This window comes from Scyliorhinus torazame, chromosome 4 (assembly GCF_047496885.1).
Source record: "Scyliorhinus torazame isolate Kashiwa2021f chromosome 4, sScyTor2.1, whole genome shotgun sequence".
Lineage (NCBI taxonomy): Eukaryota > Metazoa > Chordata > Chondrichthyes > Carcharhiniformes > Scyliorhinidae > Scyliorhinus > Scyliorhinus torazame.
In genome coordinates, this window is record NC_092710.1 from 333,925,154 (window position 1) to 334,069,332 (window position 144,179).

General features: G+C 51.3%; 1 protein-coding gene across 1 annotated transcript; it reads left to right on the plus strand.

Annotated features, from left to right (window-relative positions):
- Positions 1-28,053: 28,053 nt before the first annotated feature.
- stum (stum, mechanosensory transduction mediator homolog) lies at positions 28,054-103,966 on the plus strand. The gene is made up of 3 exons (XM_072500223.1): positions 28,054-28,301; positions 95,115-95,294; positions 100,222-103,966. Exons 1-3 carry the CDS (start codon positions 28,145-28,147, stop codon positions 100,254-100,256), a joined length of 372 nt encoding a protein of 123 aa, XP_072356324.1. The 5' UTR covers positions 28,054-28,144; the 3' UTR covers positions 100,257-103,966.
- Positions 103,967-144,179: the final 40,213 nt, after the last annotated feature.

Consider the following 144,179-nt stretch of genomic DNA (forward strand, 5'->3'; position numbering starts at 1 on the left):
ACCAGACCTGATCGAAACCCCCCGCTCGTTTGCATTTTAATGGCCCATTTTCCCAGGACAATAGAACTCCAATCAAGCAACCGGAACAGCCACAGACTGATCGGCACCACTCCCCTTACTCAGAAAGCCCAACTGCCAAGGTCAATGACCGCTAAGGACCCGCCCAGCTACCAAGGCACCCGCCCCTTTATTGGTCGAAATCGAAGACAGTGATCAGAGCCCTGTCGAACTATTGGGTCCGAGGTTAAGGACCGCCTCACAGAGCGCGAAATCCCAGAGGGATAAAAGAGAGCACAGCCATGTGTTCTGTCTCTTTTGGATTCGGCCTGTGCCAGCCCAATTGCAGCAGGAACAGCCAGCCAAGTTCAAGACCAACGATCGCTACCTGACGGATGAGCCCAGCAGAGACAGAGCCACTTTCTTCGAACCAGCCAAGTGAAATCCAGATGAAGGCCTTATCCATTTGCACAGTGCCGGTCGCCCTGAAGTTAAGTATAGATTATTGTAATAATAATAATAATCACTTATTGTCACAAGTAGGCTTCACTGAAGTTATGTGAAAAAACTCTAGTTGCCAGATTCCGGCACCTGTTCGGGGAGGCTGGTCGCTGATAGGTGTAGTTTAACTCGTAGTAGATATTGTGTTTGCATGTCGACATAACTCTTGTGTATGTAAATAAACCATCTTTTGAACTAACTAACAGGTTGTGTGGTCATTTGATCAATATAAGGGAAGGCTTGTGGTTCACCAACAGTCCTAATAGAGCAACAAACCTTACGTCAGTAGTAGAGAAACTACTGGAGAGAATTCTTCGAGACAGGATCTACTTCCATTTGGAAGCAAATGGACGTATTAGTGAGAGGCAGCATGGTTTTGTGAAGGGGAGGTCGTGTCTCACTAACTTGATAGAGTTTTTCGAGGAGGTCACAAAGATGATTGAAGCAGGTAGGGCAGTGGATGTTGTCGATATGGACTTTCAGTAAGGCCTTTGACAAGGTCCCTCATGGCAGACTGGTACAAAAGGTGAAGTCACACGGGATCAGAGGTGAGCTGGCAAGATGGATACACAACTGGCTCGTGATGTGTTAGGCAGGTTGGTTCGATGTGGACTGCACTCGATGCAGGGAAGTTAGAAACAGACGTCTAACACAGGAGAAGATCCAACACTGTTTTATTCAACTAGATGAACTGCTGTGCATATTCAGCTGTGGGTCGACACTATACTGATCTGACTAGTGACCTTGTAGTAGCCTGACCAGACTTACTAGCTACCGCATGGTGTTTGTGCTTGCGAGCTCGTGGACTCTGACTGTCTCAGTGGCTGTGTCCCGAGAGAGCGGGAAACCTAGTGCCCTCTGCCTTTATAGTGGTAGTGTCCTGTCTGGTGATTGGCTGTGCTGTGTTGTGTGCTTACTGGTCATCCTATGTGTCAATCACTGCCTGTCTGCATCTCATTATATACATGAGTGGATATTATGACATCTCCCCCCTTTTGTTATTTTTTTGTTAAATAAATACTGAGGAATGTATATATATATATATATATATATATACATATGCTTGACTATATACAAATGTTGATTGAACAAACGTATATACATGGAAAGGTGTCGATAGTGCAGATACATGGCAAACTAAGCAATATTTACAAGAGTTAAATCGATGGATTCAGTCACAAAAATTTACAAAAGTTAAGTCTACAGATTCAGTCTTTGTGGCGGGCGACGAATTCTTGTCAATCGCCGCAGAGGTGGATCAGGAGCCGCCTGCACGTGGAGAGGTGGGATCGCTGCCATTGCGGTGGTCGCGAGGGCCGGCAGGATCGTTGGCAGATCGGTGGCCTCGTAGCAGGGTACGTCCGGGGGAAGCATGATAGCCAGCGGAGCACTGCGGTCAGGTGGTGGGCGTGGAACACTTCGCAATGCCCCTCTGTTGTGCCGTATCAGGGAGCCATCAGCCACGCGAACAATGAAAGACCTCGGGGCAACTTGTTTGACAACAACAGCTGTGGCTGACCAACCGCCCTCAGGCAACTGGACGCGAACCTGATCGGCTGGAGCCAGCTCAGGTAAATCCGTGGCATGAGCATCATATGTGGCCTTCTGTTGGGCCCAGGACTGCTGCACTTTTGTAGTACCGTGAGGTGGTCAAGGTCTGGAACATGGATGGCTGGAACTGTGGTCCTCAGAGTGCGATTCATGAGCATCTGCGCTGGGGACAACCCAGTGGACAGTGGGGTTGCCCTGTATGTCAGCATTGCCAGGTTGAAGTCGGAGCCCGAGTCCGCAGCTTTGCACAGTAACCGCTTGATTGCGAGTAGTGGGACTGGAGGTAACGTGACGGAAGTTGTAGGACTGTGCAAAATCAGACCATTCTTGGCTGCAAAAGCATGGACCGTTGTCGCTCATTACCGTGAGCGGTATCCCGTGCCTGGCGAACGTTTCTTTGCAGGCTTTGATGACCGCCTTCGACGTGAGGTCGGAAAGTTTCACTACTTCTGGGTAACTGGAGAAGTAGTCAACCTGGAGTACGTAGTCACGCCCCTTGGCGTGAAAAAGGTCTACACCTACTTTGGACCACGGAGAGGTCATGATCTCGTGCTGTTGCAGTGTTTCCTTGGGTTGAGCCGGTTGAAACTTCTGACAGGTGGGGCAGTTGAGGACCGTGTTGGCAATATCCTGGTTAATGTTGGACCAGTAAACCACCTCCCGAGCTCCTTGTTGGCATTTCTCTACTCCAAGGTGACCCTCATGGAGTTGACCCAGCACCATAGCCTGCATGCTTTGAGGAATAACGATCCTGTTGAGTTTCAGAAGGATTCCCTCCACAACCATCAGCTCGACTTTAACATTAAAGAATTGGGGACATTGTCCCTTCTGCCAGCCATGGGTAAGGTGCTGCATCAACGCTGCAGTAAAGGATCCTTGGCCGTTTCCTCACGAATTTGGACCACCCGTTCGTCAGAGGCTGGGAGGTTGGTGGCACACAATTGCACTTGTGCTTCTATGTGGCAGATAAAGTCACCTTGTTCACATGGTGTGATGATGGACCGGGATAGGGCATCTGCAATGATCAGCTCTTTGCCTGGCGTGTAGACAAGTTCGAAGTCATAGCGGCGGAGTCGAAGAAGAATTCGCTGTAACCGAGGTGTCTTGTCATTTAAATCCTTCTGGATTATGTGGACTAGAGGCCTGTGGCCCGTTTCCACCGTGAATTTCGGCAGGCCGTAAACGTAATCATGAAATTTGACAATTCCTGTCAGGAGACCCAGACACTCCTTTTCGATCTGGGCATACCATTGCTCAGTGGGCGTCATGGCCCTGGAGGCATATGCCACTGGAGCCCAGGACGAGGAGTCATCTCGCTGGAGGAGCACCGCCCCAATGCCGTCCTGGCTTGCATCAGTTGCTATCTTGGTTTCCTTGGTTGGGTCGAATAACACTAGAACTGGGGCTGTGGTGAGCTTTGCCTTCAGCTCACGCCAATCCGCTTCATGTGTGGGCAGCCACTGGAATTCCGTTGACTTCTTGATGAGATGGCGGAGGGCCGTGGTGTGGGATGCCTTATTGGGAATGAATTTCCCGAGAAAGTTGACCATCCCGAGGAAGTGGAGGACCGCCTTCTCGTCCTCCGGGGTCTTCATGGCGTTGAGCGCCAAGACCTTGTCGGCGTCTGGCCGCACACCCTGCCGCGAGATATGGTCGCCTAGAAACTTTATATCAGATTGACCAAATGAGCACTTGGCCCTGTTGAGCTGGAGACCATGTTCATGAATTCGCTGGAAGACCTGCTTGAGGCGAGCGATGTGTTCCTGGGGCATTGTGGACCAGATGATCACGTTGTCCACGTATACTCGCACCCCCTCAATGCCCTCATTCATCTGCTCCATGATGCGATGAAACACTTTGGAGGCAGATATGATACCGAAAGGCATGCGGTTGTAACAGTAGCGGCCGAACGGGGTGTTGAACGTGCACAGCTTGCGACTGGACGCGTCCAGCTGTATTCGCCAAAATCCCCAGGAGGCATCCAGCTTAGTGAAGAATTTGGCATGGGCCATCTCACTGGTTAACTCTTCACGCTTCGGGATCGGGTAGGGCTCCCGCATGATGTTGCGGTTTAGATCCTTGGGATCAATGCAAATGCGGAGCTCCCTGGTGCTTGTTTACGCAGACCACGGAGCTGTTGGCTCCGTGACCTTCGAGATGATGCCCTGGTCTTGGAGGTCCTGTAGTTGCTTTTTCAGACGATCCTTGAGGGGTGCCTGCACCCGGCGTGGTGCATGGATTACAGAGGTGGCGTTCGGCTTCAGCAGTATTTTGTATCGGTACGGGAGCATGCCCATTCCATCGAATACACTGTGGTACTGTGTCATAATGTCGTCTATGTTGGCTTGAAAGTTTCCATCTTGCCGGTGACGATGACATGGTGTGGACTCGCTGAACCAGGTTCAGGATCTTTCAGGCGCGAGCACCGAGCAGGGATGCCCTGTCAGGCCTGACGATTTCAAATTGTAACGTTTCCTTGATCGCCTTGTTGGATACCCCTAGTTGCCACGAGCCACTGGCAGCTATGGCATTGCCATTGTAGTCAAGGACTCGATGGGCCGGGTGGCCTCCTTCCGCACTGTAAATTCTAGGATAATCTGTAAATTCTATGAAGGAGCTGGCAGGCCGGTGGAAGATTGCTTGGTCAGGCCCGGATGGTGTCGGGGTCGGATTGTGAGATGAGGTTCGCAGACGCGCTGATGTCCAGTTTAAATCGGATGCGAGCCTTGTTAACTGTGAGGACAGCACACCACTCGTCATCGGGATCCACACTGAGGATTGAGAGGCGTTGCGTAGGTGTGGTGGAGGCCAGCTCATGTGTGGTTATGATGCTCACCCGGTATGGGGACTTGAGGCACTCAGCATCAGGGTCCGTTGGGCTGGGGATCAGAATCTGGCATGCCTTGTTGTATTGAGCGGATACGTCTGCGCCGCAGCTGGGATCGCTGGCTGCTGAGCGGTGGAGCGGAGCTGCAGAGGGCTGCGTAGTGGCCAAACTTGCCACACTGGAGACATCGGCGTCCTCTTGCCGGACATTGTCGCTTCAAGTGGGCGGAGCCACAATTCGGACTCATCATGACGCTGACGTCAGCGCGATCCGTGCGCCATCGCGCATGCGCAGTGCGGTCGGCCGACGTACGCACCCGCGCAGTCGGGCTTTCGGTCTCGTTATCCACTCGGTCGTGGCACGTGTGCGCTGGGATCCGAGAAAAGAGCGCGAAACGGCTACTCTCCTCGATGCTCAGGCCCTGTATCTGTGTAATGGCCTGCACCCTTTCTGCCTCGTGGGAGGCCAGCTTTGCAGTTTCTGCCGCCCTGATGTGGGAGTAATGATTCTTAGCATGCTCATGGACAACGCACGTCTCGATAGCAACAGAGAGGGTCAACTGTTTGATTTTCAGGAGCTGCTGCCGAAGGGAGTCGGAGTGGACCCCGAAAACGATCTGATCCAGGATCATGGAATCAGCCGTCGAGTCATAGTTACATGGCTGCGCTAGGATGTGGAGATGGGTCAAGAAGGACTGAAAAGGTTCCTCCTTACCCTGAAGCCTCTGCTGGAAAACATACTGTTCAAAGCTCTCATTCAGGGGCGGGTTCAGCACACTGGGCTAAATCGCTGGCTTTTAAAGCAGACCAAGGCAGGCCAGCAGCACGGTTCAATTCCCGTACCAGCCTCCCCGAACAGGCGCCGAAATGTGGCGACTAGGGGCTTTTCACAGTAACTTCATTGAAGCCGACTCGTGACAATAAGCGATTTTCATTTCATTTCACTTCAGCAGGACTGTTTTGAATTTCGTTTTGTCTTCGCCGTCGACGAACGTAAGCGAATTGTAGATGTGGATGGCGTGGTCCCCCACAGTGGAGAGAAATAGCGCAATCTTCCTGGCATCCGATGCTGCCTCGAGGTCAGAGGCCTCGATGTACAAGAGGAACTTTTGCTTGAAGATTTTCCAGTTGGCGCCGAGGTTGCCGGAGATGCGGAGTTGCGGAGGAGGCTGGATGTTTTCCATTTTGCTGGATGGCTGCTTGCTGGTCGATGCTGATTCACTCGAGATAGGTCCGTCAAGGTCAATATCACTCTGGTACCATGATGTGTTAGGCAGGTTGGTTCGATGTGGACTGCACTCGATGCAGGGAAGTTAGAAACAGATGTCTAACACAGGAGAAGATCCAACACTGTTTTATTGAACTAGATGAACTGCTGTACATATTCAGCTGTGGGTCGACACTATACTGATCTGACTAGTGACCTTGGAATAGCCTGACCAGACTTACTAGCTACCGCATGGTGTTTGTGCTTGCGAGCCCGTGGACTCTGACTGTCTCAGTAGCTGGGTCCCGAGAGAGCGGGAAACCTAGTGCCCTCTGCCTTTATAGTGGTAGTGTCCTGTCTGGTGATTGGTTGTGCTGTGTTGTGTGCTTACTGGTCATCCTGTATGTCAATCACTGCCTGTCTGCATCTCATTATATACATGAGAGGATATTATGACAGCTAGGTCATGGAAGGCCGAGAGTTGCGATGGAAGGGTGCTTTTCTAATTGGAGGGCTGTGACTAGTGGTGTGCTGCAGGGATCAGTGCTGGGACCTTTGCTATTTGTAGTATATATAAATGATTTGGAGGAAAATGTAACTGGTCTGATTAGTAAGTTTGCGGACGACACAAACGTTGGTGGAATTGCGGGTAGCGATGGGGACTGTCAGAGGATACAGCAGGATTTAGATCGTTTGGAGACTTGGGCGGAGAGATGGCAGATGGAGTTTAATCCGGACAAATGTGAGGTAATGCATTTTGGAAGGTCTAATGCAGGTAGGGAATATACAGTGAATGGTAGAACCCTCAAGTGTATTGACAGTCAGAGAGATCTAGGTGTACAGGTCCACAGGTCACTGAAAGGGGCAACACAGGTGGAGAAGGTAGTCAAGAAGGCATACGGCATGCTTGCCTTCATTGGCCGGGGCATTGAGTATAAGAATTGGCAAGTCATGTTGCAGATGTATAGAACCTTAGTTAGGCCACACTTGGAGTATAGTGTTCAATTCTGGTCGCCACACTACCAGAAGGATGTGGAGGCTTTAGAGAGGGTGCAGAAGAGATTTACCAGAATGTTGCCTGGTATGGATGGCATTAGCTATGAGTAAAGGTTGAATAAACTCGGTTTGTTCTCACTGGAACGAAGGAGGTTGAGGGGAGACCTGATAGAGGTATACAAAATTATGAGAGGCATAGACAGAGTGGATAGTCAGAGGCTTTTCCCCGGGGTAGAGGGGTCAATTACTAGGGGGCATAGGTTTAAGGTGCGAGGGGCAGGATTTAGAGGAGATGTACGAGGCAAGTTTTTTACACAGAGGGTAGTGGGTGCCTGGAACTCGCTGCCGGAGGGGGGGGGGGGGGGGGGGGGGGGGGGGGCTGGAAGCAGGGACGATAGTGACGTTTAAAGAGTGTCTTGACAAAGACATGAATAGGATGGGAATAGAGGGATACGGACCCGGAAGTGTAGAAGATTGTAGTTTAGTCGGGAGCATGGTCGGCACGGGCTTGGAGGGCCGAAGGGCCTGTTCCTGTGCTGTACATTTCTTTGTTCTTTGTTCTTATTGTTTGTGCTTTTATTTGATGCCTTCTCCTTTAAGAGTATGTTTACCTCCCACTTTAATGATGTTGTTGAACACTACCTGCTTCATTAGTGGTACATGTATCCCTCACCTGCCAGACCTCCCCCCCCCTCTCCCGCACAGCCCCCACAGTGACCTCCTAAAACAGGAGATCCGCCTAACAGACGCCATTATCAGGGAAACTCCCCCAGGGATCCCCTTAATAGGGAGATCCCCCCAGGGACCCCCTGACATTATTCAGTTCTGATAATAATAATCTTTATTGTCACAAGTAGGTTTACATTAACACTGCAGTGAGATTACTGTGAAAAGCCCCTAGTCGCCACATTCCGGCACCTGTTCGGGTACACAGAGGGCGAATTCAGAATGTCCACAGGCACATCTTTCGGGACTAGTAGTGGGCTGTGATTGACAGTTTGCACAAAACAGTTGCAGCCTTGATTCATTCACCTCCCTTCATTCACTCAAGCATGTGATTGCAATGCACTTACTGCTCTTTGATGACAGACAGGAGTCTCGTTTCTGGAGGGGGCGGGGGGGCAGGGGGGTTCCTTTAGTTAGGGGTTCTCCCATTTTGGGGGTCTCGAGGGGGTGTGGGGGGAAGCCTGATTCAGGAGGGGTGCATTTGTGGGGGGAAGGATGGCTCTTGGATTGACCTTGGGGGCAATTCCCTAAAGGGGTTACCCCCTTGGCCCACCATGAGGACCACCACATCAGGCTCAAATTTGGTGTGACCTGTAGTGATCCCCACCCACGTGATTCCCAGTCCCGGGGACCGGAAAATCGCGGCGGGCCGGAGATTAGGGCACCACTAAATGGATGCATATGAGTCATTTAGGGGGCTGGATTCTCCCAAAATGAGACTAAGCGGTGACGCTGTCGTGAAAACGGTGGAGTTTCTCGATGGCGTGATTGGGTCCCCAGCTGCAGCGAATCAACCGCTCCCAACGGGCTAGCACGGTCTCATCGTGAAACCCATCATGATATCAACGGACCGGCGGCCGATTCGTCAGTTCCGTGATTGATGCCCCGCCGTGGCTGGACATAAGTAATTCTCCCCCCTCCCACAAACAGCGTCGCAGCCAAGATGGCCACAAGGAGGGCAGGGCCTCGCTTCCGGGAGACCGAACTGGAGACCCTCCTGGACTCCGTGGAGGCGAGAAGGCTGGTGCTGTACCCCGGACCGTGACGGAAGTCAGCAGGCGTCATTGCCGTGCCTGGGCCGAGGTGGCATCGTGGTGATGGCACGGACTAGAGACTACTGCAGGAAGAAACTGCACGACCTCCCCTGGCACCAAGCACCCTACCCCTCATACACGTGACCCGGCGCGCACCCTCCCCCCCACGAGGGGACGGTCGGACCCCCACCCTGACCCACATGGCTGCACCCATGCCAGACGCAATGGCCGTGTGCCCTGGCCACCTATGCCATCAGGTACCCAACCCCTGGGCTGCATGTGTCGGACCATCTAACACTGCTGCTGTTTGTATTTGCCCCCCCTCCCCCTAACCAGGTCAAGGCCGCGCATAACTGCTGGGAGCGGGAGAAGACCGGAAGGGGACTACGCGACCTGCGTCCCCTCACTGTGCCCGAGCAGAGAGCACCAGGCATTGTTGGCAGGCCAGAGGAGAGGGAGGTCGCCAACATAGAGGTCGAAGGCGCGCCACCATGTGAGACCCCCCTGCCTGGCTACACCCTTCACCAGCTCACCCCTCACCCCCTCACCCCATCCCCTCTCACCCCAACCCTCCTCACCCCACCACCCATCACCCCACCCCCTTCACCCCAACTCTCCTCACCCCACCCCCATCACCCCACCCACCCTCACCCCAACCCCTACACCCCAACCCCTCTCACCCCAACCCTCCTCACCCCACCCCCTTCACCCCAACCCCTCTCCCCCCAACCCTCCTCACCCCAACCCCCCTCACCCCAACCCTCCTCACCCCACCCCCTTCACCCCACCCCCTCACCCCACCCCCTTCACCCCACCCCCTTCACCCCAACCCCTCTCACCCCAACCCTCCTCACCCCACCCCCCTCACCCCACCCCCTTCACCCCACCCCCTCACCCCACCCCCTTCACCCCACCCCCTAACCCCAACCCCTCTAACCCCAATCCTCCTCACTCCACCCCCCTCACCCCACAGCCCAACACCCTCACCCCAACCTCCATCATCCCACACCCCCTTCACCCCTCACCCCCTCACCCCACACACCCCTCACCCCACACCCACCTCATCCCACCCCCTTCACCGCACACCTCCTTCAGCCAACCCCCTCACCCCAACCCCCCTGTCCCTAACCCCCCTCACCCCACTCCCTCCTCACCCCAACCATGGTTGGAAGCTGGTTGGGAGATGGTTGGGGGCTGGGTGGGGCTGGTTGGGGGCTGGTATTGAGCTGGTTGGGAGCTGGTTGGGAGCTGGTATAGAGCTGGTTGGGGGCTGGTTGGGGGCTGGTTGGGGGCTGGTTGGGAGCTGGTTGGGGGCTGGTTGGGGTCTGGTTGGGAGCTGGTTGGGGGCAGGTTGGGAGCTGGTTGGGGGCTGGTTAGGAGCTGGTTGGGGGATGGTTGAGGGCTGGTTGTGAGCTGGTTGGGGGCTGGTTGGGAGCTGGTTGGGAGCTGGTAGAGAGCTGGTTCGGGAGCTGGTTGGGGGTTGGTTGGGGTCTGGTTGGGGTCTGGTTGGGGGCTGGTTGGGAGCTGGTAGAGAGCTGGTTCGGGAGCTGGTTGGGGGCTGGTTGGGGGCTGGTTGGGAGCTGGTTGGGTGCTGGTTGGGGTCTGGTGGGGAGCTGGTTGGGGGCTGGTTGGGGGCTGGTTGGGAGCTGGTTGGGAGCTGGTAGAGAGCTGGTTGGGGGCTGGTTGGGGGCTGGTTGGCAGCTGGTTGGGGGTTGGTTGGGGTCTGGTTGGGAGTTGGTTGGGAGCTGGTTGGGGGCTGGTTGGGGGCTGGTTGGGAGCTGGTTGGGAGCTGGTAGAGAGCTGGTTGGGGGCTGGTTGGGGGCTGGTTGGCAGCTGGTTGGGGGTTGGTTGGGGTCTGGTTGGGGTCTGGTTGGGAGCTGGTTGGGAGCTGGTAGAGAGCTGGTTGGGAGCTGGTAGAGAGCTGGTTCGGGAGCTGGTTGGGGGCTGGTTGGGGGCTGGTTGGGGGCTGGTTGGGTGCTGGTTGGGGTCTGATTGGGAGCTGGTTGGGGGCTGGTTGGGGTCTGATTGGGAGCTGGTTGGGGGCTGGTTGGGGGCTGGTTGGGGTCTGATTGGCAGCTGGTTGGGGGCTGGTTGGGGGCTGGTTGGGAGCTGGTTGGGGGCTGGTTGGGAGCTGGTTGGGAGCTGGTAGAGAACTGGTTGGGAGCTGGTTGGGAGCTGGTAGAGAGCTGGTTCGGGAGCTGGTTGGGGGCTGGTTGGGGGCTGGTTGGGAGCTGGTTGGGTGCTGGTTGGGGTCTGATTGGGAGCTGGTTGGGAGCTGGTTGGGGGCTGGTTGGGAGCTGGTTGGGAGCTGGTTGGGTGCTGGTTGGGGTCTGATTGGGAGCTGGTTGGGGGCTGGTTGGGGGCTGGTTGGGAGCTGGTTGGGAGCTGGTTGGGTGCTGGTTGGGGTCTGATTGGGAGCTGGTTGGGGGCTGGTTGGGAGCTGGTTGGGAGCTGGTTGGGAGCTGGTTGGAAGCTGGTTGGGAGCTGGTTGGGAGCTGGTAGAGAACTGGTTGGGGGCTGGTTGGGGGCTGGTTGGGAGCTGGTTGGGAGCTGGTTGGGAGCTGGTAGAGAACTGGTTCGGGAGCTGGTTGGGGGCTGGTTGGGGGCTGGTTGGGGGCTGGTTGGGAGCTGGTTGGGTGCTGGTTGGGGTCTGGTGGGGAGCTGGTTGGGGGCTGGTTGGGAGCTGGTTGGGAGCTGGTAGAGAGCTGGTTGGGGGCTGGTTGGGGGCTGGTTGGCAGCTGGTTGGGGGTTGGTTGGGGTCTGGTTGGGGTCTGGTTGGGAGTTGGTTGGGAGCTGGTAGAGAGCTGGTTGGGGGCTGGTTGGGGGCTGGTTGGGAGCTGGTTGGGGGCTGGTTGGGGGCTGGTCGGGAGCTGGTTGGTAGCTGGTAGAGAGCTGGTTGGGGGTTGGTTGGGGGCTGGTTGGGGGCTGGTTGGGGGCTGGTTGGGGGCTGGTTCGGGAGCTGGTTGGGGGCTGGTTGGGAGCTGGTTGGGAGCTGGTTGGGGGTTGGTTGGGGGCTGGTTGGGGGCTGGTTGGGGGCTGGTTGGGGGCTGGTTGGGAGCTGGTTGGGAGCTGGTTGTGAGCTGGTAGAGAGCTGGTTGGGAGCTGGTTGGGAGCTGGTAGAGAGCTGGTTGGGGGCTGGTTGGGAGCTGGTTGGGGGTTAGTTGGGGTCTGGTTGGGGGCTGGTTGGGAGCTGGTTGGGAGCTGGTTGTGAGCTGGTAGAGAGCTGGTTGGGAGCTGGTTGGGAGCTGGTAGAGAGCTGGTTGGGGGATGGTTGGGGGATGTTTGGGAGCTGGTTGAGGGCTGGTTGGGGCTGGTTGGGGCTGGTTGGGAGCTTGTTGGGGGCTGGGTGGGGCTGGTTGGGGGTTGGGTGGGGCTGGTTGGGAGCTGGTAGAGAGCTGGTTGGGAGCTGGTTGGAAGCTGGTAGCGAGCTCATTGGGGGCTGGTTAACATAGAACATAGAACATAGAACAATACAGCGCAGTACAGGCCCTTCGGCCCACGATGTTGCACCGAAACAAAAGCCATCTAACCTACACTATGCCATTATCATCCATATGTTTATCCAATAAACTTTTAAATGCCCTCAATGTTGGCGAGTTCACTCCTGTAGCAGGTAGGGCATTCCACGGCCTCACTACTCTTTGCGTAAAGAACCTACCTCTGACCTCTGTCCTATATCTATTACCCCTCAGTTTAAAGTTATGTCCCCTCGTGCCAGCCATATCCATCCGCGGGAGAAGGCTCTCACTGTCCACCCTATCCAACCCCCTGATCATTTTGTATGCCTCTATTAAGTCTCCTCTTAACCTTCTTCTCTCCAACGAAAACAACCTCAAGTCCATCAGCCTTTCCTCATAAGATTTTCCCTCCATACCAGGCAACATCCTGGTAAATCTCCTCTGCACCCGCTCCAAAGCCTCCACGTCCTTCCTATAATGCGGTGACCAGAACTGTACGCAATACTCCAAATGCGGCCGTACCAGAGTTCTGTACAGCTGCAACATGACCTCCTGACTCCGGAACTCAATCCCTCTACCAATAAAGGCCAACACTCCATAGGCCTTCTTCACAACCCTATCAACCTGGGTGGCAACTTTCAGGGATCTATGTACATGGACACCTAGATCCCTCTGCTCATCCACACTTCCAAGAACTTTACCATTAGCCAAATATTCCGCATTCCTGTTATTCCTTCCAAAGTGAATCACCTCACACTTCTCTACATTGAACTCCATTTGCCACCTCTCAGCCCAGCTCTGCAGCTTATCTATATCCCTCTGTAACCTGCTACATCCTTCCACACTATCGACAACACCACCGACTTTAGTATCGTCTGCAAATTTACTCACCCACCCTTCTGCGCCTTCCTCTAGGTCATTGATAAAAATGACAAACAGCAACGGCCCCAGAACAGATCCTTGTGGTACTCCACTTGTGACTGTACTCCATTCTGAACATTTCCCATCAACCACCACCCTCTGTCTTCTTTCAGCTAGCCAATTTCTGATCCACATCTCTAAATCACCCTCAATCCCCAGCCTCCGTATTTTTTGCAATAGCCTACCGTGGGGAACCTTATCAAACGCTTTGCTGAAATCCATATACACCACATCAACTGCTCTACCCTCGTCTACCTGTTCAGTCACCTTCTCAAAGAACTCGATAAGGTTTGTGAGGCATGACCTACCCTTCACAAAGCCATGCTGACTATCCCTGATCATATTATTCCTATCTAGATGATTATAAATCTTGTCTCTTATAATCCCCTCCAAGACTTTACCCACTACAGACGTGAGGCTCACCGGTCTATAGTTGCCGGGGTTGTCTCTGCTCCCCTTTTTGGACTGGTTGGGGACTGGTTGCGGGCTGGTTGGGGGCTGGTTGGGAGCTGGTTGGGGGCTGGTTGGGGTCTGGTAGAGAGCTGGTTGGGGGCTGGTTGGGGACTGGTTGGGGGCTGGTTGCGGGCTGGTTGGGGGCTGGTTGGGAGCGGGTAGAGGGCTGGTTGGGTATTGTGGGCTAAACAATATCTCCCACCGTAACCGAGGCACGTTCGCGATTTTAAAATCCAGTTTCCAGCTGAAAATTTATCTTGTTTGAACACAGTGTGCAAATGAAAATGAACAAAACTTTTAAGTGGAGAAGGTCTTCCATTGTACATTGCACAGTGACATTGGAGCGGGAACAAAAACAGAATATGCGGAAAAGTTGGGGGCTAGTTGGGGGCTGGATGGGAGCTGGTTGGGGGCTGGTAGAGAGCTGTTTGGGAGCTGGTTGGGAGCTGGTAGAGAGCTTGTTGGGGGCTGGTTGGGGGCTAGTTGGGGGATGGTTGGGGGATGCTTGGGAGCTGGTCGAGAGCTGGTTGGGGGCTGGTTGGCGGCTGGGTGGGGCTGGTTGGGAGCTGGTAGAGAGCTGGTTGGGGCTGGTTGGGGTCTGGTTGGGGGCTGGTTGGGAGCTGGTTGGGGACTGTTGGGAGCTGGTAGAGAGCTGGTTGGGAGCTGGTTGGGAGCTGGTAGAGAGCTCGTTGGGGGCTGGTTGGGGGCTAGTTGGGGGCTGGATGGGAGCTGGTTGGGGGCTGGTTGGGGGCTGGTAGAGAGCTGGTTGGGAGCTGGTTGGGAGCTGGTAGAGAGCTCGTTGGGGGCTGGTTGGGGGCTAGTTAGGGGCTGGATGGGAGCTGGTTGGGGGCTGGTAGAGAGCTGTTTGGGAGCTGGTTGGGAGCTGGTAGAGAGCTCGTTGGGGCTGGTTGGGGGCTAGTTGGGGGCTGGTTGGGAGCTGGTTGGGGGCTGGTTGGGGGCTGGTTAGGAGCTGGTTGGGGGATGGTTGGGAGCTGGTCGGGAGCTGGTTGGGGGCTGGTTGGCGGCTGGGTGGGGCTGGTTGGGAGCTGGTAGAGAGCTGGTTGGGGCTGGTTGGGGTCTGGTTGGGGGCTGGTTGGGAGCTGGTTGGGGACTGTTGGGAGCTGGTAGAGAGCTGGTTGGGAGCTGGTTGGGAGCTGGTTGGGAGCTGGTAGAGAGCTGGTTGGGAGCTGGTTGGGAGCTGGTAGAGAGCTGGTTGGGAGCTGGTTGGGAGCTGGTAGAGAGCTGGTTGTGGGCTGGTTGGGGTCTGGTTGGGGGCTGGTTGGGGGCTGGTTGGGAGCTGGTTGGGAGCTGGTTGGGGACTGTTGGGAGCTGGTAGAGAGCTGGTTGGGAGCTGGTTGGGAGTTGGTAGAGAGCTGGTTGGGGGCTGGTTGGGGGCTGGTTGGGGTCTGGTTGGGGGCTGGTTGGGGGCTGGTTGGGGGCTGGTTGGGAGCTGGTTGGGAGCTGGTAGAGAGCTGGTTGGGGACTGTTGGGAGCTGGTAGAGAGCTGGTTGGGAGCTGGTTGGGAGTTGGTAGAGAGCTGGTTGGGGGCTGGTTGGGGGCTGGTTGGGGGCTGGTTGGGGTCTGGTTGGGGGCTGGTTGGGGGCTGGTTGGGGGCTGGTTGGGGTCTGGTTTGGAGCTGGTTGGGAGCTGGTTGGGAGCTGGTTGGGGACTGTTGGGAGCTGGTTGGGGGCTGGTTGGGGGCTGGTTGGGGGCTGGTTGGGGTCTGGTTGGGGGCTGGTTGGGGGCTGCTTGGGAGCTGGTTGGGAGCTGGTTGGGAGCTGGTAGAGGGCTGGTTGGGGGCTGGTTGGGAGCTGGTTGGGAGCTGGTAGAGAGCTGGTTGGGGGCTGGTTGGGAGCTGGTTGGGGGCTGGTTGGGGGCTGGTTGGGGTCTGGTTGAGGGCTGGTTGGGGGCTGGTTGGGGGCTGGTTGGGAGCTGGTTGGGAGCTGGTTGGGAGCTGGTAGAGAGCTGGTTGGGTGCTTGTTGGGGGCTGGTTGGGAGCTGGTAGAGAGCTGGTTGGGGGCTGGTTGGGAGCGGGTAGAGGGCTGGTTGGGGGCTGGTTGGGGGCTGGTTGGGGGCTGGTTGGGAGCTGGTTGGGAGCTGGTTGGGGGCTGGTAGAGAGCTGGTTGGGGGCTGGTTGGGGACTGGTTGGGGCTGGTTGGGGGCTGGTTGGGGGCTGGTTGGGGGCTGGTTGGGGGCTGGTTGGGAGCTGGTAGAGAGCTGGTTGGGGGCTGGTTGGGAGCTGGTTGGGAGCGGTTAGAGGGCTGGTTGGGGGCTGGTTGGGCGCTGGTTGGGAGCTGGTTGGGGGCTGGTTGGGGGCTGGTTGGGGGCTGGTTGGGGTCTGGTTGGGGGCTGGTTGGGGGCTGGTTGGGAGCTGGTTGGGAGCTGGTTGGGAGCTGGTAGAGAGCTGGTTGGGGGCTTGTTGGGGGCTGGTTGGGAGCGGGTAGAGGGCTGGTTGGGGGCTGGTTGGGGGCTGGTTGGGAGCGGGTAGAGGGCTGGTTGGGGGCTGGTTGGGGGCTGGTTGGGAGCTGGTTGGGGGCTGGTTGGGGGCTGGTTGGGGGCTGGTTGGGAGCTGGTTGGGGGCTGGTTGGGGGCTGGTTGGGGACTGGTTGGGAGCGGGTAGAGAGCTGGTTGGGAGCTGGTTGGGAGCTGGTTGGGAGCTGGTAGAGAGCTGGTTGGGAGCTGGTTGGGAGCAGGTAGAGAGCTGGTTGGGAGCTGGTTGGGAGCTGGTAGAGAGCTGGTTGGGGTCTGGTTGGGGTCTGGTTGGGGGCTGGTTGGGGGCTGGTTGGGGGCTGGTTGGGAGCTGTTTGGGAGCTGTTTGGGAGCTGGTTGGGGACTGTTGGGAGCTGGTAGAGAGCTGGTTGGGAGCTGGTTGGGAGTTGGTAGAGAGCTGGTTGGGGGCTGGTTGGGGTCTGGTTGGGGGCTGGTTGGGGGCTGGTTGGGGGCTGGTTGGGAGCTGGTTGGGAGCTGGTAGAGAGCTGGTTGGGGACTGTTGGGAGCTGGTAGAGAGCTGGTTGGGAGCTGGTTGGGAGTTGGTAGAGAGCTGGTTGGGGGCTGGTTGGGGGCTGGTTGGGGGCTGGTTGGGGTCTGGTTGGGGGCTGGTTGGGGGCTGGTTGGGGGCTGGTTGGGGTCTGGTTGGGAGCTGGTTGGGAGCTGGTTGGGAGCTGGTTGGGGACTGTTGGGAGCTGGTTGGGGGCTAGTTGGGGGCTGGTTGGGGGCTGGTTGGGGTCTGGTTGGGGGCTGGTTGGGGGCTGGTTGGGAGCTGGTTGGGAGCTGGTTGGGAGCTGGTAGAGGGCTGGTTGGGGGCTGGTTGGGAGCTGGTTGGGAGCTGGTAGAGAGCTGGTTGGGGGCTGGTTGGGAGCTGGTTGGGGGCTGGTTGGGGGCTGGTTGGGGGCTGGTTGGGGTCTGGTTGGGGTCTGGTTGGGGGCTGGTTGGGGGCTGGTTGGGGGCTGGTTGGGGGCTGGTTGGGAGCTGGTTGGGAGCTGGTTGGGAGCTGGTAGAGAGCTGGTTGGGGGCTGGTTGGGGGCTGGTTGGGAGCTGGTAGAGAGCTGGTTGGGGGCTGGTTGGGAGCGGGTAGAGGGCTGGTTGGGGGCTGGTTGGGGGCTGGTTGGGGGCTGGTTGGGAGCTGGTTGGGAGCTGGTTGGGGGCTGGTAGAGAGCTGGTTGTGGGCTGGTTGGGGACTGGTTGGGGGCTGGTTGGGGGCTGGTTGGGGGCTGGTTGGGGGCTAGTTGGGGGCTGGTTGGGGGCTGGTTGGGGGCTGGTTGGGGGCTGGTTGGGAGCTGGTAGAGAGCTGGTTGGGGGCTGGTTGGGAGCTGGTTGGGAGCGGGTAGAGGGCTGGTTGGGGGCTGGTTGGGGGCTGGTTGGGAGCTGGTTGGGGGCTGGTTGGGGGCTGGTTGGGGGCTGGTTGGGGTCTGGTTGGGGTCTGGTTGGGGGCTGGTTGGGGGCTGGTTGGGAGCTGGTTGGGAGCTTGTTGGGAGCTGGTAGAGAGCTGGTTGGGGGCTTGTTGGGGGCTGGTTGGGAGCGGTTAGAGGGCTGGTTGGGGGCTGGTTGGGGGCTGGTTGGGAGCGGGTAGAGGGCTGGTTGGGGGCTGGTTGGGGGCTGGTTGGGAACTGGTTGGGGGCTGGTTGGGGACTGGTTGGGAGTGGGTTGAGGGCTGGTTGGGGGCTGGTTGAGAGCTGGTAGAGAGCTGGTAGAGAGCTGGTTGGGGTCTGGTTGGTTGCTGGTTGGGGGCTGGTTGGGGGCTGGTTGGGGTCTGGTTGGGAGCTGGTTGGGAGCTGGTTGGGGACTGGTTGGGGGCTGGTTGGGAGCTGGTTGGGGTCTGGTTGGGGGCTGGTTGGGAGCTGGTTGGGAGCTGGTTGGGAGCTGGTTGGGGGCTGGTTGGGAGCTGGTTGGGGTCTGGTTGGGGGCTGGTTGGGAGCTGGTTGGGAGCTGGTTGGGGACTGGTTGGGGACTGGTTGGGGGCTGGTTGGGGGCTGGTTGGGGGCTGGTTGGGGGCTGGTTGGGAGTGGGTAGAGGGCTGGTTGGGTATTGTGGGCTTAACAATATCTCCCACCGTAACCGAGGCACGTTCGCGATTTTAAAATCCAGTTTCCAGCTGAAAATTTATCTTGTTTGAACACAGTGTGCAAATGAAAATGAACAAAACTTTTAAGTGGAGAAGGTCTTCCATTGTACATTGCACAGTGACATTGGAGCGGGAACAAAAACAGAATATGCGGAAAAGCCTTGGTAAAGAGTCATCCAGATCCCTGCCTGAGTCCACTCTAACTTTTCTTTAAACTATATTTTATTTCAAACATTATCAAATTCTTACATACAAATGCTTAGCTTTATCATGCAAACAGTTGGTTCGAGCCACCAAGGAGGCAAAGGCCAAGACATCAGCTTTCTCCCCTCAAGGAGCTCCGTGGAGTCCGACACTCCAAACATCACAAACAGAGGACATGACTAGTGAGACCCAGAACCCAACTAGCTTAGGGCAGGACCTGAACATGTGTGAGTGATTCGCAACCCCCCCTCAACAATGCCACACCTGTCCTCCATCCCAGGGAAGAATCCACTCATACGCGTCTTAGTTAAGTGCACTCTATGGATCATTTTATATTGTATCAGGCTCAACCTAGAGCAGGAGGAGGTAAAGTTCACTCTATGCAGGATCTCACTCCACACTCCTCCCTCTAGCCTAGCTCTAATTCCCCCTCACCTCTTCTAGTGATGGTTTCCCCGTCTCCAGCAAACATTTGTATCTATCGGAGATCTTCCCTTGCCCCATCGCATCCCGTGATAGCATCCTATCTATCAGGGTGGGTCTCGGCAACTGAGGGAACGAGGACAACTCTCGACAAATAAAGTTCTGTACTTGCAAATATCTAAATGCTCTCACTCTTGAGAGTGGAAATTTATCCTCCATCTCCTCTAGATTCGCAAAACCTACCTTCCACAAATACATCCCTGAACCTCTCAACCCCTCTTCTCCTTCAGAATGTGTCCAGCCCTGACGGTGCAAACCTATGATTATCACAGATTGGTGACAGTGACGACATGTTCCCCCAATCCACAATGTTGTCCAAATTGGTTCCAATTTCTTAAAGATGCCATGACCACCGGACTCACTGAGAGTTTGGCCGGGGAGGAGGGAAGAGGGGCTGTGACCAACGCCCTTAGACATGACCCTAGGCAAGTGTCCCCCTCCATCCGGCTCCCACCCCACACAGGCTCCTCAAACCATCTTCGCACTTTCCCAATGTTCGCCGCCCAGTGATAGAGCATCAGGTTTGGCAGCGCCAACCCACCTGATTGTCGCCCTCTCCGCAAGAAAGCTCTTTTAATCCTGGGAGTCTTTCCCGCCGAGGCAAAAGCAGAGATGAATCTTTCAACCCTAGCGAAAAAATATTTAGGGAGGAAGATGGGAAGACTCTGGAACACGGAAAGAGACCTCGGTAAAACATTCATTTTGACCGTGTATATTCTACCTACCAAGGTTAGTGAGAGGGCCTCGCACCTCCTCAGGTCCCCCTTCACCTCCTCCACCAGGCCGGTAAGCTCAGCTTATGTAACATTGTCCAATCGTGAATCCCTAAATACCTAAACTTCGTCTTGGCCAATTTAAAAGGCGGCTTCCCCAGTCTGTCCTCTTTCCCAGAGAATTTACTGGGAACATTTTGCTCTTGCTCATACTCAATCTATGCCCTGAAAAGGATCCAATTTTTTTCAACAGTTTCATAATTTTTCCCATACCTGTGAGAGGATCGGAAATGTACAACAAATCGTCCATGTGAAGGGACACTCTATAATCCTCACCCCCCCGCCCTCAAAACCTTTCCTTTCCATTCGCCTAAGCGCAATGGCCAATGGTTCAGTTGCTAGCGTGAATAATAGTGGAGTCAGCGGGCATCCCTGTGCCCCTGTGTAGTCAGAACTATCCTGAGCTCACAGCTTTGGTCCGGACACTAGCCGCGGGGGGCATTATATAGCAGCTTCACCCAGGAAATAAAAGTAGGACCAAACCCAAATCACCCCAGGACCACTCCATACGGTCAAAAGCCTTCTCCGCATCCATGGAGATGATTCATCTGCTCCACAGAGGGCGACACGACCACGTCCAAAAGCCCCCTGATGTTGGGCGAAAGTTAGCGGCCCCTGACAAATCCTGTCTAGTTCTCAGAGATCACTTCTGGCAAGCACCCCTCCAAACTTTTCACCAGAACCTTAGTCAGTATTTTCACATAATAGGCCGAAAAGACCCACACTCCTTTTTCGGGATTAGGGAAATTGAGGCCTGCGTTGGCGTGGCCGGCAGCACCCTCCTCAGCAGAGAGTCGTTGAACATTCCCAGTAAGTGCAGCACCAACAAGGTCGCGACTGTTTGTAACATTCCTCTGCCAATCCAGCCCCGGTGCCTTCCCCGACCGTATGGAACCAATACAATCCATAACTTCCTCCAAACCCAATGGTGCGTCCCTCCTCACCCTGTCTACCACTGAGAAGTCCAAACATTGCTCCATATCCGAGCCATCCTCCGGCGGTTCAGACTTGTACAGCCATCGAATAAATAACCTCAAAAGCTCCATTAATCTTGTCCGGGGCAGTAACCAGCTCTCCCCCCTCATCCTTTTTTTTTAGCAAACGATTTTATTGAGGTATTTTAGGCATATAAAAAAAGTGACATTGTACAGCACAAAAAAAAGAGAAGCTAAGACACAAATTACAAATTAAACATAGTGCAAACCACGGCTCTGTTGGAGCTACCTGGGTTGCCCACTTCCCGACTTAATATGGAGGCAAAGACTACAGGGAAATTCAGCCAACACAGGCAAAAACGAGCAAGTGCAGAAATCCTGTGTATTAGAACTTGCAGAAGCCCAGACAGCACTGAAACTCACAGACATCTGCATACTAATGAGCGATCCCCGGGAACAATTGAAACATGTATGGTGAATAAGGCCAAGCCAGACTCCTCGGCGCCAGCAGGAGCCAAGACAAAGGAAGGCCAACGGACACTTAGGGACCGCCCAGCGATCAGAGAACAACTCCAGTATTGGAGAAATCGATCCAAGTGATCGGAACGTTGTCCAATCACTTGGAACCAGGTACGGGGTCCGCCCAAAGGGGCGGGAAGCCCCTGTGGACTATAAAATAGAGTCCCCAAGTTCAATTTGTCCTTCTTGGCAGGGTCACTCAGCAGCGAATCAACCCTTGAGAATGAGCTGTCTAAGCTGCCGCACCAACCAAGTAAGTCTCCAGAAAACGCACGCTACGAGATAGGCGCTCCTAGCTACCAGTCCATACCAGCTTTTGAATCCTACAGACTCAGATCGAACGAAAGGCCATTTGTTCCCCTGACCTGGTGGGCCAGTTCCGAAGCTAAGTATAGGCCTTTTAGTGTTAGAGATAGTCTAGAAAGTAGAGTTTATGCACGAGTAGTGATTTACTGTGTGTAATAAATGTGTATTGATTTGAATCTTACTAATTGGCGTGTCGAGTTATTGATCAGTACTTGAACTTGAACCTCGTGGCGGGATCATAAAGATACCTGGCGACTCTAGAGCAAAGGTTATAGAAACAGAGCAAATTAAGTAAAGATACAACGAGCAACGAATTAAGAGCCAACCAAAGTTAGCAACACTGTTCACGCACGGACCTGCCTCAATATCCCCCTACTCTACTCCACCCTTGCCCCCCCCGCCCCCCTGCTGACGCTTACTCCTCTGCGAAAAAGTCAATAAATGGCTGCCACCTTCGGGCGAACCCTACTAGCGAACCTCTCAAGGCGAACTTGACTTTCTCTAGGCCAAGAAAGCTCGCCATGTCCGATAGCCATACCTCAGCCCTCGGGGGCTTTGAGTCCCTCCATGCTAACAGTATTCGTCGCCGGGCTACCAGGGAAGCAAAGGCCAGAACATCGGCCTCCCTCTCTTCCTGGACTCCCGGGTCCTCCGAAACCCCAAAGATTGCCACCTCCGGGCTCATTACCACCCCGGTTTTCAATACCCGGGACATACAAAGAACAAAGAACAAAGAAATGTACAGCACAGGAACAGGCCCTTCGGCCCTCCAAGCCCGTGCCGACCATGCTGCCCGACTAAACTACAATCTTCTACACTTCCTGGTCCGTATCCCTCTATTCCCATCCTATTCATGTATTTGTCAAGATGCCCCTTAAATGTCACTATCGTCCCTGCTTCCACCACCTCCTCCGGTAGCGAGTTCCAGGCACCCACTACCCTCTGCGTAAATAACTTGCCTCGTACATCTATTCTAACCCTTGCCCCTCTCACATTAAACCTATGCCCCCTAGTAATTGACCCCTCTACCCTGGGGAAAAGCCTCTGACTATCCACTCTGTCTATGCCCCTCATAATTTTGTATACCTCTATCAGGTCTCCCCTCAACCTCCTTCGTTCCAGTGAGAACAAACCGAGTTTATTCAACCGCTCCTCATAGCTAATGCCCTCCATACCAGGCAACATTCTGGTAAATCTCTTCTGCACCCTCTCTAAAGCCTCCACATCCTTCTGGTAGTGTGGCGACCAGAATTGAACACTATACTCCAAGTGTGGCCTAACTAAGGTTCTATACAGATGCAACATGACTTGCCAATTCTTATACTCAATGCCCCGGCCAATGAAGGCAAGCATGCCGTATGCCTTCTTGACTACCTTCTCCACCTGTGTACCCCTTTCAATGACCTGTGGACCTGTACTCCTAGATCTCTTTGACTTTCAATACTCTTGAGGGTTCTACCATTCACTGTATATTCCCTACCTGCATTAGACCTTCCAAAATGCATTACCACACATTTGTCCGGATTAAACTCCACCTGCCATCTCTCCTCCCAAGTCTCCAAACAATCTAAATCCTGCTGTATCCTCTGACAGTCCTCATCGCTATCCGCAATTCCACCAACCTTTGTGTCGTCTGCAAACTTACTAATCAGACCAGTTACATTTTCCTCCAAATCATTTATATATACTACAAAGAGCAAAGGTCCCAGCCTGATCCCTGTGGAACACCACTGGTCACAGCCCTCCAATTAGAAAAGCATCCTTCCATTGCTACTCTCTGCCTGCTATGACCTAGCCAGTTCTGTATCCACCTTGCCAGCTCACCCCTGATCCCGTGTGACTTCACCTTTTGTACTAGTCTACCATGAGGGACCTTGTCAAAGGCCTTACTGAAGTCCATATAGACAACATCCACTGCCCTACCTGCATCAATCATCTTAGTGACCTCCTCGAAAAACTCTATCAAGTTAGTGAGACACGACCTCCCCTTCACAAAACCATGCTGCCTCTCACTAATACGTCCATTTGCTTCCAAATGGAGTAGATCCTGTCTCGAAGAATTCCCTGGATTATCCTTGCTACCCTTCTTAAACAGAGGAACAACATTGGCTATTCTCCAGTCCTCCGCGACATCCCCTGAAGACAGTGAGGATCCAAAGATTTCTGTCAAGGCCTCAGCAATTTCCTCTCCAGCCTCCTTCAGTATTCTGGGGTAGATCCCATCAGGCCCTGGGGACTTATCTACCTTAATATTTTTTAAGACACCCAACACCTCGTCTTTTGGGATCTCAATGTGACCCAGGCTATCTACACACCCTTCTCCAGACTCAACATCTACCAATTTCTTCTCTTTGGTGAATACTGATGCAAAGTATTCATTTAGTACCTCGCCCATTTCCTCTGGCTCCTCACATAGATTCCCTTGCCTATCCTTCAGTGGGCCAACCCTTTCCCTGGCTACCCTCTTGCTTTTTATGTACGTGTAAAAAGCCTTGGGATTTTCCTTAACCCTATTTGCCAATGACTTTTCGTGACCCCTTCTAGCCCTCCTGACTCCTTGCTTAAGTTCCTTCCTACTTTCCTTATATTCCACGCAGGCTTCGTCTGTTCCCAGCCTTTTAGCCCTGACAAATGCCTCCTTTTTCTTTTTGACGAGGCCTACAATATCTCTCGTTATCCAAGGTTCCCGAAAATTGCCGTATTTATCCTTCTTCCTCACAGGAACATGCCGGTCCTGAATTCCTTTCAACTGACACTTGAAAGCCTCCCACATGTCAGATGTTGATTTGCCCTCAAACATCCGCCCCCAATCTATATTCTTCAGTTCCCGCCTAATATTGTTATAATTAGCCTTCCCCCAATTTAGCACATTCATCCTAGGACCACTCTTATCCTTGTCCACCAGTACTTTAAAACTTACTGAATTGTGGTCACTGTTACCGAAATGCTCCCCTACTGAAACATCTACCACCTGGCCGGGCTCATTCCCCAATACCAGGTCCAGTACCGCCCCTTCCCTAGTTGGACTGTCTACATATTGTTTTAAGAAGCCCTCCTGGATGCTCCTTACAAACTCCGCCCCGTCTAAGCCCCTGGCACTAAGTGAGTCCCAGTCAATATTGGGGAAGTTGAAGTCTCCCATCACCTAACCCTGTTGTTTTTACTCTTTTCCAAAATCTGTCTACCTATCTGCTCCTCTATCTCCCGCTGGCTGTTGGGAGGCCTGTAGTAAACCCCCAACATTGTGACTGCACCCTTCTTATTCCTGATCTCTACCCATATAGCCTCACTGCCCTCTGAGGTGTCCTCCCGCAGTACAGCTGTGATATTCTCCCGAACCAGTAGCGCAACTCCGCCTCCCCTTTTACATCCCCCTCTATCCCGCCTGAAACACCTAAATCCTGGAACGTTTAGCTGCCAATCCTGCCCTTCCCTCAACCAGGTCTCTGTAATGGCAACAACATCATAGTTCCAAGTACTAATCCAAGCTCTAATTTCATCTGCCTTATCCGTAATACTTCTTGCATTAAAACATATGCACTTCAGGCCACCAGACCCGCTGTGTTCAGCAACTTCTCCCTGTCTGCTCTGCCTCAGAGCCCCACTGTCCCTATTCCCTAATTCTCCCTCAATGCTCTCACCTTCTGACCTATTGCTCCCGTGCCCACCCCCCTGCCATACTAGTTTAAACCCTCCCGTGTGACACTAGCAAACCTCGCGGCCAGGATATTTATGCCTCTCCGGTTTAGATGCAACCCGTCCTTCTTATATAGGTCACACCTGCCCCGGAAGAGCTCCCAGCGGTCCAGATAATGGAAACCCTCCCTCCTACACCAGCTGTTTGGCCATGTGTTTAGCTGCTCTATCTTCCTATTTCTAGCCTCACTGGCACGTGGCACAGGGAGTAATCCTGAGATTACAACCCTAGAGGTCCTGTCTTTTAACTTTCTGCCTAGCTCCCTGAACTCCTGCTGCAGGACCTCATGCCCCTTCCTGCCTATGTCGTTAGTACCAATATGTACAACGACCTCTGCCTGTTTGCCCTCCCCCTTCAGGATGCCCTCTACCCGTTCGGAGACATCCTGGACCCTGGCACTAGGGAGGCAACATACCATCCTGGAGTCTCTTTCACGTCCACAGAAGCGCCTATCTGTGCCCCTGACTATAGAGTCCCCTATTACTATTGCTCTTCTGCACTTTGACCCTCCCTTCTGAACATCAGAGCCAGCCGTGGTGCCACTGCTCTGGCTGCTGCTGTTTTCCCCTGATAGGCTATCTCCCCGACAGTATCCAAAGGAGTATATCTGTTCGAGAGGGGGACAACCACAGGGGATTCCTGCACTGACTGCCTGCCCTTTCTGGTGGTCACCCATTTCTCTGCCTGCACCTTGGGTGTGACCACATTTACATAACTGCGATGTATGACGCTTTCCGCCACCTGCATGCTCCTAAGTGCATCCAATTGCTGCTCCAACCGAACCATGCGGTCTGTGAGGAGCTCCAGTTGGGTGCACTTTCTGCAGATGAAGCCATCCGGGACGCTGGAAGCCTCCCGGACCTGCCACATCTCACAGTCAGAGCACTGCACCCCTCTAACTGACATTGCGTCAATTAATTAAAATTAAAAAAAAAAAATTTCAATTTTTTAATATATATTTTTTAAAAATTTCAAAGTTACTGCTAACTATCTGTTTCCTAGCACTAGATTCCTAATAGAAATGCGAAAGCTAAATATAGTACTCTCCGATCTCTGGCTTAGATACCCCTCTAAATTATAATTAAGTAATTATGTTTAATTAGTTACCAATGCTTAATTTTTTAAATTTAGTGTAGATTCCCAACCAGCCACTCAGGTCACAGCTTTTCTGTGATGTCACTTCAGTTTCCCCCAACACACACAATTTGAAAAAGGTATAAAAGTAAAAATGAGTAAAAATCACTTACTTACCTTCGTACCTTCTGAGTGTCTTAGATGTTCTCAGGTTCTCTCCCTGACAGAGACTGCTCCTCCTCCTCCGAACCTTGACCTGCACAATGCTAATAATATAATATAATAATAATATAATATGGCACTTACCTCACACGGCAGGCAGCCGCACGGGAGTTAGCCCAGGTGAAGGATGAGGGGGGAGGGGCTGGCCAAGGAAAGGGGATGGCTGATCGGCAAAGGGGAGGGGCGAAGTGCCCCCCAACCAGGCTGACCACCTCGAATATTAGAGGGTTAAACGGGCCAGTGAAGAGGACGCGTGTGTTTGCGCATCTGCGGGTTCTGAAGGCGGACATAGTCTTGTTGCAGGAGACGCAGGTGGTAGACCAGGTTAGGTTAAGGAAGGGCTGGGTCAGTCAGGTCTTTCATTTGGGGCTGGATTCTAAGACGGGGGGGGTTGCGATCCTGATTAATAAAAGGGTACAATTTGAGGCGGAGGGCACAGTCGTGGATGGGGGTCGGTAGGTTTGTTATGGTGAGGGGTAAGCTCGAAGGGGTGAGAGTAGTCCTGGTCAGTGTGTATGCCCCTAATTGGGACGATGTGGATTTTATTAGGAGAATGCTAGGGAGGATCCCCGACTTGGACTCGTCTAAGTTGTTCATGGGCGGGGACTTTAAGGGTAGGTTCTTTACGCAAAGAGTGGTGAGGCCGTGGAATGCCCTACCTGCAACAGTAGTGAACTCGCCAACATTGAGGGCATTTAAAAGTATATTGGATAAACATATGGATGATAATGGCATAGTGTAGGTTAGATGGCTTTTGTTTTTTGACTTCCCATGTCGGTGCAACATCGTGGGCCGAAGGGCCTGTACTGCACTGTATCGTTCTATGTTCTATGTTCTATGTACGTGTACCGAGGTACAGTGAAAAGTATTTTTCTGCGAGCAGCTCAACAGATCATTAAATACATGAGAAGAAAAGGGAATAAAAGAAAATACATAATTGGGCAACACAACATATACAATGTAACTACATAAGCACTGGCATCGGATGAAGCATACAGGGTGTAGTGTTAATGAAATCAGTCCATAAGAGGGTCATTCAGGAGTCTGGTGACAGTGGGGAAGAAGCTGTTTTTGAGTCTGTTCGTGCGTGTTCTCAGACTTCTGCCCGATGGAGGAGATACAGAAGTCTGAGAACACGCACGAACAGACTCAAAACAGACTCAAATGTGCCTCTTTAAGGGCATATTTATCCTCTGCCTGCCCCTTTAAGGATGTATTTATCTTCTGCCTGCCCCTTCAAGGGTCTATTTATCCGCTGCCTGCTCTTTTAATGTGCCTCTTTAAGGGCGTATTTATCCTCTGTCTGCCCCTTTAAGGGTGTATTTATCCTCTGCCTATCCCTCTAAGGGTGTATTTATTCCCTGCTTGCTCCTTTGAGAGTGTATGCCCCCTTAAGGTGCCTCTTCAACGGTGCATTTTTCCTCTGCCTACCCCTTTAAGGTGCCTCTTTAAGTGTGTGTTTAATCCTCTGCCTGCCCCTTTAAGTGTATAGGTATCATCTGCCTGCCTCTTTAAAGGCGTATTTATCTTCTGTCTTTCCCTTTAAGTGTGTATTTAATCCTCGGCCTGCCCCTTTAAGTGTGTGTCTGCACCCAGCCCGTCCCATCCAGGCGGCTCGGCTCGCTCCGCCCGGCGGCAGCAGCAGGAGTTGTTTCCGCAGCCCGAGTGCAGAGAGCGGGGCTGAGAGCCGGAGCCCCGACATGGAGGAGCCGGTCAATGTGATGGGGCTGTCCTCCAGCCGAGGGGTAGTTATCCAGGTTCGGGAGAAGAAGAGCTGTCTGCGAGCAGCCATCCCCTACATGCCTTTCCCACTGGCTGTCTTCTGTCTTTTCCTCAACACTTTCATCCCAGGACTGGGTAAGGGCCCTTTAAATCCACAGGACATCGGGAAATGTAACTAATAACAGAGCTTTGTAACGCTCTAATATGTGCCTCACTCTCCAATATATGTTTACCTATTTTTACATACATTAATATGTATATATTACATGTGTTTATCTGCGTCTCATGTATATGTCTGTATTCCCTCTGATGTATATACTTATTTAATATGTATATTTTTCTGATATGTATGTTTGATATGTCATGTGTCTATATGTGTGTCTCTTGCATGTATGTCTCTCTTTATATGCTCTCCAATATATATGTTTATCTCTAATAAAAATCTTCCCCTCTCTATGTCTGTTTCTCTCTTTAATGTTCTATGTGGTCCTGATTGATGTTATCATTCCTGATAGAATATTTAGGAATGTATCTAACAAAGTTGCTATCCTCCCTGTTAATTTGAGTTTGTGAAAACTACTCCAAGCCTATTTGCTCTTAATTCTACCCTCTGGAACCAGCTCCTTCCTCTCATTTTTATTTTCGAATAACTCCTCAATTCATTTGAGAATCCAGGCGATGTTGATTTGAAGTGAGTTGTGTGTAGTCTTATTCAGACAGTTGGATGATTTCTCTGCGCCCCCACACCACCCCGCTCTCTGTTGAATCAACGTTTCACTCTCTCTGCTGTTCGAAAAGGAGAATGTTATTTTTTTGATATATTGGCTCCATTACTGAGCTTTCCCCCTCCGATCAGAGGCATTCGCAGTAGCACTGGATGTACTCCACCTGTCTCATCTCTCCCCAGTTAGCAATAAAATAGAACATTTAAAAGGGACCAGTCACATTCTGCGTGGGTTGGAAACATTTTTTACAAAGGGACCGGTCTTTCAGACAATCACATTTATTTTACTCTTGTTGGTACAGCTTTTGTATGCGATTTCCATTGGCAGTGTTCTACAGGAGTGACACAATGGTGACTGCGGGACGCGAGCTTGCCGCCCCGGTTGCCGCGGGTGCAAATCCCGCTGTGGCCGCCAAATCTTGCAAGCAGCTAAAAACTGGATTTACGCTGGCACGGTCTCAGTTTGAGGTCCCCAACCCCTTCTGGGTGTGAAGCTGATTTCCAAGAATCAACATACATTTTAATATAATTAAAAGACTTTAATGCCGCAGCTACTGTGCTTCAGCGTATACGCTCCCCCCCCCCCCCCCCCCCCCCCCCATCCCCCCCCCGTCCTTCAGCGTATACCCTTTCCCCCCCCCCGTCCTTCAGCGTATACTCTTCCCCTCCCCATCCCACCCCCAACTCAGCGGTGTGGCGTCACACCACCGGTAAATACTACAGATTTTCAAAAGCGAAACCCGGTCGTGCTGACCACGCCGGGGGCACAGAGGATCCCGGAGATTGAGGAACAAGGCTGAACATTATTCCTTGGCAATGCTATGGGGGCAGCACCAAGGAGAGCATGAAGGGAGCAGAGCCGAGGGGACTCTGGTGGGGCTAACCACCCTCCATTTGGGGGCATTTCCCCATATGTGTGGTGGTTGGGGGGGGGGGGGCCGTGATGCCTGCAAGGTGTGGGGGCTGGAGCCCATGTTACTGCCATGGTGATGGGGTGAGAGAGTGCCCCCCCAATACTTGTGTGGTGGGGTTAGGTCACCCCGATACTTGTGGGGTGGCTCCCGTCTCTGTCGGGGGGTTGAGAAACCGTACTTTAAATGCGGATCGGGGCGCACGGTAGAGATGGTGCTCTGATCTTTGTGGAGCCGGCCTTGCCAGCTCTATCACGTCCTGCCCTGCCAGAGTGACAGTGTAAACCACAAAACCTGGTCTGACAGCTTGGCTGTGTTTCTGGAGAGAAACACACTGGTTTTCAGTCAGTGTCTGACACTCCGGACTAATTCGGCCCGAGCTACACACACATTCTCACTGCCTCCCCTGTTCTCTGTGTCTGCCCTCCAGCTCCCTCCCTCGTCCTCCCCTCCTCTCCTGTCTCTATCACTCTCGCTCCTTCTCTGCCTCTCTCCTGACGGTTCGCAGTTGACACTCTGGTTAATTATTCAGGCAGCTCTTGCTCTGAGAGATGAAAGAGACTTTGTGATTCACCCGAGTTGAAAATGAGTTTGATATTAATGGCAAACGGGAGGCAGGGCGAGGGGCATGCGGGTGAGACCGGAGAGGGGCGAAGGGAGGTGGTAAGGGGGCGTGACGCACATGGAGAGGAGATGGAGTGAGGCAGGTTGGCCCAGAGTGATGGTAGGGCAGGGACAAAGGATGGGGGAGAGTCACGGGTAGAAACGGGGGGGGGGGGGGGGGGGGGGTGGCATGGATCAGTCTCACTGTGGCAATTGGACAGAGAGAGAGCTGTGGAGGATGGTTGATCCTTGTACAGCCTCCAGGGATGAAAGCAAAAGGGAGGACATTGAGGGAGGATTCAAGACTTGAACCGTAACTATTTAAAGGATGAAATTCAGGAATTTGAGGAATGGAGGGACTGGAACCAAAGGATTTCTCTTTCAAAGAGCCAACATGGGTCGATGGGCTGAATGGTCTATCATTCTATAACCTCCGCAATGGTGAGGTTATTGAGAAAAGGGATTGAACCTCGGAAAGAATTGAAAGTGCCGAGGAGCCGTGGAAAGGAAATGGTTAAGCCGTAACTAGGATTGAAATGTTTTTCTTGGGAGTGAGGCGCGAAACAGAACTGCCCCTTCATATCCCTCACCATGTACATACTCCGTCATACAAGACTTGTTGCTATAGCAATGCCAGTTCTCTCGAATAGAATTTACATTTATTTTGCACGTAAAAAGGATGGTGCACCATGCCATGCTAAACCCATTCCTGCCGACATGGCCATAATGTGGTGAGGCACTCATGGTACAGCATGGGGGCACAAGGAGATGAACTGGTAAGGTGCCCAAGGGAGCTTTGGGGAAATTTGACTAAGCTGGAGCCAAAAAAACTGATTTATACTCGTGTGATTAGAAAGACCGAGGAAAGATAGTGGCAGCTATGGACGCGGAGAAGGACTTTGACCGAGTAGAGTGGGAGTATCTCTGGGAGGTGTTGCGCAGGTTTGGGTTCGGGGGAGGGTTTATCAGTTGGGTTAAGCTCCTTTACAGAGCCCCGGTGGCGAGTGTGGTGTCGAACCGGCGGAGGTCAGAGTACTTTCGGCTATACCGAGGGACGAGGCAGGGGTGCCCCTGTCCCCCCTGTTGTTCGCATTGGCGATCGAACCCTTGGCCATATCACTGAGGGAGTCTAATAAATGGAGGGGGTGGTCTGCGGGGGAGAAGAGCATCGGGTGTCGCTATACGCAGATGACTGCTGCTGTACGTGGCGGACCCAATGGAGGGGATGGTGGCGGTCATGCAGACTCTAAGGGAGTTTGGGGAGTTTTCGGGCTATAAGCTCAATGTAGGGAAGAGTGAGCTCTTTATATTACAGGCAGGGGACCAAGAAAGAGGGATAGGGGACCTACCGCTGAGGAGGGCGGAGGGGAGCTTTCGGTATCTGGGGATCCAGATAGCCAGGAGTTAGGGTGCCCTACATAAACTGAATCTGACGAGGTTGGTGGAGCAAATGGAGGAGGATTTTAAAAGATGGGACATGTAACCGCTCTCGCTGGCGGGTAGAGTGCAGTCGGTCAAAATGGTGGTCCTTCCAAGGTTTTGTTTGTGTTTCAGTGCCTTCCCATCGTGATCACCAAGGCCTTTTTCAAGAGAATAGGTAGGAGTATTATGGGGTTTGTGTGGGCAAATAAGGTTAGGAGAGGGTTCCTGGAACGCAGTAGGGACCGAGGAGGGCTGGCTCTGCCAAACCTAGGGAGCTACTACTGGGCAGCAAACGTGGCGATGATCCGCAAGTGGGTTATGGAGGGAGAGGGGGCGGCATGGAAGAGGATGGAGATGGCGTCCTGTAAAGGAACGAGCCTGGGGGCATTGGTAACGGCACCGCTGCCTCTCTCGCCGACAAAGTATACCACGAGCCCGATGGTGGCGGCAACGCTAAGGATCTGGGGCCAGTGGAGACGGCACCGGGGTGCAGTGGGAGCATCGGTGTGGCCCCCGATCAGGGGTAACTACCGGTTTGTCCCGGGGAAGATGGACGGCGGGTTCCAGGGCTGGCATTGGGCGGGGATTAGAAGAATGGGGGACCTGTTCATTGACGGGGCATTTGCGAGCCTAGGGGCACTGGAGGAGAAGTTTGAGTTACCCCCGGGAAATGCATTTAGATACATGCAGGTGAGGGCTTTTGTGAGGCGACAGGTGAGGGAATTTCCGTTGCTCCCGGCACAAGAAGTTCAAGATAGGGTGATCTCGGGGGTATGGGTCGGGGAGCGCAAGGTGTCGGAAATACACCAAGAGATGAAAGAGGAGGGGGAAGCGCTAGTAGAAGAGTTGAAGGGTAAATGGGAGGAGGGGCTGGGGGAGGAGATCGAGGAAGGTCTGTGGGCTGATGCCCTAGGTAGGGTTAATTCCTCCTCCTCGTGTGCCAGGCTCAGCCTGATACAATTTAAGGTGGTCCACAGAGCGCACTTGACGGGGGCGAGGTTGAGTAGGTTCTTTGGGGTAGAGGACAGATGTGGAAGGTGCTCAGGGAGCCCGGCGAACCATGTCCATATGTTTTGGTCATGCCTGGCACTGGAGGGGTCCTGGAGAGGAGTGGCGGGAGCAATATCTCAGGTGATGAAAGTCCGGGTCCAGCCAAGCTGGGGGCTAGCTATATTTGGAGTAGTGGATGAACCGGGAGTGCAGGAGGCGAAAGAGGCCGGCATTCTGGCCTTTGCGTCCCTAATAGCCCAGCGAAGGTTCTTGCTATTGTGGAAGGAGGCGAAGCCCCCCAGCCTGGAGGCCTGGATAAATGACATGGCGGGGTTCATAAAGCTGGAGAGGATTAAATTTGCTTTGAGAGGGTGCAAAGGGTCTGCGCAGGGGTTCTACAGGCGGTGGCAACCGTTCCTAGACTATCTCGCGGAGCGTTATAGGAAGGTCGGTCAGCAGCAGCAGCAACCCTGGGGGAGTGGGGGGGCGGAGGAGGGAGGGGGGAACGAGAGATTGTTTGAGGGGATGGATGAGCGGGCGATGACATGGAGGGTGGGGGAAACTGGCACTTGCGGGCAAGAGCCAGTGTATAAAGCTCTGTAAATATACCATTTTGCCATGTATATATCTTGCTCAGTGCGATTTTATGTTATTTTGTTATGGGGTGGGGGGGGGGGGTATTGTTTGTAAGGGGAAAAAATTGTGTTGTTAAGAAACTTTAATAAATATTTTTTTTTTTTAAAAAGAAAGACCGAGGAAGTTATTTGATGACATTGAATTTATAACCAAGCAATAATCGTGGATGACCTTCTGCCTAAAGTTACATTGGTCTGTTTCTGAGCCATAAGCTCAGTCAGCTCCACCGCTCCATGCAGCTGGTCTTTGAGGTCTCTCCCACTGTTGGGACTCTTTTTAAAAAAAAAAAAAAAAAAAAAAATATTTTTATTCTCCTCCTTTTTCACATTTTCTCCCACATTCACACCCATCAACAATAAACAATAATCAGCAAGATATGTCAATCCCCATAATAACAACGATCCCATCCGCCCACCAACCCCCAAACATCGGCCCGCATGTTTACATAAACAAATGACAAAAAGGAATCTGGGATTACCCGTAGTCACCCTTAATCTACACAGCCCCCCTCCGCACCCCCCCCCCCCCGCCACCCGCACCCCCAACTAATGTTCAATGTTATCCAGTTCTTGAAGGTGCCCCCCCCCCCCCTGCAACGCTCACAGACATCCTCTACTCCTTCCAAAAAATCGGCTCATCCTCGCCCTCGTGAGGTGCGCTCTATATACCACCTCCAGCTGTATCACCCCAACCTAGCACATGAGGTGGAAGCATTCACTCTCCGGAGCACCTCACACCAGACCCCCTCAAAGAAAAAAGAAATGTACAGCACAGGAACAGGCCCTTCGGCCCTCCAAGCCCGTGCCGACCATGCTGCCCGACTAAACTACAATCTTCTACACTTCCTGGGTCCGTATCCTACTATTCCCATCCTATTCATATATTTGTCAAGATGCCCCTTAAATGTCCCTATCGTCCCTGCTTCCACTACCTCCTCCGGTAGCGATTTCCAGGCACCCACTACTCTCTGCGTAAAAAACTTGCCTCGTACATCTACTCTAAACCTTGCCCCTCTCACCTTAAACCTATGCCCCCTAGTAATTGACCCCTTTACCCTGGGGAAAAGCCTCTGACTATCCACTCTGTCTATGCCCCTCATAATTTTGTATACCTCTATCAGGTCTCCCCTCAACCTCCTTCGTTCCAGTGAGAACAAACCGAGTTTATTCAATCGCTCCTCATAGCTAATGCCCTCCATACCAGGCAACATTCTGGTAAATCTCTTCTGCACCCTCTCTTAAGCCTCCACATCCTTCTGGTAGTGTGGCGACCAGAATTGAACACTATACTCCAAGTGTGGCCTAACTAAGGTTCTATACAGCTGCAACATGACTTGCCAATTCTTATACTCAATGCCCCGGCCAATGAAGGCAAGCATGCCGTATGCCTTCTTGACTACCTTCTCCACCTGTGTTGCCCCTTTCAATGACCTGTGGACCTGTACTCCTAGATCTCTTTGACTTTCAATACTCTTGAGGGTTCTACCATTCACTGTATATTCCCTACCTGCATTAGACCTTCCAAAATGCATTACCACACATTTGTCCGGATTAAACTCCATCTGCCATCTCTCCGCCCAAGTCTCCAGACAATCTAAATCCTGCTGTATCCTCCGACAGTCCTCATCGCTATCTGCAATTCCACCAACCTTTGTGTCGTCTGCAAACTTACTAATCAGACCAGTTACATTTTCCTCCAAATCATTTATATATACTACAAAGAGCAAAGGTCCCAGCACTGATCCCTGTGGAACACCACTGGTCACAGCCCTCCAATTAGAAAAGCATCCCTCCATTGCTACTCTCTTCCTTCTATGGCTTAGCCAGTTCTGTATCCACCTTGCCAGCTCACCCCTGATCCCGTGTGACTTCACCTTTTGTACTAGTCTACCATGAGGGACCTTGTCAAAGGCCTTACTGAAGTCCATATAGACAACATCTACTGCCCTACCTGCATCAATCATCTTAGTGACCTCCTCGAAAAACTCTATCAAGTTAGTGAGACACAACCTCCCCTTCACAAAACCGTGCTGCCTCTCACTAATACGTCCATTTGCTTCCAAATGGGAGTAGATCCTGTCTCGAAGAATTCTCTCCAGTAATTTCCCTACCACTGAAGTAAGGCTCACCGGCCTGTAGTTCCCGGGATTATCCTTGCTACCCTTCTTAAACAGAGGAACAACATTGGCTATTCTCCAGTCCTCCGGGACATCCCCTGAAGTCAGCGAGGATCCAAAGATTTCTGTCAAGGCCTCAGCAATTTCCTCTCCAGCCTCCTTCAGTATTCTGGGGTAGATCCCATCAGGCCCTGGGGACTTATCTACCTTAATATTTTTTAAGACACCCAACACCTCGTCTTTTTGGATCACAATGTGACCCAGGCTATCTACACCCCCTTCTCCAGACTCAACATCTACCAATTCCTTCTCTTTGGTGAATACTGATGCAAAGTATTCATTTAGTACCTCGCCCATTTCCTCTGGCTCCACACATAGATTCCCTTGCCTATCCTTCAGTGGGCCAACCCTTTCCCTGGCTACCCTCTTGCTTTTTATGTACGTGTAAAAAGCCTTGGGATTTTCCTTTAACCCAATTTGTCAATGACTTTTCGTGACCCCTTCTGGCCCTCCTGACTCCTTGCTTAAGTTCCTTCCTACTTTCCTTATATTCCACGCAGGCTTCGTCTGTTCCCAGCCTTTTAGCCCTGACAAATGCCTCCTTTTTCTTTTTGACGAGGCCTACAATATCACTCGTCATCCAAGGTTCCCGAAAATTGCCGTATTTATCTTTCTTCCTCACAAGAACATGCCGGTCCTGTATTCCTTTCAACTGCCACTTGAAAGCCTCCCACATGTCAGATGTTGATTTGCCCTCAAACATCCGCCCCCAATCTATGTTCTTCAGTTCCCGCCTAATATTGTTATAATTAGCCTTCCCCCAATTTAGCACATTCATCCTCGGACCACTCTTATCCTTGTCCACCAGTACTTTAAAACGTACTGAATTGTGGTCACTGTTACCGAAATGCTCCCCTACTGAAACATCTACCACCTGGCCGGGCTCATTCCCCAATACCAGGTCCAGTACCGCACCTTCCCTAGTTGGACTGTCTACACATTGTTTTAAGAAGCCCTCCTGGATGCTCCTTACAAACTCCGCCCCGTCTAAGCCCCTGGCACTAAGTGAGTCCCAGTCAATATTGGGGAAGTTGAAGTCTCCCATCACCACAACCCTGTTGTTTTTACTCTTTTCCAAAATCTGTCTACCTATCTGCTCCTCTATCTCCCGCCGGCTGTTGGGAGGCCTGTAGTATACCCCCAACATTGTGACTGCACCCTTCTTATTCCTGATCTCTACCCATATAGCCTCACTGCCCTCTGAGGTGTCCTCTCGCAGTACAGCTGTGATATTCTCCCGAACAAGTAGCGCAACTCCGCCTCCCCTTTTACATCCCCCTCTATCCCGCCTGAAAGATCTAAATCCTGGAACGTTTAGCTGCCAATCCTGCCCTTCCCTCAACCAGGTCTCTGTAATGGCAACAACATCATAGTTCCAAGTACTAATCCAAGCTCTTACGTTCATCTGCCTTACCCGTAATGCTCCTTGCATTAAAACATATGCACTTCAGGCCACCAGACCCGCTGTGTTCAGCAACTTCTCCCCGTCTGCTCTGCCACAGAGCCACGCTGTCCCTATTCCCTAGTTCTCCCTCAATGCTCTCACCTTCTGACCTATTGCTCCCGTGCCCACCCCCTGCCATACTAGTTTAAACCCTCCCGTGTGACACTCCTCCATAACCTCTCCCAGCTCTCCCTCCCACTTTGCTTTGATCCATTCCAGTGATGCCTTATCCTCTTCCAGAATAACTCCATACACCGCTGACACTGCCCCCTTCTCCAGTCCCCTTGTCGTCAACACCTCCTCCAGCAATGTGGAGGCCGGTTCCTCTGGGAAGCTCTGTATCTCCTTCCTGGCAAAATCCCGAACCTGCATGTACCTAAACACTTCTCCCTGCTCTAGCCCATACTTTGCTTCCAGCTCCCTCAATCCTGCAAACCGACCCCGAAGAAACAAATCTTTTAGCGTCTTAATCCCCTTCTCTTCCCATTTCCGAAAACTTCCATCCCACCTCCCTGGCTCAAATCTGTGGTTCCCCCGAATCGGCATTTCCCTTGACACCCGAAGTGTTGGCGAAACTGCCTCCAGATTTTCAATGAAGCTATTATTACCGGACTCCCTGAATATTTCCCCGGAGCTATCGGGAACGGCACTGTTGCAAGTGCCTTCAGCCCCGACCCCCTGCACAAACTCTCCTCCATTCTGACCCACTGAGAATCAACCCCTCTGACCCAGCTCCGCACTTTCTCCACATTCGCCGCCCAGTAGGAGTACAGGTTCGGAGAACCCAAACCCCCTGCCTGCCTTCCCCTCTGTAGAAGCACCTTTTTCACTCTGGCCACCTTCCCTCCCCATATGAATGAGGTAATCTTTCCCTTAATCTCCCTGAAAAAAGTCTTTGGCAGGAAAATCGGTAGGCATTGAAAAAAAAACGGAATCGCGGCAACACGTTCATTTTAACCGCCTGTACCCGACCTGCCAGTGACAGGGGAAGGCCGTCCGACCTTGCCAGATCGGCTTTCACTCTCCCCACCAGACTAGAGATGTTGTACCTGCGAAGCCTCCCCCACACCCGGGCAACCTGCACCCCCAGATACCTAAAATGAGTCCCTGCTCTACGGAATGGCAGCCCCCCCACCCCCGGCCGAGACACCACAAAGTACTCACTCTTGTCCAGGTTCAACTTGTACCCCGAGAAAGACCCAAATACCCACAGTAGCTCCAATATTCCTCCTATCGACGCACGCGGCTCCGACATATACAGCAGCAAGTCGTCGGCATATAAGGACACCCTATGCTCTATCTCCCCCCCCACCGCACTATTCCTTTCCATGCTCCCGAACTTCTCAATGCGATGGCCAACGGCTCAATCGCAAGTGCAAACAGCAGAGGGGACATAGGACATCCCTGTCTCATCCCACGGTGGAGAGAGAAATATCTCAAACTGATATTATTTGTGCGGACACTCGCCTTTGGTACCTTATATAATATCTTTACCCAGTTCACAAACCTTGGTCCAATCCCAAACCGCTCCAGCACTGCCATCAGGTACCCCCATTCTACCCGATCAAACGCCTTCTCGGCGTCCAATGCCACAACTACCTCTGTTTCCTTTCTTTCCGCCGGTGCCATAACAATGTTCAAAACCCTCCTAATGTTCGAAAACAGCTGCCTCCCTCTCACGAACCCTGTCTGATCCTCCCCTATCACCTTCGGAAGGCACTCCTCCAGCCTACCCGCCAGTACCTTCGCCAACACTTTTACGTCCACATTCAGAAGTGATATGGGCCGATACGACCCACACTCCGTCGGATCCTTATCTTTTTTTAGTAACAGGGAAATCGATGCCTGCCCCAAGGTTTGCGGCAACACCCCCTTCCACTGTTGGGACTCGTGTTTTACCTTCTAAAAAGAGTCGATTGTCCAGTTGATTGGAGGTGTTGCAAATACAACTTTATTGCTAATTATTCACCTAATACACTCGCATAAGAACTGAGTCAAAACACAGAAACAGAATATCAAACAATACATAAACAGGTCAAATACATGGCAAAAAAGCATAATAATAATAATAACCTTTATTATTGTCACAAGTAGGCTTACATTAACACTGCAATAAAGTTCCTGTGAAAATCCCCTAATCGCCACATAAAACATTTAAACATAAAAGCATAAAGAAATCACTTCAGAATAAGCAAACAAATGATTCATGAATTCAGGAAGACAGAAATTCAGGAACGAGACCTTGCCACGAGATCCTACGTTTAAGGGAATTCTTATCTATCGTCCAATCCCTCATTTACTCTCATTGGTTTCTAATTCTCAGCTGAGACCTCCTGGTTTGTTCAAATGTATGTCTGTTACTTACAGGATGATTTATTAATCAAACATTGGCCATTACCTAAGATTGACTGGTGTCTGTCCATCAAACTTAGCTCAGCGTCTACGTGCACAGTCTCATGAAAATAGGTTTCTCATGCCATCGCTGGCCGTAGACCTTATTGTAACTAATTTGTTGATACATTCTTATTGCTGAATACACTAAATGCAATAATCAATTCATGAAACAACAACTGAAACAGTGTCTAAATTTCCACCATCAAGACACTTTAATAATTTCACTCTTTAGCTATGCATTCAATTAGCACCTAAAATCTGACTAGATCAATAATCTATCACTCACCCCCATGACCCTGATCTAATCCCATCAGCACCGATCAGCATAGCCTCCTATTTCTCTCTTCTCCCATGTACTTATCCTCCTTGAATACTATTTGCTTGAACTATTCCCTGTAGTGGCTAGACCCACATTGTGCCTGGATAAAGAAATGTATGATGTATTGGAGACTATCATGGTTTTTGTCCATTCCTTAAGTGGAGGGAACTTCTCTACGCCTGCTCTCTTACACCCTTTCATAGTTGTAAAATACCTGTCGCTCCTCCGGCATCTCCTTCCTTGAGATAAGAGCTCCCGCCTGTTCAGTCTTTCCTCCTAAGGATAGCCTCTGTGCTCTGCTATAATCCTCGTGAATCTTTTTTTTTCTACCTTCCCCAGTGCCTCAATCCTTTTTATAACATGGAGACCAGAGCTGATCACAGTACCCAAATTCTATCCTGCTGGAAATGAGACTCCGGGCTAAAGCTATCCAATGCAGCGAGGGGTTGGGCATGTGCGTGTGTGCACATGAGTGTGCATGTATGCATGTGTGTGTGCATGCACATGTGTGTTTGTGTGCACTTCTGCCCCTCCGCGCCAGGGACCAGGTTCAATTCTGCCTTGGGTCACGGTCCATGTGGAGTCTGCACGTTCTCCCCATGTCCATATGGTTTCCTCCAGGTGCTCCGGTTTCCTCCCACAGTCCAAAGATGTTCAGGTTAGGTAGATTGACCGTTCTAAATTGCCCCTTAGTGTCCAGAGATGTGCAGATTAGGTGGGGTTGTGGGGAGTGGGCCTGGGTAGGGTGCAGACTCGATGGGCTGAATGGTCTCCTTCTGCACTATGAAAGCACGGGACAAGGCTGAACGGCCTGTTGTGTCCATGCCATCTCTCTGTAGGGAATGCAGGTTCAAATCCCACCGGGGAAGTTTGTGAAATGGAATTTAGTTTAAACAAACACATTTAGTTTAAACAAATCTAGAAATGAAATGAAGAGAACTAGCATTTTGCTGATTAGATTGTAATTAAAAACCTAATTGCTTTGGGGAGGAAACCTTTTATCCCTACCTAGTGTGTCCTAAACCTGATGAGTAACTTTGAATCAGGAAGTTGAGATTCTGTGTCTGAGATTTGACTGTCCAGCTTGCATCAGTGCAGGAGAGATTTTACTGACACACGCACGATGGGCCAAATGGCCGCCTCCTGTCGATTTATAGACGATACATCGCTCCGAGATACTGGTGAGGCGTTCTTGATACAAAAGATAAAATACTGTGGATGTTGGAAACTGAAATAAGAACAGAAGAGGTACTCAGCAGGTCAGACTGCATTTGTGGGAAGAAGAGGTTAATATCTGGGTTCTGACAAAGGGTCATGGACCGGAAAAGTTAACTCCGCTTCTCTCTCCACAGGGGCTGCCGGATCTGCTGCGTATTTCCAGCATTTCCGATGTTCGCTATCATAATAAAAAGTTTAGTGGTCGGCCACATTCGAACCTTCTGAGCCAGGAGGTTTTGGGTGGAAGTCACGCTGTAGACACTCGAACCTATCACCTAGGTTAATGCTGAGTATTGTGATCATTGGGTGTGATGTCAAAACAAAGCTTCATCCGCCCTCTCTAACCCGACATCCCCTCGGTGTCTGTATCCCAGTAACGCATGCCTTGCATCATACACTTAATGTTGCACTTTGTTACAGATATCGAACAGTTTTTTATTTTTGGTCTAGTTGTTGAAGGAAGGTAAAGTCAGCTAGTCGCTGGGCTCGAGTCCGATGCTGAGCTGCCATCAGCGGTGTACGTCTCCCTAAAGTCGCCTGGATTGAGAGATATCGGGGAGTAGGGTTTAAAGGAACAGGCACCAGGCCAAGCTAGGTTAGCAGTGGTGAGATCAGCTAGTTTATTCAAGCTTGGATTTGCTATCTTGCCATCTACAATGTGGTTGACAATCGGCTGTGGTGTCTCCGGGTGTTTGTAAAGTTCCTGGGCCGAGTGCATTCGTTGTCTTTGTGAATCTTTAGCTCCTAATGTGTCTGCATGTAAGGCAGGAGATGGCACATTTTACAGGGATTCATTTCAGTTGCTGGGAGCTCTTTCAGAATCCCTCGAGCTATCCATATTTGGAGAAACGGAAATAGGAGCGAGTTCCACATTAGAGGCTGTGAGGCCGAGTCGGCCAGCTCCCCAGAGAGACAGGGCCGTAAAGCCCAACTCTCTCTTAAATCACTCGTAGCCCAGCTCCCCAGAGAGACAGGGCCATAAAGCCCAACTCTCTCTTAAATCACTCGTAGCCCAGCTCCCCAGAGAGACAGGGCCATAAAGCCCAACTCTCTCTTAAATCACTCGTAGCCCAGCTCCCCAGAGAGACAGGGCCGTAAAGCCTAACTCACTCTTAAATCACTCATAGCCCAGCCCCCCAGAGAGACAGGGCCGTAAAGCCTAACTCATTCTTAAATCACTCGTAGCCCAGCTCCCCAGAGAGACAGGGCCGTAAAGCCTAACTCACTCTTAAATCACTCGTAGCAGAGCTCCCCAGAGAGACAGGGCCGTAAAGCCTAACTCACTCTTAAATCACTCGTAGCCCAGCTCCCCATGTCACATAGTGGTTATATTGCTGGACTAGTAATTTAGAGGCCTCGGCGGCACAGTGGTTAGCACTGCTGCCTCACAGCACCAGGGACATTTTTGTCCTTGGGTCACTGTCTGTGTGGAGTTTGCACTTTCTCTCCGTGTCTGCGTGGGGTTCCTCCGGGTGCTCCGGTTTCCTCCCACAGTCCAAAGATGGTTAGCTGGGGTGTTATGGGGATAGGGCAGGGGAGTGGGCCGAGGTGGGGTGCTCTTTAAAGGGTTGGCGCAGACCTGAAGGGGCCGAATGGCCTCCTTCTGCACTGTAGGAGTTCTATGGATTCTGTGGAACTATTGAGTTACAATCCCACCATCTAGTTAAATAAATCTGGAATAAATAGCTCGTAACAGTGATGGCCACAAAACTATCAGATTTCATTAAAACCCCAACGGGTTCACGGTTGTCCTTTTTGAAAGAAAATCTGTCAATTTTACCCTCCATGTGACTCCAAACCCACAGCAATGTGGCTGCCTCTTAACCTCCCTACAGCAACTGCTCTGGCGTATTCAAAAAGACAGGCCCCAGCGGTACAACCAGTGGAAATGATCTCAAAATCCGAAGTCATCTTAAAAATAAATGTCTTCACACAGGAAGGTTGATAGAATGTGAAACAAACTGCTGGAGGCTGCAGAAAGTGTTTAATAAATGTTTACTTGACCAGGGACCACATTAAGGTGTAGGGAGAAAAATGGAGGGATTTGAGGTCTGGAAGACAAAGAACATGCTGTAGGGAACAAAATGGCCACCTCCTTTCCCTATCTGGCCATGTTAATCGTTCATTGAGGGTCTTACAACTGGGAAATTGCTAATCCCCTGCCCCTTCTGTGGTGATGTGCATCACTGTAAATACATTTAAGCTAGCCAGACACTAGAGGGAGCACCAGAAACATCACACACACACACTCTCAACCAATAGATAAGCTAGATAGGAGGCGGCCAATGGACATTCACGATGCACAAGGAGGTGACACGACCACTGGGGGGCATTACACCAACCCATATATAAAGGACACCACACACATGATCTGCTCTTTGGCCAGTGGAGATAGTCAGTGAGGACAGGCACAGGGTTGATTCAATATTACACCCACCACGTGGCAGACAGCAGCTGGTTAGTCAGTTTAGGTAGCTATAATAGGATTAGCAGTAGTGTCAAACTCAAGTTATAAAAGTGTACATGTAAATAAATGTGTTGACGTTATCTACACGTCTGGACCTTCCTTTGACAAATGCAACACAAGGAAGCCGCTTATGTTACAAAGGAAACATAACAAAACATGGTACCAGTAGTGAACTGTTTAAATCCAGATAGCCATACCTCAGCGTGCAGTGACAACCAGCGATACCCAGGCAGGATGTTCGAGCTCCCGGTTCTGCAGCAGCTCCACTGCCACTGCGATCTCCGCGAAAACTGGCAGGTATTCCGGCAAATGTTTGAATTCTTCCTGGGAACTTCAAGACCTGGCCGATGATGAAAAAACAGAGCTTCTCCTCACCATCACCGGTGCAAGAGCAGAAGAAATCTTTAAAAAATTCAAGTTTTCCAAGGGGCAAAACGGGTGCGACCTCCAGGCAGTCCTGGACAAATTCGGCGAATACTGTGAGGAAAACGCATTCCAATCGGCAAGAAAAGGTAAGAGAAGCACCTCAAGGCTGAAATCCCGGACCAGAGAACGATTGTGATCGGCGGCCATCTTGCTAAAGGGACTGCACTAGCGCAGTTGCGCGAGAAGTGCGCAGAACGGGAAGGTTCGTTTGTGCGAGACGCCGTGCAGGCACAATCAAGAAAACGGCCATCGATAAAGAAACAGCGATCTGCGCATGTATAATCGCTTCCTACGTGCTACGTCACGCGCGTCATGACGTCAGAGGCCCCAGACCGCACCAATTTAAAGGGGGAACATCTTCCCTAAAGTACACCAGCGAACCAGATGAGTTTTAATGAAGATCAATGATAGTTTTATGCTCGCCGTGACTTGAGACTGGCTGCTGTGGTGGGATTTGAACCCCTGTTCATTAGCCGGGGCCTCTGAATTACTAGTTCAGTGACATTACCACTAAAATACACCACCGTCTCCCCCAAGCTTGCTGCCAAATGTGTCCGAAACCTGCTAATATTGGTACAAGGTTTGCATTACAGCAGACTCTGCTGGTGCCCCTGCTGTTTGCGAGTTAATTTAACGTGACCCTTACTGAGCCGAGCAGCTTTATTTCTTTGTTGCCTGTATTCATTATGAACAATTCCAGTCTTTTCTCATGACTTAGTTTTACCTCGATGCTGCTAGATCCTTGGGATAATGAGGAGGAAGATGCAGGGCCGGATAACAGACCAGTGGCATTGCTTTAGGAATGAGTCACTACAGAAAAGATGGGCGGAATAATCGCTTCCTAAGCTTTAAGCACCTGTGGTTCTGGTTCTATCCACTTTGATCAGTCGGCCTTTTCCAAGCCCGCAAATCATTGAATAAGACTTTGGACTGAGTTATTCCCAGTTGTTCTGCATTTGGAGAAGGTTGCGTTCACCATCGGGGTCGCCGAAAGAGTTTCTACCTAAGATGGCAACCATTTATTTTCTTTTTTTTTTTTAAGGATTTGGTTACCGTCAGCTGTTTGGGATTTGGGTTAGTTTTTGTATTTAAGTTAATTAGGTGCTTTTGCCTTTTTTAAAATATTATTTTCTCTTCCATTGTATTTTTCTGTTTGATTACTTCAGATTGTCCAGAAGAATTTCTCAAACCTATATTAAAAAAAGATTTCCGAGAGTACTTTGGGCACACATGCTGCTGTGTGGATGTCATTGTCAATTCTGGACATATAGTGTAGTACTGAAGGAGTGCTGTACTACCGAAGGAGCACTGTACTGTCAGAGGTGCCTGCTTTCCAGGAGACAATAAATCAGGACCCTGCCTGCCCCCTGCAGGCGGATGCAGAATTGCCCAGGGTACACTTTGAAGCCTGGATTTTGTGCTCCATTCTCTAACTCGGTGCATCTGATTTCCCCTAACCCCCTGTCAGCCATGGCTCTCGATGAATAACATTCTCACCCCCGAGGCAGATGGTTCTATAGGTTTGAGTCCCTCTCTAGGCTGGAGGGTTTGCCGAGGGTGTGCCGCACTGTCGGGAGGGCTTGGGGTGAATCATTAAATGGAGGACTTGACTGCTCTCTAAGGTAAGATCATACGGCACTATTTTGAAGAAAAGAACGGGAATTAACCAATATTTATCTCTAAACCAACAGCATTAAAAGACATTATCAGGTCATTATCACAAATGTTTGTGGGAGCTTGCTGTGCACAAAGAGATGCATTAACTGGAGGGTAAGGTATCTCAATTCGAGCAACAGGTGAAGCTAGCCATTTAGCACTACCACTAAAGATAGTCACATGAGTGGCCTTTTCCACTAATGAGTGTTACCGTCAAGCCAAAAGGACCTCTACCATAGAAATGAGTAGCGTGGTATACCCCATAGACCGTGTAGAAGGAAGCCATTTGTCACATCAAGTCCGCACCAACCCTCTGAAAGAGCTCTACCTTGGCCTACTCTCCCACCCCAGCCCTGTGCATTGATCATGGCCAATCCACCTAAGCTGTACACCTTTGGACTGTGGGAGGAAATCGGAGCACCCGGAGGAAACCCACGCAAACATGGGGAGAACGTGCAAACTCAACAGACAGTCACCCGAGGCTGGAATCGAACTTTGGGCCCTGGCGCTGTGAGGCAGCAATGCTAACCACTGTGCCACCGTGCCGTCCATATGTGAATCTGAATGGGTGTGATGCCAGATACATAGTCCGTACAACAACTGGTGGATCGTATTAAACAGCACGTCCCTTTGGCTGTTCACAATAGGCAGGGCACTGACTGTACTTAACCAGCCTGTGCTTGCAAAACTCCAAACATAATGTCCAGTGGTAGATACGATTCCATGATTGGACAGCAGTTACTGAACAATTCCGAGTGTGCTACAAATTACACTGCAACTACTGACGACTGGGCTTGCGATGTGGCTCACTTAGCCTTGCAAGAAGCTATATATGTTTGTACACAGAGACCTGTACTCTGCCGGCGTGTCCAGGCAAATGCACATTTTTAAAATTCAACAAAAGCAGGGGGAAAATAGCTCACTGGTGTGTTCGCCATGGCAATGTCTTGACCAATCAAAACTGACTTGCCAACCAATCAGCATCCTTTTCTCATGCAGTATAAATTATTGTTCCTTTTGAAATTTGGCATTCTTGTATCTGTCCTGATGAGTATAAGACTTAAAGCTTCAACAGCTTGTCTTTTTAAGCAATGTACAAATTGGTTTCTTTGGAAAGTGAATTTATGTGAATTCTAAAGTGCTCTGGGATATTCTGAGGATGTAAAAGGCACTATAGAAATACAGGTTCTTTCATTCAATGAAATGGTGTCAGATTGTGTGCAAGCCATGTCTTGGGGGTTACCACTGATCAGAAACTGAACTGGACATATTAATGCAGGGCCGGTCAAAGGCTCAGGATTATGGGGCAGGTGGGCCCAGTACGGGTTACACCTGGGCAGGACTGGGACTGATGTTTTGGGGGGAGTATTTACTATTGGTTGGGGAGGGTTTTAACTAATATGGCAGGGGGATGGGAACCTGTGCAAGGAGTCCGAGAAGGAGGCAATAAGGACAGAAACAAAAGATAGAAAGGGGAATAGTAAAAATGATGGCAGATAAAGCAAGAGCCAGATTCAAACAGGGCTACAGTGAAAAATATTGGGAGCAAGACTAGTAATGTTAAAAAGATGAGCTTAAAGGCTTGGTGCCTTATTACGTGCATCATTCGCAATAAAGTGAACTAATCGCGCAAATGGACATGAATGGGTACGATATCGTCGGGATTACGGAGACGTGGCTGCAGGGTGACCAGGGATGGAAACTGAATATTCAGGGGTACTCCGTATTTAGGAAAGACAGACAAAAAGGAAAAGGCGGTGGGGTTGCATTGCTGGTCAAGGAGGAAATTAACATAATAGTGAGGGAGGATATTAACTCCAACCATGTGGAATCTGTAAGGGTGGAGCTGAGAAACAGCAAGGGGCAAAAAACGGGCATCATATGTAGACTTCCAAACTGCAGTGATATTGTTGGGAACAAGTAATTAGAGAAGCATGTAATAAAGGAACAACTGTAATTATGGGTGATTTTAATCTGCATCTAGATTTGGAAAATTAAATTAACCATGATACCATAGAGGAATTCCTGGAGTGTATGCGGGAAGTTTTCTGGATCAATATGTTGAGGAGTCAACTAGAGAACAGGCCACCCTAGACTGGGTACTGTGTAATGAGAATGGAATCATTGGCAATCTAGTTGCACTAGACCCCTTGGGGATGAGCGACCATAATGTGATAGACTTTTTCATCAAGGTGGAGAGTGAAGTAGGGTCCTGAATCTTAACAAAGGAAACTACGATAATATGAGGCGTGAGTTGGCGATGGTCGATTGGGAAATGCTACTTAAAGGGATGACAGTGGATAGGCAATGGCAAACATTCAAGGAGCGTATGGAGGAACTGCAACAATTGTTTATTCCTGTCTGGCACAAAGGTAAACTGGGAAAGGTGGCCGATCCATGGCTTACAAAGGAAATTAGAGATAGTATTCGATCCAAGGAATTAGCGTAAAAAATGGCTAAGAAAAACAATAGGTCTGTGGATTGGGCGCTGTTTAGAATTCAGCAAAGACCAAGAGATTGATTAAGAAGGGGAAAATAAGAGTACAGAAGTAAGATTGCAGGGAACATAAAAAATGCTTGTAAAAGTTTCTATAGGTCAGTGAAGAGAAAAAGATTGATGAAGCCAAATGTAGGTCCCTTACAGTCAGAAACAGGGGAATGTATAATGGGGGACAAAGAAATGGCTGAGCAACTAAACACATACTTTGGTTCTGTCGTCACAAAGGAGAATACAAATAAGATACCAGAAATGTTGAGGAATGGAGGGTTCAGTGAGAGGGAGGAGCTGAAGGTGATCAATATCAGTAGAGAAATGGTGTTGGGGAAATTGATGGGATTGAAGACTGATTAAATCCCCAGGGCCTGATGATCTAATCCCAGGGAAGTGAAGGAAGTGGCTCTAGAAATACTGGATGCACTGGTGGTCGTCTTCCAGAATTCTATAGACTCTAGAACAGTCCCTGCAGATTGGAGGGTGGCTAATGTAACTCCACTATTTAAACAGGGAGGTTGAGAGACAGCAGGGAATTAAAGACCAGTAAGCCTGACTTCAGGTATTGGGAAAATTCTAGAATCCATTATCAAAGATTTTATAGCAGAGCACTTAGAAACCAGTGGCAGAATCAGACAGTCAGCAAGGATTAATGACGAGGAAATCATGCTCGACAAATCTACTGGAATTCTTCGAGGATGTAACTAGTAGAGTTGATGAAGGGGAGCCAGTGGATGTGGTATATTTTGACTTTCAAAAAGCTTTTGACAAAGTCATGCATAAAAGATTAGTGTATAAAATTAAAGCGCATGAAATTGGGGGAAGTGTATTGAGATGGTTGGAATACTGGTTGGCAGACAGGAAACAAAGAGTAGGAATTAAAAAAAAAAAAAAATTTCCAATTAAGGGCCAATTTAGCTTGGCCAATCCACCTAGCCTGCACATCTTTGGGTTGTGGGGGCGAAACCCACGCAAACACGGGGAGAATGTGCAACCTCCACACGGACAGTGACCCAGAGCCGGGATTGAACCTGGGACCTCAGTGCCGTGATGCAGCAGTGCTAACCCTACAAAGAGTATGAATTAATGGGCCTTTTTCAAATTGGCAGGCAGTGACTAGTGGGGTACCACAGGGATTGGTGCTGGGACCCCAGCTATTCACAATATATATTGCTATGGGTCTGGGTTTACAGAACCCCAAAGTGTTTCATGGAGTTCAACCGACCCACAACGTTTAATAGATTGTGGTGTGGGAAGCACACGGCCTACTCTCCAGGTGTGATACGGCAGAAATGGACAAGTGGTTTTTAAAACAAAACAATGTTATTTCTATGAACTCAAGTTAACTTTTTAAAAACAAACATTGAATATCTTAACACCCATTACATCAAAGATAACCCCAAAAGATTAAAACACTAAATAATCCTTCAAACTGTTCCTTTAAACATCCAAAAGACTTCAAACCTTTAAAAATAGGAGCACATTAGGTTACATTCAATGTATTTATAGTCTTTGGATTGCAGAAATCACCAGACCAGCTCTGCGTTTCTTCATGCAGCTCACAGCAAAACACACAGACACTCCCAGCTGCGTTCTCAAACTGAAACTCAAAAAGCAGAAGTGAGCTCGGCTCCCCCACCCTCTGACATCACTTCAGTAATATGATTTCTTAAAGGTACATTGCTTAAACATCCATTTCTTAAAGGTACTCTCACATGACACCTCCCCCCAAGAAAAAAAAAATAAACCATCAACTTCAAGATGGTTTAATTTTTCACCTTTGCACCATCAATTAAGAAATGCACACAGTAAAAATACTTTACCGGTTCAAAAAAAACAACACACGCAAACAGGTATAATAATATAGTCCATTTTTTCCCCCCGTTTTTCTTCCTCCAACCGAAGTCCTTCCGTTCATCACATTCGTGACAAAGCATTGGCTATCACGTTTTCCCATCCACATGTACTACCTTTACATGAAATGGCTGTAACAATAAACTCCAGCGAAACAGCCTTGCATTGTTAACAAGAACAAAGAACAAAGAAATGTACAGCACAGGAACAGGCCCTTCGGCCCTCCAAGCCCGTGCCGACCATGCTGCCCGACTAAACTACAATCTTCTACACTCCTGGGTCCGTATCCCTCTATTCCCATCCTATTCATGTATTTGTCAAGATGCCCCTTAAATGTCACTATCGTCCCTGCTTCCACCACCTCCTCCGGTAGCGAGTTCCAGGCACCCACTACCCTCTGTGTAAAAAAACTTGCCTCGTACATCTACTCTAAACCTTGCCCCTCGCACCTTATACCTATGCCCCGTAGTAATTGACCCCTCTACCCTGGGGAAAAGCCTCTGACTGTCCACTCTGTCTATGCCCCTCATAATTTTGTATACCTCTATCAGGTCTCCCCTCAACCTCCTTCGTTCCAGTTATTCCGGAATCGCCTCAAAAACGTCAACGGATTATGATCAGTATATATAACGGTGTCAGACGGATTGCTGCTCACATAAATGTGAAAATGTTGCAAAGCCAGCACCAAACTCAAAGTCTCCTTCTCAGTCGTCGAATACTTATTCTGGTGAGAATTCAATTTCTTTGCAAAATAACCAATAGCCACTCTAGCCCTTCGTCGTCGTCTTGTAGAAGCCCCTACACCCACATCACTCTCAGGGAAGGGTTTGGTATAATTTGGGATGACTCACACAGGAGCAGTCGTTAACACAGCCTTCAGGCCGTCAAATGCCTGTTGACACTCCGCTGTCCACTGGAATTTGTTATGCTTCTTGAGCAAGTCCGTCAGTGGAGCGACCATACTGCTAAAATTTGGTACAAATTTCTGGTAAACTCCACTCGTACCAAGAAATCGCATTATTTCCCGTCGTGTCGAGGGTATTGGAAACTCCCCAATAACTTTTGTTTTCACATCCCGTGGGACCAATCGACCCTGTCCGGTTGTATGGCCGAGGAACGTGACTTGGGATTTTCCAAATTCACTTTTGGCTAGGTTTATCACCAAACCCGCCTCCTGAAGTCGATCGAATAACTCCATAAGATGTTTTAAATGTTCTTTCCATGTCTGGCTGAAACCTACCAGATCGTCGATGTATACCGCAAAATTGGGTAATCCTGAAATGACTGTATTAGTTAACCGTTGAAATGTGGCTGGGGCGTTTTTCATGCCAAATGGCAGAACTTTGAATTGGTATATACCATCTGGAGTCACAAAAGCTGAAATCTCCTTTGCCCTTTCGGATAAAGGTACCTGCCAGTAACCTTTCAGTAAATCCAATTTGGAAATAAAAGTGCTGTCCCACTTTCTCAATGCAATCCTCCAAACATGGGATAGGATAAGAGTCCGTTCTTGTAACTGCATTCCTCTTTCTTTTTAAAAAAAAAAATATAATTTTTATTAAAGGTTTTCATAAAATATCAATAACAAAATGAGAAAGAAAAAAGAACCCAACCGGGTTAAGTACAAAACACAATCTAAAAAAGCCCCCCCCCCCCCCCCCCCCCCCCCCCCCCCCGAGCTGCTGCTGCCATTGACCGATGTCTTTCATTCGGCCAGAAAGTCTAAGAACGGTTGCCACCGCCTAAAGAACCCTTGTACCGACCCTCTCAAGGCAAATTTCACCCTCTCCAATTGAATGAACCCTGCCATATCGCTGATCCAGGATTCCACGCTTGGGGGCCTCGTATCTTTCCACTGAAGGAGAATCCTTCGCCGGGCTACCAGGGACCCAAAGGCCAGAATTCCGGCCTCTTTCGCCTCCTGCACTCCCGACTCCTCTGCCACCCCAAATATTGCGAGCCCCCAGCCCGGTCTGACCCTGGATTCTACCACCCTCGACACTGTCCTCGCTACGCCCTTCCAAAATTCCTCCAGCGCTGGGCATGCCCAGAACATATGGGTGTGATTTGCTGGGCTCCCTGAGCACCTAACACACCTGTCCTCACCCCCAAAGAACCTGCTCATCCTTGTCCTGGTCATGTGTGCCCTGTGCAGCACCTTAAACTGTATGAGGCTGAGCCTCACGCATGAAGAGGAAGAGTTCACCCTCCCTAGGGCATCTGCCCACGTCCCCTCTTCGATCTCCTCTCCCAACTCCTCCTCCCACTTACCTTTCAACTCCACCACCAAGGCCCCCTCCTCCTCCTGCATCACCTGGTAGGTTTCCGAGATCTTCCCCACTCCCACCCACCCCCCCGAGAGCACCCTGTCCTGTACTGTGTGTGGCAGTAGCCGTGGGAATTCCACCACCTGCCGTCTGGCAAACGCCCTTACCTGTAAGTACCTGAAGGTGTTCCCCGGGGGGAGTCCGTACTTCTCCTCCAGCTCACCCAAGCTCGCGAACTTCCCGTCCACAAACAGGTCCCCCAACCTTCGTATGCCTGCCCTGTGCCACCCCGAAAACCCTCCACCTGTTCTTCCTGGGGCAAACCGGTGGTTCCCCCATAATGGGGTCCACGCCGAGGCCCTAACTTCCCCCCCCCCCCCCCCCATGCCGCCTCCACTGCCCCCAAATTTTGAGGGCCGCCACCACCACTGGGCTCGAGGTATACCTCCTTGGAGGGAGCGGCAGCGGTGCCGTTGCCAGCGCCCCCAGGCTCGTACCCACACAGGACGTCGTCTCCAGCCTCTTCCATGCAGCCCACTCCCCCTCCATCACCCACTTGCGCACCATTTTCGCATTGGCAGCCCAGTAGTACCCACAGAGGTTGGGCAGCGCCAGCCCCCCCCCATCTCTACTCCGCTCCAGGAACACCCTTCTCACCCTCGGAGTCCCTCGCGCCCACACAAACCCCATTATACTCCTGTTAACCCGCCTGAAAAAAGCCTTCGGTATAAACACGGGGAGGCACTGGAACAGGAACAAAAACCTTGGGAGCACCGTCATTTTGATTGACTGCACCCTACCCGCCAGGGACAACGGCAACACGTCCCACCTCTTGAACTGCTCCTCCATTTGCTCCACCAGCCTTGTAAAGTTAAGCCTATGCAGGGCCCCCCAGCTCCTGGCCACCTGGACCCCCAAATATCTGAAACTCCTCTCCGCCCCTTTTTAGTGGGAGCTCGCCAATCCCCCTCTCCTGGTCCCCTAGCTGAACTACGAACAGCTCGCTCTTCCCCATATTGAGCTTGTACCCCGAAAAGTCCCCGAATTCCCTAAGCATCCTCATTACCTCTGGCATTCCTCCCACCGGGTCCGCCACATACAGCAGCAGGTCGTCCGCATAAAGCGACACCCTATGCTCCTCCCCACCCCGCACCAACCCCCTCCAGTTCCTCGACTCTCTGTGCCATAGCCAGGGGTTCAATCGTCAGTGCGAAGAGCAGGGGGGACAGGGGACACCCCTGTCTCGTCCCTCGGTGCAACCGAAAGTACTCGGACCTCCTCCTATTTGTGGCCACACTCTCCATCGGGACCTCGTACAACAGCCTAACCCACCTGACAAACCCCTCCCCAAACCCGAACCTCTTCAGCACCTCCCACAGGTACCCCCACTCTACCCTATCGAAGGCTTTCTCAGCGTCCATCGCCACCACTATCTCCGCCTCCCCCTCCCTCGCCGGCATCATGATAACGTTCAAAAGCCTCCGCACATTTGCGTTCAACTGTCTCCCCTTCACAAACCCCGTCTGGTCTTCATGGATGATCTGCGGCACACAATCCTCAATCCTCGTGGCTAAGACCTTCGCCAGCACCTTGGCATCTACATTTAGCAAGGAAATCAGTCTGTAAGACCCACATTGCAGGGGATCCTTGTCCCGCTTCAGGATCAAGGAGATCCGTGCCCGGGACATCGTCGGGGGTAAAGCCCCCCCTCCCTTGCCTCATTGACGGTCCTGACTAACAGCGGGCCCAACCGGTCCATATGCATTCATCTTTCTATAGTCTACACACAACCGTTGGGTACCCTCTGCTTTAGGAACCATCACTATGGGTGAGCTCCATTGGCTGCAACCCACTTCAATTATGCCATTTTTAAGCATACTTTCAATCTCTTTGTGAACCTGTGCCAATGTTAAAGGATTAAGTCTATATGGATGTTGTTTGATAGGAACAGCATTTCCCACATCTACATCATGTATAGCCATTTTAGTACTTCCCAATTTATCTCTACAAACTTGCTCATGTGATATCAATAACTCTTTCAGGTCAGTTCATTTTTCCTCTGGAAGATAACTCAACAATTTATCCCAATTTTAAAGAATATCCTCATTTTCCAATTTAATTTGAGGTATGTCAAATTCACAGTCATCTGGATTTGGTTCGTCAGTTTGAGTTAGAATCATTAAAACCGCCTTTTTCTCTCCTTCCCTTTCAAAGTACCTTTTAAGCATATTCACATGACACACTCGGTGCGTCTTCCTTCTATCTGGTGTTTTTACTACATAATTCACCTCACTTAATTTCCTTTCAATCTGATACGGTCCACAAAACCTAACTTTTAAAGACTTCCCTACCACTGGTAACAACACTAAAACTTTATCTCCACTGGCAAAATTACGAACTTTGGATTTCTTGTCCGCTACCCGTTTCATCACATTTTGTGCAACTTTCAAATGTTGTCTAGCCAATTCACCTGCTCTATTTAATCGTTCCTGAAAATTTGACACGTAATCCAATAAAGTAAGTTCCTATTTCTCACCCACCAATCTTTCTTTAATCAATTTAAGTGGTCCTCTTACCTCATGACCAAAAATTAGTTCAGAAGGACTAAATTTGGTTGACTCATTAGGTGCATCCCTAATTGCAAACAGTACGAATGGAATTCCTTTATCCCAGTCCTCTGGATAATCTTGACAATACGCCCTCAACATTGTCTTTAATGTCTGATGCCACCTTTCTAATGCTCCCTGCGATTCTGGATGGTACGCAGTTGATTTAGATTTTTTTATTCCTAAGCTATCCATAACTTCTTTGAATAACTTTTGAGGTAAAATTTGATCCTTGATCCGATTGTATTTCTGTGGGTAGTCCATATATAGTAAAGAATTTTAGTAACTCCTCCACAATCTTTTTAGCTGTAATATTACGTGTGGAATGGCCTCTGGAAATCTAGTAGACACATCCATTATAGCCAAAAGATATTGATTCCCACATTTTGTTTTAGGAAGCGGTCCTGCACAATCAATTAGGACCCTTGTAAAAGGTTCCTCAAATGCTGGAATGGGTATTAAGGGCACTGGTTTTATCACTGCTTGAGGTTTCCCTATCACTTGACATGTGTGACATGATTGACAAAATTGAACTACATCTTTATGTAGTCCAGGCCAATAAAAATGTTTCTGGATTTTAGTTTGAGTTTTTCTTATCCCCAAATGACCTCCCACTGGTACCTCATGTGCAACTCGCAACACCTCCTTTCTATACCCTACCGGCAATACTACTTGATGAACTACTGCCCACTTTTCATCCGCCTGCATATGTACAGGTCTCCATTTTCTCATCAAGACATCACTTTTACGGTAATAACACTCTGGTATACTCTCAGATTCCTCTTCCGTATATGCTTTCTGATATATCCGTTTTATTTCTACATCTTTCTGTTGTAACTCCGCCATTTTTCCTGAACTAAAAATATCCGCCTCATCCTCCACCTGTTCTTGTTCTTTTTCAACCATTTGATCAAAAATCGTTTCTGATAATTGCACTTCAACTTCATCTTCATTCTTTGATTTCTCCTCTTGTCTTAACCTGTGACTTTGCGACCTTATTACTACACAATCCGGAAAAATCCCAGGATATTCATCCTTCAACACTTCAGTTGTCTGATTTTCCACTGGCTTATCAACCACAGTAGGCATCACTCCCACCTGCGATCCAGCTATATCATTACCCAAGATAAACTGTATTCCTGGAGAAGATAGTTTCTCTATTACTCTTACTACACTTCACCACTCTTCACTGGACTTTCCAACCTTACCTTATATAATGGAACGCTACTCCTCTCACCCTGAATTCCACATATTACCACCTTTTCTTGCAACATTCTTCACAAACTACATAATTCCTCATCTCTTGTCATTAAAGATTGACTAGCTTCTGTATATCTTAAAATTGTGACTTCTTTACCTGCTCCTCCTGATACACATGAGTAAACTTTACCCACACAAGTAAATTCTTTCAATACATCTGGCACCTCCTTGAACAGGCTGTACAATCGTTTCGCATTTTGCCAGGCAATGCTTTTGCCAAATCTAACCGTCTGCTTTTAGTGTCTGTCCGTAAGGTATTGCGTGTACCGTGTCCACCCCCAAAAACTCCTGCGCCTCCTGAAAGAGCTATTGTCCACAATACACTCTCCACTTAAACCAGAATACCACACCTGAAAAGCACCAACAATATGCTCACCCCTCACTGTCTTTAAGTTCGTTAAGCCAATCCAATCGATAGACTTTTATCCTGACCAGCCCCCAATTGTTATGGGTCCGGGTTTACAAAACCCCAAAGAGTTCAACCGACCCACAACTTGTAATAGATTGTGGTGTGGGAAGCACATGGCGTACTCTCCAGGTGTGATACAGCAGAAATGGACAAGTGGTTTTTAAAACAAAACAATGTTTATTCTATGAACTCAAGTTAACCTTTTAAAAACAAACATTGAATATGTTAACACCCATTACTTCAACGATATCCCCAAAAGACTACAATACTAAATAATTCTTCAAACTGTTCCTTTAAACATCCAAAAGACTTCAAACCTTCAAAAATAGGTTACATTCAATATATTTATAGTCTTTGGATTGCAGAAATCAACAGACCAGCTCTGGTGTTTCTTCATGCAGCTCACAGCAAAACACACAGACACTCCCAGCTGCGTTCTCAAACTGAAACTCAAAAAGCAGAAGTGAGCTCAGCTCCCCCACCCTCTGACATAACTTCAGTAATATGATCAGCTCCATTTCTTAAAGGTACACTGCTTAAACATCCATTTCTTAAAGGTACTCTCACATGACAATATATGTATATAGTAATGATTTTGATGAGGCAACAAAAGGTAATATCTCCAAATTTGCAGATGACACCAAGTTAGGGAAGGTGAAACCAAAGAGAAATTACTGGAAAATCTCAGCAGGTCTGGGAGCATCTGAAGGGAGAGAAAGGAGCTAACGTTATGGTCCGATGACTCTTTGTCAAAGCTAACAGACAGAGAAAGTGGGGAATATTTATACTGTGGAGTGAGAATGAAAGATGAGTCATAGCCACAGAAACCCAGGGAAACCGGGTGCGAATGGCCACAGAAACCAAGGGGAAAGAGTGTTAATGGCTGTCCCCAGAGAGGACAAAAGATGTGAAAGGTCAAACAACAGAGAAACCATCATCAGAGAATGAACTGTAGATGTGGGGGGAGGGGAAGGGGGGAGCAAAGAGGAGAAAGGTTCAGGAAAGGTGGATAAGATTGGGTGGGGGGGGTTAAACATATATTAAGGAAGAAAGAAATGGTAAAATACAGTTGAAATGAAATGGGATGAAAACAAATGGGTCGAGGTGGGGTAGAGCTGATGATCTGAAGTTGTTGAGTTCGATGTTCAGGCCGGAAAGCTGTAGCGTGCCTAACCGGAAGATGAGATGTTGTTCCTCCAGTTTGCGTTGAGCTTCACTGGAACATTGCAGCAGGGCAAGAACAGACATGTGAGGATGGGAGCAGGGTCTCGTGTTAAAATGGGAAGGTCAGGGTCCTGCATGCGCACAGGCCGAAGGTGCTCAGCAAAGCGATCACCCAGTCTGCGTTTGGTCTCTCCGATGTAGAGGAGACCACATTGGGAGCAGCGAATGCAGGAGACCAAATTGGAGGAGGTGCAAGTGAAACGCTGCTGAACCTGGAATGAGTGTTTTGGGCCTGAGATGTTAAGCATGGAAGAGGTAAAGGGGCAGGTGTTACACCTTCTGCGATTGCATGGGAAGGTGCCATGGGTGATGGGAGAGGTACTGGGTATGGTGGAGGAGTGGACTAGATTGTCTCGGAGGGAACGGTCTCTGCGGAATGCTGACCGAGGGAGTGAAGGGAAGGTGTGTTTGGTGGTGGCATCACGCTGGAGTTGGCGAAAATGGCGGAGGATTATGCTTTGCATACGGAGGCTGGTGGGGTGAAATGTGAGAACGAGGGGGACTCTATCCTTGTTCTGGGAGTGAGTGAGGGTAGTGGCGCGGGAGATAGACTGCACACTGTTAAGGGCCCTGTCCACAATTGTAGGTGGGAAATCGCGGTTGAGGAAGAAGGAACACATTTTCGGAGCACCACTTTGGAAAGTGGCATCATCGAAACAAATGCGACGGAGGCGAAGGAGTTGAGAGAAAGGGATGGAGTCCTCACAGGATGGAGGGTGTGAAGAGCTGTAGTCCAGATAGCTGTGGGAGTCAGTGGGCTTGTAGTGGATATTAGTGGATAGTCTATTACCGGAAATGGAGCCAGAAAGACCAAGGAAGGGAAGGGAAGTGTCTGAGATGGACCAGGTGAAAGTGATGGAGGTGTGGAAACTGGAAGCGAAGTTGATGAATGTTTCCAGGTCCGGGCGAGAGCATGACACGACACCAAAATAGTCATCAATGTATCGGTAAAGGAGTTGTGGGAGGGGCCCGGGTAGGCCTGGAACAAGGAATGTTCCACATACCCCAGAAAAAGGCAAGCGTAGCTAGGACCCATGCAGGTACCCATTGCTACACCTTGTGGTGAATGTATTATGGCAATCATTCACCAGTGTATTACATTACATTATGTTGATGCCCTTGTGGGCTCCACCTATGGACCATTGTATTACATTAAGAACAAAGAACAAAGAAATGTACAGCACAGGAACAGGCCCTTCGGCCCTCCAAGCCCGTGCCGACCATGCTGCCCGACTAAACTACAATCTTCTACACTTCCTGGGTCCGTATCCCTCTATTCCCATCCTATTCATGTATTTGTCAAGATGCCCCTTAAATGTCACTATCGTCCCTGCTTCCACCACCTCCTCCGGTAGCGAGTTCCAGGCACCCACTACCCTCTGCGTAAAAAAACTTGCCTCGTACATCTACTCTAAACCTTGACCCTCTCACCTTAAACCTATGCCCCCTAGTAATTGACCCCTCTACCCTGGGGAAAAGCCTCTGACTATCCACTCTGTCTATGCCCCTCATAATTTTGTATACCTCTATCAGGTCTCCCCTCAACCTCCTTTGTTCCAGTGAGAACAAACCGAGTTTATTCAACCGCTCCTCATAGCTAATGCCCTCCATACCAGGCAACATTCTGGTAAATCTCTTCTGCACCCTCTCTAAAGCCTCCACATCCTTCTGGTAGTGTGACGACCAGAGTTGAACACTATACTCCAAGTGTGGCCAAACTAAGGTTCTATGCAGCTGCAACATGACTTGCCAATTCTTATACTCAATGCCCCGGCCAATGAAGGCAAGCATGCCGTATGCCTTCTTGACTACCTTCTCCACCTGTGTTGCCCCTTTCAGTGATCTGTGGACCTGTACTCCTAGATCTCTTTGACTTTCAATACTCTTGAGGGTTCTACCATTCACTGTATATTCCCTACCTGCATTAGACCTTCCAAAATGCATTACCTCACATTTGTCCGGATTAAACTCCATCTGCCATCTCGCCGCCCAAGTCTCCAAACAATCTAAATCCTGCTGTATCCTCCGACAGTCCTCATCGCTATCCGCAATTCCACCAACCTTTGTGTCGTCTGCAAACTTACTAATCAGACCAGTTACATTTTCCTCAATCATTTATATATACTACAAAGAGCAAAGGTCCCAGCACTGATCCCTGTGGAACACCACTGGTCACAGCCCTCCAATGAGAAAAGCATCCCTCCATTGCTACTCTCTGCCTTCTATGGCCTAGCCAGTTCTGTATCCACCTTGCCAGCTCACCCCGATCCCATGTGACTTCACCTTTTGTACTAGTCTACCATGAGGGACCTTGTCAAAGGCCTTACTGAAGTCCATATAGACAACATCCACTGCCCTACCTGCATCAATCATCTTGGTGACCTCCTCGAAAAACTCTATCAAGTTAGTGAGACCGGCCTGTAGTTCCTGGGATTATCCTTGCTACCCTTCTTAAACAGAGGAACAACATTGGCTATTCTCCAGTCCTCCGGGACATCCCCTGAAGAAGGGGATTGCATTGCAATGTAATCATGTTGGTGCCCTTGTGGGAGGTATATAGATCTGCTGCCCTGCAGGTGGCTCTCAGTGCAGAGCAGTCGCAGGCACTTATAGTTCTAGCTGATTAAAACCACTGTTCACTTCAACTCTCCGTCTCATGTGAATTGATGGTCGCATCAATTTAATCAGCTACAACATCGCAATGGAAGCAGCCCTCCAACCTGATCGACTGGAACTCGACCCACAGGCCGCTGAAGCCAAAGGAATATTTTCGCACTGGCTCTGCTGTTTTGAGGCCTACCTCACCGCCTCCTCCTCGCCCTCCGTCACCGACGAACAGAAACTGGGCCTCCTCCACGCCCGGGTGAGCCACAGAATCTCCGTGCAGATCGAGGTAGCAACCATGTCTGCAGACGCGGTCGCGATCCTGAAAAGGCAGTACGTGAGGCCGGTGAACGAAATGTTTGCGCGGCATCTCCTCACCACTCGCCGCCAACGCCCCGGGGAATCGCTGGAGGAGTATCTACGCGACCTGCAAGTACTCTCTTGAAGCTGCAACTACAAAGCCATCACGGCCTCACAACACATGGGACTCGCCGTCCGGGACGCCTATGTGGCTGGAGTCCGGTCCAACCACGTCAGACAGCGCCTGCTCGAAAAAGGCGCCCTTGACCTAGAAGAGACGGTAAAACTATCCACCTCCCTAGAAGTAGCTTTTCAGAGCCTCGGCGCTTTCCCATCCGGCCACGCGACCCTCTCGTGGATACCCGACCAGAGGGTGCCCCAGGCCTGTACCGCGCGGCTGCCCACCCAACCCGGGGGGCTGCCCTGGTGTTTCGGCGGCCAGCACCAGCACCCCAGGCAGCGTTGTCCAGCTCGGAACGCGACCTATAGCGACTGCGGCAAGAAAGGACACTTTGCCAAAGTTTGCCTGGCCAGATCCAAAACCTCTAACTCCCGGGCCTGACTTTCAGACTCCCAGGCTCTCAGACCCCGCTGCGTGCCTGTCGGCACCGCCCCCTCCGGTCGCGTCATCTACCTCGTGCTGTCTGTGGGGCAGCCATCTTTGACACTCCCCAACATGTGCGGCTCACGGGGCCGCAATCTTGGCTGCCATCTCCCACACGGCCCGCCATGGGGGCCGCCATCTTGGTCGTCATCTTCATCGCCGCCTGACACGTGCGACTGACGGGGGGGCAACCATCTTGGGACCACCTCCGACCACGCCGGCTACCCGCAACTCGGCACGGTCACCCTCGACCAGTCACGGCCCAAGCACCTCAGGAACTCTGATGACCGTCGGGGTCAATGGGCACAAAACGCCCTGCCTTGTTTGAATCCGGGAGCACGGAGAGCTTCGTACATCCAGACACGGTAAGGCGCTGTTCTCTCCAAATTTCCCCCGCCTTCCAAACTATCTCCCTCGCTTACAGATTGCATTCAATGCAGATCCGGGGGTACTGTGTCGCGAACCTTGCGATACAGGGTGCCGAGTGCGCCAATTTTAAAACTATATGTCCTCCCCGATCTCTGCGCTCCTCTCTTGTTAGGACTGGATTTCCAGTGAAACCTCAGGAGCATGACCCTGAAGTTCGGCGGGCCCCTACCCCCTCTCACCGTATGTAGCCTCGCGGCCCTAAAGGTCGACCCTCCCCCGCTTTTGTGAACCTCACCGCCGACTGTAAACCCGTCGCCACCAGAAGCAGGCGGTACAGTATCCAGGATAGGACTTATCAAGTTCCAGGTCCAGCGGCTCTTGAGGGAGGGGATCATCGAGGCCAGTAATAGCCCCTGGAGAGCCCAGGTGATGGTCATCAGGGCTGGGGAGAAGAACCGGATGGTTGTAGACTACAGCCAAACCATAAACCAGTACACGCATCTCGATGTGTACCCCCTTCCCCGGATAGCGGACATGGTGAATCAGATTGCACACTACCGGGTGTTCTCCACGGTAGATCTGAAGTCCGCATACCACCAGCTGCCAATCCGCCAGGAGGATCGCCACTACACGGCCTTTTAGGCAAACGGCTGCCTCTTCCACTTCCTCCGGGTCCCCTTCAGCGTCACCAACGGGGTGTCGGTCTTCCAAAGAACGATGGACCGAATGGTGGACCAGTACGGGCTTCGACCCACATTTCCGTACTTGGACAACGTCGCCATCTGTGGCCATGATCAGCAGGACCACAACGCCAATCTTCAGAAGTTTCTCCAGACCGCCCTAGCCCTCAACCTCACTTATAACAAGGAGAAATGCGTTTTCCACACAATCCGACTGGCCATCCTCGGCTATGTCGTGGAAAATGGAGTCCTAGGGCCCTACCGCATGCGCCCCCTCCTGCAAGTTCCCCTTCCCCACTGCCCCAAGGCCCTGAACAGATGCCTCTGGTTCTTTTCATATTATGCCCAGTGGGTCCCCAACTATGCGGACAAAGCCCGCCCACTGATCAAAGCCGGCATCTTCCCACTGACGGCCCGCATCATGGCAGATATTGCCAAAGCCGCGATGCGTGCGGTGGACGAGTCCATCCCCTTCCAGGTGGAGAGCGAAGCGTCAGAGGTCGCCCTCGCCGCTCCTCTTAATCAGGCAGGCCCGTAGCCTTTTTCTCCCGTACCCTCAAATGGAGTTTGACACTCCTCAGTCGAAAAAGAAGCTCAAGCCATTGTGGAAGCTGTGCGTCATTGGAGGCACTACCTCGCTGGTAGGAGGTTCATCCTCGTCACCGACCAACGGTCGGTAGCCTTCATGTTCGACAATACACAGCGGGGCAAGATCAAGAATGATAAAATCTTGAGGTGGAGGATCGAACTCTCCACCTATAATTACGATATCGTGTATCGTCCTGGGAAGCTCAATGAGCCCCCAGGTGCCCTGTCCCGCGGCACATGCACCAGCGCGCAAGTTGACCGACTCCGGGCCATCCACGATGACCTCTGCCACCCGGGGGTCGCCCGGCTTCTCCACTACATCAAGGCCCGCAACCTGCCCTACTCCACCGAGGAGGTCAGGGCCGTGACCAGGGACTTCGGAGTGCAAGCCGCACTTCTATCGACCAGATAAGGCCCACCTGGTGAAGGCATCCCGGCCCTTCGAGCGCCGCAGCATCGAATTCAAAGGGCCCCTCCACTCTACCAACCGCAACGTGTATTTTCTCAACGTCGTTGCAGAGTACTCCCGCTTCCCCTTTGCAATCCCTCGCCCTGACATGACCGCGACCACTGTCATTAAGGCCCTGCATAGTATCTTCACCTTGTTCGCAGTGACCGGGGCTCCTCGTTTATGAGCGATGAACTGCGTCAGTACTTGCTCGGTAAGGGCATCGCCTCGAGCAGGACTACCAGTTACAACCCCTGGGGAAACGGACAGGTGGAGAGGGAGAACGTGATGGTATGGAAGGCCGTCCTCCTGGCCCTATCGTCTAGGAGTTTCCTGCTGGGAAGAGCTCCTCCCTGACGCGCTCCACTCCATTAGTTCACTCCTTTGCACAGCCACGAACGGGACCCCGCATGACCGCCTATTTGTTTTCCCCCGGAAATCCACCTCCGGGGTCTCGCTTCCGTCCTGGCTGACGACACCGGGGGTCACCCGGCCTCCCCACTACATCAAGGCCCGCAGTATCTCACCAAGGTTCCTTAGACAGCACCTTCCAAACCCATGACCACTACCATCTAGAAGGCCAAGAGCAGCAGATACCTGGGAACCCCACCACCTGGAGGTTTCCCTCCAAGTCACTCACCACCCTGACTTGGAAATATATCGCCGCTCCTTCACTGTCGCTGGGGCAACTGTTATATTACGTGATGGTAATACATATTCTTTGCTTACTCCCAGAATGGTCTGATGGTTGTAGCTCAATGAAACTATCCGTCTTCAGTTTAAAGCAAATAACATTTAATGAATAACGAATATAAATACTAATGAGTTTGTTCACTCTCCACAACTATAACTGATGGTCGGGTAAATCAGAAGAAGTATTAACTATGTTTAACTACACATGCCAACTAAGCTATCTCTCTAACACTCTGCTGTCTGGTCACTCCTATCTGCCCCTCCCGCCCTCTGCCCCTCCCGCCCTCTGCCCCTCCCGCCCTCTGCCCCTCCCGCCCTCTGCCCCTCCCGCCCTCTGCCCCTCCCGCCCTCTGCCCCTCCCGCCCTCTCGCCCACGCTCTCCCTCTCGCTCTCTTTCGTAAACATTCTTCGACCCTCTATTATTCATGTGTTTTCTGGGTTTTAAGACCTGCTGTGTTCAGTAGGAGCTGTGTAAAAGGGAGCTACAAATAGGTTCCAGCTGTGCAGGCCTGTTGTTCCTGGTACTGTGGAGTCCCGTTCATTGCCAGGAAATCCCTGTATAGCAATAACATCCCTGATTCAAACCGGGTGACATCTCTGAGCCCATCATTCAGCTCTCCTTTAATTCAACAGGAATGCAATAAAAATCAAACATCGACAGATTAGCAAAAATCTCTTTTTTGGGGGCCAAATATTAGGATCATCAATGTTCACCTGAGAGTGTGGCGGGGGTTGTCTTGCGGTCCTGCGCACGAAACACAGGCCGTGCGGCGGGCCAAGACGGGCCGCGCGCGGGAGCCCATTTCCCCATTCCTTAAATCTCCGTCGGATAGTTACTGACTCTCTGATCAGTGGGAACGGTTTCTCGTTCTTTATTCTTCTCTGAACCCCTCTGTATTTAGAATTGCTGTTTCAAATCTCCCTTGAAGCAACTGGGAATGGGCAGTAAATGCCAACCCTGCCGGCAACGTCCACCTCTTGAGAATAGATTTATTGAGTGTGCAGTGAACAGGAGAGAGCAGGCAGGCTGGGGTAATCTTCACTCCGAATGAGAACCCTGGGGGGGGGGGGTTTGATAGATGTGGAGAAGAAGTCTCCGTCTGTGTGACAGACCAGAACTGGGCGCCATCATTGGAAGGTAGTCCGGATAAATCCGATCAGGGATTCGGGAGAAACCTCTTCGCCCGGTGAGTGTGAGAACGTGTGTCTCAGCCACGCTCTCTCAGCAGGGCGCTACTTTAATACATGAGAAAGGGGTTTGCAGAAGGGGATCATTGAAGTCGGTACCGAGGGGGCTCGTATGGAGCCTAAAGACCAGAAAGTATCAGTTGGGCTGACTGGCCAGGTGGAAGCGGGTTCAATGGAAAGGGACTGTTATCTGAAGAGGAAGTGCAGCGTTCCGGGGAGTGGCCGGGGGAATAGCACTCGCCGAATTGCCCATGTGAAGAGTTGCTGCAGATATGGCCTCCTTCTGCGCTGTAATGGTTCTGTGAGTCTGCATGTTGGCTCGGCCTGTTGATCTGAGCAGCCTGTCCAAATGTTGTGAGTAGGCCTGTGAGTGTAATTGGGCCCACACTCCTGGAACATGCAATCCTCTCCTCAAGAGTCACAGGAACATTTAATTGAATTTTTTCACAGAGAAGCTTGGAGATATCTCAAACAGAACTCTGCACCTACGGCCCTATTTGTCATAGCCCCCCCCCCCCCCCCCCCTGCCCCTCTGTTAAAATTCATCTGTCATAATCCATCTGTCACGCTTTCTCCACAGATTTTGCAAAAAAACTTTTTTTTTTTTTTTGAAAAGCTAGTCATTGCCTCGCAGGCTAAAATCTACAGGTAGTTTAATCAGCGATATATGAGGGCCCGTAGTTCTCCAGATTGGAGGAGCAGGGCGTAAGGAGAGAGTGCTGGAATAGCAGGTAAACCTCCCAGACCTGCTCCAGGCCTCGGCCTACTCGTGAGCAGCAGGGGATCCACTTGTCTTATTGTAAGCCCCCCCCAAACTGACTCATAGAATCATAGAATTTACAGTGCAGAAGGAGGCCATTCGGCCCATTATTCTGCACCGGCCCTTGGACTCAATGGATAAATAAACCACCTGGTGTAATTCTGAATGCACAGGTCAGAGGGCCCGAGGTTGGATTTCAGTCTGCTTGTTCAGTTTGCACCAGAGGAGTAAGATCACATTCAATCCCTATCTTGCCCTGCTTGCAAGCCTCCACCCGTCTTAAACTAGAGGTCCTCCAATACTCTCTGCCAATATCCTAACACTCAAAAAGTCTCACTCGACCCTCACCTGTGTCTTTTGCGGCCTACAACAGTTCTCGGCCCTTCAGTTTCCTGAATTTAAAGTTCTCATCCATGTGTTTAAGCCTATCCACAGCTTCACCCTGCAATGTCCTCTGTAACCCCCTTCACAAAACCTGGATATGCAGCTCCTCAATCCTTGTCCAAGTCATTGATAAATATGCTGAAAGGCTTCAGTATTGATCCCTCTAGCATGATGCTGAGTATGATGCAAGTTCCAAGAAAGATTTGTATCACGCCTTTCAGGATACAGCAGGATTTAGATTGTTTGGAGACTTGGGCGGAGAGATGGCAGATGGAGTTTAATCCGGACAAATGTGAGGTAATGCATTTTGGAAGGTCTAATGCAGGTAGGGAATATACAGTGAATGGTAGAACCCTCAAGAGTATTGAAAGTCAAAAGAGATCTAGGAGTACAGGTCCACAGGTCATTGAAAGGGGCAACACAGGTGGAGAAGGTAGTCAAGAAGGCATACGGCATGCTTGCCTTCATTGGCCGGGGCATTGAGTATAAGAATTGGCAAGTCATGTTGCAGCTGTACAGAACCTTAGTTAGGCCACACTTGGAGTATAGTGTTCAATTCTGGTCGCCACACTACCAGAAGGATGTGGAGGCTTTAGAGAGGGTGCAGAAGAGATTTACCAGAATGTTGCCTGGTATGGAGGGCATTAGATATGAGGAGCGGTTGAATAAACTCGGTTTGTTCTCACTGGAACGAAGGAGGTTGAGGGGAGACCTGATAGAGGTCTACAAAATTATGAGGGGCATAGACAGAGTGGATAGTCAGAGGCTTTTCCCCAGGGTAGAGGGGTCAATTACTAGGGGGCATAGGTTTAAGGTGAGAGGGGCAAGGTTTAGAGTAGATGTACGAGGCAAGTTTTTTACGCAGAGGGTAGTGGGTGCCTGGAACCCGCTACCGGAGGAGGTGGTGGAAGCAGGGACGATAGTGACATTTAAGGGGCATCTTGACAAATACATGAATAGGATGGGAAAAGAAGGATACGGACCCAGGAAGTGTAGAAGATTGTAGTTTAGTCGGGCAGCATGGTCGGCACGGGCTTGGAGGGCCGAAGGGCCTGTTCCTGTGCTGTACATTTCTTTGTTCTTTGTTGTTTTGTTCTTTCGCGATCTCGGAAGGTTCCAAAAGTCTTTGCAGTGAATGAGGTTATTTTGCAGCATGCCACTGTTGTAATGTAGGAAAGACGGCAGCCAATTTGGGCACAGCAAGCTCCCACAAACAGCAATGTGATCATGACCAGATGATCTGCTATAATAATGTTGATAGGACACCAGAGATCACTGCCATCCCCCGCTCATCATGAAAGCAGTATGGCTGCCTGAGAGAGCAGGCGGGGCTCAGTTTAATGTCTGTCGAAAGGCGGTGCCTTGGATCGGGAATGTCTCCCTCGGTTTTGGGGTTCAGTTCTCTGGGGTGGGATGGTGGCTGAGAGGTGAGAGTTCAAAGTGCTTTCCAAACTGAAGGAGAGAAATGGACAGCGACTTGCATTTATATAGCGCCTCCACGTAGGAAAACATCCCAAGGTGCTTGGCAAACAAATGTAAAATTGCGGATGAACTAGGATAGCTGGCCACAAGCTTGGGCAAAGAACTAGGTTTTGGGGAGTGACTTAAAGGAGGAAAGAGAGCTGGTGAGACTGAGAGGCTTTGGAAAGAAATTCCCGAGTTTGGGCCTTGGCAACTGGAGGTGGCCAATGATGAAGCGATATTTAAAAAACAAACACCGAGACCAAGAAGGTACTGTGTCCCCTTGGAAAAGAGGCTATGGTCTTAATGAGGTTTCAGTGGAGATCATGAGGACAGTTTGCATCAACTTGGTTTGTATTCCCGAGTTTGGGATAATGCGGATGGGTCTAATCGGGGAATTTGAAATGATTAAGGGATTTGAGAGGGTAGATGCAGGAAGCCTGTATCCTCTGGTGGGAAATGACAGAACTCGGCGATGTAATCCTTTTTTTTTTTAGAAAATATTTTATTGAAGCATTTGTAATTTTCACTATTTAAATAAACATTTTATTGAGGCATTTTTTGGTATTATAACAACAACACAATAAACAATGTACATGAAACTATCAACAAAGTGCAAAAGCTGTCCCCCTACCTTACAGGTCCCACCTTTATTAACCCCCTACTCTAAGCTAAACTAACCCCCCCCCTCCCTCCTCCCCACCTCTGATGACGATTAATTTTCCACGAAGAAGTTGACGAACGGTTGCCACCTCCGGGCGAACCCTAACAGTGACCCACTCAAGGTGAACTTGACTTTCTCCAAACCGAGAAAGTTAGCCATGTCAGTTAGCCAGGTCTCCGACTTTGGGGGCTTTGAGTCTCTCCAAGTTAATAGTATCCGTCTCCGGGCTACCAGGGAAGCAAAGGCCAGAACGTCTGCCTCTTTCTCCTCCTGGATTCCCGGGTCTTCCGACACCCCGAAAATCGCCACCTCTGGACTCAGTGCCACCCTTGTTTTTAACACCGTGGACATGACATCCGCAAACCCCTGCTAAAATCCCCTAAGCTTCGGACATGCCCAGGACATGTGGACATGGTTCGCTGGTCCTCCCGCACATTTTGCACACCGGTCTTCCACCCCAAAGAATCTGCTCATCCGGGCCACTGTCATGTGAGCCCGATGAACGACCTTAAATTGTATCAGGCTGAGCCTGGCACATGTTGACTCTACTCAACGCCTCCGCCCATAGACCATCCTCTATCTCTCCTCCCAGCTCCTCCCTCCCACTTGCGCTTCAGCTCCTTGGTCTGCGTCTCCTCTGACCTTATTAAGTTCCTTGTAAATGTCCGAGACGTTCCCTTCTCCTACCCACGCCCTGGAAACTACCCTGTCCTGAATCCCCCTTAGCGGTAGGAACAGGAAGGTTGACACCTGTTTACGTAGGAAGTCCCACACCTGCAGATACCTGAATCTGTTTCCCCTCGCCAACCCAAACTTCTCCCCCAGCGCCCTCATACTCGGAAATCTCCCCTCTATAAACATATCCCTCATCCTCTCAATCCCTGCTCTCCGCTATATCCGGAATCCCCCATCCATACTTCCCGGGGCAAACCGGTGACTATTACAGATTGGGGACCAGACCAATGCTCCCACTGCTCACACATGTCTCCTCCATTGCCCCCAGACCCTCAGGGCTGCCACCACCACGGGGCTGGTGGAGTACCGTGCCGGCGGGAACGGGGAGGCACAGTTACCAACACCCCCAGACTGGTGCCCTTGCATGAAGCCGCCTCCATACGCTCCCATGCCGACCCCTCCCTCCTCCCCCCACCCACTTCGCCACCCAGTAAGAGTTACTAAAATGTGGCAGTGCCAGCCCGCCCTCTCCCCGACTCCGCTCAAGCATTACCTTCCTTACCCGCGGGGTCTTGCCGCCCAAACAAAGCCAGAGATCATTTTGTTGACCCATTTTAAAAAATGACCGCGGATTAAAGATGGGGAGACATTGAAACAGGAATCTTGGGAGGACCGTCATCTTCACCGTCAGCACCCTCCCAGCTAATGACAACGGGAGCACGTCCCATCTCCGAAAATTGTCCTTCATTTGGTCTACTAGCCGAGCCAGATTTAATTTATGCAGCCGGTCCCATTCCCGCGCCACGTGAATGCCTAGGTACCTAAAGCTTCCCCCTACTAATCTAAACAGCGGCTCCCCCAATCGCCTCTCCTGTCCCCTCGCCTGGACCGCAAACATCTCACTTTCCCCCATATTTAGCTTATACCCCGAAAACCGGCCAAATTCCCCGAGAATCCTCATGATTTCTTCCATCCCCTCTAATGGGTCCGATACATACAGACGCAGGTCGTCTGCATAGAGTGAGACTCTGCTCCGCACCCCCCCCCCCCCTGGCCAGCCCCTTCCAGCACCTTGAGGCTCTCCGAGCAATTGCCAAAGGCTCTATAGCCAGCACGAACAACAGTGGGGAGAGGGGGCATCCTTGTCTCGTCCCCCGGTGCAGTCTAAATAGTCCGATGTTGTCCTATTCGTCCATACGCTTGCCACAGGAGCCTGATACAGCAACCTGACCAGTCAATAAAGCCCCGCCCAAATCCGAACCATCCCAGTACCTCCCACAGATAATCCCATTCTACCCGATCAAAAGCCTTCTCTGCATCCATTGCGATCACTACCTCCACCTCCCTACCTTCCGGGGGCATCATGATCACATTTAACAACCTTCTTACATTGGCCACCAACTGCCTACCCTTAACAAACCCCGTCTGGTCCTCCCCGGAACACAATCCTCAATCCTGGAGGACAAAATTTTGGCCAGCAGTTTGGCATCCACGTTCAACAGGGATATCGGCCTGTAGGACCCACACAGCTCTGGATTCTTATCCCTCTTCTGAATCAGTGAAATCGTGGCCTGTGACATCGTCGGGGGCAGCACCCCTCTTTCCCTTGCCTCATTGAACATCCTCATCAACACCGGCCCCAATATCCCAGAGAATGTTTTATAAAACTCCACTGGATACCGACCTGTACAGCCTACTGTAGAAATCCCTAAACGCCTTATTCACCCCTGCTGAATCTCCAACCAGGTTCCCATCTCCACCATTTACTTTCCCTGGCTGCCTCCCTCTTTCTAAGCTGCTGTGCAAGCATTCTGCTGGCCTTGTCTCCATGCTCATAGATCCCCCCCCTTCGCCTTTCTCAGCTGCTCCACCGCCATAATTTCCACAATTTAACATGTTGACATTTCTAAAACAACTGTGCGGGTCGAAGCACAAAATACCCCCTAAAAGAACAACCAACAATAAACCACGTCCCCCACTTCTCCCACCCTGTCCCCAGTTACCCGTATACTAGGCTCTCTACCCTTATTTAACATTACCCTGCCTCCTGTTTTCCTCCCTCCCACCCCCCACCCTCACCTTTTCCCTTCCCCCCCCCCCCCCCCCACCCCCCCTCCCCTTACTGCTGACGTTCAGTTTTTGTTAAAGAAATCGATGAATGGCTGCCAACTCCGGGCGAATCCCTGTATCGATCCTCTCAGAACAAACTTGATTTTCTCCAGACTGAGAAACCCTACCATAACGCTGACCCACACTCCTGACTTCGGGGCCTCCGAGTCCCTCCATCTCAGCAAGATCTGTCTCCGGGCCACCAGGGAGGAGAAGGCCAGGATATCAGCCTCCCTCCCCGCTTTGCCCCCGGATCCTCCGACACCCCAAATATTGCCAATTCTGGACTCGGAGTGACCCTACCTTCCAGGACTTCTGACATAACATCCGCAAATCCCCGCCAAAATTCCCTCCGTTTCGGACATGCCCAAAACATCTGGACATGGTTGCCCGGGCTACCCCCACATCTGTCCACATCTGTCCTCCACCTCCCCGAAGAATCTACTCATCCGGGCTACCGTTATGTGGGCTCTGTGGGCTACCTTGAACTGAATCAAGCTGCGTCTAGCACAGGACGACTGTGTCTGACTGTGAGAAAGTGGCCGTAATTGCCCCAATCCTACTTTGAACATACAAGTTGGGCTATTCTGGAGGGCAATTGAGACTCCGCCATGTTGATGCGTGGTCACATCTCGGCCAAGACTGGGTAAGTTCAGGTTTCTATCCTTGAAGAACATTAGTGAACCAATGGCTCAGTAGTGTAAGAGTCCTTCCTGTTTATTTTGTTTGTTCCCATTTCTTTTATGTTGTTTTGTTATTTTGGTCCATGGACCTGTAATCGGAATGTACACTTCAGCAGAAGACTCGAGGTTGAAGCAGCCTGCTTGTCGGGGCACAGTGTTCCCAGGTTTTGTTTTTAATCAGAATCCTCAGCACTAGTGGATTTTCGGAATCCGGTTTGGAGGGAGTCGGATCGATTGATTGGCTGGCAACTGGTGGGTTTGCCAGGGACAGTACTCTGCCTGACAACAGTCAGTGATTGGTTCCTGCGTGATACTTTCTGAGAGAATTGGGCAGAAGCATTTAGACCTTGGAAGTGAAAGAAATGCGATCTCTCTCTTTCCTGCTTTCTAAAGTGAAAGAACTACTTTATTGTTCTGAAAGCAGTGAGTGCTCAACAGATCCTTTACTCTGAACTTGAAATGATGCTGAGTTGGCAGAGAAAGTAAACCAGCTTGCCAGAGAAAACTATCTCCAGCCAAGAAGGAACAAGTATCAAAACAAAAGCTAAACTCCAGAAATGATGTGGAGATGCCGGCGTTGGACTGGGTTGGGCACAGTAAGAAGTCTTACAACACCAGGTTAAAGTCCAACAGGTTTGTTTGGAATCACTAGCTTTCGGAGCACAGCTCCTTCATCAGACTCCCCTGTAAGACTTCTTGCTGTGCCAATCTCCAGAAAGACATTAACTGGAAGTCATCCTAGCACGTCACAGATCCTTATCCTTTTATTTTATTATTTTATTTCCCTTTCCCCTCTGTGTTGTTTGTGTGTGTGTGCATATACAGAGTGGGGGTACTTGGGAAGGGACGAGGGTGGCAGCACGGTGGCACAGTGGTTAGCATTGCTGCCTCGTGGCGCTGAGGTCCCAGGTTCGATCCCGGCTCTGGGTCACTGTCCGTGTGGAGTTTGCACATTCTCCCCGTGTCTGAGTGGGTTTCACCCCCCACAACCCAAAGATGTGCAGGCCAGGTGGATTGGCCACGCTAAATTGCCCCTTAATTGGTAAAAAATGAATTGGATACTCTAAATTTATTTTTAAAAGAAAGGAAGGTCAGTTACATTTTCTGTCCGTTTAATTGTGGGCGCAGTCTACCCGATGCGTTGCGCTCGAAAGGCGGCACAGCCGCTAGATGCCAGGAGATCCCTCCGTGCAGGAAATGGAACCAAGTGCAGCCTTGGCGGAGGGTTCCCTGCTGGGGGCCCACATTGAACCAGAGTCCTGGTAGATAGTGTTGTGGGCTGCGAGCGCTGGAAAACTCCCAGCTAAACGCACCCGTCCCGGGACTCTTCCGATTCGGTTAGATCGTGCCCTATAATACTGTACATAACAAAAGGCTCTTTTTACATACCTGGTGACTGTAGTTTATTGGGATCAACCAAGGACCTCGGGTATTTCAACTTAATCTAATGTTACCTGTGTCGCGACTCCGGGTCATGTGGGGCCGGAATTGACCGCGTACTGACCCCAGAGTGTTGTGACAGTGGTGTTATCACTACAATAGTGAACACACTTGATGCTTCAAACTCTTAAATTACATTGCTATTAACTTGCAGCATGATTATTCAAGCACGACAGGAACACAACAATGCAGCAATGGTTGTAAAGCACTTTGTGTCCTGAGATCGAGACGTATCATAATATTGAAAGATGCCTCCCTTCACCCCCCCCCCCACACAATAGAATGGGAAGAGGTCAGGGATGTGTAACAGAGAGAAGCTGCATTAGAACGAGGTGGGGAGAGGCCCAAAGATGGTTCATGCGGAGGGGAAGACGCATAGCAGAGAGAGAGAGCAAACTCTTTTTTAATCGGCCCTGGTCAGTAAAATATGGGAGAGTGAGTTCTGAGCGAGTGACGGTCACGATGTGACCAAACCTAAAATGGAATTGTCTGACTGCTAGCCTTGCTGTTTGTTGGCAGGGTTTCCAGTTTCACATTCCTTTACCCCAAATACAGGAGTGAGATTCTCTGGGAAGGCAGGAAGGGACATTCCCACGGGAAATCGACCCTGCCAGATGTGTGAAGCCTAACTCAAATCTCTACTCTCTTTCTCAGAATTCTGTGGCAGACCCCATAAAGACCTATAGTTATGTGTATTTTCAACACTGTGTTTTTGTAAAGGAGCACTTTTTTTAAAATGTTTTTAAGAAATATATTTTTATTTAAGTTTTTCCATTTTTTACAAATAGTGCAACAAAACGCAGGATTAGTACAGCACTGCAAAAATGTCTCCACATACACAGATACAGAGGAACAATATAGTTGGCCCAGTACAATCACTGAACTTGGCGCCTCTATACACATCACCAGAGAATAAGGGCGAGGAGGGCAAGATACACACGTTCCCACACGGCGATTGTTCGCACGAGCACGGGAATTCAGGATAAGATCTTCGCACCATATTAGGGCAGGCACCAGAACATATCTCCATCCAGTCCAGCTACACCAGAGGCACCAATAACACGCTGTGGCGTCCTCCTCTCGAATATCCGACCCTTGCGGGAGCCAATCATGGATCCTTTAAGAACCACAATATCAACAATTAAAAAGTTCACGAGGACACTAGTGCTGAAAGGATGTTTTACAAAAATGAGGAAAAGCTGCTCATTCAAAACCTCACCCAGCCTCTCAGGACATCGCGGCTAAGAAGGAATGTCCCAAACATAACGGGGCAATAAGATATGGGTACAGGACCTGGCCCAGTCTCGCACACTCTTGCACACAGGAGTCAGTGCCCCCAGCACATACCTCCTCAGCATCCAATCGGCCTCACTAATCGCACCAGTCCCACCAATACTAGATTACAGCATTAAAAAGAGCAAGCTGCACACGTGTCACATTACCGACTCAGTGTGGTTTTTGCCAAAACTGGATCACCGGTGACCCTCGCCTTCGTGATCCTATATCACACACCCGCGTCAGGAAAAATGACAATAACATGAAGGCAACAGCATAATCGCAAGGGAATGAAGTTCAGGATTATTGCTGAACTGCAGGATCCATGGTGCTTGAAAAGGCTACGCCATGACCGGATCGTCAAGTAACATTCCAGATCCTTCAGTTCCATCGAATGAAGGGCCTCCACCTCTGCCACGTCGTGTCCCGGGCAGCAAGGAACCTGACGGGTGGGGGTGACTCAACACATCCAACTCCTCACGACGAGTATCGAGGACCAGAGACCGCGTATACGGACACTCTGTCCGGCCCCTGTTCCCCGAGTCAGTCAGGATAAGCGACATACCACGCAACAGGAGTTCCAAAGACTGAAGGCGAGCCTTCTCCATGGAGAAGGATTTGTTTCTCCGTTTCCACTATTTTCTCAAGAATATGAAATGAAATGAAATGAAAATCGCTTATTGTCACAAGTAGGCTTCAAATGAAGTTACTGTGAAAAGCCCCTAGTCGCCACATTCCGGCGCCTGTTCAGGGAGGCTGTTACGGGAATCGAACCGTGCTGCTGGCCTGCCTTGGTCTGCTTTAAAAGCCAGCGATTTAGCCCAGTGTGCTAAACCAGCCCCTATTTCGCAGTTTATCAAAGTGAGGACCATAAACCACGCACCACGGAGCCGAGGCAATGGCCCACTCACCGGCAAACCCACCACTGAAAGCTGGGCACTACCCCAGCCTCCTCCGACGGCCTCAATCAAACTCGGGTTTTTTTTAAACTTATTTAATTCCGCTCCTCATTGTAATGATATGTATATAGGTACGCCAGTGAAGGGTTAATTATTACATCTCCAGTGTGATTCAAACACTTGAGGGCATTACCAGTTCCCAGTAAAAATATCAGATCTCAGGGACTCTTGGGTAGATTAGTGAGTGTTAGCAGAGAGAAGTATTGATCACAGCTCAGGGAGTAGTTTAGATTAGAGAGAGGTATCACGAGTACATTAGTTAATATTCGATTATAGATTACTTTATTAATAGTTATAGCTCTGTAGAGTGTGCAGACTCCATTTAATTTAATCGTCATTCAATACATTAGTTTTGCTTCAATCTAAAGATTGGTGGTTTCTTTATCATCAATTAGTTGGACCATTCTGGATCACAAGGCAAAGAATAACAACATATTACCACCAAGTGTAATATAACACTCATCACTAAATTCTAACCAGGGTCTTAACGGACATCGGACAAGACACATCCCCAAAGTAAGTACTTGTGGAATGTGCAGTAGGATAAAATAACAAACTAAAAGACAAATAGAACCTGAGCTAGCAAAAACGCAGCCGCTCCCCGCTCAGCATCATGTGACCCCCCCTCTAAAAATGTATTTATACCTGTTGAAACGGGCAATGGCGGAACACGTAGACAGAAGTAGATATTCCAAAACGAGGTATATTTAGATTCCATTCCACTCCACTCCACCCTGGGTCTCCTTCCCTTGACCGGCAGCTTGGTCAGGTTTTTATACAACTGGGGCACTCCTTGTGAAGGGAAAATGCTGCCCCCTTAGAGGGGGGACCTACCTCTCTAAAGGGGAAGTTAATATTCCAGGGGGAGTCACGAGAAATTGGGTAGTCCTGATCCAGGGCGCTAGCCTTGCAGCTCCAGGAGGCGGATATCGGACCGGGCTGTGGTGTTTACGTGACGAGCATCTGGGCAGCGGTGGCAATGCCGGTGTGGCCGCGGGAGTCGGCACGCGCACCACCAGCGGTGGCAGGATTCCCATCTCTGTTCCCGAGTCGGAGCTAAGCGATTCTTCGTCCGGCACCTCTGTGTCCTCGGGAATCACCGCTGAATCCTCGGCAAACAGCAGCCCTCGCCCAGCGCTGCCTCGGGGTGCCATGTGGGTTTGTACAGCAGCAGAACAAGAACCTTGCTAAGCGGGTCTCCCAGGATTCCAATGTTTGTTTCTTCATGCCGAGCTTAAAAGTTTGCACTGCCCGTTTCCCCAACCCATTCAAAGCTGGGTGTGATGGGGCGGTCCTCACATGATGGATCCCGTTGGCGGACATGAATGCCACAAATTCCGCACTCGGAAACCATTGTCCGATACCGGCACCTCGGGTATGGCATTCATGCTGAAAATGTGCCGGAGTTTCTCTATGGTGATCCGTTGTCGACTGTGTCTTGAGGGCCTCCATCCACTTTGAGTGGGCATCAACGAGGACAAGGAACATCACCCCTTGAAAGGGGCCCACAAAGTCCTATATGGAGGCGAGACAATGGACGACCTGGCCATTCCCATGGGTGGAACGGGGCTGCAGGAGGCAACGTCTGGTGTGCCTGACACTGGACGCAGCGCTGGGCCCCACGTTCGATGTCACATCGGCACTGGGCCACCAAACGTAGCTTCAAGCGACCATTGTGGAGGTCCATCAGGAGCAGGCCGGGTCCACGTTCGGGGACCCCCATGTGGGTCCTCCAAAGGAGCAGGTCATCCTCTATGACAAGCTCCTGCATCTTTGTGGCATCGGCCTTTTAGGTCCTGTGGTATAGCCCTGTGCTGAACCCCATACTGCACCATGTGATGGACGTGGGATAGCTGAGGTTTAGTTAGCGAGCCCATAAAATGGAGGGCGGCAATGACCTCACCGGCTGTCAATGGTGTAGGTCGCCTGGTCAGCAGGGGCAGACCGCTAAATGCATTGACGTGGGGAAACATGGTCCCAGAGCGATGCCCCAACATGTAATCATACACTTCGAGCAGCAATGAGCATCGCTGGATGCGGGCGGAAGCAATGAGGGGATCACCCATTCCTCCTTGGAGGGGCCTGTGGGCCGTGAGAACGGTGAAGCGATGCCCAGAATGAACAGTTCCGAGTTGCCACCTGGCACGGGCCCTGCCGAATTGCTTGTACCTTCCCTTCCCCCGGGTGCAAGACATGGCGGTCTACGCGGTAGCCGAGATACGGTACTTCTGCGGCATTGAATACACATTTCTCCCGCCGGAAATGGAAGCCGGCATTCTCAATGTTCTAGCACCTCGGCCAGGTTTTATAGGTGCCCCTGGTCAGATGAGCCAGTGATCAGAGTGTGTGTGTGTCCCACCGCGGAGCTTAGTGTAAAGGACTTCGATCCGGGGAACCGGGTAATGGTCCAGTCGAGACACATGGTTGTCCGTCATTCTAATCGCCACACAAGCGTACTACTCCATCTGGTTCCATGGCTGGATGACCGGCACTGCCCAGTCGGTGAACTGTACCGGGTGGACGATGCCCAAGTTCTCCATCCGGTCCAACTCCGTGTCCACCCTGGGTGGTGAGACGTACGGGACAGGTTGGACGTGGACGTAGCGCAGTCGGGCCATGGGGTCCACACTTATTCGGGTCACGGCTCCTTTTCTGGTGCCCTAGCCATCCTGGAATACCGACGGAAAACTCATCAGAACTCCCTCGGGGCTCTGTGGGTGCATGTGGCACACCCACTGTGAATCTCACCGCAAGTGGCGTAGGCAGTCACGCCCCAACAAGCTCGGACTGCTCCCGTGGACCACAACCAGAGGAAGGTTTGCAGACTCTATACTCTACCGGAGCCATTGCAGTGCCCGCTATTGCCAGCGGTTCCCCCGTAAAAGTGGCCAGCCTTGCGTTGGTGTCTAACAGGGTTAGCGATAGAAGGCCAGACTGAACGTACGGTGACTGACTACCGACATTGCTGCCCCAGGGGCGAGTTCCATACAGATTGGGTGCCCATTAATCCGCACGGAGATCTGGATAGGTGCCACTCTTGGCGCAGCCACGCATTGTAACTGCTGGTTGGTGCTGTCTGCATCTTCACTTAGCAAGCCCGGTCACGTGGGAGATGGTCGGGCCTCGCGGGTGGGTAGATCCTCGCAGGGCCTCCTGTCTCTCTGGTTTCCGTGGGCTGTTGCGGCCCATGCAGGCTGGTGGTCGCATTCCTTCTGGTTAGGGGAGAATGTCCGGCGGCGCCCCGGCCTCTATTACGGCGGTCTGTGTTCCTCCGGTAGGTAGCTCATTGTCCGGGGCCAGCCTCCTCCGGTCTAGCCGAATGTGATAGATGCTTGTTATTGCATCCCAGACTGAGCACTGTCAGCCTCTGGAGTTCCGCTTTCTCTGGAGATAGCTATCACCACCACGCGTTGCAGGTCCAGGTGGGCCCCAGCTAGTAATTTCCGTTCTGTAGCCGCACCACTGAGTTCACACACCAAACTGTCCCGGAGTGTCACATTTCAGTGTCACTCCGAATTCACAAGTCTCAGACAGTTTTCGGAGGTGGGACAGAAAGTCACTCATCGACCCGGCTTTGGTCTGAGCAGTGGAACCGGAAGCGGGTACGATGAGCGGTTGTTTGGGGTCAAAATGCTCCCCCACCAGGGTAACCAGGGTGGCAAACGACCGGGAATCTGGGACATCCGGGTGAGTCAGACTCTTTATCAGACTGTAGGTGGGTCCTTCTAAGCCATCAGTAATATCACCAGGTTTTTGTGGATCGCCAGTAATCGCATTTGTTCGAGAAAAAAATAGTCCATGCATTCAACATATTTACCCCAATTGTCTGTACCTGCAGCTTTCCTATGAGTGGCATTTTGATGGTTAATAGTGGGGCCTGCCGAAGCCTAAACGAGGTAGGCCGGGCGCGTAGCAACTAGAGTCGATGGCAACTCCACTGAATCCCCGTCGCCAGTGTTGAATCCCCGGTAGGCAGAACGCATAGACGAAAGTAGAAATTAGGATTATTTTGATACAATTACAGTACTCATCCACTCTCTTCAGGGTGTCCTTCCCCGGCCTGCAGCTAGGCCGAGGTTTTTATACAACTGAGGCTCTACTTATAAAGGGGAAACCCTAAAGGAGAAGGGGTAGGTCACAGAAAATTGTGATCCCGTGACCTCCATTGGGGTTATAACCATACCAATGCCCCTCGATACCAGGAGGGATGGTCTAGGGTGGCATGGTAGCACAGTGGTTAGCACTGTTGCTTCACAGCGCCAGGGTTGCAGGTTCGATTCCCAGCTTGAGGTTGTGCGGAGTCTGCACATTCTTGTCGTGTCTGCGCGGGTTTCCTCCGGGTGCTCCAGTTTCCTCCCACAATCCCGAAAGATGTGCTGTCAGGTGAATTGGACATTCTGAATTCTCCCTCTGTGTATTCATGGGGTCATGGTTAGTGCACAAGCCCGGTTTCGATCTTGCGGCCCACACTGATGTAGGAGGGCCACTCACTAGCCTAGGTTGCCCATCGCTGCCCGAATGTCCCTCAAGCGCCTGTTCCACCATTGGTAGATCGTGGACGTTACGGCCATCTACTCAAAATGTTAATTCTCTTGCCTAACAACAAAAAGGAAAAGTTGAGTGAGAGAATTCACGTTTCTGAGGCCGAGCAGGCTAAAAGCAGGTCCTGTGATCATGAACAAAGGGAGAATGTGTGAAAGCTGGAGGCGGAGGAATGTTTCAATTTGGGGCGATGACTGTAGGCCTGAACAGATTTGGCTCAAGGTTATTTGTGGGACCTTGCTGTGTGCAAATCAACTACGACAGTAGCAGTCGGTGGTTAATCGGTGAATGGTTATTATTGGTGAATGCTGCTGATTGTTGTGTGACTGCTGTTCCTCACTGACACACTTCACCAACCAATTTGTGCTCTTAGCACCTCTGTGGATGATGGGACAGGCACCTCGGTGGAATGGTGAGAGGTAAATATTCTTAGATGATTCTTGTATTGCTTGGACCAGGGAAGGCAGCTGATCTGGGCTCAATTTTGGAGGTGTGGTGATTGGATTGAAATTGCGGAGTTTTCTGGGGAATAGTTTGGGGATCAGAGGCTGAAATGAGATGCTGGATCCATGCATGGATAGATGTATCATAGATCATAGAATTTACAGGACAGAAGGAGGCCATTCGGCCCATCGAGTCTGCACTGGCTCTTAGAAAGAGCACTCTACCGAGGCCCACACCTCCACCCTATCCCCATAACCCAGTAACCCCACCCAACACTAAGGGCAATTTTGGACACTAAGGGCAATTTAGCATGGCCAATCCACCTGACCTGCACATCTTTGGACTGTGGGAGGAAACCGGAGCACCCGGAGAAAACCCACGCACACATGGGGGGAACGTGCAGCCTCCGCACAGACCGTGTAGTTGATGTGTGAATGGACTTGCTCTGATGGATGACGCAAACTTCCCCTTTTCCATCTCCACTGCTCCCATCAAATGCTGAAAATGTCTTTTTTTTTAAAATTCATTAATGGGATGTTGGCGTCACTGACTAGTATTTGCTGCCCATCCCCCAATCGCCTTGAGAAGGTGGTGATGAGCTGCCTTCTTGAACCGTTGCAGTCCCTTGTTGTCGGTACACCAAAACAACTGTTGGGGAGGGAATTCCAAGGATCTGACAGTGGAGGAACGGCGATATATTTCCAAATCTGGATGGTGGGTAACTTTGAGTGTGTCCTGCGTCCCATCCACTGTTGGGCTGTTCTGTTCAATAAAACTGGCCTCCGCAATGGTGACCTTGAAACTATCATCTATTGTTAACCAAAACTATCCGGTTTACTAATGCTCTTTTTAAGGAAGGAAATCTGCCGTCCTCACCTGGTCTGGCCTACGTGTGACTCCAGACCCACAGCAAAGTGTTTGATTCTTAACTGCCCTTTGAAATGGCCGAGCAAGCCACTCCGTTCAAGGGCAATTAGGGATGGGTACATCCCAAGAAAGAATAAAGAAAAATCCAGGCAAACATTGATCCTGGGACAATATTTACAAGTCATTCATCCCTTGACCAATTTCCACGGAAACAGATCAGATGCAAGGGCATTGGTGTCCAAGTGATTTGCCTGTTTGAAGCGGTGGACAGTAAAGCTGTTAAGAGATTGGCCGGACATGTTGCTAAGCATGATCACCGCCTCCTGCATAGCCTCCTCACTGCTGAGTGCATACACGTCACTGTGTGAGGACCTTGTCCCTTAGACTCCAGTACTGCTTCTCTGGTACGTATGGGAGTGTGTGACTCACTGAATTACAGTAACAGCCAATGTAGGGAGCAGTCGAGTGTGTTTGGGGTCTTATCAGACAGCCAGTTTTACAAGCTGGTCTCGAAGATTTCCGAACACCAGGGTGCCTATAACCCTTTCTGAATCACAGCTTAGGCCTCAGCTGGAGTAGTGTATCCATTTCTGGCACCTTAGCCTGGCTTTGGAATGTGAGGAGTGTTACAGACATGGAGGACGGGCTACCGGAGGGAAAGTTATACCTTCTCTTAATCTTCTCCACTCAGACGATTTTAAGACTTCCCGAAGCACCACTGGTGGAGGCTGCAAATAGTAACACCACTTTTTACAGCCAGAATCATAGAATCGTACAGTGCAGACTTTGGCCATTCAGCCCACAGGAGTCTGTGCTAGCTCCCTCAAAGAACAACCCAGTTAGTCCCACGGAGCTGGTTGGTAAATTTACCTGTTTTTAAAAATAAATATTTTATTAAGGTATTTGAAAATGTTTTATAACAGTAACATAAACAATGACATCAACATGGTAAAATAAACATCCCCCCCCCCCCCCCAGCCCAATCTTAACCTGATGTGACTCTTAAGTCTGGGATCTTACCTGACACCTGCCTCATGAATTCCACGTCATCCCCATTCGGAGCATATGCGTTCACAAGTACCACTCTCACCCCCTCCAGCTTCCCACTCACCATTATGTACCTACCCCCCCCCCCCCTTGTCTGACACAATTCTCCCTGCCTCGAATGCCAGTCGTTTGCTAATCAATATCGTTACTCCCCTGGTCTTTGAGACCACCAGTCCTGAGTGGAACAATTGGTTAACCCACCCCTTCCTCAATCTCGTCTGGTCTGTAACCTTTTAGGTGTGTCTCTTGTAACATTGCCACGTCCGCCTTCAGTTCCCTCAAATGCGCGAACATGCGAGCGCTCTTCACCCCCTCCCCCATCCCCGCCCTGCCGACTAGCCATCACCCTTTTTAGGCCAGCCTCGAGCTCGCTTCCTCGAGTCCCCACTCGGGCTGTCGCCGTTCCCGACCTCCCATTTGTCCCCTAGTAACCGTTCCTCCCCTGTCAGCAAAGTAACTCTTCCCCCCCCCCCCACCCCGCAGCAACACTAGAAACCCAATCCCCCAAGTCAAGTTCCAGCTTAACACCTGCTCACCCCCCACTGCGCTTCCGAGAGTCAGCTGACCCATGCTGACTCGATAACTCCCGCCCCTGACACCAAGCAGTCTGTTTCCTTATTGTACTCTTTCCCCCCCCCCCCCGCATGAATAAACATTTTAAAAGCATCACATTCCCCAGTAAACAAAATCATCACCCAAAAAGAACTAAATTCAAAGCCCATCCCCCCCCTCTAACAAGGTCCCTGCAAGACAGATCGACCTTTAACCATCCACACAGCCCATTATTTCACAAAGAGCTACTTAAATTTATATAATCCAGCACCACAAATCGCCGCCACAGTACTTCTCCAAGGTTTAAGTGCCTTTTAATTCGCCTCCAGCTTCATTTCTTTAATAAAGTTCCGTACTTCGTCTGCCGTTTCAAAGTAGAAGTCCCGTTCCTCATGTGTGACCCACAGCCGGGCTGGGTACAGCATCCCGAACTTCACCCCCTTCTTAAAGAGGGTCGTTTTTGCCCGATTGAACTCTGCTCGCCTCTTGGTCAAATCGACTCATGATAGATGCGCAAGTCACAGTTCTCCCACTTGCTGCTCCGTTCTTTCTTGGTCTACCGCAAAACGTGTCCCTTGTCCATGAAACGGTGAAAACGTACCACCATGGCCCTCGGCGGCTCGTTCGCTCGGGGCTTCCTTGCGAGGGCTCTGCGCGCTCTGTCCAATTCCAGGGGCTGAGGGAATGCCCCAGCCCCCATCAACTTCTCCAACATGTCCGTCACATAGGCCCTCGCATCCGATCCCTCACTGCCTTCAGGGAGGCCAACAATTCTGAGATTCTGCCTCCTGGACCTATTCTCCACGTCCTCCAGCTTCTCCTGCATTCTTTTCTGGCGGTCGTTCATCATCCTTACCTTGTTTTCCAGCACGGTTATATACTCCTCGTGCTCAGACAACTTCTGCTCGACCTGGATTGCTCTCCCGTGGGTTTCCTGATTCTGAACCACTTGATCAATCGAAGTCTTAATCGGGTCCAGCGTGTCCTTCTTCAGCTTGGCGAAGCAATCCTCGAAAAGCTTCACCAGCTGCTCCATCGACCACTGTGCCGTCTCCCCGCGGCCCTTGCTCTCCGCCATGCTGTCCCGTGTTACCAGCTCTGCTTGTGTCTCTCTTAAAGGACTTTGTCGTCTCACACGGCCACTTCTAGTCCAATTCTCCATACACCGGAGGAGGATTTCTCCTTACTGTCTCACTCTTCACTGATTTATCCCATAAAATCCGAAAAGAACCAGGGGAAAAAGGTCCAAAAGTCCGTTACAGGTGGGAGCTATCAAATGTGCGATCTAGTCCTCCATGGCTGCCACCGGAAGTCGCTAAATTTCCCTGTTAATTACATCTGGAAAAGACCTTTCTGTAAGTGGCTGGGCTAATCATCCTCCACTTACTGCAATTTTCAATGACTGGCCCCTGATCCTGTTACTGTGACCCCGTTTTTTAGATTCGCTGATCAACGGAACAATCTCTGTGTCTACCCTATCCAGCCCCTTCAGAACTTTGCAGGTTTTTAATGAGATCACCTCTCAATCTTCTACAGTCCAGAAAATATAAGCCCAATATCCTGACCCTTTCATCATAGGACAACCCCCTCATCCCAGGGACCAATCTAGTAAACATTTGCTGTACCACCTCCAATGCAGGTATATCCTTTCTAAGGATTCTGACCAACATGGCAGATGAATTGAGGGCACATATTAAAACATGGGGGGTATGATGTCATTGCTGTCACTGAGACCTGGTTGAGAGAGGAGCGGGATTGGCAGCTCATTATTCCAGGATGCAGGATCTGGAGCCAAGATAGGGAATGAGGTAAAAAAGGAAGGGGTATCGCAATTTGATCAAGGAATCAATTACGGGTAAGGACGGATGACATCTTAGAAGGCTCTTCAACTGAAGCCATATGGGTAGCGTAAAAGTAATAGGGTAGTGACATTTCAACTTCCCCAATATTAGATGGGGGAGTCATAGTGTGGAAGGTTTAGAGGGAGCGGAATTCTTAAAATGCACCCATGAGAACATTTTAAGTCCATACGTAGAAGGACCTGCAAAAGAGGGGTGGTCCTGGACTTAATTTTCGGGAACGAGGCCAGGCAAGTGGTGGAAGTACCAGTGGGGAGCATTTTGCAGACAGTGATCATAACTCCGTTAGATTCAAGATTGTTATGGAAAATGGATGGGCCGGAGATCAAAGTTCTAAACTGAGGGAAGGCCAATTTTAATAAGATCAGATATGATTTGGCCAGAGTGGAGTGGTTGCAGGCAGTGTTGGGTAATTCTGAGACCGAACAATGGGACGTATTCAAGAAGAAAATAGAGAGAGTACAGGGCCAACATGTTCCAATAAAGAAAAAGTTTGGGACCAACAAATCCAGGGAACCCTGGATGGCGAGGGAAATATGGCACTGGATAAGGAGAAAACGCACTGGGAGCACTGGGGAAGCCCTAGAGCCTGGAATGTGCAAGAGGGAACTTAAAAAGGAAATTAGGAGAGCAAAAAGAGGACATGAAAGGATACTGACAGGTAAAATAAAGGAAAATCCTAAATTGTTTTACAAGTACATTGAGGGTAAAAGAATAGCTAGGGAAAGAGTAAGGACCACAGTGGTAATTTGTGCCTGGAGCCGGAGGCTGGGTCTCGATTCAGACTCAATGGGCCGAAGGGCCTTTTCTGCATTGTATTTTTCTATTTTCTGTGATGTAGGTAGGGTTCTAAATGAATACTTTGTGTCCGTGTTCACCCGTGAGAGGGACGGTGTGGGTACAGAAATCAGGGAGAAGGACTGTAATAAAATTAAAGAGATTAACATAGATAGAGAGGAGGTTCTGAGTCGTCTGGCAGGCTGTAAAGGTAGATAAATTTCCAGGGCCAGATGAAATGCATCCCAGGCTAAGTGAGGCAAGAGAGGAAATAGCAGGGGGACTGGCAATAATTTTCAATTCCTCGCTGGCCACAGGAGAGATGCCGGAGGACTGGAGGATAACCAATGTGGTTCCATTATTCAAGAAGTGAGGAAGGGATAAACAAGGAAACGACAGGCCAGTTAGTCTAACTTCAATGGTGGGGACCTATTGTGGGTTGAGAGTCAGAATTAATCTGCATATGGAGAGGCAGGGATTAATCGAGAACAGTCAGCATAGTTTTGTTAAGTGGAGGTCATGATTGGTGAGGTGTGTAGATGAGGAAAATGCAAATACCTAGACACCAGCATCGGGTGAAGCATACAAGAGTGTAGTATTAATCAGGTCAATCCATAAGAGGGTCATTTAGGAGCATGGTAACAGTGGAGAAGAGCTGTTCTTGTGTGTTCTCAGACTTCTGTATCTCCTGCCCGATGGAAGAAGTTGGAAGAGTGAGTAAGCCGGGTGGGAGGGGTCTTTGATTATGCTGACCACTTTCCCCAGGCAGCGGGAGGTGTAAATAGAGTCAATGGATGGGAGGCAGGTTTGTGTGATGGACTGGGCAATGTTAATGACTCTCTGAAGTTTCTTGCGGTCTTCGGCCGAGCAGTTGCCATACCAGGCTGTGATGTAGCCAGATAGGATGCTTTCTATGGTGCATCTGTAAAAGTTGGTAAGAGTCAATGTGAACATGCCGAATTTCCTTCGTTTCCTGAGGAAGTATAGGAACTGTTGTGCTTTCTTGGTGGTAGCGTCGACGTGGGTGGACCAGGACAGGTTTTTGGAGATGTGCACCCCTAGGAATTTGAAACTGCTAACCATCTCCACCTCGGCCCCGTTGATGCTGACAGGGGTGTGTACAGTACTTGGCTTCCTGACGTCAATGACCAGCTCTTCAGTTTTGCTGGCATTGAGGGAGAGATTGTTGTTGTTGCACCACTCCACTAGGTTCTCTATCCCCCTCATGTATTGTGACTCGTTGTTATTCGCGATCCGGCCCACTATGGTCATATCGTCAGCAAATCTGTAGATGGAGTTGGAACCAAATTTTGCCACGCAGTCGTGTGTGTATAGGATGTGATAGCACTGGAAAGGGTGCAGAGGAGATTTTAGTTATTTAGTTGTTTTCCTTGGAGCAGAGGAGACTGAGGAGGGACATGATAGAGATGTATAAAATTATGAGGGGAATAGATAGACAGAAAGAAATTTTCCCCTTGTGGAGGGGCCAATGATCAGGTAAGGGCCAGGAGGTTTAGAGGGGATGTGAGGAAAAACCTTTTCACTGGGAGGGTGGTGGGAGTCTGGAACTCGCTGCCTGAAAGGCTGGTGGAGGCAGAGACCCTCATACCATTTAAGAAGTATTCAGGTGTGCTCTTGCGATCCCAGTGCATACAAGGCTCTGGGCCTTGCGCTAAACATAGGATTCAAAGTTAGATGGTTGTTTTTGACCAGTGCAGACGCAATGGGCCGAAGGGCCTTTTCTGTGCTCTATGATTCTTTGGGCGCGATTCCCTTGTGCTCTCGCTTGAGCGCGATGCAGCAATGTGGCCAGAGAATTCTGGGAGAGGCCTCCAGCGGACTTCCCGACAGCTTCCGCACCTCGTGGGATTCACCCAAATCCCATGAGATGTCGGAGTCGGAACTCCGCCCAAAACAGGCGGGACCGAATGATGCTCGCAGAAGTAGGTTGTAAACCTACATACGACCTACCTGCCCGGGATTCACCGGCCTCCGTCGAATCTCTGGCCTTCTAACAATTCTAAGGGCGGGATTCTCCAACCGCGTCCACCCAGCAACCAGAGAAACCCGCCCGAGGTCCGTGGATCTTTCCATTGTCAGCGTCTCGCCCATGGTGTTCGCGGAGCGGGAGAATCCAGCCGGGCCAAACCGGTGAGAAACTCCCCAGGGTCCAAAAACTCGCTGACAGAGCCAGCGGGAAACTCCCTGAAAAGCCCGCCACAAATGAACTGAGATATGTTCGGGGAGAATCGCGCCCATCGACTCAGCTGTTTTGAGCACACAGTGCTCCAGATGTGATCGCAGCAAAACTCTGTACAACTGGAGCAAGACTTCTTTGTTCTCCAATCCCCGTGCAATAAAGGCCAACATGCCATTTGCCTTCCTAATTGCTTGCTGCATCTCCAAGCTAACTTTCTGCGATCCCTGTACCAGCACACCCAAATCTCTCTGAACATCAACAATTACTTACAAGTTACACATCTTTTACAAAATATTCTACTTTTTCATTCTTACAACCAAGGTGAATAACTTTATACTTCTTGCGTTATACCCCATCATTGACTTCTGCACAGAAGCAGTGAAAATGTGTCAGTGTTGATGTCAGTCAGTTATGATTAACGCGGGTGTTGCAGTTACTCCTGTGAAAAGTTTGAGTTCAGGCTCGAGTGCACCTGGCAATGAAGCCGATTTGATGGATCTCGTGTCCCCAGGCTAGAGAAAGGATATTGCCATTCCTGACTGCGGAGGGTGCATGTGTGCAATCGTTGTTCACGCTTTCACCCCATCACGGGGCAGCACGGTAGCCTTGTGGATAGCACAGTTGCTTCACAGCTCCAGGGTCCCAGGTTCGATTCCGGCTTGGGTCACTGTCTGTGCGGAGTCTGCACATCCTCCCCGTGTGTGCGTGGGTTTCCTCCGGGTTCTCCGGTTTCCTCCCACAGTCCAACGATGTGCAGGTTAGGTGGATTGGCCATGATAAATTGCCCTTAGTGTCCAAAATTGCCCTTGGTGTTGGATGGGGTTACTGGGTTATGGAGATAGGGTGGAGGTGTTGACCTTGGGGAGGGTGCTCTTTCCAAGAGCCGGTGCAGACTTGATGGGCCGAATGGCCTCCTTCTGCACTGTAAATTCTATGAGACAGAAAAAAAACACCCTTTCCCAATCCTCCTCCCTTCTGGGTGGAGCCAAGGCATTGGAAAGGGGTTAAACTGTTATCTGAAAGGGAAGGATGTGGAGGATTATGGGGCGAAGACAGGAGAATGGCACTAGTTCACTTGGAGAGCCGGTGCCAACACGATGGGCTGACTGGCCTCCTATGCAGTAACGTTCTATTGTTTACAGCAACTCTTCCCCCTCCCCAACAGCTCCTCCCTGGCTGACTGAAAGATAGCAGTTTTGTTTTGCTGGTTTCTTGGTTCAGCACCTATGCAGCAAATCAGTGTCTCATTGCTTCCTACATAATGCAGAGATGGGTTGTACTGACTGGGATGAAATGAGTGTGGTCACAGTTGCCGTTCTGTGCGCTTGCTGAGCTGTGAGTGAAGCTGCTCCTTGGGTTTGCTTTTGGTTCTTGTCTCACTAAGTGTTCAGTCAGTCTGTCTGCCGAGACATTGGAGAATGGCGGGAGTGACAGAGCCCCTGATATCCAGGTCACTGTCGTTGTTGCACTGGGTTACCCTCTGGTACAGCCCGGTCTGGGGAAATGTGGGTCAATTCTCACACTCAGACCCATGAAGGAGTAACTGACAGCACGGAATGATTAAAGCCCAAATTAAAGCTCCCTCTCGTCTCTCCCCTCATCAGATTACAGAGAACCATATAGGACAGCTGGAGGCCATTCAGCCCATTGTCTTTGTACCAACTCTTTTTGAATCTAGTTCGTCCCCATTGTCCGTGTGAACGTCCCCTTTTCGCTAATTATCTAGTTCCCATCTCTAAGTTATTATTCCATCCGCTTCCACTGTGCTCTCAGGCAGTACATTCCATATTTTAGCAATGCACTGTGTATTTTAAAACACAAATTCTCCTCCTCCTCCCACTCCTGGTTATTTTCCCCATTCCTTAAATCTCCGTCCCCTCGTTACTGACCCTCCAGTCAATGGAAATGCTTTCTCGTTCTTTATTCTTCTCAAAACCCTTCTTTATTTAGAATTGCTGTATTAAATCTTCCGTGGGGTAACTGGGAATGGGCAGTAAATGCCGACCCTGCCAGCAACGCCCACCTCTTGAGAATAAATTTACAAAAGATGTGCCAATTTCAAAAGTTTGGACTGAGATGGGTCTCTTTTCCCACGGAATGAGAAAGCTGTGGGGTGACTAATAAAAGATGCTGCAGCTTACAGATTCGCCAATATGTTATGGTGCAGAAGGAAGCCATCCGGCCCATCCTGAATGCAACAACTCTCCAAAAAGAGCATCGGGAGTTGCTTCCGTTCCCCGGCCTTTTCACCGTATTCCTGCACAATGTTTCTATTTAAATAATCATCTAATGCCCTCTTGAATACCTCAGCTGAACCTTCCTCCACCGCACGGCCAGGCAGTACATTCCAGGACCAAACCACTCAGCGTGAAAACGTTTTCTCTCATGTCATATTTGCATCTTTTGCACATTACTTTAAATCTGTGCCTTCCAGGGCAGCACGGTGGCGCAGTGGGTTAGCACAGCTGCCTCACGGTGCTGAGGTCCCAGGTTCGATCCTGGCGCTGGGTCACTGTCCGTGTGGAGTTTGCACATTCTCCCCGTGTTTGCGTGGGTTTTGCCCCCACAACCCAAAAATGTGCAGGGTAGATGGATTGGCCACGCTAAATTGCCCCTTAACTGGAAAAAATAATTGGGTACTCTAAATTTATTTTATAAAAAAAAAAAAATCTGTGCCCTCTCGTTCTTGATCCTTTTACAAGTGGATACAACTTCTCCCTATCCACTCTGTCCAACCTCCTCATGATTTTGAACATCTCTATCTAATCTCTTCTTGGTCTTCTCTCCAATGAGAACAGTCCCAGCCTCTCCAATATATCCTCTTAACTGAAGTTTCTCAACCCTGAAACTATTCTTCACGGTAGCACAGTGGTTAGCACTGTTTCTTTACAGCTCCAGGGACCCAGGTTCGATTCCCGGCTTGGGTCACTGTCTGTGCGGAGTCTGCACGTTCTCCCCGTGTCTGCGTGGGTTTCCTCGGGTGCTTCAGTTTAATAACAATAATCTTTAGTGTCACAAGTAGGCTTACATTAACACTGCAATGAAGTTACTTCGAAAAGCCCCTAGTCGCTGCACTCTGGCGCCTGTTTGAGTACACTGAGGGAGAATTCAGAATGTCCAGTTCACCTAACAGCACATCTTTGGACTGTGTGAGGAAACCGGAGCACCCGGAGGAAACCCACGCCGACGCGGGGAGAACGTGCAGTCTCCGCACAGACCGTGACCCAAGCCGGAAATCGAACCTGGGACCCTGGTGCTGTGAAGCAACAGTGCTAACCACTGTGCTACCATGCTGTCCATTTCCTCCCACAAGTCCCGAAAGACGTCACAGACAAACACCGAAGGGAGGGGAGGGGTGAATACAAATAAGGATGAGGGTCAAAAGTTAAGAGTCTTTGCTTCCGATGTTGGTTTTTCAGTACACTTTCTTCACCGCAGGTTTAGCTGGATCCTATTATACAAGTTCCCTTCCCAGTTGGATCTCTTCACCGGGCTGCCAAAATCAAAACTGAAGCCAAACGTGAGCCTTGGGACTCTGAAAAACATATTCATCACCACCGGTTACCCGGCAGAGCACAGCCTTTTGGGCCAATTCATTGGCCTACCAGCCAGTCAATCAAACTGAGGCCGACCAATTTGCAATCACCAGTTTAAAGCAACACAACCGTTTGGATTATTCTGTTTGAATTGAAAGTGCAGGCTTCTTACAGGCTGCTTGCCTTAAAGTGAGATGTCCATCAATTATCCATAGACCATAAGTGCAACAGCAAAATAAAAGAAAGGGGAAAATAAGGGAATAAACAATAAGGGCCCTTACATACTTCCAGCACAAAGAATTAAACTTCAGGGCACAGACGTTTTGATATGAGGATTGCAAGACATAAATCACAAACACATCTCCATCCTATTATACAAGCTCCGTTCCCCGGTTCTACATTGATAACTAGTCAGCCCTTAAACCTGTGACAAAGCATCCATCATCACATTCTCCCCTCCAGGGATGTGTACAATGTTAACATTGAACTGCTGTAAAAATAAACTCTAATGGACTAATCTAGCATTCTGGGTTTTAAACTTCTCTATAGATGCAACTGGATTATGGTCTGTGTAAACCAAGCTTGTATCGCCACGTCGGACACCTATTTCAGAGTGCTGAAGGGCTACTAGCAAGGCCACCGCTTCCTTTTCAATGGTAGAACACTTTATTTGCAAGGATTTGGGGCGCGATTCAACGGAAAGATTTCCAAGTTCACTTGTGGCAGGTTTTCCAGGGAGTTCCCCACCGGTATGAGATCCCCACCGGTATTCATAACACTTAGTCACTTTTTGGGGAGAATTTCTTACTGGTTTAGCTCACACTTAGAAATTTTTTCAGCACTAGGGAGCTGAAATCCGAGGTCGGGCCGCCATTTTGAAAGGGTACCCCGATCTCTAAGTGAGCGTGTGGGTCCCCCTTGGGAAATGTCATCCCTCCCCCCCCCCCCCCCCACCACCCCACACATGGACACGATCCCACACCCCCGAAGTGAGGACACCACGGACCCCCCCACCTGTCACCCCCTAACTTCCCGGAGGCTCCTACTTACCTGCCCTGCACACCTCCCAACCTGAAAACCCCCCTCCATCTTCCTTCCATGGGCATGGCCCCCCCCCCTTGGGACCTGATCCTTGGCCATGCCACCCAGGCACCTTGGCAGCACCAGGGTGGTGGTGCTATCTGGACAGTGCCAAGGTGCTCGTGTTCCGGGGAGGGCTTGGAGGTCACCCAGCGCTATCCATGACCACCCAGGGGCCCCAAAGGCCCATGAGACCCCCCCCCCCCATCCCCGCCGGGTGTCATTCTGCCTGGTCCACGTTCTTGTGACCAGCACTGATTGGCGCCCGGCTGCAGCCTCCAGGGGAGGCCGGTGAATCGAGGAAGGCCAGTAGTCCGCGGATAGGTAGGCCTGAAGTAGGTTTACGACCCACTTTAGTTGGCGCAGTTTGGTCCCGCCCTTTTGGACGTAGTACCGAATCCGACTTCTTGTGGGACTTGGTTGTATCCCGCGAGGTGCGGAGGCTGCCATGAGGCCCACAGGAGGCTTCACCTGAGTGCAACACGGCCAGGGAATCTTGCCCTTAATTTAAAAATAAAAAAAATACTCTGTGGGCCCCTCTATTCCTGCACCATCGTCTTGTAGTAGCACTTCTACTATCCCCAGGCCACTGGCATCTGTGCCCATTTTCAGTGGTCTGGAAAAGTCACGGAGCGGCCCGCACACTGGTTCATCCAATAACATGGCCGTCATTCTCTCAAACTCCACTTGGTATTCGGTGGACCACAGCAGTTTCACTTGTTTCTGCAATATGGCCAACATGCACTGTATTTCAGTCTTTAACTGAGCCAGGACTCCGTGATTTTAGTCAGGATGGCTGTGGCTTCAGTGGGTTTACAGTTTCCTATGGTCTGCATCATGAGTTTCTCACGTGCCCCTGAGTCACAACGCAAGTGAATTGACCAATAATTCTTAGAAAAATACTTGGAAGGTCTTGGCCCTTGGCTGCGCAATAATCACAGTCCCCAGGCTGGTAAATGCAAACATGATTACTGTTTGCTTATGCCAAGAACTGTCATGTAATATGCAGTAAAAACAACTGGTTAACAACAAGCTAATACCTACTACCCACTTTAATTGCCCCACAATTTTACCACACACACAAGACAGACAAACACAGAGGGGGGGGGGGGGAAAGGGGTGCATACAAATAAGGATGAAAGTCAAAAGTTAAGAGTCTTTACTTACGATGGTGGTTGTTTAGCATACTTTCTTCACAGAGAAAGCTTGCAGATCAGAGTCTTTGATTTGCAGCCTGTAATGGTTTTCTTTGTAAATTCATTCATTCAGGGTCCCTGTTGTTTAGAAAATGCATTAATAATAATCTTTATTATTGCCACAAGTAGGCTGACATTAACACCGCAATGAAGTTACTGTGAAAAGCCCCTAGTCGCCACATTCCGGCGCCTGTGCGGGTCACAGAGGGAGAATTTGGATTGTCCAATTCACCTAACAAGCACTCGTTTTGGGACTTGTGGGAGGAAACCGGAGCACCCGGAGGAAACCCACGCGGACACGGGAAGAACGTGCAGACTCCGCACAGACAGTGACCCAAGCCGGGAATCCAAGGAGTGGCCAGCGTGTCTAGTCTCCGTTTTTGGCGACCAGTATTAATTTACGGCGGCACGAGGCCTGGTTTGTGTGGCCGGTAAATACTGGGAGCCGGGAGACTGTGGCCTCAAATGGCTGCAAATATTTAAATGAGCCTAATGGTTTAATGGCCTAATGGTCATTTACGTATGATTATCTGGATCACATCCCGCGAGGGCATGATCCAGACCATGCCAGGCACCACGGGTCTCTCCTGCTATGCACCCTGCGTAACAGGATCGGCACTGGGCACAATGCGGTGGAAACAATTGAGCCCATTATTTTGTGGACAGTGGGCAGCATAATCAAACATCACTCCCACTCTCTCTTCCAACTTCTTCCATTGGGCAGGAGATACAGAAATCTGAGAACACGCACTGACAGATTCAAAAACAGCTTCCCCGCTGTTACCAGACTCCTGAATGACCCTCGTGGACTGAACTGATCTCTCCACACATCTTCTCTACTGAGTAGCACTACACTCCGTATGCTCCACCCGATCTCTTTGTCTATGTATTTACATTGTGTATTTATATATGCCCTATGTCTTTTCATGTACGTAATGATCTGACCGGACTGTACGCAGAACAATACTTTTCACTGTACCCCCGACATCGAATTAACAACACAGAAGCATTCAGCTCAACTGTTACGTGTGACGGGCAGCACGGTGGCACAGTGGGTTAGCACAGCTGCCTCACGGTGCCGAGGTCCCAGGTTCGATCCCGGCTCTGGGTCACTGTCCGTGTGGAGTTTGCACATTCTCCCCGTGTTTGCGTGGATCTCACCTCCACAACCCAAAGATGTGCAGGCTAGCTGGATTGGCCACGCTAAATTGCCCCTTAATTGGAAAGAATGAATTGGGTACTCTAAATTTATAAAAAAGAAACTGCTACGTGTGACAACAGTGGCTACACTTGAAAACCGACTTCGGTGGCTGTGAAATACTTCCCCTTTAATAATTAAAAGGGAAGGGCAGCCTAAGTGATGGAGGAATTTCCAGTCAGCAGTAAAAATGCACCACCGTTTTAACGGTTCTAGGGAAAGGAATTTGGGGACTTGCGTTTTATTTTTTGCCGGTTGTTATTTTTCAGGAACCTTTGTGTCGGCCTTCATGGTGCTGTGTGGAGCGGAGACCGACCTGCCCGACCGTCACGTGTGCTGCGTTTTCCTGATCAATGTGGCTGCTGCACTCATTCAGATCCTCACGGCAGTAGTGATGGTGGGCTGGATTATGAGTATATTCTGGGGAATGGACATGGTCATCCTAGCCAGTAAGTGGAAGCTGCCATTCAATAATCTCCTTCCCTCCTCGGCCTGTCCCCACAATCAATGAGGGTCATTGTGGCGTTTGATTGACCGTGTGAATCGGCGGGTATCAGATTGACGTAATGTTCCACCCCTCTCCTGATCTACTTCATTGGTAACCAGCGCCAGGAAAGATTTAGATCGGGCTCCTGATTCCCCGTCGCACATTACACTATCGCACGGTGAAAATTCAGCCCCGTTTAAATTTGACTTTGAACCCAACCCAAGGTGCAGGGTGGTCTTATCATAATATCACTTCAGTGTCATGATCTGATGAAAATCCCACCACCAGATCCCTCCATGGCCTTACCTCTCCCTATCTCTGTCATCTCTTCTACCCCACATCCTCTGGATATCTGCAATCTTCCAATTCTGCCCTTTTGATCATCCCCAATTTTAATTACTGCACCATTGGTGGTGATGTCCACAGCTGCCTAGGTCCTAAGCTCTGGGACTTTTTCCCAAAACCCCCTCTGTCACTACCGTCCTTCTTTACAACACTCCCTATGTCATTATCAAGCCCCCACTCCAAAATCACCCCAGTCAGAAAATCCATCCACGTTGGCATGACAGCAGGGCAGCGTGGAGCCTGACTGGTCTGCTTGGGCATGCACCTGGTGAACAGACCTCCCAGGGGAGCCCAGGTGAGTGCAGCGCACAGCGGAGGGAGGATCTTGATGGGGCACTGCCCCCTGGGGCAGGGGGCGGGGGAGAGGTTGCAGGGGGAATGTTCCAGGGTGAAATCCTTTGTGCTGGGGCAGGCAAATCCGAGGCCAGAGATGGTTCATGGGACCCACCCCTTGAATTTATTCCCAAATCTGGGAATATTGGGCGGGGTAACAAGTGTGTGTGTGTGTGTCAGTGTGTGTGTGTCAGACCCATAGCAGATTCCTGTTCAGCATTCATTGTTCCGCAAACAATCCAGGGAATGTTACACTCACTAAATCTAGGAGTGCGTTCAAGTGTCGCTCACTCCCTGGGTGGGGCTTTACGGCGCCCCCTGCTGACGGGAATTTCCAGTCCTGCCAAAATTGATGGACCTTTGCCCAGCTCGCTGCATCTTCCAGTCCCGCCTCCTGCTGCGGCAGACCAGTAAAAGTTGATGTGTGATAAGAACAAATTCCTGGTATCAGGAATGACTGGTATGAATCTGAGACACCGAAGCTTACTCTCCATTTCTATTTGAAAAGTAATCCCTTTCCTGCGCTGTGTCCAGCACTTCATTGCTCCGTTGAAAAAAAAAAAATCCAAACTGTAGTGAGCTGTGGGACGGGGTACTGCGATACGGAGGCCCAGAGCCTGCCGTAGTGAGCTGTGGGGCGGGGTACTGCGATACGGAGGCCCAGAGCCTGCCGTAGTGAGCTGTGGGACGGGGTACTGCGATACGGAGGCCCAGAGCCTGCCGTAGTGAGCTGTGGGGCGGGGTACTGCGATACGGAGGCCCAGAGCCTGTCGTAGTGAGCTGTGGGACGGGGTACTGCGATACGGAGGCCCAGAGCCTGCCGTAGTGAGCTGTGGGACGGGGTACTGCGATACGGAGGCCCAGAGCCTGCCGTAGTGAGCTGTGGGGCGGGGTACTGCGATACGGAGGCCCAGAGCCTGTCGTAGTGAGCTGTGGGAGGGGGTACTGCGATACGGAGGCCCAGAGCCTGCCGTAGTGAGCTGTGGGACGGGATACTGCGATACGGAGGCCCAGAGCCTGCTGTAGTGAGCTGTGGGAGGGGGTACTGCGATACGGAGGCCCAGAGCCTGTCGTAGTGAGCTGTGGGACGGGATACTGCGATACGGAGGCCCAGAGTCTGCCGTAGTGAGCTGTGGGAGGGGATACCGCGATACGGAGTCCCAGAGCCTGCCGCAGTGAGCTGTGGGAGGGGATACTGCGATACGGAGGCCCAGAACCTCCCGTAGTGAGCTGTGGGGCGGGGTACTGCGATACGGAGGCCCAGAGCCTGCCGTAGTGAGCTGTGGGAGGGGGTACTGCGATACGGAGGCCCAGAGCCTGCTGTAGTGAGCTGTGGGACGGGGTACTGCGATACGGAGGCCCAGAGCCTGCCGTAGTGAGCTGTGGGACGGGATACTGTGATACGGAGGCCCAGAGCCTGCCGTAGTGAGCTGTTGGACGGGGTACTGCGATACGGAGGCCCAGAGCCTGTCGTAGTGAGCTGTGGGACGGGATACTGCGATACGGAGGCCCAGAGCCTGCTGTAGTGAGCTGTGGGAGGGGGTACTGCGATACGGAGGCCCAGAGCCCAGAGACTGTCGTAGTGAGCTGTGGGAGGGGGTACTGCGATACGGAGGCCCAGAGCCTGCCGTAGTGAGCTGTGGGATGGGATACTGCGATACGGAGTCCCAGAGCCTGCTGTAGTGAGCTGTGGGAGGGGATACTGCGATACGGAGGCCCAGAACCTCCCGTAGTGAGCTGTGGGGCGGGGTACTGCGATACGGAGGCCCAGAGCCTGCTGTAGTGAGCTGTGGGAGGGGACTAAGCGATGCGGAGGCCCAGAGCTTGCCTTAGCGCCCCCTCCTGGAACTCTCCCACTGCCCCAAGGCCCTGAAGAGATGCCTGGGGTTCTTCTATTACTATGCCCAGTTGGTCCCCAACTATGCAGACAAGGCCAATCCACTTATTAAATCCACCATTTTTCCCCTGACGGCTGAGGCTCGCCTGGCCTTCAACCACATCAAGGCAGATATTGCCAAAGCCGCGACGCACGCTGTTGACGAGTCCATTCCGTTCCAGGTGGAGAGCGATGCGTCGGACTTTGCTCTGGCCACTACCCTCAACCAGGCAGGCAGGCCCGTGGCTTTCTTCTCCCCTACCCTCCATGCCTCCGAAATTCGACACTCCTCCGTCGAATAGGAAGCCCAGGCCATTGTGGAAGCTGTGCGGCATTGCCTTCATGTTTAACAACACACAGCGGGGCAAAATCAAGAATGACAAGATTCTGAGGTGGAGGATCAAGCTCGCCACCTACAACTACGAGATCTTGTACCGACTGGGGAAGCTCAATGAGCCCCCAGATGCCCTATCCCGCGGTACATGTGCCAGCGCACAAGTAGACCAACTTCGGGCCCTCCACAATGGCCTCTGTCACCCGGGGGCCACCCATTTTTTTCACTTTATCAAGGCTCGCAGCCTGCCTTACTCCATCGAGGCGGTCAGGACCGTGACCAGGGACTGCCAGGTCTGCGCTGAGGGCAAACCGCACTTCTATCGGCCAGACAGAGCACACCTGGTGAAGGCCTCTCACCCCTTTGAGCGCCTCAGCGTCGATTTCAAAGGGCCCCTCCCCTCCACTGACCGTAACGTGTACATCCTCAACATTGTTGACGAGTACTCACGATTCCCCTTTGCCATCCCATGCCTGACATGACCTCTGCCACCGTCATCAAGGCCCTGCACAGCCTCTTCACCTTGTTCGGGTTCCCCACTTACATCCATAGCAATCGGGGTTCCTCCTTCATGAGCGACGAGTTGCGTCAGTTCCTGCTCAGCAAGGGCATCGCCTCCAGCAGGACGACCAGCTACAACCCCCGGGGAAACGGACAGGTGGCGAGGGAGAACGTGATGGTCTGGAAGGCCGTCCTCCTGTCCCTACGGTCTAGACGTCTCCCAGTCTCCCGCTGGCAGGAGGTCCTCCCCGATGCGCTCCACTCCATCCGGTCGCTCCTGTGCACTGCCACCAAGGAGACTCCTCACGAGCGTATGTTTGCCTTCCCCAGGAAGTCCATCTCCGGCGTCTCGCTCCCGTCCTGGCTGATAGTCCCTGGGCCCGTCCTCTTCCGGAAGCATGCGAGGAGTCATAAATCGGATCCCCTCGTCGAGAAGGTCCTGCTCCTCCATGCCAATCCACAATTTGCCTACGTGGCACATCAATCACGACGGGCGACAGGACACAGTCTCCCTCCGGGATTTGGCACCTGCAGGTTCCCCAACCATCACCACCACCCCCGGTCCTACACCATCTCCGTCCACCAGTACCCGGCTACTTCAAGATCTGGCACCCGCAGGCCCACCGACGACCATCACACCTCTGATCTCCGCCTCTGCCCCAGTTTGGGATCAGAGGCCAGGAGGCTTTCAGAGCCCAGGAGGGGTAATGTGATTGGAGGCCCAGAGCCTGCCGGAGTGAGCTGTGGGAGGGGGTACTGCGATTGGAGGCCCAGAGCCTGCCGGAGTGAGCTGTGGGAGGGGGTACTGCGATTGGAGGCCCAGAGCCTGCCGGAGTGAGCTGTGGGAGGGGGTACTGCGATTGGAGGCCCAGAGCCTGCCGGAGTGAGCTGTGGGTGGGAGTACTGCGATTGGAGGCCCAGAGCCTGCCGGAGTGAGCTGTGGGAGGGGGTACTGCGATTGGAGGCCCAGAGCCTGCCGGAGTGAGCTGTGGGTGGGAGTACTGCGATTGGAGGCCCGGAGCCTGCCGTAGTGAGCTGTGGGAGGGGGTACTGCGATTGGAGGGCTAGAGCCTGCCGTAGTGAGCTGTGGGAGGGGGTACTGCGATTGGAGGCCCAGAGCCTGCTGTTGTGAGCTGTGGATGGGGGTACTGCGATTGGAGGCCCAGAGCCTGCCGTAGTGAGCTGTCGGAGGGGGTACTGTGATTGGAGGACTAGAGCCTGCCGTAGTGAGCTGTGGATGGGGGTACTGCGATTGGAGGCCCAGAGCCTGCCGTAGTGAGCTGTGGGAGGGGGAGGTCAAGAAAACTACTTGTTTTAAGCTGGCTGGCAATCACTGGAGGAGCAGGTTTTTTGAAACATTGGATATGTGTGTGGACACTGAATCTGGTTTATGTTCCAACAGATGGGAATGAGTGACGATGGGAGGGGAGGGTGCGGGATGTTGACTTCCTTCAACGTATGACTTTTGTTCCAAGACAAATGTGTTTTTGTTTCCTGCAGGCTACAGAGAGCAGGGGATCCCGCACCATGTGTAGCCCTGTGAACACCTCCAGAGGTTCAGTTACTCGCCGACGCCCCTCTCCCCTTTTCCACAGGCAGCCATTGCTGGGAACCCGATTGGACATCTGTTCAGCACCTCCAGGCTTCGGGAAGCCAGAAGGCCCTCACGACAGGCCTGTTTTTTTTTTTTCAACAGTTTAAACTACACGGGCCAGGAAGGGGGGGGATTGAAAATAAACACAGGTCAATGGAAAAGATGCCCTAGGTCCCCCCCGCTCTGATGACAGCCCACTTGGAACGGCCTACAGTGACTTTCCATCATGTTTCCACAGTAGCAGCGGCCAACAATCTTTTACCGTAAGCCGTCGAGGAAGTGGGGAATTTGTCGGTGGTCTTCTGTTTCCCAACGCCGTTCATGTCTTTTCCCAGAAATTCCGGGGGGCTGGTGGCAAAATGTTGGAAAACCCATTTGTTGTTTTTAAAAATGAATAACATTTTTGTGGGGGAGATAAATATAGAACCAAATGATTCGGGGGAACTGTTGGCATAAATTCTGATTTGACAACCAGAGTCTTTAGGAATGGGGGTGGGGAGAGGGGAGTAAGAAACATCGTCCATATGAGCTATCTGGGAAACTGAGAATGGTGTGGAGAAAAAGTTCATTTTATTCCTCTACACCCTGGATGTTATCCCCTTCAAGCGAAAATACCTTGCATCAAAGAGATTTGTTATGATCTGTTAACAGTTTCGGGAAATTTTAGTTGAAATGGAAATTTGAGCAGGGTCCGTTGGAATCGATGATGTGACCTCCGCCCTCACTGTTCCTGCCACTCTCTCTGGGTATCCCAGCATGCCCACTCCCTCTCAATTGACCCCAGAGTCCGCTATCTTTCCCCCCCCCCCCCCCCCCTTCCTGCTCATGTAGGCCTACCCCCGACTTCCTTCCGTATAGATTTCTGTGACAAGCAGCTAGAGACTGTCCAGTCAACCAGCAACACAAAAGAAACATGTGGGGTGGGGGAACTTAAGAATTCTTAAGATATGTTTGAAAAGTGCCAATTTTACGCAAGGAGTTCTCTAAATGACCATTTTTGGTGTACGAATTTGGTAAATTATCAAACAACCCAAGATGGATTATATATATTTCGCTGTGCGTACATTTGTGTTTTATAGTCTGTGTAGAAACTGTTTCAATAATGTGAGTGTTTAATGCTCCTGAAGGATGGGGGGGGGGTAATGTTCGCTCCACACGGCTGTCTTACATAGTTGTAGATTATGCAGGTTTATTGTGAGACGGCGTCAATGATTTTATTAAAAAGGAATGCTCTCGATACTTGAATCACCAGCTTTTCCAACTGAACTGACACTGCAGCCAGTCCAAGTGGGAGTCGGAAGACATTCTTCCACATTAGTTGAAATGTAGAAACTGGAAAATGAGGTCGACAACTCTCCCTCTCTTGACCCACAAGATAACAATTCTTTTCATGTCAATAAATACAATATTTCATCGAGCTGCCAATTGTGGCCACATTCATGAGCTTTTCATTACACAAAGAGCCAAAAGCGTGGTTCAGCTCCTGTACCGGCCTTCCCAGCCTTGCCCCTCGCCTGAGGAGCGGTGACCCTCGGGTTAAATCACCATCAGTCAGCTCTCCCCCCTCAAAGAGGAAAGCAGCCTGTGGTCGTCTGACACTGTGGCAATATTTACATTTTCTCCCCTCCAAAGGCCCAGTCAGTGGTACCTCATTGGTGTAACCAATAAACAAGAACCCAAGTTTGAAAACTCAGCTCCTTTTAATATTTGTCTCCTTGGGAAATTCATGATGTTTTCCATCTTTGATCTTAAATTTCAAAGAACCCTTTAAAAAGGTCAAATTCGTTGGACAATTCCACCTCATTTTCTTTGAAGTATCTGAGGTCCATGTGTTTCTCTGCTCCAGCCGCCAGTAATTATTTCTGTTTGTTGGGAGATTGGACGAAAGGCCCTTTGCAAGGTGGGCATCATCCAAGGGCTTAACAAAGAGCCTGCTTGCAATCCAGTTGGTGCAGGGATGGTGGGGCGTCCTGAAGATGGACATGTCAGGTGATCTATGGCAGGGGCTTTGAGTGGGACGAGCGTCGGCGGCATGTTGTGATGAAACATCCGGGAATATTCCCAACAGGAATTGGCAACCCGACCTAAACCTCTTGAATCTGACGTCCCGTTGTCCTAGAGTCTTTCCTGATGAGTCGCAGAAAAGACACGGAAGGCAGGGCTCGAGAGCGGGTTGCACATAATAAACTGTCCTGCAGGTTGCTAAGATACTTTCCTTGTGACATGTCATAAAAAATATTCTTGTCTCACAGAATACAACTGAGTGATCTCTCTTTTTTAAATTCTTTCACGCGATGTGGGTGTCGCTGGGCTGGGCCAGCATTTATTGCCCATCCCTAATTGCCCTTGAACTAAGTGGTTGCTCGGCCATTTCAGAGGGCAGTTAAGAATCAACCACATTGCTGTGGGTTTGTAGTCACATGTAGGCCAGACCGGGTAAGGACGGCAGATTTCTTTTGCTAAAGGGGCCAAATGCGTTTTTCTTGACGACAATCGATGATAGTTTCATGGTCTCCCTTACTGAGACTAGCTTTCAATTCCAGATATCCCCCCCCCAGCCCTCTCCTGGTTTTGAGCTGATGTTGTTAACCAACTCTGCCCCGAAGGGTACGCTTCAGTTTTACAACTAGTTGCTAATATTGAGGCCATTTGGACAAGCTTAGTGATTATATAATACAGCAGATCATTTCTGTTCACACTGCAATTAGCTGGAATGTCATTTCTAAAGCAATGTGGGAGGTGGGGTGTGGAAGTATGCTGGGGTGACACAGCAGCACACTGCGTACAATGTTTTAATACATTACGTGGCTCTCCCCACCCTACTGCTATATTGTCACAGGGTGTCCTCATCTGCCCGTGTCCCCTGACAGTGTGTCTGTTTTCATGTTCTCTGGCCAGGTTGGCTGTGCCTAGAATGTAGGAACAGAAAAGATCAATGTCCACCTAATCCAGCTTTCACCATTGCACCATGCAAGGATTATTGTCAACTCAACGTTCCCAGGATCCCACAGAAGGAATTGCGCCTTGGGACACCCTGACATCACGGGAAGTGCTACTGTTTTGTTCGGCCACAATCCACTGAGACTATTACTGACATGAGGTGAAGAAAACCACCTCTGGTGGTGCTGAGAGCCATCGGCCCAAATGCACCTGTTCCCCTGGACGCTCGCCTGCCCTCGCACCATGTTTGGTGGATATTCAGAGGCTTTTCAGTTTTGCCTCATGGTCGCATGGGCAGGAGAGGTGACAATCTTGTAAAGATGCTCTCTAGATCTGCTCTTCCCCACATCACGAAACATTCTCTCTGTAAGACCTTGATTAGATCAACCCTGCCCCTCTCGGCCTTCTTTATCTGGGAGGAGAGAGAGCTGGGGCGGGGTTTTCCGCCCGATCGCCGATTACGATATCCGATGGCAGAATCAGGGGCGGCGCCATTTTTTGAGCCTCCGCCCCCTCAGCAATGGTGTCATCGCGTCGCGGGACACGCGCTGTTGCAACGGCATTGTCGCGTCATCGGAAGGCCCTCCTTCGATGGACCGAGTTCCCGACCGCGCGGTTGACATGTGGTCTGAGCGGTCGGGAACCCGGTGTGGCGGCTGCGGACTGTGTCCAGAACCGGCACACTCTGCCGGGATCTGTGCCACTGGCCGGTTGGGGGCGGGGGGGGGGGAATGGTGGGGAATGGGGTCGCATTTGGTGGGTCGGGTCCGCACACTGCTGGCACCATGTTGTACGGCGCGACCGCTGTAGGTCGTCACCATAAGCATGCACGGCCACGGACCAGCCATTCTCTGGCCGTTTTTGGCCCGGGAGCCGGGAGGTTTCATCCGGAGCTGCTGCTAGCCCCTCACCAGTCCCACAATCGGTAAGGGTTCGTCACTCCCGCAAATTCTCTGTTTCAGCCAGCACTTAGCCGCTGAAATGGAGAATCCATGCCCCCAAGGGCAGCATAGTAGCATGGTGGTTAGCACAGTTGCTTCACAGCTCCAGGGTCCCAGGTCCGATTCCCGGTTTGGGTCACTGTCTGTGTGGAGTCTGCATGTTCTCCCCGTGTGTGCGTGGGTTTCCTCCGGGTGCTCCGGTTTCCTCCCACAGTCCAAAGACGTGTAGGTTAGGTGGATTGGCCATGATAAATTGCCTTTAGTGACCAAATAATGGGTTGGTGGGGTTACTGGGTTATGGGGATGGGGTGAAGGTGTGGGCTTCAGTAGGTGCTCTCTCCAAGGGCCTGTGGAGACTCGATGGGCCGAATGGCCTCCTTCTGCACTGTAAATTCTATGATAATCCTTTCCTGATATGCATACCCACTCATTTCTGGCATCATCCTTGTAAATCTTCTCAACACCCTCACCAATTCTTCTGTATTCTTTTCATAATAGATAACCGGAACTGTGTGCATACGCGGTGTTGTGGTCTAACCAAGGTTTGATGCAAATTTAGCGTAACTTCCCCGTTTTCAATTTTGTCCCCCAGAAATCAAGCCAAGGTGTTTGTTTTTATTGCCTTGCTAACTTGTTTAGTGATTGGTACATTTGTTCTCCGAGATCCCCTTGTTGCTCAGAGACCTTTCCCATCCAAGGAATAAGTGACTTCCCTATTCTTCCTACTAAACTGTACTACCTCACTTTTATCTGTGTTGAACTTACTTTACCAATATTAATATCCTCCTGTAATTTAATGATTCCTCCCTCCGTAATGATCAATCTCCAAAATTTGGTGTCATCCACAAATTTAGAAATATTTTTAAGCTGTGAAAATGGTGGCCCCAGTGATGATCCCTGTGGAATTTTTAAAAAAAATGTGTTTTATGGGATGTGGGTGTCGCTGGTTAGGCCAGCATTTATTGCCCAAGCCTAATTGCCCTTCAGAAGGTGGTGGTGAGCTGCCTTCTTGAACCGCTGCAGTCCGTGAGGTGAAGGTACACCCACTGTGCTGGTAGGGAGGGAGTTCCAGGATGTTGCCCCAGTGACAGTGAAGGAACGGTGATATATTTCCAAGTCAGGGTGGTGAGTGACTTGGAGGGGAACCTCCATGTGGTGGGGTTCCCAGGAATCTGCTGCTCCTGTCCTTCTAGGTGGTGGTGGTCGAGGGTTTGGAAGGTGGTGTCCAAGAAACCTTGGTGAGTTACTGCAGTGCATCTTGTAGATGGTACACACGGCTGCCCCGTTCATCAGTGGTGGAGGGTTTGAATGTTTGTGGAAGGAGGAGCAATCAAGTAGGAAGGAGTAACCTTCTGCCACTCTGAATAACTACCCTTCACTCCCGCTCTCTTTCTGTCTTGAAGTCAGCTGGCAATCCATTCTGCAACTTGTCCCCGACTCCACGTTCTCTGAACCTATTCACTGGTCTACTATGGGACACTTTATCGAAGATCTTTAGAAAATCCAAATAAATATCTACTGCATCACCATTGCCTACCTCATCCAAAGTTTGATCAAGCAAGATTTTCCCTTTTGAAATCTATGCTGACTATTCATTATTTTATTTCTCATTTCTAGAGGTTCTTCTATTCCTGCCTTTAGTAAGGATTCCATTATTTTTCACAACAATGTTAAGCGGGCCTGGTCTATAATTCCCTGGACATTATCTGATTTGTAAATATAGGAATTCCGTTAGCTATCTGCCAGTTCTCTGGCACTATAACTTTCAAAGGCAAATTATTAAATACGAGTAGTAATGTCTCAGCTATCTCTTCTTTCAATTATTCTTAAATATGTGGATGCCATTCATCTGAACTTATAGGGTTCACTTATGGTGCCACACTTCATCAAATGGTGCCTTCATGTCAAGAGCAGTCACTTTCGCCCCATCTCTGGAGCTCAGCACTTTTGTCCATGTTTGAACCAAGGCTGTAATGAGGTCAGGAGCTGAGTGACCCTGGCAGATCCAAGCTGAGCGTCTGTGAGCAGGTTACTGCTGAGTAAGTGCCACTTGATAGCACTGTTGATGACTCCTTCCATCACTTTGCTGATGGAGAGTAGACTGATAGGGCGGTAATTGGCTGGGTTGGATTTGTCCTGCCTTTGTGTACAAATATTTGAGTATTGCTGTGTAGATGCCAGTGTTGGAGCTGCACTGGAACAGCTTGGTTAGAGGTGCAGCAAGTTCTGGAGCACAAGTCTTCAGTACTATTGCTGGAATATTGTCAGGGCCCATCGCCTTTGCAGTGTCCAGTGCCTTCAGCTGTTTCTTGATATCACATGGAGTGAATCGTATTGGCTGAAGACTGACATCTGTGATGCTGGGGACCTCCGGAGGAGACCGAGATATGATCATCTATTCGTCACGTCTGGCTGAAGATTGTTGGCTAATGCTTCATTCCACAGATGTGCTGGGCTCCTCCATCATTGAGGATGGGGATACTTGTGGAGCCTCCTCCTCCAGTGAGTTGTTTAATTGTCCACCACCATTCACAGCTGGATGTGACCGGAATGCAGAGCTTGGATCTGATCTGTGTGAGATCGCTTAGCTCTGTCCGCAATACCTTCCGCTGTTAGGCATGCTTGTCGTTCTGTATTACGTCTGCACCAGGTCGATGCCTAATTTTTAGCTAATACCTGATGTTGTTCCTGGCATGCTCTCCTGCACTCTTCATTGAACCAGGGCTGATCCCCTGGCTTGTTAGATAGAGTGGGGGATATGCCAGGTCATGAGGCTAGAGATTGTGGTTGAGTACAATTCTGCTGCTGCTGATGTCCCACATTCCCAGGAATGGTGATAGTGGTGTTTTGATTCTGTCAGTATAACCATGTCGGGCTGTTGCTGAATAGTCTGTGAGATATGTTACAATCCCATTTGATATGATAACTAGAGGGGAAAATCCCAGAATAGAACCCTGGTTCAAAATACTTTTTGTTTATAAAATGTGGAGGAACAAAGACCCAGGACTGCAAGTAATTTTAACAACAGAAAAACAGACATTTCAAATGAAGGAAATTGTATTAAACTACAATGAGAAGGGCAGCACGGTGGGGCAGTGGTTGGCACTGCTGCCTCACGCGCTGAGGTCCCAGGTTCAATCCCGGCTCTCGGTCACTGTCTGTGTGGAGTTTGCACATTCTCCCCGTGTCTGCGTGGGTTTCGCCCCCACAACCCAAAAGACGTGCCGGTAGGTGGACTGGCCACGCTAAATTGCCCCTTAATTGGAAAAAATGAATTGGCTATTTTGACCAGTGGGGTTTTCCTGTCCTGCTGCCGATGGCGAACCCTCACTGTGGGTTTCCTGGCACTGGGGGATGGATTCAGTGGGAAATCCCATCGACATCAGTGGGACCAGAGATCCCGTTACCGACCAACGGCAGGTAGTCTCTCGCTGGCGATAAATCTGCCCCCCTCCCACCCAATATTGCTTTACTCCCCCTTTAGTTGAACAATTACATCCAGGCATTTAGCATAACACTAATGACAAAGTACATCCTAAACTACAACAGTCTCATTAACACACACAGTCCCTTTTAACCACATAGGATGACTGTGGTAAGAAGCACTACTCTCTGAACCCAAGTGAATGCCTGTGGATTTCACCTCAAACCCCCCCCCCAGATGATTTCCATACCATGAACCACCTTGTCTCACTGTACTCCAGCTTCCACATGAGTAATTTCAAATTCTGCTTTCAAAAGTCACACTTTCAAATCTTTTTTTTTTTTAACAAACAATTTTATTGAGGTATTTTAGAAAAAGTGACATTGTACAGTACAAATAAAGAAGTCAAGATACAAATTAAACATAGTGCAAACCACGGCTCTGTTCACGCAAGGACCTGCCTCAGTATCCCCGTACTCTACTCTGCACTACTCTAGCCCCCCCCCCCCCCCCCCCCCCCGCTGACGCTTCTCTCTGCGAAGACGTCAATAAATGGCTGCCACCTTCGGGCGAACCCTAGTAGCGAACCTCTCAAGGCGAACTTGACTTTCTCTAGGTCAAGAAAACTAGCCATGTCCGATAGCCATACCTCAGCCCTCGGGGGCTTTGAGTCCCTCCATGCTAACAGTATTCGTCGCCGGGCTACCAGGGAAGCAAAGGCCAGAACGCCAGCCTCCCTCTCTTCCTAGACTCCCGGGTCCTCCGAAACCGCAAAGATTGCCACTTCCGGGCTCATTACCACCCCAGTTTTCAATACCCGGGACATGACATCTGCGAATCCCTGCATACAGTCTGCGTACAAAATCCCGCACCTGTAAGTATCTAAAGTCGCTCCCTCTCGCCAGTCCAAACTTCTCCTCCAGCGCCCTCATGCTCAGAAAGCTCCCTTCTAGGAACAGATTCCCCCATCCTCACAATCCCCGCCCTCCTCCACAGTCGATACCCCCCGTCCATGTTCCCCGGGGCAAATCGGTGGTTGCCGCAGATTGGGGTCCACACCAATGCCCTTACCTCCCCTACATGCCTCCTCCACTGGCCCCAGATCCGAAGAGCCGCCACCACTATCGGGCTGGTGGAGTACCGTGCCGGCGGAAGCGGCAGAGGGGCCGTGACCAGGGCTGCTAAGCTGGTGCTCCTGCACGAAGCAGCCTCCATCCGCTCCCAAACCGACCCTGCACCCACCATCCATTTCCTTATCATCGCTATGTGGCCGCCCAGTAATAGTTGCTGAAGTTCGGCAACGCCTGCCCCCCTTCTCCTCTGTTCCTTTCAAGCATCACCCCCTTCACCAGTGGGGACTTCCCTGCCCATACAAATCCCAGAATAATGTTATTCAGCCTCTTAAAGAAGGACCGCGGGATAAAGAAGGGGAGACACTGAAAAACAAACAAGAACCGCGGGAGAATCGTCATCTTAACAGTCTGCACCCTCCCCACCAATGACAGCGGGAGCGCATCCCACCTCCGGACCTCCTCCCTCACTCGTTCCACCAGTCGGGTCAGTTGAGCTTATGCAACTTGCCCCAGTCCCGTGCCACCTGAATCCCCACATATCGGAAACTCTCCCCCACTAGCCTGATCGGCAACCCCTTCAGCCGACTCTCCTGCCCCCTCGCCTGAATTACAAACAACTCGCTCTTAGCCATGTTCAGTTTGTATCCGGAGAACCGGACAAATTCCCTCAGGGTTGCCATAATACCGTCCATCCCCACCATTGGGTCCGATACATATAACAGCAGATTATCTGCGTATAGCGAGACTCTATGTTCCACTCTCCCCCCGGACCAGCCCTTTCCAGCCCCTTGAAGCTCTCAATGCAATTACCAGCAGCTCTATGGCCAGCGCAAACAGCAGTGGGGAGAGAGGGCAGCCCTGTCTTGTCCCACGGTGCAGTTTAAAGTAGTCCGATGTCGTCCTGTTCGTCCTTGCACTCGCCTCTGGGGCCTGATACAATAGCCTAACCCAGTCGATGAACCCCGCCCCGAACCCGAACTGTCCTAGTACCTCTCACAGATAATCCCACTCGACCCGGTAAAAAGCCTTTTCAGCATCCATGGCGACCACTATCTCTACCTCCCTACTCTCCGGGGGCATCGTAATCACGTTGAGCAGCCTTCTTAGGTTGGCCACCAGCTGCCTCCCCTTTACAAACCCGGTTTGGTCCTCCCCAATTACATCCAGTACGCAGTCCTCAATTCTGGTCACCAAAAGGTGCTGGCTACGAGAATTGAGGACTGTGTCCCGGGGGTGATTCATGAGGACCAGACGGAACTTGTGAAGGGTAGGCAATTAAATACAAATGTGCGGAGGCTCCTTTATGATGCTCTCGGTGGAGGGGGAAGCGGAGGTAGTGGCAGCTATGGATGCGGAGAAGGCCTTTGATCGGGTGGAGTGGGAGTATCTTTGGGAAGTGTTGCGGAGGTTTGGGTTCGGGGAGGGGTTCATCAGTTGGGTCAGGCTCCTATATCGAGCCCCAGTGGCGAGTGTGGCTACAAACCGGCGGAGGTCGGAGTACTTTCGGCTGTACCGGGGACGAGACAGGGGTGCCCCTTATCCCCCTTGTTGTTTGCACTGGCAATTGAGCCGCTGGCCATGGCACTGAGGGAGTCCAGGAAATGGAGGGGACTGGTCCGGGGGGGGGTGGAGAGGAACACCGGGTGTCATTGTATGCCGATGACCTGTTGTTGTATGTGGCGGATCCAGTGGAGGGGATGGCGGAGGTCATGCGGATCCTTAGGGAGTTTGGGGACTTTTCGGGGTATAAACTCAACGTGGGGAAGAGTGAGCTCTTTGTGGTGCATTCAGGGGACCAGGGAAGGGGGATAGACGAGCTACCACTGAAGAGGGCGGAAAGGAGCTTTCGGTACCTCGGGATCCAAGTAGCTAGGAGTTGGGGGGCCCTGCACAAGCTCAATTTGACGCGGTTGGTGGAGCAGATGGAGGAGGATTTTAAAAGATGGGATATGCTGCCACTCTCACTAGCGGGTAGGGTGCAGTCGGTCAAAATGACGGTCCTCTCGAGGTTTCTCTTTGTGTTCCAGTGCCTTCCCATTTCGATCCCCAAGGCCTTTTTCAAATGGGTAAGCAGGAGCATCATGGGATTTGTGTGGGCAAATAAGACCCCGAGGGTGAAGAGTGTGTTTCTGGAGCATAGCAGGGACAGTGGGGGGCTGGCGCTGCCGGATTTGTGTGGCTTTTACTGGGCAGCCAATGTGGCGATGATCCGTAAGTGGGTAATGGAGGGAGAGGGGGCGGCGTGGAAGAGGTTAGAGATGGCGTCCTGTGTGGGCACGAGCCTGAGGGCGCTGGTGACAGCACCGCTGCCGCTCTCGCCGACAAGGTACACCACAAGTCCGGTGGTGGCAGCGACGCTGAAGATCTGGGGGCAGTGGAGGCGACACAGGGGCGAGGTGGGAGCCTCGGTTTGGTCCCCGATTCGGGAGAACCATCGGTTCGTCCCGGGAAGGATGGATGGGGGGTTTCGGAGCTGGCACCGGGCAGGGATTAGAAGAATGGGGGACCTGTTCATCGATGGGACGTTTGCGAGCCTAGGGGGGCTGGAGGAGAAGTTTGGGCTACCCCTGGGAAATGCTTTCAGGTACACGCAAGTGAGGGCATTTATGAGGTGAGGGAATTCCCGCTGCTCTCGGCACAGGGGATTCAGGACAGGGTGATTTCGGGTGTATGGGTTGGAAAAGGCAAGGTTTCGACGATTTACCAGGAGCAGAAGGTGGAGGAGTTAAAGGGCAAGTGGGAGGAGGAGCTTGGGGAGGAGATAGATGAGGGTCTGTGGGCTGATGCCCTGAATAGGGTTAATTCTTCCTCCTCTTGCACCAGGCTCAGCCTAATACAGTTCAAAGTTACTCACAGAGCGCATCTGACAGGGCGAGGTTGTGTAGGTTCTTTGGGGTGGAGGACAGATGTGGGAGGTGCTCGGGGAGCCCGGCAAATCACGTCCATATGTTCTGGTTGTGCTGGATGGGTTTTGGAGGGGTTTTGCGAGGACTATGTCCAAGGTGGTGAACGCCCGGGTCAAGCCGGACTGGGGATCGGCATTATTTGGGGTAACGGACGAGCCGGGAGCGCAGGAGGCGAAAGAGGCCGGTATTCTGGCCTTTGCGTCCCTGAAAAGGACTACTATGGAAAGATGCGTAGCCCCCTAGTGTGGAAGCTTGGATCAATGATATGGCAGGGTTCATCAAGCTGGAGAGGATAAGCCTTGGGAGGGTCTGTGCAAGGGTTCCTCAGGCGGTGGCAACTGTTCCTAGACTATCTCGCGGAGCGTTAGGAGGAGGTCAGCAGCAGCAGCAGCCCAAGGGGGGGAGGGAGGGGGGTTTCTTTTGGGGTGGCGTTTGGGTGAAGGTGGGGGGGTTTCCCCTATTTGTGTTTTTAAATGTTATATGGGGGGTTATTGCATATGGGGGAAATCCAATGTATAATTTCTGATTGTTGTGTTCTTGTTTCTTCTTGTTGAAAATTTGTTGAAAAATTTGAATAAACATTAAAAAAAAAAAAAAAAAATCTGGTCACAAAAGTCTTGGCCAGTAACTTGGCGTCTACATTGATCAAGGAGATCGGCCTGTATGACCCACAGGCCTCCGGGTCCTTATCCCGTTTCAGAATGAGCAAGATGGTGGCCTGCGACATCGTCGGGGGTAAACTCCCTCTGTCTCTTGCCTCGTTAAAGACCCTGACCAGCTCCGGCCCCACTATCCCGGCAAACCTTTTGTAAAACTCCACCGGATACCCGTCTGGCCCCGGGGCTTTACCCGACTGCATGACCTTCAGGCCCCCCAGTACCTCTTTGATCCTGACCAGGGCCCCTAGTCCATCCACCAACCCCCTCCCCACTCTTGGGAACGTCAGTCCGTCCAGGAATCGCCTCATCCCCCCCCCGGTTTTCCGGGTAGTTCTGAAGTGTACAGCTTCCTATAGAGGTTCCTAAAGACCTTGTTCAGCCCTGCTGGATCACCGACTAGATTACCTTCCCCATCCACTACCCTCCCTATATCCCTAACCGCTTCCCTCTTCCTTAGTTGCTGCGCAAGCATGCTACTGGCCTTCTACCCATGCTCATAAATCGCGCCTTTTACCTTTCTAAGCTGCTCTACAGCCTTGCCTGTAGTTAGCACCCCAAATTTGGCCTGCAGCCTCTGTCGTTTCCTGAGTAACTCTGGCCTCGGATTCCGCGTAACTCCTGTCCGTCCGTAGGATTTCCTTAATCAGTCAGTCCGTCTCTGCCCTATCTGTCCTGCCCCTGTACGCCCGGATTGAAATCAGCTCCCCTCTCACTGCCTTCAGTGCCTCCCAGAGCACCGCTGCCGAGACTTCTCCAGTATCGTTCCCCTGCAGGTAATTCTGCATGCATTTCCTCAGCCTCTCGCACACCGCCTCGTCCGCGAGTAGCCCAACTTCCAGCCTCCATGGTGGGCGCTGAAAGCTGTCCTTACAAAACTGCAGGTCTACCCAGTGTGGAGCATGGTCCGATATGGCAATTGCCGAATATTCTGCCCCATTCCGGCCAGCAGGTCCCTACTCACAACAAAGTAGTCGATTCGGGAATACCCCTTGTGGATGTGGGAGTAGTACGAGAACTCCCTCGCCGTCGGCCGGCTAAATCTCCACGGATCTGCTCCCCCCATTTGCTCCATGACCCCTCTCAGTTCCTTTGCCATCGCTGGCAACCTGCCCGTTCCTGAGCATGACCGGTCCAGGACCGTATTAAAGTCCCCGCCCATGATCAACTTAGACGAGTCCAAGTCGGGGATCCTCCCTCGCATCCTCCTAATAAAATCCACATCATCCCAATTAGGGGCATACACACTGACCAGGACTACTCTCACCCCTTCGAGCTTACCCCTCACCATAACAAACCTACCGACCCCCATCCACGACTGTGCCCTCCGCCTCAAATTGTACCCTTTAATTAATCAGGATCGCAACCCCCCTCGTCTTAGAATCAAGCACGAATGAAAGACCTGACTGACCCAGCCCTTCCTTAACCTAACCTGGTCCGCCACTTTCAGGTGCGTCTCCTGCAGTAAGACTAAGTTCGCCTTCAGAACCCGCAGATGCGCAAACACACGCGCCCTCTTCACTGGCCCGTTTAACCCTCTAAGGTTCCAGGTGATCAGCCTGGTTGGGGGGCACTTCGCCCTCCCCCCCACCCCCCCCCCCCCCCTCTTTGCCGATCACCCATCCCCTTTCCTTGGCCAGCCCCCCAGCCATGTGTCGCGCTTCATCCAGCCCGCCTCCTGGCCGGCTCCACCCATGACCTCCTCACTGTTGCCATGCCCAGTTTCCATCCCCGCCAGCAGAACAACTCCCCCCAACACCGTCCCATCACCTAACGCCTGCTCTAATCTAACTATATGGACCCCCCCCACTTCGGCTCCCGTTGACTAGCTGCACTCAGCTACCTGGGGTTCCCACCCATTGTTCCCAGTCACCCCTCCCCCCGACCCCTCCACACCACTTCCCCAGATCAGCCCTAGTTAAGCAAACACTCTGTACAAGTCATAAACAACCCCACAACAGCACCATTCAAGTTCAACAAGAAAAAAAGAGATCTGAAATAACAGGCCCTCCTCAGTCCTCCCCATACAGACACACAAAAAAATTGCACAACGTTCCCCTGAAGCATCCATTTAACCCAACCCTCTAAAAAAATAAATTTAGCGTACCCAATTAATTTTTTTCTAATTAAGGGGCAATTTAGCGTGGCCAATCCACCTAGCCTGCACATCTTTGGGTTGTGGGGGCGAAACCCACGCAGACACTGGGAGAATGTACAAACTCCACACGGACAGTGACCCACAGGCGGGATCGAACCTGGGACCTCGGCGCCGTGAGGCAGCAGTGCTAACCCACTGCGCCACCATGCTGCCCTAACCCAATCCTTTTAGCTGTTTTCTTTATTAATGTCCCCCCAGCCAAACTCCAACTAATCGAAGAGCCCAAACAGGAAACATTTCAGGTAAACCATGCAAAAAGCACACCAGAAAAAAGAAGATACATCCCTACCACCCCCAACCCCCCAACAAGGTCGAAAAAAGAAACGACAAAAACTGTTCCAAACATGCAGGAACTTTTCAAAACGGGAGCAACACCACATATACTTAAAAGCTCCAAGATGAGTCCAAACGTCCTCCGCTCAGGGCCAGCCCTTGCTTCTTAATGAAGTCTAACCCCTCTTCGGGTTCCTCGAAATAGTGGTGCTGACCCTTGTACGTAACCCACAGTCGCGTCGGAAAAAGCAGCCTGAATTTCACCTAGTTTTTATACAGTATCTCCTTCACCTGCCTGTAGCCTCCCCTCCTCCTGGTCACCTCAGCGCTCAGATCCTGGTACACACGGAGGGTGATATTGTCCCAAGTACAGCTTTGTGTGCTCTTTGCCCATTATAGCACCCGTTCCTTGTCCAGGTACCTGTGAACGCGTACCACCATCGCTCGTGGAGGACCCCCTTGTCGCGGCTGCCTCACCTGCACTCTGTGTACCCTGCCCACCACCGGAGGGCGCGGGAACACCCCGTTTCCCAGCAACCTCTGGAACATACCCTCCACATATGCAGCAGCGTCCTTCCCCTCTGTCCCCTCCGGGAGGCCCACAATTCTCACGTTCTGCCAGTGAGATCTGTTGTCCAGGTCCTCCAGCCTTTCCAGAAGCACTTTTTGCTGCTCCCTCAGCCTCCGAATCTCCACATCCACCACCGTTTGAAAGTCAGTCTGCTCCTCCGCTGACTTCGTTCAAATCTTCTTTTAAATGATCCTTTTCCTTTGTTGCTTCCATCAAGGTTTCACTTTCAGGTTTCCTTTGTCTTAAAGACTTTTACACAAACTCCGAGCTCCAGCCACTGATTTCACAATTATTTCAAATGATGTGCAAGATTTACCGACCACCCCGCTGCGGATTTTTAGGAAGGGGAGGTGGCCTGTCAGCGAGATCGACCAGCATTGTCAACAAGGCTCCCCCGCATGCGTGAAACACGCTCCCCTGCGTCTCCCCGTCTGTGAAATTCCGCCGCATCATCCCATGTGTGAAGCACTCTTTCCCCCGTGCGTGCCGTGCTCCCCCCGTGCGTGCCGTGCTCCCCCCGTGCGTGCCGTGCTCCCCCCGTGCGTGCCGTGCTTCCCCGTGCGTGTTCAGTGTGTGCAGCGTGCTCCCCCGTGCGTGCCGTGCTCCCCCCGTGCGTGCCGTGCTCCCCCCGTGCGTGCCGTGCTCCCCCCGTGCGTGCCGTGCTCCCCCCGTGCGTGCCGTGCTCCCCCCGTGCGTGCCGTGCTCCCCCCGTGCGTGCCGTGCTCCCCCCGTGCGTGCCGTGCTCCCCCCGTGCGTGCCGTGCTCCCCCCGTGCGTGCCGTGCTCTCCCCCGTGCGTGCCGTGCTCCCCCCGTGCGTGCCGTGCTCCCCCCGTGCGTGCCGTGCTCCCCCCGTGCGTGCCGTGCTCCCCCCGTGCGTGCCGTGCTCCCCCCGTGCGTGCCGTGCTCCCCCGTGCGTGCCGTGCTCTCCCCCCGTGCGTGGCCGTGCTCCCCCCGTGCGTGCCGTGCTCCCCCCGTGCGTGCCGTGCTCCCCCCGTGTGCGTGCCGTGCTCCCCCCGTGCGTGCCGTGCTCCCCCCGTGCGTGCCGTGCTCCCCCCGTGGCGTGCCGTGCTCGCCCCCCGTGCGTGCCGTGCTCCCCCCGTGCGTGCCGTGCTCCCCCCGTGCGTGCCGTGCTCCCCCCCCGTGCGTGCCGTGCTCCCCCCCGTGCGTGCCGTGCTCCCCCGTGCGTGCCGTGCTCCCCCCCCGTGCGTGCCGTGCTCCCCCCCTGTGCGTTCCATGCTCCCCGTGCGTGCCGTGCTCCCCCCCCCGTGCGTGCCGTGCTCCCCCCGTGCGTTCCGTGCTCCCCCGTGCGTTCCGTGCTCCCCCCCCGTGCGTGCATGCTCCCCCGTGCGTGCCGTGCTTCCCGTGCGTGTCAGTGTGCAGTGTGCGGTGCTCCCACTGTGTGTTCCATGTGTGCAGCGTGCTCCCCACTGTGGGTTCCATTTGTGCAGAGTGCTCCCCACTGCGTGTTCCGTGTGTGCAGCGTGCTCCCCACTGCGTGTTCCGTGTGCGCAGAGTGCTGTGCGCAGAGTGCTCCCCACTGCGTGTTCCGCGTGTGCAGCGTGCTCCTCCCGTGTTTTTCCTTGTGTGCAAAATAGGAGCAAGTGATGCTGCATTGTTGAGAATTGTAGAAGCTGTTGTGTGTAATTATACACTTTAAGATGTAATCTTGGGCTAGGTAATTATAGTTAATTTAGTTTGTTTTCTTGTCAATGTGTATGAGACACCAACAGCACAGCAATCTTAACCGGTAAGATCACTGAACCAATCTTCATGTATTACTAAATGGTAATAGTGTCTATAATATTATTGCTCTCATACAGACAGAGTTGTTTTTTAATTTCTGTTATTCTCTGCAGGATCACTCCGACCAAGGGCAGGATCAGTTCCCAGGCAGCTGGATGTCACACCTACGATGTGCGTCTTTGCCCACTCCTCTCTCTGGAGGTGGCGAGTAAACGGCAATGTGGCCATGTCAAGCTCAGCTCTTTTTGTGACGCTGCTTGGTCAATGAATATTGACAGGCTGCGTTTGCTGCCTGTTTCTCCGCAATATTGACTGTTTCACCACTCGAGTTCCAGAAAGAAGAACGTCACAGACCTGGCAATTCTCCGGCCCTAACGGTAGCTAGAGCCGGGTGCTCTACACTGCGTGCCTGCTAGCCCCCCACCAGATGGAAGATCGGTGGCCGTTTTCCCGGTTGTAAAACGCCATCATTCCCATGCTGGCATCGGCATTTAGTCTCAAAGTCGGAAAATGCAGCCCAGTGTGTCTCCTTTTCAAATTTCAGTTTGATTATGAAGAAATCAACTACTCAATACTCATTGTGGAAGAATGATATCCCGCGTGTGCCGGCATCCCGCGTGTGCCGGCATCCCGCGTGTGCCGGCATCCCGCGTGTGCCGGCATCCCGCGTGTGTCGGCATCCCGCATAGAACCTAGAACAGTACAGCACAGTACAGGCCCTTCGGCCACGATGTTGTGCCGACCATTTATCCTAATCGAAGATCAACCTAACCTACACCCCTTCAATTTACTGCTGTCCATGTGACTGTCTAAGAGTCGCTTAAATGTCCCGAATGACTCTGACTCCACCATCTCTGCTGGCAGTACATTCCACACACCCACCACTCTCTGTGTAAAGAACCTACCTCTGACATCTCCCCTATACCTTCCTCCAATCACCTTTAAGTTATGTCCCCTCGTGACAGCCATTTCCACCCTGGGGAAAAGTCTCTGGCTATATACTCTATCCATGCCTCTCAACACCTTCTGCACCTCTATGAATGAAATGAAATGAATATCGCTTATTGTCACACGTAGGCTTCAAATGAAGTTACTGTGAAAAGCCCCTAGTCGCCACATTCTGGCGCCTGTTCGGGGAGGCTGTTACGGGAATTGAACCGTGCTGCTGGCCTGCCTTGGTCTGCTTTCAAAGCCAGCAATTTAGCCCTGTGCTAAACAGCCCTATCAAGTCACCTCTCTTCCTTCTTCGCTCCAGTGAGAAAAGCCCTAGCTCACTCAACTCACTCAACCTTTCTTCATAAGACATGCCCTCCAGTCCAGGCAGCATCCTGGTAAATCACCTCTGCACCCTCTCCAAAGCATCCACATCCTTCCTATAATGAGGCGACCAGAACTGGACACAATAGTCCAAGTGTGGTCGAACCAGGGTTTTATAAAGCTGCAGCAAAACCTTGCGGCTCTTAAACTCAATCCCCCTGTTAATGAAAGCCAACACACCATACGCCTTCTTAACCCTATCAACCTGGGTGGCAACTATGAGGGATCTATGTATGTGGACCCCAAGATCCTTCTGTTCGTCCACACTTCCAAAATCCTGCCTTTAACCCTGTATTCAGCATTCAAATTCGACCTTCCAAAATGAATCATTTCACATTTATCAAGGTTGAACTCCATCTGCCACTTCTCAGCCCAGCTCTGCATCCTGTCAATGTCCTGTTGTAACCTGCAACAACTCTCAACACTATCGACAACTCCACCAACCTTCGTGTCATCGGCAAACTTACTAACCCACCCTTCCACCTCCTCATCCAAGTCACTTATAAAAACCACAAAGAGCAGAGGTGCCAGAACAGATCCCCAGGGACACCACTGGTCACCGACCCCCAGGCAGAATACTTTCCATCCATTACCACTCGCTGTCTTCTTTCGGCCAGCCAATTCTGTATCCAGACAGCCAAATTTCCCTGTATCCCTTGCCCCCTAACTTTCTGAATGAGCCTACCATGGGGAACCTTATCAAATGCCTTACTGAAATCCATATACACCACATCTACTGCCCGACCTTCAATGTGTCTCGTCACATCCTCACAGAATGCTATAAGGCATGACCTGCCCCTCACAAAGCCTGACTATCTTTAATCAAATAATCATAAATCCTGGCCGGGATTCTCCAATCCCAAGGCCAAGTTCTGACGCCGGTGTGAAAAGTGGCGCCAACCACTCCGGCATCCCTGAAAATGGGGAATGCTCCCCTTCCTCGGGGGCTAGGTCAGCGCCGGAGTGGTCCCCGCAGCTCCAGCCGGCGCGGAACGGCCGGAGCGAGTTCACGCATGTGCGAACGGCCAGCGTGATTCCACGCATGCGCGTTGGTTCCTGTTTCCGCGCCGGCCCCCGGGCAATATGGCGGAGCCCTACAGGGGTCCGGCGCGGAGGAACATAGGCCCCCATGGAACCAGCCCACCCGCCGGCCCCGATCACGGGTCAGGCCACCATGGAGGCCCTCCCGGGGTCGGATACCCCCGCCCGCCTTCCAGGGCGGCCCTCGCAGACACACCTTCCAGGTCCCGCCGTGTGGGACCTGAGTAATCCACGCCGGCGGAACCCGGCCCGTCGGGGCCCGGAGAATCGCCAGGGGACCGCTTTCAATGGCCCCGACAGGCGTGGCGGTGATCCCATCGGCGCCAGAGAATCAGTAAGCCGACATCGAGGCGGCGGGGCATGATTCTCGCGACCCCCGGGGATTCTCCGACCCGGTGCGGGGTCAGAGAATCCCGGCCCCTATCTCTCAGAATCCTTTGCAATATTTTGCTCATCACAGACGTAAGACTGATGGGTCTGTAATTCCCAGGGATTTCCCTATTCCCTTTCTTGAACAGGGGAACAACATTCGCCTCCCTCCAATCGTCCGGTACTACTCCAGTGGAGAGTGAGGATGCAAAGATCATCGCCAACGGCTCAGCAATCTCCTCCCTCACTTCCCATAGTAACCTTGAGTATATCCCGTCAGGCCCAGGGGACTTATCTATCCTGATGCTTATCAAAATTTCCAGCACATCCTCCTCAATATCAACCTGCTCGAGTCTATTAACCTGGTTCGCGCTGTTCTCATGAGCAACAAGGTTCCTCTCTCTAGTGAATACTGAAGCAAAATATTCATTTAGGGCCTCCCCCATCTCCTCAGACTCTAGGCACAAGTTTCCTCCACTATCCCCGATCGGCCCTACTCTCACCCTGATCATCCTTATTTCTCACACAAGTGTAGAACGTCTTGGGGTTTTCCATAATGTGTGTGGGGATCCTATGTGTGTGTGTGCAGGGATACGGTGGTGTGTGGGGGAGGGGGGGATTCTGTGTGTGTGTGTGGGGTTGGTGTGGGTGGGGGGTTATGTGGGTGGGGAGTGGTGTGTGGGTGGGGGGTGGGTGTGGGTGGGGGGGTGGGTGTGGGTGGGGGGGCGGTGTGTGTGTGGGTGGGGGGGGCGGTGTGTGTGGGTGGTGGGGGGGCGGTGTGTGTGGGTGGTGGGGGGGCGGTGTGTGTGGGTGGTGGGGGGGTGGTGTGTGTGGGTGGTGGGGGGGCGGTGTGTGTGTGTGGGTGGGGGGGCGGTGTGTGTGTGTGGGTGGGGGGGCGGTGTGTGTGGGTGGTGGGGGGGCGGTGTGTGGGTGGTGGGGGGCGGTGCGTGTGTGGGTGGGGGGGCGGTGTGTGTGGGTGGTGGGGATCGGTGTGTGTGTGTGGGTGGTGGGGGGGCGGTGTGTGTGGGTGTGTGTGGGTGGTGGGGGGGCGGTGTGTGTGGGTGGGGGGTGGTGGGGGGGCGGTGTGTGTGGGTGGTGGGGGGGGCGGTGTGTGTGGGTGGTGGGGGGGCGGTGTGTGTGGGTGGTGGGGGGTCGGTGTGTGTGTGGGTGGGGGGGCGGTGTGTGTGTGTGGGTGGGGGGGCGGTGTGTGTGGGTGGTGGGGGGGCGGTGTGTGTGTGGGTGGTGGGGGGGCGGTGTGTGTGGGTGGTGGGGGGTCGGTGTGTGTGTGGGTGGGGGGGCGGTGTGTGTGGGTGTGTGTGGGTGGTGGGGGGGCGGTGTGTGTGGGTGGTGGGGGGGCGGTGTGTGGGTGGTGGGGGGCGGTGCGTGTGTGGGTGGGGGGGCGGTGTGTGTGGGTGGTGGGGGGGCGGTGTGTGTGGGTGTGTGTGGGTGGTGGGGGGGGCGGTGTGTGTGGGTGGTGGGGGGGCGGTGTGTGTGGGTGGTGGGGGGGCGGTGTGTGTGGGTGGTGGGGGGGCAGTGTGTGTGGGTGGTGGGGGGGCGGTGTGTGTGGGTGGTGGGGGGGCGGTGTGTGTGGGTGGGAGGTGGTGGGGGGGCGGTGTGTGTGGGTGGGGGGTGGTGGGGGGGCGGTGTGTGTGGGTGGTGGGGGGGGCGGTGTGTGTGGGTGGTGGGGGGGGCGGTGTGTGTGGGTTGGGGGGTGGCAGTGTGTGTTGGTGGTGGGGGGGGCGGTGTGTGTGGGTTGGGGGGTGGCAGTGTGTGTGGGTGGTGGTGGGGGGGCGGTGTGTGTGGGTGGTGGGGGGGCTGTGTGTGGGTGGTGGGGGGGCGGTGTGTGTGGGTGGGGGGGGCGGTGTGTGTGGGTGCCGGGGGGGCGGTGTGGGGGGCGGTGTGTGTGGGTGCCGGGGGGGCGGTGTGGGGGGCGGTGTGTGTGGGTGGTGGGGGGGCGGTGTGTGTGGGTGGTGGGGGGGCGGTGTGTGTGGGTGGGGAGGCGGTGTGTGTGGGTGGTGGGGGGGCGGTGGGTGGTGGGGGGGGCGGTGTGTGTGGGTGGGGGGGGCGGTGTGTGTGGGTGGGGGGGGCGCGGTGTGTGGGTGGGGGGGGCGCGGTGTGTGTGGGTGGTGGGGGGGGGCGGTGTGTGTGGGTGGTGGGGGGGCGGTGTGTGTGGGCGGTGGGGGGGCGGTGTGTGTGGGTGGTGGGGGGGGCGGTGTGTGTGGGTGGTGGGGGGGGCGGTGTGTGTGGGTGGGGGGGCGGTGTGTGTGGGTGTGTGTGGGTGGTGGGGGGGCGGTGTGTGTGGGCGGTGGGGGGGCGGTGTGTGTGGGTGGTGGGGGGGCGGTGTGTGTGGGTGGCGGGGGGGGCGATGTGTGTGGGTGGTGGGGGGGGGCGGTGTGTGTGGGTGGTGGGGGGGCGGTGTGTGTGGGTGGTGGGGGGGCGATGTGTGTGGGTGGTGGGGGGGGGCGGTGTGTGTGGGTGTGTGTGGGTGGTGGGGGGGCGGTGTGTGTGGGTGGTGGGGGGCGGTGTGTGTGGGTGGTGGGGGGGCGGTGTGTGTGGGTGGTGGGGGGGCGGTGTGGGTGGGTGTGTGTGGGTGGTGGGGGGGGGCGGTGTGGGTGGGTGTGTGTGGGTGGTGGGGGGGGGCGGTGTGTGTGGGTGTGTGTGGGTGGTGGGGGGGCGGTGTGTGTGGGTGGTGGGGGGGCGGTGTGTGTGGGTGGTGGGGGGGCGGTGTGTGTGGGTGGTGGGGGGGCGGTGTGTGTGGGTGGTGGGGGGGCGGTGTGTGTGGGTGTGTGTGGGTGGTGGGGGGGCGGTGTGTGTGGGTGTGTGTGGGTGGTGCGGGGGCGGTGTGTGTGGGTGCCGGGGGGGGCGGTGTGTGTGGGTGCCGGGGGGGGCGGTGTGTGTGGGTGGTGGGGGGGGGCGGTGTGTGTGGGTGGTGGGGGGGGGCGGTGTGTGTGGGTGGTGGGGGGGGCGATGTGTGTGGGTGTGTGTGGGTGGTGGGGGGGCGGTGTGTGTGGATGTGTGTGGGTGGTGGGGGGGCGATGTGTGTGGGTGGTGGGGGGGGGCGGTGTGTGTGGGTTGTGGGGGGGCGATGTGTGTGGGTGCTGGGGGGGCGGTGTGTGTGGGTGGTGGGGGGGGGGCGGTGTGTGTGGGTTGGGGGTTGGTGGTGTGCGTGTGTGGGGCGCCGCGTCCTGGTGATATCTTTGTGGCCAGGTGTTCCGAAGAATGACTTTTGTCCAGCCGATCAACATTTTAATCATTTAATGATGAATTACAGATGTTTTTATTCAGGATTTTGTTCACAGCCAGTTTTGTAATTAATGCCACAGGCTGTGGTTAAATAAATCCGAGGCAGACACTGGGGCGCAGCATCATGGGTGCTCTGCCCAATATCTGTGGCCATCTTGTGTTGAAGGTGCGGTGATATTGAGTACAAGAGAACTCCTCTGCATTATAATGCCAGGGTATCTTTTATATCCAGGACAACGCCTTGATGTAACGTCTCATCCAGAAGCTCCCTCAGTATTGCATTGGAGTAGCAATGAAGATGTTCTCTGGTCTTCACAGTGGTATTTGAAACCATAAACGTCTGACTCCGAGGCAAGAGTGTTACCCATCGGGTCGCAGACAACAACTTTTCTCATTTCCTGATCTTGCTGATATAATAGCCTGGTTGGTTCTGGGGGAATCACCCCTGGTTGAAGTGCTTTGGCTACAGCGATGATCACTAACGTACCATGGAAATAGCCAGAATCAGAACCATCCCAGAAAGGCTCATCCTTGGTACCAGATTATTTTTTTTACTTTATTCTTTCTTGGGATGTCGCTGGCTGGAGCAGCATTTGTTGTCCATTCCTAATGGCCCTTGAACTGAGTGGCTTGGCTTACTAGGCCATTTCAGTGGACAAGTTAACATTAAACCACATTGCTGTGAGTCTGGAGTCACGTGTAGGCCAGACCGGGTAAGGGCGGCAGATTTCCTTCCCTAAAGGACATTAGTGAACCAGATGGGTTTTTAATGGCAATTGTTAGATAGTCTCCATTACTGAGGCTGGTTTTAAATTCCGGATTTATTCATTAGATTCCTCCAGCTGCTGGGTGGGTCTTGAACCCATGTTCCAGAACATTACTCTGGACTGCGAGTCCAATGATATTAACTATCATCTCCCCAGGTGGAGCTTTGGGGAAAGGATTTAAAAAGAAATCTGACTCTTCATCACTGAAAGGAGTTTGTTTAAAAATTAAAAATTGTAAATATTTATTTGTCCTCAAGATGTGGACGGAACTCGCAAGGCGAACGTTCATGGCCGGTTCCTAGTTGCCCTTGAGAAGGTGGATGGAACCATCTACAGCCGGTGTTCTTAAGATGTTTGCACTGTGCTGTGGGGAGATTCAGGCTGAGTGACAGTGAAGGGGCAGTGATATATGTCCAAGTAGGTCATGGATGGTGTTCCCATCTCCTGTTCTTTACATAGGATTACGTTGGATATACGTCACAGAAACCATGACAACCGGTCCATGTCAGTGTTTATGCAACACTGGAGCCTCCTCCCAACTTTTTTCCCCTTAATCTCTCACTGTAACCCTGTATTCCCTTTGTGGTGAATGTATTGCTGTAACAATTCACCGTGTGCATATCTGTATTACGCTGTTGCCCATGTGGGCTCCACCTATGGACCATTGTAAGGTATTACCTATGATGTAGTATGTTGGGGCCTGTGTGGGCTCCGTCCCTGGTTCCACCCCTTGAGGGGAGGTATAAAGAGCAATCGCCCTGTAGGTGGCTCCCACTAACATCAGTCGCAGGCAGGCACTGTTCTAGTTGATTAAAGCCACAGTTTACTTCCACTCCTGGTTCCGTGTGAATTGATGGTCACATCACCCTTCTCCCATATTCCTACTTTATTTCCCCTTGAATGAGTCTCTACCATTCACTTCAACTGCGGCAGCAAGTTCCACATTCTCACCGCTCTCGGTGAAGAAGCTTTTCCTGAATTCCCTATTCGATTTTTTGGTGACTATCTGATATTAGATCATAGAATTTACAGTGCAGAAGGAGGCCATTCGGCCCATCGAGTCTACACCGGTCCCTGAAAGAGCACCCTACCTAAGCCCACACCTCCACCCTATCCCTGTAACTCAGTAACTCCACCTAACTTTTGGACACTAGGGGGCAATTCATCATTGTCAATCCACCTAACCTGCATATCTTTGGACTGTGGGAGGAAACCGGAGCACCCGGAGGAAAGCCACGCAGACACGGGGAGAACGTGCAGACTCCACACAGACCAAAGCCGGGACTCGAACCTGGGACCCTGGCGCTGTGAAGCCACAGTGCTAACCACTGTGCTACCGTACCGGCCTCTAGTTCAGCTCTTCCCCACAAGAGGAAACGGATTGGTTGAAAATGACGCCAGTCGGAAAGCTGTGCGGCCTAAGTACAAACATGCAGGGTTGGGGGGGGGGGGGGGGGCTTAATTGGACAGCTCTTTCAAAAAGCTGGAATAGGCAGGATGAGCTGAATAACCTCCTTCCAGGGGGCAAATGGGTGGGTGGGGAGGTGCTGCCGGAGCGTGTAGAAACTGAATCCCAGGAACGTCACAAAGGGGAAGGCAAACAAATCCGAGCTTGCTTTGGTAAAATAGGCAAATAGGCTTATTTTGAGTGGCTGGGGGGCGAAAAATCGCATTCTACAATAAAAATGATTTTTAAAATATGTTTTGAAATGTTGCAGTTTTTACAGAGTTCACAGAAAGATCATCGTGTATTCACACGTGATTAGTTCCCCTCCCTTGGCGTCTTGGTTTGTTTACAGTTTTACAGGGTTTTGCTTGTTTACCTGTGCCGCCCCCGGCAGAGCCCTAGGTCATGTGACTGGTTCTGTTTGTTTGCCGGCCCAAATGGACTTTCCCGCCCGAGGGTGGTACCCCTCCCCGTACCGGGTGGTTCGGCCTTGACCGGCCCCCATTCTGACTTTGGGACCCTTCGTCCTTGCTGCTGGGAGCTGTCTTTGTGGCCTTGTTCTTGGTCCCATGGTCCTATTCTGGCTGTTCCCGTATCTCCCCCCCCCCCCCCCAGCCCCCGTCCTTTCCTCCCTCTTCCTATTCTTTGGTGCCTTAGTGGCAACCTACGCGCCCCTCCCCCTCTTTCCCTCGCACAATTGGCTGTGGGCTTCAAACAGGTCTTGGGACCAAGTTGGCGATTGGCTTCCATGTTTTGTGGATGGTGAATTAGATTTTTTCCCAGGTGGGGGAATCGCGAGAGGTTCACCAGCCAGTCTGCAGCTTTGCTTTGTGCTGCTGACTGCCAGCTGAGCAGGATTCTTCGGCGGGCGATTAGGGAGGGCCCCCCCCCCCCATGAATAGTTCTGTCTGGTCTGGTACTCCGAAGACTGCCACTTTCAAGCTTGGCTGTCCAGCACCCGACCAGTCTGGGGCAGGCCCAGAACGTGTGGGAGTGGTTGGGCGATTGTCTCTGTTTTCCAAAAGTTCCCATCTATTTGACACTTTACGTGTGTGTGTGTGTGTGTGTGTGTGTGTGTGTGTGTTTGATATCAAATCTGAGATTGTCACCATGTTTTTGAAGGACGAATAGGGAACTGTACACAAACTCTCCGGGTTTCCATGAACTGCAAGCTAATCGGATTTTAAAGAGGTATTTTTGTGGAGGCGCATTGTGTTACTGAGCTTGAAGAATCAGTGCTGACCACTTTGTATCCTAAATGTATGCATGTTTTTTAATTAATAAATATTAATGTGACATTTAAATTAACTGCCTCAGCTGCTGTTCCATTTGGTGTATTTTTTTCACGCAGTTATATGGGGGGTGGGGGGTTGCTCTATTCCTTGGTTCGAAACCCTCCCTTTCCTGCCCCTTCGCCTCTGCCATTAACTCTCTGATGGAGGTTTTACGGCCCCTCCCCTCACTCCCCCCACCAGCAACTTGCCCCATTTTCATTTGTGAGCTCAGGCAGCAAGAGTCCACACTTTAATTGACGTGTCCCCGATCCAAACTCCGCACACATACACACAGTGTACAGCCGAACTCGTTGGAAAACCATCAAAGAATCATGGAATTTACAGTGCAGAAGGAGGCCATTCGGCCCATCGAGTCTGCAGCGGCCCTTTGAAAGAGCACCCCACTTAAACCCACACCTCCACCCTATCCCTGTAACCTTGTAATCCCACCCAAACATTTTGGACACTAAGGGAAATTTATCATGGCCAATCCACCTAACCCGCACATCTTTGGACTGTGGGAGGAAACCGGAGCACCCGGAGGAAACCCACGCACACACGGGGAGGATGTGCAGACTCCGCACAGACAGTGACCCAAGTCGGAATCGAACCCGGGACCTTGGAGCTGTGAAGCAACTGTGCTGCAGTGCTGCCCACAGAAACAGCATGAGGCCACTCAGCCCATCGAGCCTGTGCGACCATTCAGGGCATGTTTCTCCAGCCTCGTTGCAGAGTACCGAGGCCGGTGAATAGTGGGAGAGGCCAAAGATGAGATCCACGCTGGGCGCCAAACAGTTTGCAATGGAACCGGCCCACTCCCATAGTGAAATGGGGATCTCGTCGCAGCGTGGCGACAAACCAATTATCACCACTGTAGCCCAATCAATGAGGGTGACCCCATATCCAAAGGCCTCCTGTCATTCAGCGGTGTCCCCAGCAAGTGGTCACACTGGCACCGATTAGTACTCCTTTTGGAAAACGTGAACCTGGTGGAAGCGCTTCTGTGGGGAGCCGAGGAGGGGAGTAGCCGCCTTTGCTCACAGGCAAAGAGCCCGGGGGTGCTGGGCTTACTGCCCCTGAGCTCGGCAGGGAGTAGGGGACTCTCCGTAGGGGTGGGCCGTCGTTTGGGGGGGTAAACCACTCGCGGCACCACCATGTCAACCTCTGGATCGCGTGGAACTGTTCCGAGGGCAACCCTTGTCCCTGCCAGTGTGCCCCACCAATCACCCATAACCCCCGCTGACTGCCGAGGCCTCTGGCTGCGCGGCTGAAGGCTATCGCTAATAGGGAATTGGCAATCGTGGTTCAGTGAGCACTTGACACATGCCAAGTGGATTCCTGTGGGTAGGCGGGCCATGTATCATGTGGGAGTCATTACCTAGAATCCCAGTCACACCTTGACGAATGGACACTGTGCTTGAACACTGCAGGGGGGGGCAACACCACACACGCAGCAGCCAACATCCGAACACCCAGGGGATGGGACACAGCTCCAGGGACATGTTCACGGTCGGAGGGTGGGTGGGTGCCAAGGGGAGCGGGGGTTGCCTGGAGAGATGGGCAAAGGGTTCAGAGGTCAGCCCGCATTGCAGAAGAAAGTGACAGAGGCATCATACTGGTTGTGCAACAAGGTGTTTAATGTGCTGTACAATACCCCACTTCCAGTGGTGCAGCCGCCCCCCCCCCCCCCCCTCCCCACCCCCTGCCTACCCCTCCCCTGGTGCCCTCCGTGATTTTCAACATGCTTGGTCCCCTAGCTCGACCACTACGTCTCGGTGTTTCCCCAGGATGCACATCTATGGTGGAGGTAGCCAGCTGCTTACCTCGTCCCGTGGCCTTCAATGCCCCTGGCGGGCGTCCTCTGGGGGCTCAGGGTCCGGAGGGCCCCGGCTCACGTGTCGGCGGTACATGCACAGCCGCCCTGTCCCGTGTGCTGATCCCGAGACGCAGCCTCATCAGAGGGGTGGACCTCGGGGAACTGGTGCCACCGTCGCCGCCCTGTGGGATGGATCTGGCTTGGCACCCAGCGCCCCCACCACCCGGTCAGTGCCCTGAGAGCCCTGGGCTCCAGCCTGGGACAGAGGGGCAGCTGGTTCAAGCTCTGCCAGCCCTGGCTTCTCCCCAATACCTGCACCATCGTGTCGACACCCTCGCCGATGCCCCTCAGTGACTGGGCCATGCTCTGCAGCGCCTCGGCAATGCCCGTCTGAGAGCGGGACATGTCCCACAGAAACTCATCGAGGTCGGCCTGGTACTGGTTAACACCCCCCAGTGAGGCAGACATACTGCCGAGACCCTCAGCCATGGCCGTCACCGACTGCGCAACACCTTGGACACCTTCACTCATGATGCCGACATCGTACGCCAGGCTCTCCACTGCGGTCACCACCCTGGCAGTCTTGGCCTTGGCGCCCCGCATTGCCGGCACCATCTGCTGCGTCCTTAGCCTCTGGGACTCCTCCAATCGGCTGTGGACCTCCTGAAGTGACACTGACATCTCCCTCTGGATGTCCCGGCTGCTCCCTATCGTCTCAATCAGCTCCGGGTACCTCTGTTCCACTGGCTCAGCATCAGGCTGGCACCCAGCTGGGTCCTGGGATCCAGCTGACCTCTGACTGTTGTCTCGCCTGGGGGTTCCTGCCTCCACCTGATGTGCATCATCAGCAGTGTGGTGCTCACTAGATTGTGCCCCAGGAGCCTGACCACGAACATGTCCCACCGAGCTGTGTGTATCAGCGCTGGTGAAGGGTGGAGATGACAGCTGTGCCACGATTATAACGGTGGCAACCTTGGAGCTCTCCTCCGAGGTGGTCTCCTGGGAGTCAGGGGAGGGGGCTGCCTGGGATGCGCTGGCGCCGTCGGCTGGGGGACCTGCGGGAGAACGGACATGTGCTCAGTGGGAGGGTGGGTCAGTCAGTACGGCAATCACTACTCCCATTTGACAGATCCTCTGGGTGGAGCCTGGTGGTTCCTCACCTCTGTGGCATTCGCCAGCCTCTGCGTGGGTGACCGCCCTGTCCTCGACCACCCCAGTCACCTCCTCGAAGGAGGTGAGGATGCTTAAGTCTGTCATCCCTCCGCCAGCCTGGGCCATCTCCGGGAGATTGTGAGAGAGATTCTCCTGAGGGGACACAGAGAGGACATTATTAGCCACACGCGTCACAATGGTGGGAGAGGGGGTATGAAGGGTGGGGGGGGAAGGGAGGGCTGGGTCGCCTGGGGTTGGGGGGAGGGGGCGTGGATGCTCCCTGGGGGGCTGAGAGGGGGGTTTGCATTGTTGTCTACTCACTCTTACCGCCGAGTATAGGTCGTTGACCTTTTTCTGGCACTGAGGGACAATCCTTCTGGTCACACTCCCCGAGCTGATGGCTGCCGCCACCTTGTCCCACGCAGCAGTGGCTGCCTTGTGGCTCACCCTCCAGGACCATCGGGGGAACAGGACGTCCCTCCTTTTTTTTTAATGCATTTTATTCAAACTTGTATCAAAGTAGGTTACAGCAAATAAACACCCCGGGAAACATTCTTCCCAACAATCAACTATACAGTTTGTACAGATTTTCCTCCTTTTTCACCCCCTCCCTCCCCCTTCCACATCCGGAAGCAGCAGTCGCTCCAGCAGGGTGTATCCCGGCAATCTAGGGAACCCCTTCCCGACCTTTCGTGCAAAATCCTTAACCTGTAGATACCTGCACTCACTCCCCCTCGGCATCTCAGGACGTCCCTCCTGGCCTCCACCACATCCAGGAGCCTCCCTAGGTCAGCGTCCCCGAATCGTGGGGCTGGACTCCTGGGTGCCATTGTTGCGAGCTGTCTGGGGTCGGCTTAGCACGTGCAGCCTAAGTGCTGCTCGACCTTGTTAGCGGGGGGCTGGCGAGCGCGGTCCCGGCGAATCAGCTGGCGAGCCCGTGAGGCCTCGTTAAGTGTGCCAATTAACATTGAATTGCGTTGCCGGCCTCGCTAGGCCGAGCGCTGGGAGGCTCGTGGCAATTCCCGCTCACTACAGGGCTCAGAAGTCTTTCTGGAGAATCGCGCCCAATGTGTGTGAAATTAATGTTTGTGTGAAATTGTGTGCATGATTTTCTGAAAGGACTTTCACCCTTACAAATGGTTAAATTATTGTTTAAGAAATATGTTTCTTAGAATTTTTTGCATAATAATCAATAGAAACAAGAATAAAAGAATGCAAAAAATCGAAAGCAATTTAAAAAAACAAAACATAAATAACTGAAATACTAAAACTAAAATAAACCCCTGAACGGCCTACAGTGACTAGATCCTTAAAAAAGGAAATAAAAAGTTTCTATCTTGGGTAGAACATCTCCACCGACCCCCTGATGGTGAATTTGATTTTCTCCAAATGTAGGAACAACAGTGAGTCACCCAACCAAGCAGAGGCACTGGGCAGAGTGAGAGATCTCCAACCAAGCAATATTCACCTCTTGGCTATCAGTGAGGCCAAGGCCACAACATCCGCCCCGACCCCAGACTGAACAACCGGCGAATCCGACACTCCAAACATGGCCATCAGTGGACATGGGTCTAAATCCACATGGAGTATCTCCGACATGGTATTAAAGAATGGAACCCAGAAGCCAACGAGTTTGGGGCAGTTTGTGTGGGTGGCTAGCCGGGTCAAGAGAACTGAGATCACGCCTATCCTCAAATTTGGGAAAACCCATTCATCCTTTCCCTGGTCAAGTGCGTCCTGTGTAACACCTTAAACTGAATTAGGCTCAGCCGAGCACATGAGGCTGTGGAGGTGACCCTGTGAAGGGCCTCGCTCCAAACCTCACCAGTGAGCAGTGGGCCCAATCACTCTCCCACTTCGCCCTCACTACGCTTAGTGAGGAGGGATGCGACAAGAGAATATGGCCATATAGGTCTAAATTAGACCCCTCGCCAGGCCGAGCCAGGGACAGGATCCTCTTCATCAGGGAAGAAGGTGTGCCAAAGGAAAGGAAGGAAAAGACTTATGCGAGAGGTTGCGAACTTGAAAATAACGAGAAAGGCTGGAGTTGGGCAGCTGAAATTATCAATGTTTTGTTATGCTCGTGACGTAGCATAAGCTGCTTCCTTGATGTGCACTCTGACAAAGGAAGGTTCAGACTTGGAGATAGCTTTAACACATTTATTACTGTTAACGATTCTCCTACTTGGATTCGACTCTCCTGTTAATCCTGCTATAGCTACTCAGACTGACTAACCAGTCTGCTACAATCCACGTGGTGGGTGTGATGTTCAATCAACCCTGTGTCTGTACTCACTGAGTGTCACCACTGGAAAGAGAAAGATCATGTGTGCTGTGTCCTTATATATGAGTTGGTGTAATGCCCCCCTGTGGTAGTGTCACCTCTGTGTGTATCGTGACTGCCCATTGGTCATGTCCTATCTTACTGATCTATTGGTTGACTGTCTGTGTATCATGTCTCTGGTGCTCCCTCTAGTGTCTAGCTAGTCTACGTGTATTTACATTAACCCCTTGTGCATTTACAGTGATGCATATCACCACAATTAACTAATTCCCTAAAACTCCCTCGTGCTGCATTTGAGTTTCTTTTTATTCATTATGGGGATGTGGGCGTCACTGGCTTCACGGAAAGCTAATCTACTACTGGGCCCCTTTTACAGTCCCACCCTCTTCCTGAACACACCAAGATATGCACATGCCGGAGTAGGACAATAAAGAGGATTAATGTGAGTTGGAGGATGTGCCCTTGCTTGGGATGTTGAAGTTGTTTCTTCAACTGACTGTCCTTCCAGGATGTGGAGTGATTGAGAACCACCGGTTTGATGGCTAACGAGGATCTTCTGGCTGGAACATTCAGTCCAAATCCCCAGATGTGGGATTCCCTCTGGGGAGTGACTTTCACTTTTATTAACCTGGGTCTTCACTCAGAAGATCCGCCTCAGGCCTGTGCAATTCATTTTGGTTTCCAACTCCACTGGAATGACTCCTAGCTTGACGAAGGAAAAACCGAGATTCCCTCATAGATTTTAAAGAGGGTTCTTTAAACAACTGATCCTGCATTCCGATGTTGCTGGACTGAACTGCCTTGCAGTTAAATCTGACTGTAGAGAGAGAAAGGTCTTTACTTTGAACCTTTAGACACAGTCCATCAGTTAAGAGAGTGACATCAGGGCTGTAGCCCTCCATCTTCTTGATCAAACCGAAACTAAAAACCAGATGTAGCCTTCCTGTCCCTGGCAGAACATTCTGGAATGGTCAGCACCAATCAGCATAGACTATCAGTCAAGAGCCCAGCAAACGTAAACAGCTCATTGGCCGACAGCCAAGTCCACCAAGATGAGTCATCACCAATGCCAGCCCAACCTGCTGGATTCCTTTTTTTTTAAATTAAAGGTGAAGTTCATCTTAAAGATGTAGCCCCAATAATGGTCCAGGTTCAAAAATTATAAAAGTAAAAGAAAAAATAAGAAGAATAAACAAGGGATTAACATGAATATCCTGACACCACAGAGATAATTAATCACCACAGAGATAACTAATTACCACAGAGGTAACTAAACACCACAGAGATAACTAATTACCACAGAGGTAACTAAACACCACAGAAATAACTAATCACCACAGAGATGACTAATCACCACAGAGATAACTAATTACCACAGAGGTAACTAAACACCACAGAGATAACTAATTACCACAGAGGTAACTAAACACCACAGAAATAACTAATCACCACAGAGATAACTTGAGTAACCACAGAGATAACAAAACACCATAGAGCTAACTAATCACCACAGAAATAACTAATCACCACAGAGATGACTAATCACCACAGAGATGACTAATTACCACAGAGGTAACTAAACACCACGGAAATAACTATCACCACAGAAATAGCTCAATACCACAGAGATAACTCAACCCGACAGAGATAACTAGAGATACTGCATAGACAACTAATCACCACAGAGATAACTAATCACCACAGAGATAACTAGAGATACTGCATAGACAACTAATCGCCACAGAGATAACTAATCACCACAGAGATACCTAGATTTATTGCATAGCCAACTAATTACCATAGAGATAACTAACCACCACAGAGATACCTAGAGTTACTGCATGGGGGCTGGTTTAGCTCTGTGGGCTAAACAGCTGGCTTGTAATACAGAACAAAGCCAGCAGCGCGGGTTCAATTCCCGTACCGGCCTCCCCGAACAGGTGCCAGAATGTGGCGACTAGGGGCTTTTCACAGTAACTTCATACTTGTGACAATAAAAGCTTATTATTAGATAACTAATCACCACAGAGATTACTAGAGTTACCACAGAGATAACTAATCACCACAGAGATAACTAGAGTTACTGCATAGATAACTAATCACTACAGAGATAACTGGTGTCAACACCGAGATAACTAATCACCTCAGAGATAACTAGAGTTACTGCTTGGATAACTAATCACCACAGAGATAATTAATCACCACAGGGATAATTAGAGTTGCCGCATAGATAACTAATCACCACAGAGGTAACTAATCACCACAGAGATAACTAATCACCATAGAGATAACTAGAGTTACCGCATAGATAAATCATCACCACAGGGATAACTTGAGTAACCACAGAGATAACAAAACACCATAGAGCTAACTAATAACCACAGAGATAACTAATAACCACAGAGGTAACTAATCACCACAGAGATAACTAGAGTTACTGCTTGGATAACTAATCATCACAGAGATAACTAATCACCACAGAGATAATTAGAGTTGCCGCATAGATAACTAATCACCACAGAGGTAACTAATCACCACAGAGATAACTAATCGCCACAGAGATAACTAGAGTTACCACATAGATAAATCATCACCACAGAGATAACTAATCACCACAGGGATAACTTGAGTAACCACAGAGATAACAAAACATCATAGAGCTAACTAATTAGGGGCAGCACGGTAGCCTTGTGGATAGCACAATTGCTTCACAGCTCCAGGGTCCCAGGTTCGATTCTGGCTTGGGTCACTGTCTGTGCGGAGTCTGCACATCCTCCCCATGTGTGTGTGGGTTTCCTCCGGGTGCTCCGTTTTCCTCCCACAGTCCAAAGATATGCGGGTTAGGTGGATTGGCCATGATAAATTGCCCTTAGTGTCCAAAATTGCCCTTAGTGTTGGGTGGGGTTACTGGGTTATGGGGATAGGGTGGCGGTGTTGACCTTGGGTAGGGTGCTCTTTCCAAGAGCCGGTGCAGACTCGATGGGCTGAATGGCCTCCTTCTGCTCTGTAAATTATATGATAATAACCACAGAGATAACTAATCACCACAGAGATAACTAATCACCTCAGAGATAACTAGAGTTACTGCTTGGATAACTAATCATCACAGAGATAACTAATTACCACAGAGATAACTAATCACCACAGGGATAATTAGAGTTGCCGCACAGATAACTAATTACCACAGAGGTAACTAATCACCCCAGAGATAACTAGAGTTACCGCATAGATAAATCATCACCACAGAGATAACTAATCACCACAGGGATAACTTGAGTAACCACAGAGATAACAAAACACCATAGAGCTAACTAATAACCACAGAGATAACTAATAACCACAGAGGTAACTAATCACCACAGAGATAACTAATCACCACAGAGATACCTAATCACCACAGACATAACTAATCATGATGTGGAGATGCCGGCATTGGACTGGGGTGAGCACAGTGAGTCTTACAACACCAGGTTAAAGTCCAACAGTTTGTTTCAAATCACTAGCTTTCGGAACACTGCTCGGACCTGAGGAAGGAGCAGCGTTCCGAAAGCTAATGATTTGAAACAAACCTGTTGGACATTAACCTGGTGTTGTAAGACTTCTTACTATAACTAACTTACTATAACACAAAGATAGCTCAACACCACAGAGATAATTAGAGTTACCACAGAGGTAGCTAATTACCACTGTGATAACTATTTACCACAGAGATAACTAGAATTATTGGATTGGATATGTTTATTGTCACGTGTACCGAGGTACAGTGAAAAATATTGTTCCATACGTGAAAACAAACATAAGACATACATAAATATACAAAATAAATACTAACAGGAGTGTAGTACTACTCCGTAGAGAAGATGGGTGAAAAGATCAGTTCAGTCCATAAGAGGGTCGTTTAGGAGTCTGGTGGCAGTGGGGAAGAAGCTGCTTTTGAGTCTGTTCGTGTGTGTTCTCAGACTTCTGTATCTCCTGCCCGGTGGAAGAAGTTGGAAGAGTGAGTAAGCTGGGTGGGAGGGATCTTTGATTATGCTGCCCGCTTTCCCCAGGCAGCGGGAGGTGTAGATAGAGTTCATGGATGGGAGGCAGGTTTGTGTGATGGACTGGGTGGTGTTCACGACTCTCTGAAGTTTCTTATGGTCCTGGGCCGAGCAGTTGCCATACCAGGCTGTGATGCAGCCAGATAGGATGCTTTCTATGGTGCATCTGTAAATAATAATAATAATTGCTTATTGTCACAAGTAGGCTTCAATAACGTTACTGCGAAAAACATTCCGGCGCCTGTTTGGGGAGGCCGGTACGGGAATATTGGTAAGAGTCAATGTGGACATGCCGAATTTCCTCACTTTCCTGAGAAAGTATAGGCGCTGTTGAGCTTTCTTGGTCGTAGCATTGATGTAGGTGGACCAGGACAGATTTTTGATAATGTGTACACCTAGGAATTTGAAGCTGTCAACCATCTCCACCTCGGCCCCATTGATGCAGACAGGGGTGTGTACGATACTTTGCTTCCCAAAGTCAATGACCAGCTCCTTAGTTTTGCTGACGTTGAGGGAGAGATTGTTGTCGTTACATCACGCCACTAGGTTCTCTATCTCCATCCTGTATTCTGACTCATCGTTATTCAAGATCCGACTCAGCGCGGTTGTATCGGCTACAAACTTGTTGATGGAGTTGGAGCCACATTTTCCCACACAGTTGTGTGTGTATAGGGAATATTGTAGGGGGCTAAGTACGCAGCCTTGCGGGTCCGGGTATTGAGGACTAGCGTGGAGGAATTTTTGTTGTTTATCCTTACTGATTGTGGTCTATGGGCCAGGAAATGCCGCCTGCTGTGGATCGGTTGTGGCAGAATCCAAATTGCAGTGAATCAAGGCATTCTGGGAGTATGGAGTTGATGTGACTCATGACCAACCTCGCGAAGCACTTCATTACGATCGCTGTCAGGGCCACCAGACGGTAGTCACTGAGGCACGTTGCCTGGTTCTTCTTTGGCACGGGTATGATGGTAGTCTTTTTGAAGCAGGTGGGGACCTCGGAACGGAGAAGGGAGAGTTGAAGATGTCTGCGAACACATGCACCAGTTGTTCCGTGCAGGATCTGAGTGCACGACCAGGGCCCCCTTCAGGATCCATCTCTTTCAGAGGGTTCACTTTCAAGAAGGCCAATCTGACTTTGGACGCTGTGATGGTAGGTATGGGTGTGTCTGAGGCTGCTGGAGCAGTTGACAGTGGTTTGATGGTTTCCTGCTCGAACCCAGCATAGAATGTATTGAGTTCATCGGGGAGGGGTGCGCTGCTGCCGAAGATTCTACTTGGCTTTGCTTTGTAGCCCGTTATGTTGTTTAAGCCTTGCCACAACCAACGAGAGTCCGTGACGTTAGTCTGTGACTCTAGCTTAGTCTGGTGTTGTCTCTTGGCATCCCTGATGACTTTGCGGAGGTTGTCCCTGGATTTCTTGTATAGTACTGAGTACTTGTTAAGCCACCTCAGAAGGCAGCTAAGAGTCAACCGCAATGCGGTGACTCTGGAGTCACATGTAGGTCAGACCTGGTAATGGTGGCAGATTATCTCTGTGGTAACTCATGTTATCTCTGTGATGATTAGTTATCCCTGTAGTAACTCTAGTTATCTCTGTGGTGATAGTTATCCCTGTTGTAACTCTAGTTATCTCTGTGGTGATTAGTTATCTCTGTGGTGATTAGTTATCTCTGTTGTAACTCTAGTTATCTCTGTGGTGATTAGTTATCTCTGTTGTAACTCTAGTCATCTCTGTGGTGATTAGTTATCCTTGTTGTAACTCTCGTTATCTCTCTGGTGACAATTATCCCTGTGGTAATTAGTTATCTCTGTGGTAACTCTAGTTATCTGTCTGGAAATTAGTTTTCTCTGTGGTGATTATTTACCTCCATAGCAACATTAGTTATTTCTCTGGTGATTAGTTATCTATGTGGTGATTAGTTATCTCCATAGTAACTCTAGTTATCTCTGTGGAGATTAGTTATCCCTGTTGTAACTCTAGTTATCTCTGTGGTGATTAGTTATCCTTGTTGTAACTCTAGTTATCTCTCTGGTAATTAGTTTTCTCTGTGGTGATTAGTTATCTCCATAGTAACTCTAGTTATCTCTATGGTGATTAGTTACCCCTGTGTTGATCAGCTAACCCTGTGATGATTAATGATTTCCAGAGTAACTCTAATTATCTCTATAGTCGACCTCAGGCTCACCTGTAGTGCCACCTTGTGGTGAGTGGATATGAGCCGCTCCCCCGTGTCTCGCTGTAAATGGAAACATCACAAATGACAAAGGCTTTCAGTAGATCTGGATTCATCCACCAAAACTGAGCCAGCCGTCTCTCTGTCGCCCCCCACCCACCTTCCCACTCATTTACATTCCTTCCCACTCCTTTACATTCCTTCCCACCCTTTCACACTCCTTTCCACTCCTGACCTCTTTTCTAAAAATATTTTTATTCAAGGCTTTTTACACATGAACACAAAATGGGAGAACCCCCGAGGGCAATGGTGGTGGGATTCCACTTGGATAAGGAGCGCATTCTACAGTGGGCCGAGCAGACACGGAGCTGTAAGTGGGACAACAGTATCCTGCGGGTTTACTAAGACTTGAGTGTGGAGGTGGCCAGGAGAAGAGCAGGCTTCAACCAGATTAGGTCGATCCTTTTTAAGAAAAAGGTGAAGTTCGGACTGTTGTACCCGGCCCGTCTCTCGGTCACGCACGAGGAACAGCACTTTTATTTTGAGTCGCCTGAGGATGACGCGCTGGACTTCGTGAAAAGGAAAGGACTGGTGGTGGACTGAGAACTTTTGAACTTTGCTGCAATGTTCTTGGGTTTTTTTTTCTGGTTTTTTAAAAAGTTTCTCGTTTTTCGTTTTGTAGAAGCTGTTTGTAATACCTTTTGCATTGATTTGGGACCAACGGTAGAGCTGAGTGAGTTCAGATTTTCATTTACACTGTTGGGGGATGGAGCTTGTTTAGATTTTGGTGTTTTTCTGTCGGGCAATTGTGTAGGGATTGTTTGATGTTTGTATAAGCGGGGGGGGGGGGGGAACAATAGGTGGGAGACTATCCGGCGCCAGGGATGGGGGCCACCAAGCTAACTGGGTGGGCTAGCTCACGGAAGCGCAGTGGGAGGTGTGCATATGTTTGGTTTATTCAAGTGGTTGGGTTACAGAGTGTTGTTACTAGGGGGAGAGGGGGGGGGGAAATGTTCTGCTGACGAGGGAGGCACTTGGGCCACGGGATAGAGAGGAGGTTGGGGGCGGAGGCTGCCTGGGGGTGGGCCGTTGGAGGCGCGGAGCATGGGCTGGAGGCGCGCCCAAAAAGGGGATGGCTGATCGGTGAAGAGGGGGGGGGGGCCAATGAGCCCCCCAAATCGGCTGATCACCTGGAATGTTCAAGGGTTAAATGGGCCGGTCAAGATGTCACGTGTGTTCGTGCATCTTAGAAGACTGAAGGCTGATGTGGTAATGTTGCAGGAGACGCACCTTAGAGTAACTGAGCAGATTAGATTGAGGAAAGGCTGGGTCTGTCAGGTCTTTCACTCGGGACTAGACTAAAAGACTGGAGGGGTCGCGAACCTGATCAATAAGCGGGTGGAGTTTGAGGCGGGTAGAATAGCCTTGGATGTGGGAGGTCGGTACATTATGGTCAGTGGGAAACTGGAGGGGGTGCAGGTGGTATTAGTAAATGTGTATGCGCCAAATTGGGATGATGTGGAGTTTATAAAGAGGATGCTGGGGAAGATACTGGACCTGGACTCGCACAGGTTGGTCATGGGAGGGAACTTCAACACAGTTATTGCCCCTGGCTTGGACTGGTTAAGGTCGAAAACGGACAAGGTGCCAGCAATGGCAAAGGAACTAAAAGTGTTCATGGAGCAGATTGGGGGGGGGGGGACATGGAAATGTGGGCAGCCGAGGGTGAAGGAGTTTCCTTCTACTCACACGTGCAGAAAGTGAACTCCCAGATTGATTTCTTTATTTTGAGCAGGGCCTTATTGCAGAGGTGGTGGACACGGGGTACTCGGCGATCACAATCTCAGACCACGCTCCACACTGGGTTGACCTGCAGGTTAGTAAAGACAGTAACCAGCGCCCACAATGGAGGTTAGGTGTGGGACCTTTGGCTGACGAAGGGGTGTGTGTGCGGCTGAGGAAACGTATTCAGAGCTACCTGCAGGTCAACGACACGGGGGAAATTTCAGCAGCGGTGGTCTGGGAAGCACTGAAGGCGGTGGTCAGAGGGGAGCTGATCTCGATACGGGCCCATAGGGAGAAGGTGGACAGGGCAGAGACGGACCGACTGGTAAAGGAGATTGCACAGATCGATAGGAGGTATGCGGAGACCCCAGAGGCAGGGCTTTTAAGGGAACGGCGGAGGCTACAGACGGAGTTCGGCTTGTTAACCACAGGGAGGGTGGTGGAGCAGCTGAGAAAGGCGAGGGGGGGCGACCTATGAGCATGGAGAGAAGGCCAGCAGAATGCTTGCACAGCAGCTTAGAAAGAGGGAGGTAGCCAGGGAGATAAGGAAAGTAAATGACGGAGATGGGAACCTGGTTGGAGATTCAGCAGGGGTGAATAAGGCGTTTAGGGATTTCTACAGTAGGCTGTTCAGGTCGGAATCCCCTACGGGGCCGGAGGGGATGAGGCATTTCTTGGAGGGGCTGAATTTCCCAAAGGTGGAATGGGAGCTGGTAGAAGGGCTTGGAAGAGATAGTGCCGGGTCTGAAGGCCATGCAGTCGGGTAAAGCCCCGGGGCCGGACGGGTACCCAGTGGAGTTTTATAAAAAGTTCTCTGGGATATTGGGGCCGGTGTTGATGAGGATGTTCAATGAGGCAAGGGAAAGAGGGGTGTTGCCCCCGACGATGTCACAGGCCACGATTTCACTGATTCTGAAGCGGGACAAGAACCCGGAGCTGTGTGGATCCTACAGGCGATATCCGTATTGAATATCCCGTGTTTTGGGGATCCTTAAGGGGGAGGGGGAGCAGCCGTGGTCCACATAGGTACCAATGACATAGGTAGGAAAAGGGATAGGGATGTAAGGCAGGAATTCAGGGAGCTAGGGTGGAAACTTAGATCTAGGACAAACAGAGTTATTATCTCTGGGTTGTTACCCGTGCCACGGGCTAGCGAGACGAGGAATAGGGAGAGAGAGGAGTTGAACACGTGGCTACAGGGATGGTGCAGGAGGGAGGGTTTCAGATTTCTGGATAATTGAGGCTCATTCTGGGGTCGGTTGGTCCTCTACAAATGGGATGGTCTACACCTGGAACAGAGGGATACCAATATCCTGGGGGGGAAATTTGCTAATGCTCTTCGGGAGGGTTTAAACTAGTTCAGCAGGGGCTTGGGAACCTGGGGCGCGATTCTCCGACCCCCCCACCGGGTCGGAGAAGCGCTGGGGGCTGGCGTGAATCCCGCCCCCACCGAGTCCTGAATTCTCCGCCACCAGAGATTCGGCGGAGGCAGGAATCGCACTGGTTGGCGGGAATCGCGCTGGTCGGTGGGCCCACCCCTGGCGATTCTCCGGTCCGCGATGGGCCGAAGTCCAGCCGCTGACAACCCTCGCCCGTCGGCGTGGATTAAACCTCCTTTTGAACGGCGGGACAAGGCGGCGCGGGCAGGCTACGGGGTCCTGGAGGGGGCGTGGGGCGATCTGGCCCCGGGGGATGCCCCCATGGTGGCCTGGCCCGCGATCGGGGCCCACCGATCCGCGGGCGGGTCTGTGCCGTGGGTGCACTCTTTATCTTCCACCTTCGCCATGGTCTTCACAATGGCGGAGGCGGAAGAGACCCCCTCCACTGCGCATGCGCGGGGATGCCGTGAGCGGCCGCTGACGCTCCCGCGCATGCGTCGCCCGGCGAAGACCTTTCAGCGCCGGCTGGCATGGAGCCAAAGGCCTTTCCCACCAGCCGGCGGAGCGGAAACCTCAAGGTGAGGGCTTGGCCCCTAAAGGTGCGGAGAATTTGGGGCGGCCCGACGCCGAAGTGGTTCCCGCCACTCCATTACGCCGGGTAGCGGAGAATCCCACCCCTGAATTGTAGCTCCAGTATACAGGAGGTTGAGAGTAGTGAGGTCATGAGTAAGGTTTCAAAGTTGCAGGAGTGGACCGGCAGGCAGGAAGGTGGTTTAAAGTGTGTCTTCTTCAATGCCAGGAGCATCCGGAATAAGGTGGGTTAACTTGCGGCATGGGTTGGTACCTGGGACTTTGATGTTGTGGCCATTTCGGAGACATGGATAGAGCAGGGACAGGAATGGTTGTTGCAGGTGCCGGGGTTTAGATATTTCAGTAAGCTCAGGGAAGGTGGTAAAGGAGGGGGAGGGGTGGCATTGTTAGTCAAGAACAGTATTACGGTGGCAGAAAGGACGTTTGATGAGGACTCGTCTACTGAGGTAGTATGGGCTGAGGTTAGAAACAGGTAAGGAGAGGTCACCCTGTTAGAGGTTTTCTACAAACCTCCGAAAAGTTCCAGAGAAGTAGAGGAAAGGATTGCAAAGATGATTTTGGATAGGAGCGAAAGCAACAGGGTAGTTGTTATGGGGGACTTTAACTTTCCAAATATTGACTGGAAACGCTATAGTTCGAGTACTTTAGATGGGTCCGTTTTTGTCCAATGTGTGCAGGAGGGTTTCCTGATACAGTTTCCTGATAGGCCAAAGAGAGGCGAGGCCATATTGGATTTGGTACTGGGTAATGAACCAGGACAGGTGTTAGATTTGGAGATAGGTGAGCACTTTGGTGATAGTGACCACAATTCGATTACGTTTACTTTAGTGATGGAAAGGGATAGGTATATACCGCAGGGCAAGAGTTATAACTAGGGGAAAGTCAATTATGATGCAATGAGGTAAGACTTAGGATGCATCGGATGGAGAGGAAAACTGCAGGGGATGGGCACAGTGGAAATGTGGAGCTTGTTCAAGAAACAGCTACTGCGTGTCCTTGATAAGTATGTACCTGTCAGGCAGGGAGGAAGTGGTCGAGCGAGGGAAGCAGTCGAAACATTTGTCAAGAGGAAGAAGGAGGCTTATGTAAAGATGAGACATGAAGGTTCAGTTAGGGCACTCGAGAGTTACAAGTTAGCTAGGAAGGACCTAAAGAGAGAGCTAAGAAGAGCCAGGAGGGGACATGAGAAATCTTTGGCAGGTAGTATCAAGGATAACCCTAAAGCTTTCTATCGATATGTCAGGAATAAAAGAATGACGAGGGTAAGAGTAGGGCCAGTCAAGGACAGTAGTGGGAAGTTGTGCTTGGAGTCCGAGGAGATAGGAGAGGTGCTAAATGAATATTTTTCGTCAGTATTCACACAGGAAAAAGACAATGTTGTCGAGGAGAATACTGAGATTCAGGCTACTAGACTAGAAGGGCTTGAGGTTCATAAGGAGGAGGTGTTAACAATTCTGGAAAGGGTGAAAATAGATAAGTCCCCTGGGCCGGATGGGATTTATCCTATTCTTTGGGAAGCTAGGGAGGAGATTGCTGAGCCTTTGGCTTTGATCTTTAAGTCATCTTTGTCAACAGGAATAGTGCCAGAAGACTGGAGGATAGCAAATGTTGTCCCCTTCTTCAAGAAGGGGAGTAGAGACAACCCCGGTAACTATAGACCAGTGAACCTTACTTCTGTTGTGGGCAAAATCTTGGAAAAGTTTATAAGAGATAGGGTGTATAATCATCTGGAAAGGAATAATTTGATTAGACATAGTCAACACGGTTTTGTGAAGGGTAGGTCGTGCCTCACAAACCTTATTGAGTTCTTTGAGGAGGTGACCAAACAGGTGGATGAGGGTAAAGCAGTTGATTTGGTGTATATGGATTTCAGTAAAGCGTTTGATAAGGTTCCCCACGGTAGGCTACTGCAGAAAATACAGAAGCATGGGATTCAGGGAGATTTAGCAGTTTGGATCAGAAATTGGCTAGCTGGAAGAAGACAAAGGGTGGTGGTTGATGGGAAGTGTTCAGACTGGAGTCCAGTCACTAGTGGTGTACCACAAGGATCTGTTTTGGGGCCACTGCTGTTTGTCATTTTTATAAATGACCTGGAGGAGGGCGTAGAAGGATGGGTGAGTAAATTTGCAGATGACACTAAAGTCGGTGGAGTTGTGGACAGTGCGGAAGGATGTTACAAGTTACAGAGGGACATAGATAAGCTGCAGCGCAGGGCTGAGAGGTGGCAAATGGAGTTTAATGCAGGAAAGTGTGAGGTGATTCATTTTGGAAGGAATAACAGGAAGACAGAGTACTGGGCTAATGGTAAGATTCTTGGCAGTGTGGATAAGCAGAGAGATCTCGGTGTCCATGTACATATATCCCTGAAAGTTGCCACTCAGGTTGAGAGGGTTGTTAAGAAGGCGTACGGTGTGTTAGCTTTTATTGGTAGAGGGATTGAGTTTCGGAGCCATGAGGTCATGTTGCAGCTGTACAAAACTCTGGTGCGGCCGCATTTAGA

Bases quoted from the DNA above. Each gene is read 5' to 3' on its own strand.
- stum (XM_072500223.1), top strand. From the start codon at position 28,145: ATGGAGGAGCCGGTCAATGTGATGGGGCTGTCCTCCAGCCGAGGGGTA. The intron at 28,302-95,114 runs GTAAGGGCCCTT...GTTATTTTTCAG, and splicing joins CACTTTCATCCCAGGACTGG to GAACCTTTGTGTCGGCCTTC. The intron at 95,295-100,221 runs GTAAGTGGAAGC...TGTTTCCTGCAG, and splicing joins GGACATGGTCATCCTAGCCA to GCTACAGAGAGCAGGGGATC.